This window comes from Dasypus novemcinctus, chromosome 17, assembly GCF_030445035.2.
Source record: "Dasypus novemcinctus isolate mDasNov1 chromosome 17, mDasNov1.1.hap2, whole genome shotgun sequence".
In the NCBI taxonomy this organism is placed as follows: domain Eukaryota; kingdom Metazoa; phylum Chordata; class Mammalia; order Cingulata; family Dasypodidae; genus Dasypus; species Dasypus novemcinctus.
The window spans coordinates 14219002-14343209 of NC_080689.1; the positions used below are offsets into that span (position 1 = coordinate 14219002).

The 124208-nt window shown below is 39.1% G+C and overlaps 1 protein-coding gene across 2 annotated transcripts; it reads left to right on the plus strand.

Annotated features, from left to right (window-relative positions):
• Positions 1–13519: 13519 nt before the first annotated feature.
• LOC101436310 (sulfotransferase 1C1-like) lies at positions 13520–77032 on the plus strand. Of its 2 annotated transcripts, none has more exons than XM_058278302.2 (8): positions 13520–13807; positions 57947–58118; positions 58627–58752; positions 66799–66896; positions 70476–70602; positions 71523–71617; positions 72502–72682; positions 72884–77032. In XM_058278302.2, exons 2-8 carry the CDS (start codon positions 57968–57970, stop codon positions 72994–72996), a joined length of 891 nt encoding a protein of 296 aa, XP_058134285.1. In that variant the 5' UTR covers positions 13520–13807; positions 57947–57967; the 3' UTR covers positions 72997–77032. The 2 variants fall into 2 exon arrangements, with proteins under 2 accessions (XP_058134285.1, XP_058134284.1); XM_058278301.2 differs by lacking the exon at positions 13520–13807 and adding an exon at positions 48118–48229.
• The last annotated feature ends 47176 nt before the right edge of the window (positions 77033–124208 follow it).

Here is a 124208-nt window from a genome sequence, read left to right on the forward strand (position 1 = left end):
GGGCCATAGCAGGACACACAATGTGCAGCATCTGTCCCTACAGCACCACCCAGGACAACTCCAAATCCTGAAAATGCCCCCAATTCATATCTCTTCTTCCCTCTCCCTACCATCAGCAGCTACCACCACTTTCTTCACATCAATACTACAATTTCTTCCATTACTAATCACAATAATTCCCCAGCAGAACACCAGTAAATCCACTCTAATCCACACTCTATTCCTCCATCCTGTGGACTCTGAGATGGTTATGTCCAATCCCCCTCTACATCAAGAGGGGGCTTAGATTCCACATGGATGATGGATGCAACTCTCCCACTTGCAGTTGTAGGCACTCTTGGCTCTCTGGTGTGGTGGATGACCATCTTCAACTCCCTATTGGCTGGCCAGGGAAAGACCAATGAAGCAGAGGGTAGGAGTTGCAAGTCTGCTGAGGCTCAGGGCCTGACTGTCACATGGACAGTCCAGAGATTCAGGTCTTCTAAGTATACACCAACCTCAACGCCAACCACAGGTCTGGTAAAAGTAACAGAAGAGGCACGTGTAGAAAAGTCATATCTGAGTCCAACTCCATCACACTCAGAAACACAAACTCCAAAGTAGGGTCAATTGACATGGCACTGAACTTCAGAGCCATCTGCCATGACCATAGAACCTGTGGGTCTCTGTTGCCCTCAGGAGAACCAGTACCTGGGTTTCTATCTACTTTGGCTGTCTATGGTACCCTGCTGAGGCGTGCATAAGCGTTACCACCCTGATGACCTCCTGACTCTTTTTTGGAGACTCATAGCCATATAAACTCATTTGTCCTTGCCATTTCCCCCATTTATCCAAAGTCAAAAATCAATTTTTAACACCTGATATTACACGTAGGCTGAGATATTCTGCTGGTCTGAGTTGACCCTCTTATTCAAGGTCTTTTTGTAGTTATATCATAAGATGGTGCTTGGTAGTAATCCCTCAGCACCAGGGAGTCTCATCCCCGGGAGTCATGTCCCATGCTGGGAAGAAAGTAATGCATTTACATGCTGAGTTTGGCTTAGAGAGTGGTCACATTTGAGCAACATGGAGGCTCTCAGGAGGTAACTCTTAGGCACCCTGCAGCTCTAGGCCTAGTTCATATTTTACACACAAAGGCTCATAAATATAGCCATCAGTATCAAGGGCTCATTTTTGAACCTCCCATCTTTATTGGTCTTTGCCATTGCACTTGGAGAATTCTTGCTGTTCCATTGGAGAATGTGATAGAGCTCCCCTGGCTAGGAACTCAGCACTCCCTCAGTTGTTGTTTTTAACTGAAACCACTATGAAAATATCCAAATATTTTTATGTACCCTGTATACAAGCCCTGGAGAACTCTTTCCAAACCATGTGCCCCCTATCAATAACACCCCACAGCAGTGTTCCTCCCTGCCATAGTTGAAATTCTCTGTAGACCAAAATTTCTTTTAAAAAGAAGCCTAATATATTGCCAGGTTCCATTAATAGTAAAATGGAATATAGTGATGGGTTTAAAGGTTAGGTATAGACTACATACTAATTTAGAAAAAATTAAATAAAGTAAAAATAAATTGGGGTACCAAAAATGAAAAAATGTAAAAGCTTTGTTTTTGACATTTTGTCTTTCATCACTGATAGGTGTTGCCTTGTATGTACACTGGCAAGTCAATTTCTTCCATTTCTTCCTCAGTGTACCTCTTTTCTTTATTTCTTTTTCTAATTATTAAGTTTGTCTTCACATAAGTTTTAGATCACAGTAATTCACATATACAATATATGGTAGTCCCACATATCCAACATCAAACCCTATGTCCCTTCCCAAACAAAGATCTTTTTACATGTTCATATTATATTTGCTGCAGCTGATGTACAAATATTGAAACAATAGCTTTCAAACGTGATTCCATTTGGGTTTACATTATGGTTTATATTTTAGAATATACAATTTTAGAATTTTTATTTATCTTATGTTTTACATTATGGTTTACATTTTAGACTATAGACTTCCATGTTTTTGGTGTAATTTAACATGTCCTATATTCATCGTTGCATAACCTTGTGGAACATTTCGATTGCCCCACAGTTATACTGATTCCATCTATTCAACACGTCTTTCTCCCTCCCATCAGGGCCCACTGTGACAATCAATCTTCATTACCCGAAGGACCATATTCAGAGATACTTGCAACAGTGTTGAGGGTTTGACACACTCAACTGCTGTAACCCATTGAAAGCCACCAATTCTCTCAAAAGATATAATTCCCTCTATTTGAGAACATCAGTCCTCCCCAGGATGCGGGTATACCTTCACTCTCATTGTATGGGTCTCCACCCAATGATATAACCCACCATAAAAAAATGAGCACTCACACACTCTCTAGAAGTTGCCCTGTGTCAGATGCCATGCCTTAAGCATCCTGAACAGGTAACCTTCCATATTATATTTTCTAAAGTGTTTTCTCTACATTATAATTTCAACCACATATATGACAATCTCATAGGTTCAAATGTTCCTCCCACCTTCCGCCCAATTTCTTGGGCCATCTGACCCATCCTCCCATCCCTAGCAAACTTCAAGCCCACAAAGGCCCACTTGAAGTTATCCCTGTGCCCCCATTTTATCCCTTCCCTGTACAAATACCTACCTCCAGCTTATCAGAGATTTCACCCATGTAGGTGTCAGCTCAAAACCTTCCTCTACCCCCAAATTCCTTTAAGCTTATCATCAAGTCTCTAGCTCTCTGAGACAGCTTGGCTTTCTTATTTCATATCATTGAGGTCATGTAGTATTTGTCCTTAAATACCTGGATTGCTTCACTCAACATAAGGTTCTCAAGATTCATCCATGTTATCACATGTGTTTCTAATGTATTTGTTCTTATAGCTGAGTAGTATTATATTCTATGTATATACCACATTTTATATTTCCATTCATCTACTGATGGACATTTGGGTTGATTCCAACTTTTGTCAATAGTGAATAGTGCTGCTATGAACATTGGTGTGCATATATCAGTTTGTGTCCTTGTTTTCAGTTCTACTGGGTATATACTCAGCGGTGGAATTGCTGGGTCATATGGCAAATCTATAGATAGGTTTTTGAGAAACCATCAAACTGTCGTCCAGAATGTCTGGATCCTTCTGCATTCCGACCAGCAGTGGATGAGTGTTCCCATTCCTCCACATCCTCTCCAGGACTCGTAGTCTTCTCATTTTTTGATAGTCCTATGGGAGTAAGATGGTATCTCATTGTAGTTTTGATTAGCATTTCCCTGATAGCTAGTGATTTTGAGGCTTTCTTCATGTGTTTTTGATCCATTTGTATATCTCTTTTAGAGAAGTGTCTGTTCAAATCTTTCTCCCATTTTTTAATGGGTTGTTTGTCTTTTTATTTTTGAGATATAGGAGTTCTTTATATATGCAGGATATAAGTCTCCTATCAGATACTTGATTACCAAATAATTTCTCCCATTGTGTAAGCTCTCTTTTCACTTTCTTCACAAAATCCTTTGAGGTGCAGAAGGCTTTAATTTTTAGGAAGTCCCATTTATCTATTTGTTCTTTTGCTGCTTATGCTTTGGGGGTGAAGTTCATGAAGCCATTTCCTATTACAAGGTCCTGTAGATGCTTCCCTACATTGCTTTCCAAAGTCTTTATGGTCTTGGCTCTTATATTTAGGTCGTTGATCCATCTTGAGTTGATTTTTGTATAGGGTGTGAATTGGTAATGCTCTTTCATTCTTTTACATATGGATATCCAGCTCTCCAGTCACCATTTTTTGAAGAAGCCATTCTCTCCCAATTGAGAGGGTTTGGTGGCCTTCTCAAATACACATGGCTGTATATATGAGGATCTATATCAGAACTCTCAATTCAATTCCATTGGTCAGTGTGTCTATCTTTGTGCCAATACCATGCCATTTTCACTACTGTAGATTTGTAGTATGTTTTGAAGTCAGGGAGAGGGATTCCTCCTATTTCATTTTTCTTTTTCAATATGTCTTTGACTAATTGGAGCCCCTTTCCTTTCCAAATAAATTTCATACTTAGTTTCTCTAGTTCATTAAAAATAATGTGTTGATTTTTATTGGGATTGCATTGAATATGTAGGTCAGTTTTGGTAGATAGACGTCTTAATAGTATTTAGTCTTCCTATCCATGAACAGGGAATATTCTTCCATTTCGTTAGGTCTTCTTTGATTTCCTTGAACAGTGTTGTTTAGTTTTCTGTGAATAAGTCCTTTACATCTTTAGTTAAATTTATTCCTAAGTATTTAATTTTTTAATTTACTATTGTAAATGGTATTTGATTCCTGATTTCCTCCTCAGATTACTCATTATTGTTTACAGATATGCTACTGATTTTTGCACATTTATCTTGTAACTGTAACTTTACTGAACTCATTTATAAGTTCTAGAAGCTTTGTTGTAGACTTCTCAGGGTTTTCTATGTATAGGATCATATCATCTGCAAATAGTGAAATTTTGACTTCTTTCTTTCCAATTTGGATACATTTTATGTCTGGTTCTTGCCTCAGTGCTCGAGCAAGTACTTGTAAGACAATGTTAAATAGAAGGGGTGATAGTGGTCAGCCTTGTATTGTTCCTGATCTTAGAGGGAAAGAATTTAGTATTTCACTATTGTAAATGATGTCAGCTGTGGGATTTTCATATATACCCTTTATCACGTTCAGAAAGTTTCCTTCTATTCTGATCTTTTGCAGTGTTTTTATCAAGAAAGGGTGCTGTATTTTGTTAAATGCTTTTTCTGCATCTATAGATACGATCATGTGATTTTTCCCTTCAATCTGTTTATATGGTGTATTACACTAATTGATTTTCTTATGTTGAACCATCCTTGCATTCCAGGAATGAATCCCACTTGGTCGTGGTGTATAATACATTCAATGTATTGTTGAATATGATTAGCAAGTATTTTGTTGAGGATTTTTGTGTCTAGGTTCATTAGAGGGATTTGTCTGTAATTTTCCTTTCTTGTGTTGTCTTTGTTTATCTTTGGTACCAGAGTAATGTTGGCAACATAGAATGAGTTAGGCAATGTTCCTTCTGTTTTGATTTTTTGGAAGAATTTCAGCAAGATTGGCATTAGTTCTTTCCGGAATGTTTGGTAGAATTCACCTGTGAAGCCACCTGGCCCAGGGCTCTTCTTAGTTGGGAGGTTTTTAATGACTGATTCTATCTCTTTAGTTGTGATTGGTTTGTTGAGAACATGAATTTCTTCTTTAATCAATGTAGGCAGCTTATGTGTTTCTAGAAATTTGTCCATTTCCTCGAAATTGCCCTTCTTGTTGAAATATAGTTTTTCAAAGTATCCTCTTATGATAGTCTTTACTTCTGTGGGGTCAGTGGTGATATATCCTTTCTCATTTCTTATTTTGCATATTTGCATCTTCTCTCTTCTTTTCTTTGTTAGTCTAGCTAAGGGTCTGTCAATTTTATTTATCTTCTCAAAGAACCAGCTCTGGGTTTTTTTTGTTTTTTTTTTTCCCAAGTGCTTTCTTATTTTGTATTTCATTTAGTTCTGCTCTGACCTTTGTTATTTCTTTCTTTCTTCTTCCTTTGGGTTTAGTTTGTTGTCTTTTTTACTAATTCCTCCAAGTGTGCAGTTAGTTCTTCAATTTTAGGTTTTGCTTCTTATATTGATGTATGAATTTATGGCTATACATTTCCCTCTCAGAACTTCTTATGCTGCATCCCATAAGTTTGAATATGTTGTGTTATCATTTTCATTTATTTCAAGGTAGTTATTAATTTCTTTTGAGATTTCTTCCTTGACCCACTTTTTTCTAAGTGTGTGCTGTTTAATTTCCAAATCTTGTTGCCAAATCTGGGTCTCTAACACTCACAGATTTCCATCTTCATTCCACTGTGGTCAGAGAAATTATTTTGTATGATTCCAATCTTTCTGAATTCATTGAGACTTTTTCTGTGGCCTAGCATGTGGCCTATCTTGGAGAATGATCCATGTGGACTTGAGAAGACCATATATTCTGCTGTATTTGGGTGTAATGTTCTGTATATGTCTATTAGGTCCAGATCCTCTAATATAAGGTTCAAAGTCTTTGTGTCTTTATTGATTCTTTTTTGAGATGTTCTCTCCAAAGTTGATACAGGTGTATTAAAGTCCCACACTATAATTGTAGAGACATCTATTCCTTCACTTACTTTTTCCAGTGTTTGCCTCATGTATTTGGAGGCACCTTTGTCAGGAACATAAATGTTTATGATTGTTCTTTCTTCTTGAAAGATTATCCCTTTCACTAATATGTAGTGTCCATCTTTGTCTCTCACAATTATTTTGCATTTAAAGTCTTTTTGGTCTAATACTAATATACTAACTCCCGCCCTTTTTTGGTTATTGTTTGCTTGTAAGATTTTTTCCAGCCATTCACTTTTTAACCTCCTTAAATCCCTGGGTCTAAGATGTGTTTCTTGTAGACAGCATATAAATGGGTCATATTTCCCTAAGCAATCTTCAAGTCTGAGTCTCTTGACAGGTGAGTTTAATCCATTGACATTCAGTGTTATTACTTTCAAGGAATTACTTATATTAGCCATATTTTCTATGGATTTGTGTTTGTCATATTTTGTTGGATTTTTTTTCTGTTTTTGTCTTTTTAGTTGCTCTTACACTCCACTCCAACTCTGTCTCTCTTGTTTTTTTCTTTCTTCCTGCAGAACTCCCTTTAGTATTTCTTGAGGGACAGGTTTCTTATTGGCAAACTCTCTTAGTTTCTGTTTACCTGTGAATAGTTTGAACTCTCCATCATTTTTGAATGCTAACTTTGCTGGATAGCATATTCTTGGTTGGAAATTTTTTTCTTTCATTACCTTGACTATGTCATAGCACTGCCTTCTTGCCTCCATGGTTTCAGATGAGAAATCAGCACTTAATCTTATGGAGCCTCCCTTGTATGTGATGGTTGTCTTTTCTCTTGCTGCTTTTAGTGCGGTCACCCCTCGGGCTGAAGTGTGGTTTGCTGGCCTGGCGGGGGAGCAGCCGCGGCAGGCCAAGCCGCTGCCCCCATAATAGGGTGGCTGGTCGGACTCACCGCCACCCCTGAAGGAAGCTCGGCATGGGCGCAGAGTGCCCTCGGGTCTCCCCTTCTTGGCAGCCATGCTTCCATGGCCGCCCCTCCTCCCAGATGGCGCCACCGGATGCCTTGTGGGGCGGCACCCTTCTTCTTCCTTCTCCCTGTGCAGGTGCAGGGCGGAAAATTCCAGTCTGCCCTTTTCCCCTCCCCCGACAGCAGCAACAGCCAGGCGTGGGCGGAAAAATCCAGTCTGCCCTTTTCCCTTCCCCTGACAGCAGCAACAGCCAGGCGTGGGCGGGAAACTCAAGTCTGCCCTCCACCCCAGCAACAGCAGCCACCAATCCCTAAACCCTGCCCCTTCCCCCAGCAACAGCGACAGCCAATCCCTAACCACCACCCCTCCCCCGTCCGGTACCGCCCACTGACCTTTCGCCGGCAACCAATCAGAACAGGGCGTGGCTTCGACCAATCAGCCTTCCCCAGCCCCTATAAAACTGTTGCCTCTCCCTCAGTAAAGTGGACTTGTGTGTTTACCTTGTCTCCGCGGTAGTTCTTCTGCCGTGCGCCCTCCAGTCCTGAGAGCCCCCGACAAGGGCCTGGCCTCCCTTGTCCCCAGTTCGTCGCCTGCTTCTCCGGGCGACCCCTTCGTCACTGGCTTCGCCGGATGACCCCGTCAGCCGAACCACGCAACCCCTTGTGAGACCGATCCCTCGTCTGCTGCCGGACCGACCCCTCGTCCCAAGTGGGACCGACCCCTCGTCCAGAGCTGGACCGACCCCTCGTCCGCAGCCAGACCCCACCTCTACCGACCGAGCAAACCGTCGCATTTTAGTATTTTCTCTTTGTCTTGTGCATTGGATAATTTGACAAGTGTATGTCTTGGGGTAGGCCTGTTGGGATTTTTGCTGTTTGGTGTGTGTTGTGCTTCCTGGACATGTACATCCATCTCTCTCAATAGGTTTAGGAAGTTTTCAGCCATTATTTCCTCCAACGCCCCTTCTGTCCCCTTTCCCTTCTCTTCTCCATCTGTGATGCCTTATAATGGGTATGTTTGTGCATTTTGCATTGAAATTCGGGTCCCTAAGTTTTTTCTATCTTTTTCCTATCTTTTTATTGGTTTTTTCTATCTTTTTATTGATCAGTTCTACTATCTGTTTGATCTCAGATGTACTGTCTTACACATCACTAATTCTTTCCTCTACCTCTTCAAGTCTGGTGTTATTTGCTGAGAGTGTTTTTTTGATTTCTTGAATTGTGCTGTCATCACCATCATATCCATTATATTTTTGTGTATGATTGCAATTTCTTCTTTATTCTCTCCAAGTGTTTTCTTCATATTCTTAATCTCTTCCTTCACTTCATCAAATTGGTTGCTAATATATGTTTTGAGGGCTTTAATTACTTGTTCATTGTTCTGCTCCTCTTCCTGGCTTTTACTTTGTTTGTTAAATTGGGGCATGTTTTCCTGATTATTGGCTTGGTTTGTAATTTTTTGTTGCTCTCTGGTCATCATTTTATCTTGATGGGTTTAATCAGTTGCTTAGCTTCCTTGCTAAGTTTGGGGTTTAATTAGTTGTTTTTGCATGCATGTTAAGTCTTCTCTTTGTCACTTTGTTCTTCTTATTCTATTTCCTTCTTGTTGGCTAAGTTCACATGAAGGAAAATATTAAGGCCAGAGAAAGGAAAAGGAGTAATAAAAGAAAATGAATAATAGTAGTATTGATAGTAAATATTAATAGAGGAACCATGTGAGATCTAGGAGAATGGATATTAGACTCATGTAAGGTATGTAGACTTATAACAGTAAGAAAAGTAGCATATGTATAATGAGACAGTAAACTGAATATGGGGAGGAATATAGTGTGAATTAAAAGGCCACTGTGTTCAGGAGGGAGGGAAAGAGAAAAGAAGGGCCAATAATCTAAAGAGTGAATATAAGACAGAAAATAGAACAAAGGTATTAGAAATAAAAAGTCAGAAAAATAGGGGGGCTAACAAAGAGAAGTGTAATGTAAGAGAAACAATAAATGATGGAGGATAGAAAGATGTATCTTTCTGTTAGTGGCCAAAATCAATACAAACAGAAAAGAGGAAATGGGGGATGAGGAAATACAGCAAATGTGAAGTGCTCCATGCAGTACCTACTATAAAAAATAAATTAAAAAGAAGAGAAAGAAAGAAAGAAAAGAAAAGAAAAGAAAAGGGGACAAAGGGAGGGGAGAAGCAAGTAAGAAAAAGAAAACGAGAAAAAAAGAAAGAAAAAAGTGTCTTGGGGAGATAAAGAGGAAGGAAAAAGAAGAAGACAAACCAATAAAATACCAAAGTTTCAAGCAAGGAATCCTCTTTGCAGTTAAATAAAACACTTAGGGATCTAACATCCCCCCTTTCTCCCTTCCTCACTTCCCTCTCTCCCAGGGCAGCAGAAAAGCTGCCTGAGAGGTCTGGTAGGAGATTCAAGTGGGTCCTTGATGAACCAGCTCTGCACAGAAAACAATTACTTTTTCTTTCCAGAGAGAGAGCACCCAAGTATGCTATTGGAAGCTTGGTAAGCACCTCCTATAGTCCCTCTCCTTTAGATGAGCTTCCAGAGGGCTAGTTGATTTTCTGACTCCACCTTCTCCCAGACCAAGTTCCTACCCCAGGGTATTTAGGTGACTTTGGCTTTCTCAGCAGATTTGCCACTCCTTTCTTCCCAGGCTCTCCCCAAGCCAGCTAATATGCTCCTCCAAGCACAAAAAAAAAAAAAAAAAAAAAACGGGGGGAGGGCCAGAAAATTGAACCCACACTTACACAGCCCCTCTGCTGCACCTCCCACCAAATCCCTCTCACTCATGGAATCAGTCCAAAACTAGAGAGCTAGGGCAATCCCGGAACTCCAGGAGTGCTGGACTCAGGAAAGGGAAGTCCGGGACACTGCAGACTCATGATATGTAGGTTTGTGGAATGTAGGCTATGGGGGGTAGGGGACACGGACCTGGGGACCATGCATCTGGGGATCATGGGACCCAGGAACACTACCACACAACTGACAGTTCTCAAGGAACCCTGCAGCCGCCTGCCCTAGGGGGAAGGATATAGCCTCCCCACAGCTTCCGACATCTGTGCTTATAACCCACAAGTCTACCTTTAGCAAGCACTACTTCTGTCACCGTCTCTCCAAATTGACGTCCATACACCTCCTGCCTTGCAAGCCTCTGAATCAGCCTGCTCTGGTAAGACTCTAACCCCACTCGGCCACTTCTTTGCAGGAGAGATTGTGAGGTGCACCACTCACTCAGACACCATCTTGCCCTGCCTCCACCCTCAGTTTTGAGGGATAGTTTTTCAGGATAAAGATTTCTTGACTGGCAGTTTTTCTCTTTCAGAACCTTTAGTGTATGATACTACCGCCTTCTTGCCTCCATGGTTTCTGATGAGAAATTGATACTTACGTCTTACTGAGTATCCCTTATATTGATGAATTCCTTTTCTCTTGCTTTCTTTTTTTTTTTTTTTTTGTAGTGTTAACATTTTATATAATTCTTTTTTTTTTTTTAAAGATTTATTTATTTTTTATTTAATTTCCCCCCCCTCCCCTGGTTGTCTGTTCTTGGTGTCTATTTGTTGCGTCTTGTTTCTTTGTCTGCTTTTGTTTCTTTGTCCGCTTCTGTTGTCGTCAGCGGCACAGGAAGTGTGGGCGGCGCCATTCCTGGGCAGGCTGCACTTTCTTTTCACGCTGGGCGGCTTTCCTCACGGGCGCACTCCTTGCGCATGGGGGCTCCCCCACGCGGGGGACACCCTTGCGTGGCACGGCACTCCTTGCGCGCATCAGCACTGTGCATGGCCAGCTCCACACGGGTCAAGGAGGCCCGGGGTTTGAACCGCGGACCTCCCATATGGTAGACGGACGCCCTAACCACTGGGCCAAAGTCCGTTTCCCAACATTTTATATAATTCTTAATTATATTTTGCATTTTTTTCCAAATTCTACTCAATTTATTTATTTTTTTAAAAGATATTACATTTAAAAAAATATATGAGGTCCCCATTTGCCCCCACCATCCCCACCCCACCACTCCCCTCACAGTAACACTCTCTCCCATCATCACGTCTTTCAGAATTCTCTCTTTATCTCTGGTATTTGACATCCTGAATAGTAGGTGTCTTGAAGTAGCTTTCTTCAGATTTATTCTGTTTGGGGTGTGTTGTCCTTCTTGGATATTGATATTTATGTCTTTCATAATGGTTGGGAAATTTGGGGGTTTTATTTCCTCAAATATTTTTTCTGCCCCTGTATTAGTCAGCCAAAGGGGTGCTGATGTAAATTACCAGAAATCTGTTGGTGTTTATAAAGGGTATTGATATGTGGGTAAAAGCTTACATTTACAAATTCCTAAAATGTTCAGTTCAAGGTACCATGTGAGGTACTTTCTCAACAAAGTCAGCCACCACATGTTGAAGCAAGATAGTTGACAATCTCTGCCTGGTCTCTTGTGCCTTTGCAGCTCTTCTCTTCTCTTTGGCTGCAAACTATCATGCAAATCCCTCATCTTTCTTCCTGGGTCTTTAGCTGTTTGAGACTTCTCCTTTCTGTCACATGGGAGGATTGAAATGACCAAGTTCTCTTCTCTTCCATGTCTTTCTCCCTTCCTGTGTGTCTTCCACAGTGAGTGTATATTTATATCATCCCATCAAGAGGTTGGGTACTCAATCTGACTTTTGCCTTAATGGCATGATTGAATCAATGCCCTAACCTAAACAGGTAATCTAATCAAAACATATCAGCTGAATATAATGCATTCAAAGCATATACTACCCAGAGGAATAGTTAAGTTTACAAACATAATCTTTTCCTTTTAAGGGATTCATAAATAATATCAAAATGCCACAGCCCCTTTTCCATTCTCTTCTCCTTCTGGAACACTTATAATGCATATGTTTGTGCATTTTGCATTGCCATTCTATTCCTTGAGTACCTTTTCCATTTTTTCCATTCTTTTCTCTTTCTATTCTCCTGTCTTTTCAAGTTCAGGTGCTCTGTCTTCCAACTCACTTATTCCAACTCAACCATTCAAATCTACTATTATATGCCCCTAAAGTATTTTTAACCCCATCCATTGTGTCTCTCATTCTTATAGGATCTATCACTCTTCTTTGAAAACTTTCCAATTTTCTTTGAATTCATCAAGTCTCTTAATATCCATAATCTCATTGAATTTGTTAAGGAGATTTGTTTGGATATCTGTGATTAGTTGTCTCAAATCATGTGTTTCATTCCAAGGATTAATTTGTTCCTTTGGCTGGACCATATCTTCCTGTTGCTTAATATGACTTGTAATTTTTTGCAGATATCTTGGCATCTAAATATTTGTGTGTTTATTCTGTACTCAGTTTCACTTTTTAGTCTATGGCTTTCCTATTGGTTTGATTTTTGCTAAAGCTTCCCATATTTCCTTCAAGAATGTTAATCTATTTTGTTTCTTTATTACTTGCCCATGTTTATTTTTACTACTCCTTTTGTTTTCTCTTGCTTTTACTACCTGGAGGGTTAATTTTGGTACAAGTGCCCCCATTGAGACAAACATCCCAGCTCTAATTCCTTAGTCAAAACAGACCTAGGAGACACATGAAGGAGGTGTAGACTGATTCCATTATGCTCTGGAAAGGAGACTTTTAAGGTCTCCAATCTTCTCTTAGACATCTCCCACAATCTACACATTCCTAAGGTACCCAGTAGGTAGCATTCTTTTCTGGTTGTTTGCTGCTGCCCTAGGGTTTTCCTGTGCCTTTAATTCACAGCTGACTTAACTCTGGTGGGGACATGGTTGAGGCTAAGTTTGCCAGCCTACCAGGGATGAAAACTGTTACATAGCTCCCAAACCCTAAGGTCTGACTTCTCTGATCATCTGTCAACTCCTGTGCTGGGCACTCCACCCCGCTGGCTGGGTGAGGTGACTTTGCCTGCACTGTCTTGAGAGAGAGTGAACAAACCACTTGCATATCTTCTCCTTCCTGGGTATGCTGGGTATGTGAGTGCAGTAGCCCTTTAATGTGGGCATGGTGTATCTGCCTGCACTGCCCTAGAGGGAGTGCACTTGCTTTCCTTTTGGGGGAGCATGGGGACCAAGAGCGCTGCAGTCCTTTAAGGTGGGTGTGGTACATCAACCTGCTCTGCCCTGAGAAAGTGTTCAAACTGCCCCCAATTTCCACTTCTGCTGGGTGTGTGGGCCTAAGCAGTGGCTTTCCAAACTGGGCATGCTGAATCTTATACCAAACACCAGGGGACTGCTGTGTTCTACGATCACCCCTGCTTCTATCCCTGCAAAGGATGGAGACAGCCAAGGTTGCAGGCTTCTTTGTGGCTTGGGCAGGTTTAAACTTGTGCTGTGCTCAAGATTGGAATTCAGCCAGCTGAATCTGCCAAACAACAACTGTAGTTGGTGCCAGGTCACTTCACGTCCCCTGCTTTTGGGAAAGAGAGCTTCTGCTTCCAGCTGTGGAGTGGGTCCCAAGGCAGCCTGCCTCACCAGTGGGGGAAGAGCAGTCACCTCTGCAAGGTGGAGGAAGCTACTCCAGAATCTTCACTGCAGATGGTCAATCTCCTCTTCCCCCTCTTCCCTGGATGGTACACTCTGCTCTTCTGGTTTCCAGTCTCCCAGCAGTTGATCTGGAAGATCCTGACATTATTAGTTGCTCTGTGGGACAAGCTGATTATCAGAGCTTCCTACACTGCCACTGCCCAGGGTGTTCTACCAGGTATTATTTTTGTTTCAGGTGAGATTTTTTTTCCTTCTAATATCAACCTCTTGCAAAAAAAGAAGTAAGTTTCTTCTAATGAATTCAACAGACATCTAATATTGTATATGCCTTTGAGCTGTGTAATTTAATATTTGGATAGTTGATAATTTGTTTTATTATGTAATTGATAAAATGATGATGTGTATTAATGTTGGTTCAACCACATATTTATACTGTGTGGGAATGTGTGGTTATACTTCTGTGGGATAAATAATTTGTTGGTGTTCACTAGCTTATAAAACCTAGTGTGAGAGCTTAAACTCCTAAACATTTAAAATAATAATGAACTGCAAAAAATAAAAAGTAAAAAAGGTCCTATGTAAAATAGTCCTAAATGTACAGGAATGAATAAGCTTAAGAGCATAATTTTCTGGGGTCCACAAAAGACTCAAACGAGGACAGTCACTAAGCACTTATAGCTGTTTGAAAACAACTAACTTTAACGAATGGCAGCTAAGTCTGGTGAACTTGGACAAGGAGAGAGAGGGAGTAGGGACAGAAGGCAGAACATGGACAGAGCCGGTAGAAGAAAAGACCTGGGGATGAGAATACCTAGTAGGCCCAGCCTCCCCAGAAGAATTTCCAAGGCCGGAGGCTAGCAAAGGTACAGGGGAAGTCCTGAAATCTATCCTATACACAGGTGCACAGATTGGTTCATCGTTTTAAATATTAAAATTGAAGGAAGGGATAGCAAAATCCTCTTGTAAATGAAGCAGTCATTTTTATTTCACTTTTCTCTAAGCATATACAAATCTTATGTTGTAAATGCAATTACCAAAATATGGAGGATTTAGAGTCACAGTCGGACGCCCTATTCTAATAATACAAATGAGGAAAGAAAACTTCCAGATCAAGACCAGAACCCAAATCTCTGGACGCCCTGCCCGGAGTCTTCTGTTTTAGATTCCGCTTACTAGGCCATAGAGTATCAGGGAATATATGCAACTGGTTTCTACTTAAAAAGGCTCTCCAAACTGTGTAATAAAATTCCCCTATTTTTAATTATATTTAATAGACTTATTATTTTATTATTTGTTATTGTTTCTAACAAAAGGTGTCTAAACAATAACAAAAAGGAAAAAAATCCTACTTACTTATATAAATCTAACAAATCTAGTAAATTAAGCTTATTAATACAAGTTAATTTCTGTTAAAATTTTCAAATGTAGTAAAATTATTTAAACTTAAAAGAAAAAAATCACAAATCTAAATACATTTCTCAATAATAAATTAACTTGTAAATGCAAGGTTCATATTAGACATTCCAATATGCCAAATTCTCTTCCACACAGTGAGTCATTACTAAATATGCCAGGATGATTCTTAAACTTACAACAAAAATAGTAATGCTGTGGTTTGATATGCTTCATTACATTTCTACAATAAATTTGATTTTCAGGATTCAAGACACTGAAACAAAGCTATCCACAAAAGAAACAGTTAAGGCAGCCCAAGCTAGTAGGGGTTGCTCCAAAGGAATTGAGGTTACCCCCAGCTGGAGTATATGGCTCTTCAACCAGAGATTTGGAGCAGGATGTGGGAGACAGCGCTTCAGACATCCATGGAGACTTTTCTTAGAGCCCAGACAGCCATGCTAAAACCCTTTTGTGGTCACTGTCAACAAGAAACCCCAAGTTTGTGACTTACAAATGAGTTTAAGGTCAACCTTACCTATTTCTGTAACTTCTCCCAGCTTTATAGCCTGATTAGCTCAGATGTAAATGAGTCAATCCCACACCCTCCCACCTCCACCCCACCATCTTCATTTAACACTTACTTGTATCTGACTAATCTATGAAGTGCTGATTCCATTCTGGCCTTCTTTTTACTTATCAAATTTACAAGGTGCTGTGACCTTACTGGCCCTCTGCCCCTGAACTCCAGAGTCAGCTTGCTCTTGTCATTTAGATCTCAGCTTAAATGGCACTGCCTCAGACAGGCCATCTCTGATGAGCCCATTGAAAACCAGTAATTAATGGCCTAATACAGATCGCAGTTTTATTTACATGGTAGCATTTAGACCCATCAAAAATGTGTTTATTACTTTATCGTCACTACCTCCTGAAACAAAGCTACTTAAAATGTGTCAGGCTCCCACACTTTTGAGTTTCCCACTAAATTAAGATAAGGAAGTAGTAATGAATTTCTTCCATATATATCTCCCCTAATTTTTCTCAGAGAAAATTTTTTTGAAAAAATGAATATCTGGCTAAGTATCAGAAATGATACAAGTATGTCTTCATTTAAATACCTGTCAAGTTCACAAGGTAAAATGTCTTTGAAGAAAATGGTGGAAGAAAAAGATCTGCAACCAGAGACCAAAGAAATGAATGGAATCCTAATGCCCAGGGTCACAAGTGACAACTGGGTAAAATCTGGAATTTCCAAGCAAAACTGGATGATCTCCTCATTGCAACCTATGCAAAGGCAGGTAAATCTTCAAATATGGTGGCAGAGATTAAGCCAGCCTTAGCAGAGCAATGATACATGAAGTGGGCCTCCCAATTTTAAAAATACTATTTTTAAACTATTTTTAATGTGCCTCACCAAGGCGGTCCCCCTGAAAAAATGAAAATTAAGCTTTCTCAATGGTTCTAAAGCCCCTGGAACCAAATTCTTCCTTTGTATTTAGGTCCCTAAGAGAAAGAAAAGTCCAGAATGCAAAAATCCCCAAAGACTGAATGATTTACGAAGGTATTTAAAAACTCAGGGGCTGAGAAATAGCCCAGAGGTTCTCACAGTAAATCTTGTCAAACCAGTCAATCCTTGTCCTCACCTGCTAATCTCTAATGAAAACAACCACATTACCTGCCCACTCATCCCATTGGAAGAAGTACATGTGGAGCTGAGTGATATTACTCCATTTAAATATTGCTAGCAGAATTTGATTCAAAACCTATGTGAGTATAGTGGGAAGGACCTGTGAAAGGGGGAAGAGCTACTTGACCAAAATCTTAAAAAAACAAGGGACAGAATAGCAAAAGGTAATCCAGGCTTGTACAAAGGTAGAGAAATAGAGAATATCATAACTGGGGAAGATTGTAATATAATGACTAATAATTCTCCCAGGATTATCTGTATTTATAATAGCAAGCAATATGAACAAACGAAATAAAGAAATTTAAGTCACACTCAGTTTAGGAAAGAGTTCCATAGGCCATGAGGTCACTGCAGGGGCAATTAGACTCAATCAAAAGAACACTCACTATTCATAATCTAAAAGATAATTTTAAAGGGTCCATTCATTTCAGTTATTTACAAAGACTAATGAACTGGGTTTCTCCTCCAGCTTGGAATTCATTCCTTAAACTCATTCCATTCTCACTTAGGAGGTACATGCTAGCCAGTTCCAGGTTTTGCTTAATAACCTAGAGAAGGAGCTTCCTATTGGCAACTGTCACATTCTCAAGAAACTCCTTTGCTAGATGGTTTATACTGGATGCTTTCTCAGGCCCAGATCTGAATTCAAATTTATATTCCTCCTCAGAGCAGAAATCTTGTTTTTGTTCATGTTAGAAATTATGCAATGAAGGATAAGCGCCTCCAGCCCTATTCTTCCACCTCCTCACCACCTCTCAACTCTCCCAGGAACCCTACTTACACTTAGCAAAATGAAATAGGCCTGTGTCTATCCTCGCACATGGTCCAAACTGAGATACCCTAACTCCTTCATGGAGGTAGACACGCTATCCCTGTTATAGCTCTTTGTTCCAATGTTATCTCCTAAACTGAGCCTTACCTAAACCCTCCCGCAGTAAGTCAGCCCTCCTCCTCTGAACCCCTTTAGTATTTTGTACACCCTTTGTGATCCTTAACAAATACAGTTTATCTATTAGTTACTTGTATATACAAATCATATCTTAGGTAGCATTAGGTTTGTTTGCAAACCCCCAAAAATAATAAAGAGGAACATGGATATTTGGTAGACAATTAGCACCCTTTGCCACAGTCAACCTCTTTGGTTACCCATGTATCCATTCATACTCCTCTTCTGTATTAGGTGGGATTCAATTTGGCTACAAATGTCTGAAAACAACACAAGAGGAAAAGATGTCTGGAGTTTGGTTATTCAGGACTGAAACGGTGGCTGCACTGACCTCAAATATACTGGCTCCTTTTAACTTTCAGTTCCACATTCCTGTTCTTAAGGTCCAAGGTGACTGCTGAAGTTCCAGCCATCACCTACACATTCCAAACATCAAGAATGCTAGAAGAAAAAATAAGTTTGTGTCCCCTCTCTTTAAAGATGATTTCTCAGAATTTAGTGACATAACCACATCTAACTGCAAGGAATTCTTTAAAATGTAGACTTTGGGCCAAGGTACAATAGGCCAAGCTGAAAATTGAATATCTATGAGTTTGGGAAAGATGGAAAGAATAGTTACCAGCTAGAAGAGGCAGTCTCTGTCATCTCTCCCAAAAAGACTGTAAGCTTATTAGGGTAGGAACAGTGGCTAATTCAACTTTGTATCTTCCTACATTCATTGAATTCAATATTCATTGGATCAAGTTACATTTATTATTTTCAAAGCCCTTTGCTAGTTACTAGGGATAAAGAGGAAAAAGGACAAATTTCCTACCTCTGTTGAACTATCAGTCTTTCAAGGCAGCAATCATGTAAACAGGCAGTGACAGTGAGCACAGAGTCAACAATGCTCAGAGAGAGACACTGTTCATTCTGAGGGTCATGCAAGGTGAGAAGTGAGCTGAGTTTGCTCAGTCCTCAACTAATGTGAGTTTATCTGGATAAGTTAATTAATGAAACAGTATCAAAGTAAATGATAAATGGGGGTAGACTTAAGGGTAATTAATGCTTCCAGATACAACCTGGACATAGAGATTATAGACATGATCCAAAATGATGGGGATGTGCAGAAATGACAGTGGGCTAACACCTTTGACTGGCATACTTTCATTGAGTGGGCTCTATATCCACTGATCAACTCTGATAAATTTACCCAACTAAAACCCATGAATTTGTAATCACCATGCTCTGTCATTTTACATCTGAGAGAATTATTTGTTCTACTAACCTTCTTGAAATATTTCCTGTTGTGGGAAACTGGCTTACCTATTTGTTGCTTCCTGTTATTGTAGATGATGTTGCAATTGCTTCCTGTTATTATAGATGTTACATTATTGTAGATAATGTTGCAGTTGCTTCCTGTTGTTGTAAATGTTGCAGTTCTGATAGCAAACACCTGCTCGTTAGTTTCCAAATAAATATAATGTGAAAACTAGGGTTGAGGCTCTCAGTAACAGAAGCTGTTGAGTCCCCTGGTCCCATCATACCTCCTCTCTTGTGTCTCTCTCTCTGTCCTTTATTTCATAAATTCTGCATCACCTTCCCTTCGGAGCAACTGATAGCTGACTTAACGCAGCAACTGATGCCCAACATAGGGCACAAAGGGAAGCTCAGCAATTAAATAAGAACACTTATTTCTCCTGGGGAGAAGACTCCCAAATTCCTGGTCTAAAACGTGTTTCAGTAGCATCAGAGAGCACATACCCTACTGCTGTTTGGGCGCTTGAGCATGACCATGAATATATAACATGGTGAAGGGAGGATTAACCTGTAGCATCCAGTGATAAGAATCACATTCCTATGCCATTGTCCTAACTGCTCATGGAGACCTGTTTTAAATATAGTTTTTCTATAGTATTTAATGTATATTTTATTGCCTATAATCTCTTTTCTTTAACCAGAGAATCAAGCTAAAATATACAGTATCACAATCATCAACTAATATTTATGCTTCACAGTAAAGATATGAAGAAATTTAAGACATAACCAGCACCCTTAAAGATCTTACAATCAAAGTGGCAATAAAGGACATGTTTTAGTAAAGTAAACAATAAAAATTGTATCTTTTACAATAGGAGATAACCCTATGGTGAAAAAAGCATAGACTTTGGAATCAGTCAACCCAGGTTCAAATGCCCATTTGGATTCTTATCTCGGTGACCTTGAACATGTTATTAAACCTCTCAAAGCTTGATATTTCTTTGTTTATAAAATAATAATACCTGCTATATGTTGTGAGCATTGCTTACTATTTCAAAATTATGTATTATTGATTGAACCACTTTTTCCAGCACCTTTTATTAAAAAGATTATCTTTTCACCCATTCAACAACTTTGGACCTTCTATCAAAAACCAATTAGCCATATATGTATGGATATATTTATGGATTCTTTTTTCTATTCCTTTCAACTGCTTGTCTATCTTTATGCTGACTACACTGCTTTGATTTCTTTACAATAACTTCTGAAATTAGATTGTATAAATCTTACAAATTTCTTCTTTCAAAGTTGTTTTAGCTCTTCAAGATCCTTTGCATTTACATATAAATTCTAGAATCAGCTTGTCTATGTCTACAGAAAAAAATGTCTGCTGATATTTGAACTGGGATTTCATTGACTCTACAAGTCTATTTGGGGAGAATTAATATCCTAACAAAACTGAGTTTTCTGATCTTTGAATGTTATTTCTCTCTCCAATGAACAGGCTTTCTGTAATTTCTCTTAGCAATGTTTTAGAGCTTTCTTTATATAGGTCTTGAGGTTTGTTCTCATATTTAACTTAATATATTTTTGGGTTTATGCTATTATGAATGGTATTTTTCTATTTTAATTATTTGATTCTAAATTATATAAATACAATTGTGTTTTCTGTTTTCGCCTTGTGTCTTGTAACCTGGCTTATTAATCCAAGTAGTTTTGTTGCAGATACTATCAGATTTCATACATAGACAATCATGTTGTCTATAAATGAAGACAGTTTTAATCTTTTCTAATCTGGATGCCTTTTTATTTCTTTTTCTTGTCTTACTACACTGGCTAGAACCTCCAGTACAATATTGAATTGAAATCATAAGAGCAGACATTCTTGCCTTGTTCCTGTTCTTAGTGAGAAGGAATTCAGTCTTTCACCATTAAGTATATTAGCTCTGGGTTTTGTGTGGATACCCTTTATCAGACTGAGGAAGTTTCCTTCTAATATAGTATGCTCATAGATTTTATAATGAAGGGGTAGTTAATTTTATCTAATGCTTGTTGAATTCAGAATTTAATTCATTTGCTTTTATTCATTGTTTACATCTTTCTAATATGGTTTTAATATGTTGTTTTCTGTATGGTTTTTTCATTAGAGTGCACTTCATTTTTCAGAATTTCTGTAATTTCATTCCAATGATATATAATAGATATTTTTAAAGTCCAGGTGGGAGGTCTTTTGTATTCTGGGTTTTGTGTTTAATTTCTAATTTTATTGCATTGTGATCAGAGATCATTGCTTATAACATTTCAACTTCATGGAACCCACTGATGTTTTATTTGTACCCTAATACATGATCAAATTTTGTGTATGTACACTGTATGGTTGAGAAAAAGATGTATTCTATTTTATTCTAAGATCTAGTTTGTTTAAAACTTTTAGATGTTTCTCTTATATATATATAGGATTATATATATATATAGGATATATATAATGTGCTTCAAATTTTCCTTACATCTACTGTATTTTCTGTTTTATATAAGTGATTACTCTGTTATTTGATACCTAGATATCCATGATTATTACATTTTAATAGATATAATGTGGTCTTTAGTATTATGAATTTCCTTATTTTTCTCCTATAATGCTTTTGGGGTTGAAATTTACTTTATCTGATAGCATCACCACCCCTGCTTTCTTTGATTTCTTTGACTACTTTGATTTGCCTCCTAAATTTCTTTCCACCCTTTTATTTTAATCCTTCTGGAATCACTGGTGTTTCCCTTTTTTTTGTTTTGTTTTGTTTTGTTTCTCAATTTTTTAATGGGTATTTTTTATTGTATTTTTTTTTGAAAACACATAGATCACAAAAAATGTTACTTTAAAAATATAAGAGGTTCCCACATAGCCCACACCCCACCCTGCCCCACTCCTTCCACATCAACCACCACCTTCATCATTGTGTCACATCCATTGCATTTGGTGAATACATCTTGGAACACTGCTGCACCACATGGATTATAGTTTACATTGTAGTTTACACTCTCCCCCGGTACATTCAGTGGGTTATGACAGGATATATAATGTCCAGCATCTGTCCCTGCAGTACCACCCAGGACAACTCCAAGTCCTGAAAATACCCCCACATCACATCTCTTCTTCTCTCTCCCTGCCCTCAGCAACTACTGTGGCCACTTTCTCCAAATCAATTCTACAGTTTCTTCCATTACTAGTCATAATAGTTCTATAGTAGAATATCAGTAAGTCCACTAGTCCATATTTTATTCCTTCATCCTGTGGAAACCGGGATGGTGATGTCCACTCCACTTCTATATAAAGAAGGGGCTTAGAACCCACATGATGGATGCAATTCTCCTCCTTCGAGTTCTAGGCACTCACGGTTCCCTGGTGTGATGATTGACCATCTTCACCTCCCTGTTAGCTGACCTATGCAAGTCCAACAAATCGGAGAGTAGTAGTTGCAACTCTGCTAAGGCTCAGGGTCCAGCTGGCACATGACCAGTCCAGACGTTCAAGTTTCCTGGGTATACTCCAACCCTAGCACCAACCATAGGTTCAGTAAAAGTGACAGAAGAGGCAGGTATAGAAAGGTCACATCTGAATCCAACTGCATCACACTCAGGAACACAAATGGAATCACTGTGTTTCAGGTATATCTCTGATGTGCTGCAGATAGTTGAATTTCATTTTAGGGGCCAATTTAGAAAAATCTTAATACATGTATTAGCCATTTCACATTATTGATATGACATATTTTTGGTTAAAATAATGCCATATTATCATATATTGAAGTTACAGTGTGAAATAATTAGTACTTACAGTGTTTCCTCACCTATTTCATGTATTTTCTTTTTTGGTATTTAGGGAAGTTTGTCAATTTTTTTCTAGTAGTTGTTAGTGTTAGATTACCTTTCATAGAACCCTTAATCCTCTTCTTTTATCTATCCTTTCACTATCTGTTGTCAATTTTTAAAGGATACTTTTGAAATCTCCTATCCTTATATGGCCAGTGTTGTCATTCTACATTCCCCCATCTCTTTCCCTTCTCTCGTCTTTAGGTTGCATTCTTTCTATATTGTCAGAACCTATTAGGTTTACATATTAATCTTCTACCCATTACTTCACCTTTCTTAACTTTAGTTTTACTATTAAATATGTGAAAAGTGTACCAGCAGTTCTTTTATAAAATATTCCCCGTCATCTTGTATTTGGATTAAATTTATCCTAGCAGGGTCCTATGGAAAAGGGCACATGTATACCATATAAATTGAGTTTTCCCTACTTAAAATTTTTTCCCTTAGCCTTATATTTACAGCACAGCTCTTTAACTTAAAAATTTGGAAAATGACTTATAAGTCAGAGTTTTTTCATCTTAAAGTAGATCCCAGCACAGAGCATAGTTGCAGCCCATTACTACCACCTGGTATGGTTCTTAGACTTGAAACGAACAGTGAAAAAGACTGACGCTCTTTAGACAAAGCTGCTGGGTTTGAAGCACTGGTTAATAAAAAAGCTCCTTCTCTAAATAGAAAAAAATCCCTTCTTCAGCTGTACTTCTTCTACCACCCATTGCAGGAACACAAAATCGCAAAGCGGGTCTTTTTTGGGTGTCACAGTTCTCACCAAACTTGAACCTTCCAAATCACCTTTTTCTACCCATATAAGCACACACCAATCCTCAAACTAGAAGGGAAGTAATATTGCTTCAGTAGTTATGCAATAATTCACTATATCTCTCCCCTACCAGAATGGATAACAAAGGTGTTATCATGAGGCAAATATAGACACCAGAAGCCATTACTTTAGACAAAGAGCCACTTCTTTTTTTTGGGGGGGGGGGGGGGCGGGGGGAGTGTATAATTTTATTTACTTTAATTTTTGTCTTTATTTTTTTTAATGTTACATTAAAAAAATATGAGGTCCCCATATAATCCTGACGCCCCTCACCCCACTCTTCCCATAACAACAAGCTCCTCCAACATCATGGGACATTCATTGCACTTCTTGAATACAACTCTGATCACTGCTTCACCACATGGTCAATGGTCCACATTATAGTTTACACTCTCCCCCAGTCCACCCAGTGGGCCATGGGAGGACATACAATGTCCAGTAACTGTCCCTGCAGTACCACCCAGGGCAACTCCAAGTTCTGAAAATGCCACCACATCACATCTCTTCTTCCCACTCCTCACCCACAGCACTACCATGGCCGCTTTCTCCATCTCAACGCTGCATTTACTTCCATTAGTAATCACAATAGTTCCAGAATAGAATAACAGTAAGTCCACTCTAATCCATACTCTATTCCTCCATTCTGTGGACCCTGGGATGGTTGGTTATGTCCACTCCACCTCTGTATTGAGAGGGTGCTTAGATTCCCCTTGGATGATGGATACAATTCTCCTATTTGCAGTTGTAGGCACTCTTGGCTCCCTGATGTGGTGGTTGACTTTCTTCACCTCCCTATTAGCTGGCTGGGTTAAGTCCAATAAACCAGAGGGTAGGAGTTGCAAGTCTGTTGGGGCTCAGGGCCTGGCTATCATGGACAGTCCAGAGATTCAGGTCCCCTGAGTATACACTAAACCCCAGCATCAATCACAAGTATGGTAAAAGTGACAGGAGAGGCTTGTGAAAAAAGATCACATTTGAGTCCAACTCTATCACACTCAGGAACACAAACTCCAAAGTAGGGCCAACTGACATGGCACTGAACTCTATCTGCCATGACCATAGAACCTGTGGGTCTCTATAACCCTCAGAAGAACCAATACCCAGGGTTGTATCTACTTTATCTGTCTCTGGGACTCTGCTGAGGTGTGCATAAGGGCAACCCCTCTGATAACCTCCCGGCTCTTTTTTGGAGACTCATAGCCATAAAAACTCATTTGTCTTTTCCATTTCCCTCTTTTATTCAAGGTCAAAAAGCATTTTTAACACCTGATATTACATGTAGGCTGAGATATTCTGCTTGTCTGAGTTGACCCTTTTATTCAAGGTCGTTTTCTAGTTACATCAGCAGCTGATACTTGGTAGTAATCCCTCAGCACAAGGGAGGCCCATCCCCAGGAGTCATGGTGCATGCTGGGGGGAAGGCAATGCATTTACATGCTGAGTTTGGCTTAGAGAGTGTCCACATTTGAGCAACATGTAGGCTCTCAGGAGGTAACTTTTCGACACCCTGCAGCTCTAGGCCTAGTTCTTATTTCAGGTGCACAGGCTCACAAGCATAGTCATTAGTATCAAGGGTTCATTATTGGACCTTCCTTCTTTTTTGGTCTTTGCTGTTGCACTTTGGGGATTGTTGTTTTTCCTTTAGGGAATGTGATAGAGCTCCTCTGGCTAGGAACTCAGCACCCCCTCAATTGTCATTTTTAACTGTAACCACTATGAAAATATCCAAACATTTTTATGTCCCCTGTATATATGCCCTGGAGAACTTCCTCCCAACCATGTGCCCCCCTATCAATAACATCTCACACCAGTATTCCTCCCCTGCCATTGTTGAACCTCTCTGTGATCCAAAACTTCTTTGATAATGAAACCCAATATATTGCCAGGTTCCATTAATAGTAAAATGGAATATAGTGATGGGTTTAAAGGTTAGATATAGAGTATACACTAATTTAGAAAAAGTAAATTGGGGTATCAAAAATTAAAAAATGAAAAAGCTTTGTTTTTGATGTTTTGCCTTCCTTCACTGCAGTAAGTGTTGCCCTGTATGCACATTGGCAAGGCAACTTCTTCCATCTCTTCCTCAGTGTCCACATCTTTTCTTTTTCTATTTTCTTTTTTTCTAATTATTAAGCTTGTCTTCACAAAAGTTTTAGATCACAATAAATCATATATACACTATATGACACTCCCACATATCCAACATAAGACACTTTGTCCCTTCCCCAGCAATAATCTTTTTACATGTTCATACTGTATTTACTGCAACTGATATACAAATATTGAGACAATAGCTTTCAAACAAGGTTACCCTTGGGTTCACGTTATGGTTTATATTTTAGACTATACAATTTTCTAAATTTTTAGTTATCTTATGTTTTACATTATGATTTACATTTTAGCCTATAGACCCCTATACATTTTTGGTGTAATTTAACATGTCCTGTATCCATCCTTGCATAATCTTGTGTAACACTTCCATTGCCCCACAGTTACATTGATTCCATCTATTCAATACCTCTTTCCCCCTCCCCTCAGGGCCCAAAGTGACAATCAGCCTTCATTGCTTGAAGGGCCATGTTCAGAGATAACTTGCAACAATGTTGAGGGCTTGACACACTCAACTGCCCTACACATTGGGAGCCACCATTTCTCTCAAGAGATACAATTCCCTCTATTTGAGAACATCAGTCCTCCCCAGGATGTGGGTATACCTTCACTCTCATTGTATGGGTCTCCACACAATGATATAACCCACTATTACAAAATGAGCACTTGCACACTCCCTAGAAGCTGTCCTGTGTCAGATTCTCCCCTTTAAGCATCTTAAACAGTAACCTTCCTTATTATATTTTTGAAACAGTTTTCTAAACATTATACTCTCAACCACATACCTGACAAATCTCCTATGTTCATAGGTTCCCCCACTCTCCCCCCAATTTCTTGGGTCATCTGACCCATCCTTCTATCCCTAGTCCCCCTCAAGCCTGCAAAGCCCCACCCAAAGGTATCCCTATGCCCTCATTTTATCCCTTCCCTGTACAAAGACTTACTTCCAGCTTATCATAGATTACACCCATGTAGGTGTCAGCTCACAACCTTCCTCTAGCCCCCAAATTCCTTTAAGCCTATCATCCAGTCTCTATCTCTCTGAGGCAGCTTGGTTTACTTATTTCATATCATTGAGGTCATGTAGTATTTGTCCTTCAATGCCTGGCATGCTTCATTCAACATAAGGTTCTCAAGATTCATCCATGTTATCAAATGTGTTTGTAGTGTATTCGTTCTTAAAGCTGAGTAGTATTCCATTGTACGTATATACCACATTTTATTTATCCATTCATCTACTGATGGACATTTGGGTTTTCTAACTTTTGGCAATAGTGAACAATGCTGCTATGAACATTGGTGTGCATATATTTGTTTGTGTCCTTGTTTTCAGTTCTACTGGGTACAAATTCCATTGCTGGGTCATATGGCAAATCTATAGCTAGATTTTAGAGAAACCGCCAAACTGTCCTCCAGAATGGCTGGATCCTTCTGCATTCCCACCAGTAGTGGAGGAGTGTTCCCATTCCTCCACATCCTCTCCAGCAATTGTAGTCTTCTGTTTTTTTCATAGCTGCCATCTTATTGGAGTAAGATGGTATCTCATTGTAGTTTTGATTTGCATTTCCCTAACAGCTAGAGATTTTGAGCATTTTTTTCATGTGCATTTTAGTCATTTGTATTTCTTTTTTGGAGAAGTGTCTGTTCAAATATTTTTCCCCTTTTTTGATGGGTCATTTGTCTTTTTATTTTCAAGATATAGGAGTTCTTTATATATGCAGGATATAAGTCTCCTATCAGATATATGGTTACCAAATATTTTCTCCCATTGTATAGGCTCTCTTTTCACTTTCTTGACAAACTCCTTTGAGGTGCAAAAGGCTTTAATTTTGAGGAAGTCCCATTTATCTATTTGTTCTTTTGCTGATCATGCTCTGGGTGTGAAGTTCATGAAGCCATTTCCTATTACAAGGTCCTGTAGATGCTTCCCTACATTGCTTTCCAAAGTCTTTATGTTCTCGGCTCTTATATTTAGGTCTTTGATCCATCTTGAGTTGATTTTTTTATAAGGTGTGAGTCGGTGATGCTCTTTCATTCTTTTACATATGCATATCCAGTTCTCCAGGCACCATTTGTTGAAGAGGCCATTCTTTCCCAGTTGAGAGGGTTTTGTGGTCTCATTGAATATTATATGACTGTATATATGAGGATCTATATCAGAACTCTCAGTTAGGTTCCATTGGTCAGTGTGTCTATCCCTGTGCCAATACTATGCTGTTTTCACTACTGTAGCTTTGTAGTATGTTTTAAAGTCAGGTAGTGTGATTCCTCCAATTTCATTTTTCTTTTTCAATATGTCTTTGGCTATTCAGGGCCTCTTTACTTTCCAAATAAATTTCATAGCTAGTTTTTTTATTCATTAAAGAATGCAGTGTTGATTTTTATTGGGATTGCATTGAATGTGTAGATCAGTTTTGGCAGGATAGACTTCTTAATAATATTTAGTCTACCTATCCATGAACAGGGAATATGCTTCTATTTATTTAGGTCTTCTTTGATTTCCTTGAACAGTCTTGTGTAGTTCTCTGTGTATAAGTTTCTTACATCTTTAGTTAAATTTATTCCTAGGTATTTGATTTTTTTATTTACTATTGTGTTTGTTTCTTGATTTCCTCCTTAGATTGCTCATTATTGGTGTGCAGAAATGCTACTGATTTTTGCACATTGATCTTATAACTTGCAAGTTTACTGGACTCATTTATATGTTCTAGAAGCATTCTTGTAGACTTCTCAGGGTTTTCTATGTATAAGATCATGTCATCTGCAAATAGTGAAATTTTGACTTCTTCCTTTCCAATTTGGATACCGTTTATATCTGGTTCTTGCCTCAGTGCTCAAGAAAGTACTTGTAAGACTATGTTAAACAAAAGGGGTGATAGTGGGCATCCTTGTCTTTTTCCTGATCTTAGAGGGAAATATTTTAGGATTTCATCATTGTAAATGACGTTAGCTATGGGATTTTCATATATACCCTTTATCATGTTCAGAAAGTTTCCTTCTATTCCATTCTTTTGCAGTGTTTTTATCAAGAAAGGGTGCTGTGTTTTGCCAAATGCTTTTTCTGCTTCTATAGGTATGATCATGTGATTTTTTTCCCTTCAATCTGTTTACAGGGTGTATTACATTGAATGATTTTCTTATGTTGAAACATCCTTGCATCCCAGGAATGAATCCCACTTGGTCATGGTGTTTAATTAATTTAATGTGTTGTGGAATATGATTAGTAAGTATTTTCTTGAGGATTATTGCATCTAGATTCATTAGAGAGAATTGTCTCTAATTTTCCTTTCTTGTGGTGTCTTTGTTTGGCTTTGGTACCAGGGTAACTTTGGCATCATAGAATGAGTTAGGCAATGTTCCTTCTGTTTTGATTTTTTGGAAGAATTTCAGCAAGATTGGCATTAGTTCTTTCCGGAATATTTGGTAGAATTCACCTGTGAAGCCATCTGGCCCAGTGTTCTTCATAGTTGGGAGATTTTTAATGACTGATTCTATCTCTTTACTTGTGATTGGTTTGTTGACATGATCGATTTCTTCTTTAATCAATTTATGCTGCTTATGTGTTTCTAGAAATTTGTCCATTTCCTCTGAATTGGCCTTCTTGTTGGAATATAGTTTTTCAAAGTATCCTGATTTCAAAGTATCCTGATAGTCTTTATTTCTGTAGGGTCAGTGATGATATCTTCTTTCACATTTCTTATTTTGCATATTTGCATCTTCTCTCTTTTTTTCTTTGTTAGTCTAGCTAAGGGTCTGTCAATTTTATTTATCATCTCAAAGAACCAGCTCTGGGTTGTTTTTTTTTTGTTTTTTTGTTTTTTCTCAAGTGCTTTCTTATTTTCTATTTCATTTAGTTCTGCTCAGATCTTTGTTATTTCTTTTCTTCTTCCTTTGGGGTTCTGCTGTGTGCATTTTCAACAGGGTTGAGAAAGAGGGGCACTTTAGTGCCATGCATTTCACTTATTCAACAAAACTTTGGCATCTAGGGCAACCTATCACCTGTCATCTTTTCTTCCTCACACTTGATTCCAAACTCTTGCATATTGAACTTCATTTCCCCCTTTGTTCTCTTAGACGAACATTGTCATTTTATGACTTTGTTCCTCTTTGTGGTCTCTCCCAACTCTGGCTTTCTATCCAACATGAAAGAAAGCACTTAGGAAACCAAAAAATATCATACAACTCAAGGTATTATTATTATATAAGATTTCTTAATGCTTATGTCAGTTATTGACATTTTGCAAATCCTGAGTAAATGAGAACAGGAGAAGCTCTGGGCTGAACAGAAAATATATTCAAAAGTACTTGTGGTGGTTAATCAGGATATCTGAGTTTACATTATTAAATACTTAAATTTTCAGAGAGTCAGTTTATCAGTCTGTATTACTTCCTATTGCTGCTGTAACAACAATGGCCAGATTAACAGAAACTTATTGGAGGCCAGAAGTCTGAAGTCATTTTCACTGAGCTGAAGTCATGTTCTTGACAGGGAGAATCTACAGGAATATCTATGTCCTTGCATTTTCTAGCTTCTGGAGATTTCCTCAACTCATGTCCCCTTCAATCACTCCAACCTCTTACTTCATTCATCTCATCTCACACTTCCTCCTTTGATCTTCTTTCTTCCTTCTTTTAAGGACCCTTTTCAGTGTGACTTCCACCAAGTCCTCCCACATAGTCTGATGCACCAAAGCCCACTTAGAACATTGACATTGTAGATTTTTCTACAGAAGAAATTTTAACCACATAAGTGACCCTTTCATAATACTCTTTACAACTTCAATCTTATCCTCAGAAATTCCACTTTTATCTCTCCAAAATGTTCTGTGTTTCAGAAAATACTTCCTCCTCAAGAAATACCACATACTTACTTTGGGGTTTTTTTTGGGGGGGGGTTGGCTTTATTTATTTTTTAAATATTACATTCAGAAAATATTAGGCCCCATATACCCCTTACCCCCCTCAACCCCCTCCTACCCCCATAGCAACAATCCTCTCCATCATCATGAGACGTTCATTGCATTTGGTGAATACATCTCTGAGCACCGCTGTACCTCATAGTCAATAGTCCACATTATAGCCCACACTCTCCCACATTCCATCTAGTGGGCCATGGGAGGACATACAATGTCCAGTAACTGTCCCTGCAGCACCACCCAGGACAACTCCAAGTCCCAAAAATGCCTTCACATCTCATCTCTTCCTCCAATTCCCCACACCCAGCAGCCACCATGGCCACTTTCTCCAGACCACTGCCACATTTTCTTCGATTACTAATCACAATAGTTCATGAATAGAATATCAGTAAGTCCACTCTAATCCATATGCTATTCCTCCATCCTATATACCTTGGATTGGTTGTGTCCATTCCACATCTATATCAAGAGGGGGCTTAGATTCCACATGGATGCTGGATGCAATCCTCCTACTTTCAGTTGTAGACACTGTTGGCTCCATGGTGTGGTTGTTGACCTTCTTCAACTCCATGTTAACTGAGTGGGGTAAGTCCAATAAACCAGAGTGTAGGTGCTAAAGTCTGTTGAGGCTCAGGGCCTGACTATTATATGGTCAGTCCAGAGATTCAGATCCCCTGGGTATACATTAAACCCCAGCACCAACTACAGTTCTTGGAAAAGTAACAGGAGAGGCTTGTGAAAAAAGATCACATCTGAGTCCAGCTCCATCACACAGAAACACAAACTCCAAAGAGGGGCCAACTGACATGGCACTGAACTCCATCTGCCATGACCATAGGACCTGTGGATCTCTGTAGCCCTCAAAAGAACCAATACCCGGGGTTGTATCTACTTTATCTGTCTCTGGGACTCTGCTGAGGTGTGCATAAGGGCAACCCCTCTGATAACCTCCCAGATCTTTTTTGGAGGCTCATAGCCATATAAACTCATTTGTCCTTTCCATTTCCCCCTTGATTCAGGTCAAAAAGTGTTTTTAACTCCTGGTCACATACTTTGTTTATATCATATGCTATTAATAGATTTATAGTGAAATCAACCTGTTGTATCCTGACACTTAAAAGCCATGTCTCCCAACAAAAAAATGGGTATAACATCTACCTCTTGAGATTATTGTAATGATTTATGAGATGGTGTTTGTAAATTGCCTAGTTGTACTTAATTAATTTAGCATCCTCCACTTCTTCTACATCCTACTCTATTATCAGTTCTCTAATATCTAATCAGTAACTATAGGGTCCACTATTTCTGCATATCTTTGATCATGTGGCAGATGTCATAGTTGCCAAAAGAACCAAGGAATAAGAATTCAGATTTCAGAGTTAATTTGTGATCCCTTTTATTGATTCCTCTTGCTAACCTTCTGTTAAATACATAGACGATAGCCCAAATGACAGTGTCAGTCATGCTACGTTTCACCACAATTTTCACTCCTTCATGCAACCCTTCCTGATCTCCCCAGGCTGATATCTCTAGTACAGTGCCTCATACATAGTATCCACTTGAGAAATCTTTATTGAATTTATTTGAATTTTCCTGTAATGAAGCCCTTTCCAAGGTCTACTTGTCCAAATGGTAGAACATCATGACTAAGGAAGACCTCAAATTATTTGTGTCTTTGTATGATGACTCCCCCTACAGGACCCTAAGTGGGAAATTCAAAATATATTGAAATTCCTGGAGAAAGATATATCAGATGAAATTCTGAATGAAATCATCTATCGCATTTCCTTTGATATAATGAATCAAAACCCAGTGGTCAACTACACCACTTTGCCTGCCAGCCTCATGGACAACTCCATCTCTCCTTTTATCATTTAAGGAAGATGAGCTTTATATTCTAAATGCTACATGGAATTCCATGGTCTGTTCAGATTTTTTAATATTTATTATTTTCAGCAACATCTCAGTACAATTTTTGAGAGGCAAACTTTCTGCCTTTCCCAATTCTTGTGAGAACTCTGAGTGCCTGCTTATTCTTCCTTATACTCCAATAGCAATCACTAAGGCTCAGTCTTATTTCAGGGATGCCAGGAAACTGGAAGAACTATTTTACTGTAGCTCTGAATGAAGAATTTGACAAGGACCACCAGAAGAAGATGGCAGGAGCACTCTGACCTTCTGCACAGAGATTTGAAAGAAGTTGGGGGGGGCATTATTCATGGAATTCCTGGGTTTTTTTTTATTTAAAGATTTATTTATTTATTTATTTCTCTCCCCTTTACCCCCACCCTGGTTGTCTGTTCTCTGTGTCTATTTGCTGAGTCTTCTTTGTCTGCTTCTGTTGTTGTCAGCGGCACGGGAATCTGTGTTTCTTTTTGCTGTGTCATCTTGTTGTGTCATCTCTCCATGTGGGTGGCACCATTCTTAGGCAGGCTGCACTTTCTTTCGTGCTGAGTGGCTCTCCTTACGGGATGCACTCCTTACACATGGGGTTTCCCTATGCAGGGGACACCCCTGCGTGGCAGGGCACTCCTTGCGCACATCAGCACTGCGCATGGGCCAGCTCCATATGGGTCAAGGAGGCCCAGGGTTTGAACCGCAGACCTCCCATGTGGTAGATGGACGCCTTAACCACTGGGCCAAGTCTGCTTCCCATATTCATGGAATTTCTTACAAGATTTTAGTGATTTGAGCCTTATGTTGAAGGATAATTAAACAGTGATACCCTTCCTCCAAACCTGAGCATTAACACACTCTCTGTAGATTCTATGTCACTACAATAATATTCAATACATATGTAATCAAATACATGGTGGAAAGTTTAAAATTATGCTACATAATCATTTACATAAATACTTACATGTGATAATGTAGTCATCATTTTGTCATTCAGAATGACTTCTTAGTGAGAATTCTTTTAAGCCTTAAATTAGCCCAAGAGAAAAAACATTCATCACCTCAAGCAGTTCAAGACAAACTTGAATTCCACATCTCTGTAGAAAGTCACTTTTTAAGCTTCTTAAAAACATGATTGGATTACAGATCAAGGAAGGCAGAGTAAGACAATCCAAGACACCATTCTCTCATAGAGCCTTTGAAAAACTAGCCAAAACTGGCAAAGCAATATTCTGAAAAACTCCAGAGAATATTTAAAGGGTAGCAGCAAATGGGTGAATGCCATATTAACAAAACACTTTCAAAAAAAGTAGGAGAAGCTATGATGTCATTACTTATCCCCTCCATGCTACTTCCCCAGTGCAGTGTGGACCCAGGATGTGCTAGCATTTTGGATCCCTGGCCCTGTTCAACAGAAAGCAGAGTAAATTCTCTGCAAGTATTAGGGTGCCTTTATGTCAGTGTCAATCTATTGAGTAGCAGCTAAAAGACTGAATGAAGACACTACTCTCCACTCTTCCTCACAGAGCTTGCCCTGTAGGTAGAAGAAGCTTGCATACAATAAAGTGGTGTAAGAAACAATTAAGGTACACAGTACTGTACCTCTGAGGGGGGCGGAGGGGAGATCTATTTCAAAGCAAATTGTGAGGGCATTTGAATTCTTGTAAATGGGAGAATTCCTAAGATGACCAGGAAGCACAAGACCAGGACAAGAAGCAGGATCAGAAAAGATGGAAAGAACCACATCTTTCACATTTGCCTGGGGTTGATCCTCTCACAGGAGCACCCTGAAACACAGCACCAGCCAATGCACAATCAATTTGCAATGACTGTGAGTGGTTTATATCTCTGTGTGTTTGTTTGTTTGTTTCTCTTAGCACCTAGCACTCAAGGATACATCTGTCTTATCTCTATCTGTATAGAAACTTAAGGAACAGACAGCTCAGGAATGAAATCCTGAGGTTAACACTTTAAAATACCAAAAGATCCAGTAAACAACTAAGGATTACAAGACAGAGAAACAGAAAATGATGGCCATTCCAAAGGAACAGAAAAAATCCAGAAACCATCAATGAAGACTAAACTTTGAATATTCCAGACAAAGGCTTTAAAAAATGATCCTCAGGAAGCAGACTTGGCCCAGTGGTTAGGGCATCCATCTACCACATGGGAGGTCCGCGGTTCAAACCCCAGGCCTCCTTGACCCGTGTGGAGCTGGCCCATGTGCAGTGCTGATGTCTGCAAGTAGTGCCGTGCCACGCAGGGGTGTCCTCCGTATAGGGGAGCCCCACGTGCAAGGAGTACGCCCCATAAGGAGAGCCGCCCAGCACAAAAGGAAGTGCAGCCTGCCCAGGAATGGCACCACCCACAGGGAGAGCTGACACAACAAGATGATGCAACTAAAAGACACAGATTCCCGTGCCGCTGACAACAACAGAAGCAGACAAAAAAAAAAAAAAAAAAAGAACACACAGCAAATGGACACAGAGAACAGACAACTGGGGGGGGGGGTGGGGAAGGGGAGAGAAATAAATAAAATAAATCTTTAAAAAAAATGATCCTCAATATGCTAAATAAGAAAAAAGAAACATAGAGAAAGAACCACAATAATTAAAATGAAGAATTCACTACACAGTTTCAGCAGCAGTTTGGGGTTGAAAGGAAAAAGAAAAACTGAATTCAAGGACAAGACTATTGAAATGATTCAGGCTGAGAGGCTGAAAGAAAAAAAGAATTTAAGAAATGAACAGTGCCTAAGAGACCTCTGGTACACAATCAAGCATACAAATACATGCATTATGGGAGACCCAAGATGAGAAAAAAAAATATTCAGAAAAATAATGGCAGAAAACTTCCCAAATTTAACAACTCATTTATATGCACATCCCAGAATCCCAACAAATCCCAAACAGGTTAAACTCAAGAGAACCATGCCCAGACACATAGTAGTCAAACATGCCAAGGTAAAGGAGTTAGTTCTGAAAACTACAAGAGAAATGCAACATGTTATGTAAACGGAGTCTCAATAAGATTAATAACATTAATTATTCAAGGACTGGAATACTAAATATTTTTAAGATGTCAATCCTACCCAAAGAAATTTACAGATAAAACTCAATCCCAATGAAAATTCATATAACCTTCTTTGCAGAAATGGAAAAGCCAGTCATCAAATTTATATGGAAGGTAAAGAGGCTCTGAATAGATAAACACATATTGAAAAAGAAGAATGAAGTTGGAAGACTCATATTTCCTGATTTTAGAACTTATTACATTGCTACAGTAATCAGAAAGCACAGTACTGGCACAGACAGACATATCAACCAATGGAATCAAATTGGCAGCTCAGAAATAAACCCTCACATCTATGGTTAACTAATTTTTTACAAAGGTTCCAAGTCTACTTAAAGGAGAAAAAAATTCTCTTCAACTAATGGTACTAGGAAAACTGGATATCATATGGAAAAAAAATGAATGTTGACCCATACCATACCGTTATACAAATATTAACTCAAAATGGATAAAATACCTCAAAAAGAACAAAACTATAAAACCTGTAGAAGGAAACATAGGGAAGCAATTTCAGGACCTTTTGCTAGGCAATGAGTTTTTAGCCTTTATACCAAAAATATGAGCAACAAATCAGAAAATAGATAAATGTGATGTCATGAATTAAAAACTTTTTGACCTCAAAGGATTTTATCATGAAAGTAAAAAGAAAACCCGTGAAAATATCTCATATATAAGGGATGTGTGTTCTCAGATGCTCTGGACAAAACTATTCCAGCAGTCCAAGAGTGGTTCTCTAAAGGTAGCAAACATTGCTGTTTAAGAGGGAAGCACAGAGAAGCTGAGAGATAAGCCCAGAGAGCTTCTAATAGGGATCCAAGGGAATCTAGGTTTTACACTAACAATTTGCTCCATCTCCAGAGAGATTAAGTCAGGAAAAGCCCACTTCTCACTCCCACTCAAAACCTGTATTTGAGATGAGCAGCAACACTATTTGTGTGCCACCAAGAACCTGAGCTCTGTATTATTGAATAGCTTGATTCTGAAACACGAAGCTGGGTAGTAGGGGAATTTAGAGGGTAGAAATGGGGAGCATAGGTATCAATGAGAAAAAGCAGTAGCAGCACACTTGGGACTCATGTGCCAGGTCAGTATTGTGAGCTCTGCCCTTGCCTTTACTACCAAAGCTGTGGATGGAAATATACCTTCTCATCCACCACACCTGCTGCCCTGCCACATGGGAGGGAGGGAGTCAATCAGGAGGGCACTACCCAGAACCTAATATATAGCATTCTGTCTTCTGCCAAGGGACTGAAGGCAGGGGGCCCCAGCCAGTGGGGATCCTGGGAGAGGCTGTCTCCTACTCACGTCCATATGTCCCACCATAATCAAGAAGGTACAGAGGCAAGAGTCAAGTCTCAGATGGGGAGTGAGATGAAGCAACCAGACCAAATGCCTGGTGAGGGACCTAGGACTAAATTACAAAGCTGAAGGAGCAAAGTGATAAGGAAGGAAAACAGGGAAGAAAAGGGCAAGTGAGCAATCAGAAAAGATTTCTGGGGAAATGTCTGAACACTGCGTTATGATGGTGGCAAAATTCATACACAGAGTAGCTTCACTAAAAAAAAGGGACAAAAGGCTGGTTTGTCTTCTAGATAAAGATTACATGGCCCTTTGCTAATTTCTGAGAGAAGGCTGAAAATACAAAAATTCTTGACATTGAAAAAATAAACCTCTCATTGCAAAAATAAAATTCAAATGTTTTTAACTGTATTTGATCATGTATGCCTATCTTAAATACCCTCATATTGTGAGATTTCATAATGAGTATTTCCGTATAAGTCCTCACACAACAGGATTTACCAACCTTGAAATGATTTGTCTTTACAAACTGTCTTTGGGGATTTAGGTTGGTGTGCAGTTATGTAAAGTACATCTAAATCTGAAAAACTACTTTGAAGCCATAAAGCAATATGAAACATCAAATGCCATAAAGCATAACTGTCAATGTTTCTGATAAAAGGCCTCAGATATCGGCTTTGCTGACACATATTGTCATAAATGTATATTAGCAACAGAACTGGACTTCTTTCATTTTCAGATTCCAAGGAATTTGATGCATACTTCATGCACAACCTTAGGAAAGCACACCGTATGAGTCTACCAAAGGGGTATCAATGCAAAGTACTAGAAATATGTAGGCTTTTATAAAGGGTATTTATTTAGGGTAAAACCTTATATTCCCTAGGCCATGGACATTACTGTAGGAGTTACTTTCTCACCAAAGTCAGCTGCCACATGTTGAAGGAAGATGGCAGGCCATCTCTGCCAGGTTTTAGCCTTACCCTCTGGGCTTCCTCTTCTTGTGGTTTATTCTAAGGAATTCTCATATGACTATGGAGGAGAGCAAACTGGAAACTACAATAAAGGCAAGGCCAAAGTCTTTAGTCCAAATTCCTCACAGGAAGATGGCTAGCTGGAAGTTCCGTCAAAAAAAACAACACTAAAGTTGAATCTGAAATCCATTTCTGATCTCTGAAATCCTCAGTTAAGGCTTTTAAGACCACCAACAAACAGGATAAGAAAACTCTCTACATTGATAAAAACAATCTCCTTTGTTGATCATAAATGCAATAAACTTTGAATGTAATATTAAAAAAATTAAGACAAAAAATATATGCAATAAACTATTACAGATGTAAATCTCATGTCAAAATACCCTCACATTAACAAACAGGCAAGGGAAGCAAATGTGGCTCAAGCAGTTGGCACCATCCTACCATATGGGAGATCCCGGGTTTGGATCAGTGTCCTCTAAAGAAGACGAGCAAGACAGCAAACTGACATGATGGGCTGGCATGGTGAGTTAATGCAATGAGATGATGTAGAGAGATGACACAACAAAGAGACACAGCAAGGAAACACAATGAGACACAAACATGGGAAAAAAGTTGTAATTGGATTCCAGTTTCTCATGATCACCAACTCTTGGTATATCCTAATTTTTTCCTTTAGACAATTAGTATTCAATTGTGATTCACTGTGATTTAATGATGTTAAATATGTTTATTGGCCTATAGACTCATTTGTGAAGTACTTGTTCTAGTATTTTGCCCATTTTTCTGTTGGTTGTTAGTCTTTTCCTTATTGATATGTAGGAATACTTTCTATAATCTACACAGGAGCCTTTTGACAGCTTTGTATATTTAAATATCTTCTCACACTGTCACTTGTCTTTTTATTCCCTTAGTGGTGTTTTTAATTAACAGAAACTCTTAATTTTAATTTAGTCCAATTTCTCACTTGCTTCCCTTTCTGTCTTTATTCAACTGGCTTAATACATCTTGCCCTTCCTAAGGTCATAAAAATATTATTTTATATTTAAAACATGGATTGCCTTTCCTCCAGTTTCTAATAATAGCTTCATCATTTATTTCTAAGACATCATAAAATGGCTCTTTAGCATCCATATTACTATCAACAGTCTCTTCAAAGTGGTCTAGGACTTTTCCATCAAGTATTTCACAATTCCTCCAAAAAATACCCCTTACCCATTTATAAAACCATTCCATCATTTTGGTAATTGCAAAAGCACTACCCCACTCCTGGTACCAAAATCTGTATTAGTCAGCTGAATAGGTGCTGATGCAAAATACTATAAATTGGTTGGTTTTTATAAAGGGCATTTATTTGGGGTAGGAACTTACAGATACCAGGCCATAAAGCATAAGTTACTTCCTTCACCAAAGTCTATTTTCACATGTTGGAGCAAGATACCTGCCGACGTCTGTGAGGGTTCAGGTTTCCTGGGTTCCTCTCTTCCCAGGGCACTAGCATAAGCTTTCAGCATCAAACTCCAACATTAAAACTCCAACATCAAAAACCCTTAACTCTGTCCTTTGCCATGCCTTTTATGTGTGAGTCCCCACCCACCAAAGGGTGGGAACCAAATGTCCTACTGCCACAAGAGGTTTACATAATTACTTAGAGAAGTAAACCTCTGAATCCAATATAAGCTAATATGCCCAGATGAAAAGATCAGTTTACAAATAATCCAGTAATTTTTTTTGGAACTCATCAATAATAGCAAACTACTACAATGGGGCAACATATTTTAGTGAGGGAAGTAACTAACGCTTTATGGCCTGGTAACTGTAAGCTTCTACCTTTAATAAATACCGCTTATAAAATCCAATCAATTTCTGGTATTTTGCATCAGCACCATTTAGGCTGACTAATACAGGGTGTGTGGTCATATTAAAGAAGGCCTTGAATTTCAAAGCTAAAGCATTCAGACTTTGGTCCATAAATAAGCAGGAGATAACTTGATTTGAACTGAGCTTATTCTGTGTGCTGTGTGTATAAGACACTTGAAAGAGAAGAGAACAGAGTTAAGAGGACCTGTCAGCAGGTTCTGCAACATTCCAGTACATCAGCTGTGAACGGGGAGAAAGCAGATAGGAGTATAGTAACTACTGTTGTAGAAGTTGAGAGAGGTTCAATTATTTGCATATTAAAAAGGCCAGGACTCAGGAATGATTTTGAGAAGGAAAAATGATTTATTGACTGCTGGCTGGACTCAGGAGCTTTCTGTTTCAAACCCGAGCCTCGAACAAGATTTTCAAGTTCTTTTTATAGAGGGTGGGGAGTCAAATGTGCTTTTATCAAAGAAAACTACTTTCTTTGTTAGTTAAGTGTTTGCCTGAGTACCAGGTAAGTTTTGAATTAACATATCGCCTACATTTCAGGTGAGCCTGAATTAGCATCTTGCCCACATTCCATCTGGATGCAACTTTGAATACACACTTAGTCTTGCATCTTTTCTGAACATTCAAAGTCCCTATCACTTAACTGGATTTCTAGAGACTAGGCACACTTGGATACACAATTAAATGGTTTTCAATTTATGCACAGGCTATATATATATTATATTTCCCATTTGAGGCCAAGTCCAAGTTTTCCTTAAGCTTCAGCATCACCACCATCAGAGTTTCCCTGGACTGACTGGTATGTATATAGAGTTTGCATTGCTAAATTGCCTCCCAGGACTGGAGTCGTTGCCATGGTCACCAAGGACAGGACTGCAGCCTTTCACTGTCCCACACCCACAAGTCAGGACACAGACTGCTTAGGTTATTTACGAAGGGACGAACAGCCTCCCACCCATAGCCCACATCATTTTCCCCCCTTATGCCAAAGCTTAACTTGGTAATCTTTGGCATAATTATTGTTGGAGCTATGAGGTGGGTGGCTATTTGTTGTTTTGACTGATTACCTTACTTATCAATTTTTAGTGTAGCATCCAGAATCTGTTTTGAGAAGTTTAGAAGTTTTCGTTTTGGTCAGCAGAATTCTGGGGCGGGGCCCCCCTGCAGTCATCCTGGGGCCACTGGAGCCCACGCAGATTTCCAGTTAAGCTCCAGATCCATCTATTAATTTTGTTTTACCCTTAAAGAGTTTACACCTTTAATCTTAAAGGGGTGCTGAAGGGAGATGATCTCTTTTCTGTAACTGCTTCCTGCTGGTCATGGGCTGTAGTCATTGCCTAACAAGGTGTAAAACTCTTGATTTTATTTTAACTGGAGGAAGATGGATCTGGCATCTGTACGAAGTTGGATGAAGTTTTCATATGGCTAATAAGATGTTCATTCTGAAAGAAACAAACTTAATTAAAATTTTGGAATACCCAGTTTTAAAAGAGTACATTGGATTACAGAGGTAGGCAAGGTTAGGAGCCTACAAAGATGGCACCCCTTTTTAAAAGCTGGTGGGAACAGTATATATATTTTTCTAAGTTATTTATTTTCAGAGAGAAATTGCAATAGATACTTAGCTTTCTTTGAAGACACATTTCATGCTGTTTAATGATTGGCACTCATGTGCTCTTGTCAGATGCTCCTGGTGAACTGGCGCCCTTTGGGCAGTTGGTTTCATTCAGGATTAGTGCACCAAGTTGGAAATTTTCTTAGTTTTTAGCTGTAGGAGTGATCAGAACTACAGAATAAAGGTTTTTTTTGCATTTTGATTTTAATTGTACAATTTCTGGTAATTTTGACTGTTCAATAGGTGACTCATTATTAGCAAGCCAGCCTCATTTTTGCTACACAGTAGAGTACAGTAGAATAGTAAATTGACTGAGCCTGGCTGAGACTGCCACCTTATTCTATAGACATGTTTATTAACTGTTTAGAAAATGAATTTACCAGGAATTTAACATGTCTAATATACTTTTGCACTTGATACAAAATAGAAAAGATAATGTTATAATTATTAGGCAAATATTTAGTACAGGATAAAAGTACAGCACTTAATATTAACTAATGTATTACTTAATGCATAAGGATTCAGAGTTGCAATTATTAGTTTTAAGTTTCAGGTTTGTAATACTTTACATGTTATCTCTCCATGGGAGCAAGCCATAATGCCAATTGCATTTAAGTTTTACTTACAGTATCCTTGTAATCATGGCTCCACTTAGCATATTTTTCACACAGTGAGCAAGTCACAGTATCATTGATCCTACAGAGTTTCCAGTATTCTACCAGCCTGGTGCATAGTGCTCTCTGGCACTATGGAACAGTGCCAGTCTGGAGGTGATATCCATTGTATGCTTGGCTGTACCGGGTTATCCTTGGCTGCTGCAGGAGCTTGAAATGGTAACATAGTTTCCGTTGACTTCAGGAGCATAACCAGAGGCTAATATAGCAAATATTCCTATTTGAGGGATCAGTGACCAGCCTAGCCAATAACTCACATGGAGAGACAACCTGCAATGTATTCAAGAACTGGTCTGAATGCGCAAGAGAGTTCGACAATGTTAAAGTTTATTTCTTGTTATGTATTTTTTAAACATTTTAATTTAACACTTCATATATCAAGTGACTTTGTTTACTTATACAATTTTTTTTTTACCACGGAGATAATAGTAGGTATTTTATTTTAGTAATAGAGGGAAAAAAACGATTTTTCATAGTTAAAATGAAAACGGAAGATTTCTAGTAGAATCAAGATAACTTTTCATTACTATTTACTTAAATATGCATTTTGCAGTGGCCTTCAGACAGGTTTTATTATCACAAAGTTATTCTTTGCTACCAATATCAATCCAGGTTTTTAGTTAATAATGACTTTTGTAACTAGAACCATTTAAACATTTTCAGTTTGGAAAATGTTTTTACAACCTTGTTATAATTGACCACAACCACATAGACTAGTTATTTTACATTTAAATAAACACATTAAATTACAATTCCTAACCAAAGATGTTTATTTTATTTATTTAAGAGAGCATATCTACAATTTTTTCTTCTTTAGCTTAATTTCATTACATGAATTTACAATTTTTATTACTCCAAAGATTTTGTACATATGTTAATTTACTTAATGGGTAATTTATAAACTATGGGAGATTACACTCAAGCTAAATAAAATTGAAACCATTATAGTTTATGCAATTCTCTTTCTTTTCTTTATAGGAAGTTAAAACTTCTTTTCTTTGTTTACATTCTGAAATTGAATAATTTTTAAAAGCATACTGACTCCCAGGTTCCAAAACACATAATAATCACGTAATCCAGGAAAGATTTCTCCATAGCTTTTATGGACTTTTCTTTCCTTACTGAAACTTGGCAACAGAATCACTAACCACTCCTTTTAAGGCTGTTAAAGATTTAAACTGGGAAATTACAGGACAAACTGATTGATTCTTAATTCTATCTGCCACACCTAGTCCCACCCTCAAAGCTCTTGCAAAGACAAGGCCCTTTCCCAATAGTTCCTATGATCAGATTTCTATATGACCTTTCTATCCTGGTTAGTCTAATTTGGGTTCCAGGAATATTTATTCACATATGTAACTGCATAGTTAATTTTTAACAATTTGAATAGAGCTCTTTTAAGAATTTTCATTTGTTAATTTGATATCATCCTGATATATGAGGACATACACTGAGCAAATGGGCAGAAACAAATAGACACAGAAACACAACTCATAGATGTTACCTATAATTTGCATTATTTTATATACTGTTTAGCTTAATTTGGGTTCCATAAATATATATAACTGCATATTTAAACTCAATAATTTGAGCAAATAGGCAGACATGAACAGTTTGACACAAAAACATAACTTAGTTACTTAAAACTTTTATTTTTACAAAATAAGTGTGACTGCAAAACATTTCAAAGATTCTTGAAACTTTTTCTTAGTTTGCACTATGACCATGCAGTTTTACACAAAAAAATTTGTTTCTTTGGCTTGTAACCAAAATGTTCTCAATGTTTTAATACAATTCTCTTTTGTTTCAGAACTTTATATTTTACTTTGAATTTAGCAGAATTTTGCATGAGCAACGGGACTAATTCTATGTATATTTACAGAGGCAATTGAAGCCTGAGGGAGACTGGTTTCTCTCATGAATTGCCACTCTTAGAAACACTGACAGTCAAGGAAAGAGACTCTTTTTTCCAGTCCTTGGAGAAAATAAAACTCCAGTGGTTGTTCAACCCTGAGGGCTAAGAATTTCACCAGGTAGTGATTTAGTTCACACCTGGAATCATGAGAGAAAGCAGGGTTACTAATACCAGTAGGACAGAGACAGGGATGTCCCAGCTCTTCCCTGGACTGTAGGGGCAGAAGGTGTTATGAAATAACCATAAGCAAAGGTAAGGGAAGGAGTGAGGCTAGGCTTGAAGTAACTATAAACCAAGGTAAGGTTAGTTTAGAATTTACACTTACAATAATATTTTCAGGCTGAATTTACCCAGTTATAATTTCCATTATTATTTTTCTGCTGTTTTATAGTATAAATGCATCTATAAATGATCTTTTAACTCTTAGTTACAGTTTTCATTAAGTTTTAACCTTAAGGTGAATTGGATACTTTTATTAATTAAGCTACAAGAATTTTATTAGCAACAGTCTTGTGAAGTTCTGCCTTTTCCTAGTACCGGAACAAATTCTCATTTGTGAGTTATGCATTTAATTCACCAGTAAGAGTGTATTGGCATTTAAAGATTCATTTTTAAACTACCTTTTTACCATGAATTCTTAGGTACCAGCAACTGACAAAAGTCAAACACAGATTTTTAAAGTGGAGTTTCATTCCTTTTTTTTTCCTTTTTTCTCTGTAGTTTCACAACCGTGAAGTTCCCAGCCAGACCATTACAAAGGCTATCAAGTGATTAGAGGTCTATTGTTTCAAGTGACAGCCTCTTTTCTTCAGACAAGTTTACAGTTCTAGAACATTTGAAAGTATTTCTACAGTCTCGGGGAGAGATTCGGAAAAGTAGAAAAACCTGGGCAGAATGCAAATGTACTTTGGCTTTGACACCCTAGGAAGGGAACTTTACTGCATTTATTTTGATCCTGCTTTTCACCCCCTTCACCTCCCCCCATTCCAGGCAGTAGGGTACACAGCTATTGAATAGGAATGTGGCTTATGAATAGAAGGTGTGGATTCACTGGAAAGGGGCAAGCCTCTCCCCCCTTTCCAGCTTTCCACCAAAATGGGCAGACAGAACTTACTCAAATTCAGCACCCCTCCCAGGGACCCAGCCACCCTGACTGGGGCAGCCCCAACAAACCCGGGTGCCTGGCATGGACACAGATGGCCTCCAAGCCCCAGCAAAAGGGCAGACCAGAGACGAGGCAGCAGAGCATGCGCAAACATCCAGACTCTGCAGTTTTGCCCCATAATCAATTCATCCCCTTGCCAATGGCAAGGGAGGGTTCCAGCTCAACTAAAGTTCACTACTTTATATAACCACACAACTCTAACACCAGCAGTGAGCTGACAGAGACAGAAGCACAAAGGTCACTAATCTGAACCACAAGTTATATATATATATATATACACATATATATACATATATATATATATATATTTTTTTTTTTTTTTAGCATGTCACCCCCACAGCCATCACAAACCTTAGAGAGAACATTACATCTGGTATAAAGCGAATTCATTCGCAATTCAGCACCATAACAAGATTCCAGCTAGACATTTTTCACTGTTTAACTTTATACCCAGACAAAGCTTCACTAGAAAAGCGATCCATTTTCCTGTAACCAAGTTTTTTAAAATTCAGACCAATTTCCAGGATGTTAGGCCTTGAACCTATAAACATCCCTTCTTATTATAACCAAGCCTACACTCCTTCAGTGGATATAAGACCAGTACCAGATTCTAACATGCAGTTAGACAAACCCAAAACACCAGGCTTTTCCCCTGTTTTTCTCCTTTTCCCAGACGTAGAGAGAACGGCTTCCCCCCAATTTTCTGGGACTACTGGGGTTCTCTTGGGAGGTGATCAGCCTCCCTCCCTAGCAATTAAAACTAGGGTCCTCCAGACTGTGCTCCCCCACGGAGTCTTACCTTCTTCCATGTTTGGAGTTCTTTTTCATTCACAGAATCTTTCTTTCCAGACCTTCCATTGCCCTCAATTTTCAATGGGAAGATTCTGGTGGAGCCCACATCTTTTCTGGATTATATTTAATCCAGGGGTGCCAATATTTGGGGTTCACCCAAGTCCTCCTGGCTTCCTCAGGGATGTGGAAGGGGCAGCAAAATGCTACCATCTCTGGCCTTCGTTTGCAACCCAGACGAGCCCCCCAAAATGTTGTAGAAGTAGAAAGAGGTTCAATTATTTGCATATAAAAAGGCCAGGACTCAGGAATGATTTTGAGAAGGAAAAATGATTTATTGATGGCCAGGCGGATTTGGGAGCTTTCTGTTTCAAATCCAAGCCTCAAACAAGATTTTCATGTTCTTTTTATAGAGGGTGGGGAGTCAAATGGTGCTTTTATCAAAGAAAACTACTTTCTTTGTTAGTTAAGTGTTTGCCTGAGTACCAGGTAGGTTTTGAATTAACATATCACCCACATTTCAGGTGAGCCTGAATTAGCGTCTTGCCCACATTCCATCTGGATGCAACTTTGAATACATACTTAGTCTTACATCTTTTCTGAACATTCAAAGCCCCTATCACTTAACTGGATTTCTAGAGACTAGGCACACTTGGATACACAATTAAATGGTTTTCAATTTATGCACAGGCTATATATATATTATATTTCCCATTCGAGGCCAAGTCCAAGTTCCCTTAAGCTTCGGCATCACCACCATCAGAGTTTCCCTGGACTGACTGGTATGTATATAGAGTTTGCATTGCTAAATTGACTCCCAGGACTGGAGTCATTGCCATGGCCACCAAGGACAGGACTGCAGCCTGTCCCACACCCACAAGTCAGGACACAGACTGCTTAGGTTATTTATGAAGGGACGAACAGCCTCCCGCCCATAGCCCATATCACTACCAGCTAATTCTAAACTATGGGTTTCCTTGCTATTTATGGTTGTACTCAATAAATATATGTTAAATTAATAAATGATGTTATTAAATGGGCAAAGGAATTTCAAGGTGATGCTTCAGGATAGAGCTAGAGTTGTGGCTGGAATTGTGGAAAAGTGACAGAGAGCAGGAGCCCAGCAGATGTAAAAGAAAAGAGAGATGGAACAGGCACCAGATGTTTCTAAGATGGGCAGTTATTTTAGCAGAGTTGAAAATGAAGGATTTTAACTGCAGAATGAGATTATGATATACAGCTAAGAATTTGTATTAACCAAATACAATTGAACCTGAATGCACTGTTATAGGTGAAATAGTCAAGTGGAATAGAGCAGAAAGTATGCAAATTGATTGGAAATAAAATCTCGAGAACTAGAGCAAGAAGAGCTATCACAGAAGAAGGCATAGAAGAAGCACCAGAGAGTACAGAGTCAAGGAAAATAAGGGAAGCTCTTGGCAGGAAGAGCAGCTGGGATGCATAGCAACTCATAAATTCAAGAAAGAAAAGTACAGAATTATGAAGAAGATTAGGAGTTGACATAACTGTAGCAGTTTAGGAATTATTGAATACAACGATCATTTTGGTTTCTCAGGTAGCCAAGGATACTAGTGAATATAAGTTTCCTCTATGAAAGTATACCCTTTATAGGACAAGGCAAGGTCTAGATAAATACACAGGAAACTCTAGACATTTTGGTAGTATCCACTTCATATAGGTTTGGGTGGCGGCTGAATACTGTTTGAGAAGAAGGAAATAAAACCAGCATTTTTTAATAATTTCTACATGTTAGGGGAGATGTTTTTATTAATGTGGTTATATTTAACCTGACAACATCAATGGAAACAGGTGCTATCACCCATGTTTTATGGATGCAAAAAGTAAATCTCAATTAGGCCAAGCAGCCAGGAAAAAGTATTAGAAGGATTAGAAGTCATTACGGAAATAAATACATGGAATCCTAGAGCCAACTTTACATTGCCCCACATACCAACCCAGGTTAGGTTCCATGCCAAGCCTGGGGAGACCTGAGAAGCAGGCAAATCAGGTTGTACCTTCAGAAGTCCTTTCATGGGTGTGTGCAGAACACCATTTGGCACACCGAGGAAGAAAGAACAGAAGACAATTGTGGTATCTTTGGTCTCTGTGTATTCCAAAAACAGCTCTTGTTTTTGCTTAAACTGAAAAAAAACTGACAATTGCAAAGAGGTCAAAGCCTAAGTTGAGTAATCATTTACCTTTCACCCTCCAATTTACCACACCTTTAGTAATAAAGTATTTAATAATTTCACCTGCCTCTAACAAAGTTCAAACCTCTGCAATTATCATATCAAGCAAGGGAATGCTGCTCTGCCTCTTGGAAGGCACTTTCTAGATTCACTGACCCTTGGGCAGGATTTGGTCTTCTGATTTTCACTGGAACTTGAAGGTAAATGTATTAAAAGAAATGCTATTTCATTAACTTATTTCATCTTTAATATAGTAAGGTGGGTGCAGAGGATTTAAAACTGTATAAATAGAACTGATTGACTTAAACTTGATTTAAATTTATTATCTTAAGGAGCCTAAAAATAAAACACCAGGTATTTGTAACTAATAGACCCACCCTAACAATGTTCGACCTAGAAATTCAGAACCGGTGGCAAAGGGCTTCTAAAGCAGAGGTTCTTATGTTTTTTTGTTCCATGGACTCCTTTGCCAGTCAGGTGAAATGAATAGACCTGTAATTTATTTATTGCATACATTCATTAGTGAAGGAAATGCTAGATTTCAGTTGGAGGTCAGAGTAAGTAAAGATGATACGTTGATTTTTTTCAATTTAAGCTCACAGACCCCCTGAAATCTTTCCACAGATTCTTCAGGGTCCAAAACCCCTAGTTAAAAACTCCTGTCCTATTCCTCCATATCTTTCCAACACTTGCAGTCCTCTGTTATTTTATTGGCCTCCAGTCTAATGGGTATAAGATGATATCTCATTGAAGTTTTGATTTGCATTTCCCTACTAGCTAGTGATGTTGAGCTTCTTTTCATGTGCAATTTAGCCATTTGTATTTCTTCTTTGGAGAAGTGTCTATTCAAATCATTTGCCCATTTTTTAAATGGGTTGTTTGCCTTTTTATTTTCAAGGTGTAGGATTTCTTTATATATGCTGGATATTAGTCCTCTATCAGATACATGGTTACCAACTATTTTCTCCCATTGAGTAGGCTGCATTTTCAGTTTCTTGACTGACTCCTTTTTTATTTATTTATTTATTTTTTTATTGATTCTGTAAAAATATTACATTAAAAAAATATATATGAGGACCCATTCAACCCCACCACCCACACCCCACCACTCCCCCCCCCCCCCCCCCAGCAACACTCATTCCCATCATCATGACACATCCATTGCATTTGGTAAGTACATCTCTGGGCACCTCTGCACCTCATGGTCAATGGTCCACATCATGGCCCATACTCTCCCCCATTCCATCCAGTGGGCCCTGTGAGGATTGACAATGTCCGGTGATTGCCCCTGAAGCACCATCCAGGGCAGCTCCAAGTCCCAAAGACACCTCCACATCTCGTCTCTTCCTGCCATTCCCCATACCTATTAGCCACCATGTCCACTTTTCCCACTCCAATGCCACCTTTTCTCTGTTGACATTGGATTGGTTGTGTCCATTGCACCTCTATGTCAAGAGGAGGCTCAGATTCCACATGGATACTGGATGCAGTCCTCCCGCTTTCAGTTGTAGGCACTCTAGGGACCATGGTGTGGTGGTTGTCCTTCTTCAACTCCATCTTAGCTGAGTGAGATGAGTCCAATAAATCAGATTGTAGGTGCTGGAGTCTGTTGAGGCTCAGGGCCTGGCTATCACATTGTCAGTCCAGAGATTCAGATCCCCTAAATATATCTTAAACACCAACACCAACTACAACTCCAGCACAGTAGCATGAAAGTCTTATGAAGAGAGATCCCATCTGAGTCCAGATTCATTATGCATAAACACCAGCTCCAAAGAAGGACCATCTGACATGGCAGTTAACCCCATCTGCCTTGACCATAGCACCCATGGATCTCTTTAGCCCTCAAAGGAACAAATATCTGGGGGTTGTATCTACTTTATCTGTCTCTTAGACTCTGCTCAGTTGTGCATAAGGGCAATCCTTCTGACAGCCTCCAGACTCTTTTTTAGAGACTCGTAGCCATATAAACTCATTTCTCCTTTCCATTTCCCTCTTACATTAGTTTGACAAACTCCTTTGAGGTACAAAAGTTTTTAATTTTGAGGAGGTCCGAAGTATCTATTTTTTTCTTTCATTGCTGGTGCTTTTAGTGTAAAATTCATGAAACCATGTCCTAATAAAGATCCTGCAGAAGCTTCCCTATATTTTCTTCCAAGGTCTTTATAGTCTTGGCTCTTATATTTAGATCTTTGATCCACCTTGATTTAATTTTTGTATATGATGTGAGATGGTGTTCCTCTTTCATTGTTTTCAATATGAATATCCAGTTCTCAAAGCACCATTTCTTGAAAAGGTCTTCCTCTTCTAGAAGAAAGGGTTTGGCAGCATTGCTGAATATCTATAGACTGTATATGTGAGATTCTATATCAGAACTCTCAATTTGGTTCCATTGGTCAGTATGTCTATCTTTGTGCCAATACCATGCAATTTTGACCACTGTAGATTTGTAGTGTGTTTTAAACTCAGGTAGGGTATTTCCTCTGGTTTCACTGTTCTGTTTCAATATGTGTTTTGTTCTCCATGGCCTCTTGCCCTCCCAAGTAAATTTCATAGTTAGTTTTTCCAATTCAGTAAAAAATGCTATGGTGATTTTTCTCGTGAGATTGCATTAAATCTGTAAATCAGTTTGGGTAGGATAGACATCTTAATTATGTAGAATGGTGCAGCCACTGTGGAGGACAGCTTGGTGGTTCTTCAGAAAACCAACTACAGAACTGCCATAGGATCCAGCAGTACCACTATTGGGTATATAGCCAGAAGAACTAAAAGCAAGAACACAATGAGATACATGCACACTAGTGACAGTGATGCAATGATACTTTTGGGTTGCATGGTGCTGGTTTGTCAGGAGGGTGGGGTGAAGAGGGTCGGTTGGACTGTCCATGGAACTGGGGGGGGAGGGTTGGGGGAAGAAGCAGGTGAACACTTGGGATTGGGGGATACATGGTTGAAACTACAATGCGGGAATGCTCTTTTGCAATATGGCAAGTGAGTGGGTCCCAAGGGAAGGGGGAAGGAGGAATAGACTAGAAGGAACTGGGAGCATTTTGGGGGAGATGGAAGTTGTCTATAGGATCTTGCTAAGATGGATGCAGGCCATGTTGAATTGAATCAAAGTTTATAAAAGTGTAGGTTCCAAAATGTAAACCATAACATAAACCATTTACCATGGTTGGTAGCTATGTTTCAATATGTGTATATCCATTGTAACAAGCATACCATCCACATATAAAATGTTTTTAGTATGGAAAGGGAGAAAGCAGGAGGTTATTGGGTATATGGGAGGCTCCTGTATTTGGTAACATGATACATTATTTTTCTGTAATCTAAAACTTCTTTGAGGACAAAATGAAAAAAACAAAGAAGACACTGAGTGAATAAAAGGAAGAAATTGTCACTGTATATATTATATATAGGACAGCAGACCTTACAATGATGACAGAAAACATGTCAAAAAATTTTTAATATTTTTCATGATTCTTTTATTATCCCAAATTTTTATTTTTATTTTTATTTTTGTTTTGCTTTTTATTACATATTTTTTAAACTATCATTATTATTTCATTTTCTTATGAACTTTATTTAACTATTTTATTGGCTTCATTTTTGAAGAAGTTTTGGATCACAGAAGGGTTACAACTGGGTCAGGGGAGGATAATTATTGCAGGCTGTCAGTGACAGGAGATAGATGGTAGGAAGCTCACATGGACATACATATAAAACATATAAATGTGTTCAAATGTTCATGGGGCATTATCACCTTCAGTGGAGATTCACACAATAACCAAAGGAATATCAAATTCCCATCCTGGGGAGCTCTGCCACATTCTCTAAAGGATCAGCAAGAATCCCCTGAGTACATGGACAATGACTATTGAAGAAGGATGGTTCACTGATGAACCCTTGATATTAATGAATGTGAGTATGAACCTATACTCTTGAAATTGAAAGTTAGCCTAGTATTATAGGGTTCCTAAGAGCTGCCTACTGGGAGATTTCTCATTCAAATATGGACTCTCTCAAAGCTGAACTCAGCATATAGATACTTTACATTCCCCCCAGCATGGGACATGACTGTCAGGGATGAGCCTCCCTGGCACTGAGATCACGACTAAGCACCAACAAGAAATGCAACTGGATAAAGACCTTGACCAAAAGGGGTAAAAGATAAAGACAATTGAGTTTATATGGCTAGGAGACTTCAAAGTGAGCAGGATGTCATTCCAGAGGTTTTGCTTATACACACCTCAATAGGATCTCTTTGACTGCCAAAGTACATACTACCCCCAAATAGCAGGGTTCTTGAGGGTTCTGGAGATATCTGGACACTATAGTCAGGGCAGTAGCTCAGAAGTTTGATGCCTTGCCAGTGGTCCCTACTTTGGAATTTAAGCTCCCCAGAGTGACAGAGTTGGACTCAGTTGTGGTTTCCCTCTTCCTTTCTTCAGTTTGAACCTACAATTACTACTAAAATAGAAGGTATACATCCAAGAGACTTAAATCATGGGGCTGTCCATATGCCAGCTGGGCCCTGAATCTCAAGGAAGTTACAACACCTACTCTACAAGTCATTGGTCTCATCCAGGACAACTAATATGGAGGTGATGATGGATAACTACCATACCAAGGATCTGAGAGGGTCTACAACTGCAAGTAAAAGAGTCCCACTCTTTGGTTCTACGGGATCAAAGCTTCCTCTCAAATCGAGGTGGAGAGGACATCAACATTTCCGAATCCTCAGGATTGGGGAACGAACTAAGGACAAAAGTGGACTTACTGGTATTCTTCTATACACTTACTGTGATTCCAGCAATAGAAGAAATTATATCACTAATTTGAAAGTAGTGGTGTCTGGAGGTTCTCATGGCAGGGAGAGGAAAAAACAGGCATAATGGGTGAGGACAATTCTGGGAATAGGGAATTGTCCTGAATAACATGGCAAGGACAGATACAGGCCATTATAAATCTTACCATAACCTACAGAATTGGGTGTAAGAGAATAACTACAATGAAAACTTAAATCCACACTTGGTGGCAATACTCCAAAATGTGTTCATCAATTTCAATGACTATACCTCACTAATGAAGGATGTTGTTAATGAGAGAAAATGTGGAAGGTGTGGGCAATAGGGCATATGAGAATCCTCTATATTTTTCATGTGACATTTATATAATCAAAGTATCTTGAATAAAAGAAAAAAGAAAAACCGTCCTAAAGCATTCTCCCCATAATACCATCTCTTTTTACTAACCTATTCTTTTCCCCAAATACTCCTTTTAGATCAGATCTATTTCTCTGCCTGGATTATTTCTTCTTCCCATAAAGATCCCTCCCTCCTTCCTCCAAGTCACTGCATCAGACAAATGCTGGGCCTGTAATGCTGTCTAAGACAAGGCACCCCTGCTCCAGGGGGAGGCCTGGACATGTAAACAATTACTTGTGGTACAGTAGAGTAAGACCTGTAAATTTTACACATGAAATACTATAGGATTTCTGTCCATGGAAATCAGAGAAGGCTTGACAAAGGATTTCATAGGAGGCCTGGGCCTTCAAGGATAAAACAGCTTTTAGCTGGTTGCTCCAGCTACAGTCCCTGAGTCAGTGTGCCCAGTGCCCCTGTGGCTAAACAATGAGGAGTGTGGGGCAGGCTGATAAGGGTTTGGAATGTCCGCTGTGTAGAGGAAGAGATCCCTCTCTGCTCTCACACCACTGCCCTGTGGCCTGCCAATCCTGCCAATTATACTTCCCCAGCATTTCTTCCCCTTTTGCCAGCTTTAATCCTGCCCTGTGAAGGCCTCAAACGCTGAGCAATACATTAGAAAGCATATGAAATAGAAATCTAAATTATTTCACTTCTCTGTACTTGGAGCAGCAGGTTCTGGGGCTCCTCTCTCTCTACCCACCCTTTGAATGTTGCTGTCAGTCAGGACTCCATCCTACATGCTCATAACTCCATCTACTCTTCTACGTTTCCAGACATTGCCCTGTGGAGCAAGTTGCTACATGGTGTGTCTTAGTAACATAGGCTCAGGCACACCAGAAATTTCCAGCAAATGATTGCTTCATTACTTACCATCACAAAGGGTCCAAAAGAGCAGGAGAAGCATTCCCTTCATGGCCAATCTACCAGGAGGCCAGATTCCTCAGGTCAGGTTTGGCAGATGGCAGCTCTGTAAGCTGCACTTTGCATCCATACTTAGTGCCCTTTGGAAGGGGAGACAAAGCTTTGCTGCCAAAGGTGGGGTATTTAACCGCCCACGAGAAAGGGGTTCTGCCACTGGGCTTTCCCACCCTAATAAGCAGCTGGGGCTATACATTCTGGGTTTCCAGGTCCAAGGCCTGACCATGCCTTTACATTTGACTAAACATCTCCTGGGTGTTGGAATGGAAACAAACTGAAATATCTGCACATAATAGAAAAGGGGGGTTAGTGTTGGGCAGGCTGGGAGATATCCACTGCCCATGTGTCTGACTTTCCCAGCTCCTCCCTTAAAACTCTACACTTTATAACACTCTGTCTAATAGGAACACGCCATTCTGTCCTGTGCCTCTGGGCCTTCCCATGAGCTTTCCTTCCTGCCTGGCATGCTCCAACCCATCTGGATTTAATATTTCACCACTTTTTATGGTTAAATGTAGCACAAATTGAGTAAACACACAAAGCAAATATACAGGCTAATAAATTATTACAAGGTAAGCATCCAGGTCAGAAGGTAAACCTGGCCAGCTTCCCCAGAACTGAACGCCTCTCCAGCTCCCCTGCCCCAAAATACCACAGGCTTCTTCTCCCCCTAAAAATAACCCCCATTTAAGGCCACTTCCATACTTTTCTCTACAGTTTTATCAATCAAATGGACATCCCTCAATGTAGTAATTCACATATGCTGTTTTAAAACATACCTTTTCAGTCTCTTTTAATCCATAGATGTCCCTCTAAATTTTTCTTTTAATTCCTTGTAACGCCTTTGTTAAAGAAAGTATATTCTTGTCCTGTAAACTTTCACACAGTCTAGGTTTGGTTCATTACAATGCCAAGGTACAGGTTAGGATGTTCCTCTGTTCTCTGCACTTCTGTAAATTGGAACTTGTTGGATCTAGAGTTTTAACTGGATTTGGGCCCAATGTTTTGGTAAGACTACTTTATAAGCAACATGCTCTTCAGAGTTGTATCATACCTAGTTCTTTCTCCTGGTTAGTAGAAGCCACTGATGCTAATTGCCAAGGTTTCTTAACTCATTAATGGCTGCAAAGGACATTAGAATTCTATAATTTATTGTTCATGTACTTGTTAGAATAAATCTATAAAGAAATATCCCCTTGTGGAGTGGATACAACCATTCCAAGGTCCACAGGATGGAGGAATAGAGTATGGATTAGAGTGGACTTACTGATATTCTATTCATGAACTATTGTGATTAGTAATCGAAGAAAACGTGGCATTGGTGTGGAGAAAGTGGCCATGGTGGCTGCTGGGAGTAGGGAGTAGGAGGAAGAGATGAGATGTGGGGGTGTTTTTGGGATTTGGAGTTGTCCTGGGTGGTGCTGCAGGGACAGTTACCGGACATTGTATGTCCTCCCATGGCCCACTGGGTGGACTGTGGGAGAATGTAGGCTATGAGGTGGACCATTGACCATGAGGTGCAGCGGTGCTCAGAGGTGTATTCACCAAATGCAATGAATGTCTCATGATGATGGAGGAGGTTGTTGTTATGGGGGGAGGAGTGGGGTGAGGGAGGTGGGGGGTATGGGGACCTCATATTTTTTTAATGTAACAACAAAAAATAAATAAAAAATAAAAAGAAATATCTCTTCATCTACTATTTGATTATACAGTGGTACAGTTAATAGAATAAAGTCAAGATAAATGATTAATTCTTTTATTTACCAGTTTTCAAAATAATTGGATTCCAATCTCCAGCCAAAGGTATTCAATGACTTTTTTTGTATTTTATGTTGCTTTCTATAAATGGTTTTCTATTGCCACCATAACAAATTACCACAAATTTCTCAGCTTAAAACAATACAATTTTATTTTCTCATACTCCCAGAGAACAGAAGTCCAAAACTTGTGTATTCAGTAAAATTAAGATGTTGATAGGTCACATTCCTTACTGGACACACTAGGGAATAAACCACTTCCGAACACCTTCTGGTTGTTGGCAGAATTCATTTCCATGTGGCTCTAGGACTGAGGTCCCCATTTTCTTGCTAGTCTCCAGCAAAGAGCCATTCTTTTCTTCGAGAGTGTATGCTTTCATTCATGTCCCCTTCCTCTGTAAAGTTAGCAACAGTTGGTTGCATCCTCCTCATGCTTCCAATCTCTCCTGCCCTTACTTACACTATATTTCTCTGACCTCTTCCTTTTCTGCTATTTAGTGCCCTTGTGATTTCACTGGACCCACTCAGATAATCCAGGACAATCTCCCTATCTTAAGGTCCACAGTCTTAATTACATCTGCAATTTCCTATGCTAAGTAATGTAGCCTATTTTTCGGTTCCAAAGTTTGGAGTGTGGACATCTTTGGGGCATACCACGTAGCTACCACAACATATATTTGAAAAAGATAAAAACATATCAAAATAATAATAACAATTCCTCTACTGGGGTTTTTTTTTCCTTATATGATTGGGCTCATTCCAATATTTTCTGCGTTGTATGTATTATACTCATAATAAGAAACAAAAGGCTATTTTTAAACAAGGAACAAGGAACATGGGACTTGTAGACAGGCAGACATTAGTTGGAATCCCAGCTCTACCAGTGATTAGCCATGCAATCCTGGGCTAGTTATGGTCAAGTGACTCAAAGACTCCTCATATGTGTAACAGTAATAATTTTTCCTTCATAGAAAAATTATAGCATGAATTAATAAAGAAATGTTTGTAAAGGACCTAGCATAAAAGACCTGTAAAAATGTTTGTTCTCTTCCCAACTGCCTCCTGAAATTGATCATAATTTGTTATCAGGGCGGTGGACTTGGCCCAGTGGTTAGGGTGTCCATTTACCACATGGGAGGTCCACGGTTCAAACCCCGGGCCTCCTTGACCCGTGTGGAACTGGCCCATGTGCAGTGCTGATGGACACAAGGAGTGCTGTGCCATGCAGGGGTGTCCCCCGCGTAGGGGAGTCCCACACGCAAAGAGTGCGCCCCATAAGGAGAGCCACCCAGCAGGGAAGAAAGTGCAGCCTGCCCAGGAATGGCACCGCCCACATGGAGAGCTGACACAACAAGATGATGCAACAGAAAGAAACACAGATTCCCGTGCCGCTGGCAACAACAGAAGTGGACAAAGAAGATGCAGCAAATAGACACAGAGAACAGACAACTGGGGCAAGTGGGGGGGGGGGAAGGGAGAGAAATAAATAAATAAATCTTTTAAAAATATATATATAATATCAGGACTATGGTCCAAATAAATTTTTGATACATTACAAATAGAGCTGTTTCTTATATTTGAACTTTTTCAGAAATAATTTGTCTTTCATATCCTTAAAACACATTGAGAATCCATCCTTAAGGGGTCAACACACTTTGTAAGCTGAGGCCACAATGAAAACTGACCTCCTAAATTGGGGCACCCAATTCTCCCACCCATTCCATGAAGAAGCAGGGTCACACTCTTTCATTCCATTTTCAGGAATCATTTACTGTTACTTTTCACCTTAAACTTCCGTCACTCAGTTTATGCAAAAGTTAAAATAAGCTAATGTATGTAAGACACTCAGCCCAGCACATGGCAAATTAAAGTGTTCCATATATGGTAGCTATAAAATATTATTGTTTTCATTAGTAGTAGATACAGTAAATGTCTTCTGGAGTCCCGGTAGCCAATTATTCTGGAGTAGTGGTTTCCCACACCTCCTGTTTCCTCATTTCACCCCTTTTAAAAGTCTCTATTCTCTGCCCATAAGGATCTCCTGCCCCAAGACTCTATGGCCCTGAACACAGAAGTGAGGAAACGACCACAGCTGAGAGAAGTGGAGGGGATCCCCCTGCTGCCTGCAATTGGGGACCACTGGAACCAGATCCAGAAATTTGAGGCCAAGCCGGATGACCTCCTCATCTGTACCTACCCTAAATCAGGTGGTTGTGGGGGACGGGCAGCAAATTTCTCAGGCTCCTGAGTCCACATGGGCTTCCACATACCTTAGAATTCCCCTTGACAGATGTTTGCACTTAGTCAACATAATGTGCTCCTTCTTATTGTTGCATGATGGCGTTCACTCTCAGATTCTTAGTATCCCTGCATTTACCTAGCGACAAACAGAAAGGCTTTATAGGATCTAGCCATCTGTGTTTTGCCATGGACTGCTCTTGGGTGGGAGCATTTTGAGGCTTGGCCTCTGCTGCTTCCTCCAACCACTGTTCAAGGAGAAAGAGGAGGAAAACCAGTCCCACTCCCAAAAAGACCAGCTTCGAAAGAGTGGCTCTTTCCTGCACTGACGTCCATCTGTCATGGCTAACGGGATCCTGACCTGAAGGGAGGTTGCAGCAAACACCAGGCTCCAAGGCTCCTTTGTTTATCCTCAGTTCATTACTGGCAGAGTGTTTAATAAGTTTCTGCTTCTCATCCTTTCCATCTGAACCCCAGGGACAACATGGATTCAGGAAATTGTGGACATGATCGAACAGAATGGGGATTTGGAGAAATGTCAGCGAACATCCATTGACTTCCGTCATCCTTTCATTGAGTGGGTTCAGCCACCCGAACCCCCTGGTAAGAGCTCCTCTCACACTGCCCTGACTCCTTTCTTTCTTTCCCTTCTCTTTATTTTCTTTCTCTCTCCTGTCTCTCTCTCCCTTTCTCTTCTGTTTCTGTCTTTTTTCTTTCTATCTTTACTTTCTCACCTGTCTCTCTCCTTTTCATCTCTTCCCCTCTTTCCTCTCTCTCCTCTTTCTCTCTCTCTCCAACTTCATCTCTGTCCCTCTTTCTCTCTCTCCACTATTATCATCCCACCCTTTCAAATCTATCACTGTATGTTCCCTTGTTTACTCTTCCTCTTTTCCTCTTTTTAGACATGGTTTAGAGTGTTTAGCAAAACCTAAATCACCAAATAGGAATGATGAGTGTTAATGTCAGATTCTGCCTTATATTCATTTTAAAACTTGTCTCTGGTAACATGCACCTGTAGAACAGTCAGAGAGGTAGAAAATTGCTTAGACAATTTGCATCCCTCTTTGCTCCTTACAGCACCCACATGAAAGCCCTGTATAGCCAGGGGTGTGCCTAATAATTGGAAAATATGCAGTTGGAGCCAATTAGCTATGTTTAGCACAGAAGCCTTTTTTTTAAGTAATGCTCAACCTGTAAGTTTTTCTCTTCACATCAGAAATGACGCTTAGAAAATCAACCCAGAAAGCAAAAGAAGTCATTCCAGCTGCAGGCAATATTTTGCCGAACAACCATTAGAGGGAAAGGCCTTCAATGTAAAAGAAAATTGAGAACAGATTTCCAGTATTCAAGACACTGAAACAATGCTATCAACAAAAGAAACAATTAAGGAAGCCCAAGCTAGTAGGGGTTGCTCCAGTGAACCTGAGGTTACCCCCAGCTGGAGTATATGGCTCTTCAACCAGAGATTTGGAGCAGGATGTGGGGGACAGCACCTCAGACATCCACGGAGACTTTTCTTAGGGTCCAGACTGCCATGTGGAAACTTTTTATGGTCACTGTCAACAGGGAACCCCAAGTTTGTGACTTAAAAATGAGTTTAAGTTCAACCTTACCTATTTCTGTAACTTCTCCCAGCATTATAGCCTAATTAGCTCAGATGTAAATGAGTCAATCCCACCCCCTCCCAACCTTTACCCCACCATCTTCGTTCAACACTTGCTTGTATCTGACCAATCTATGAAGTGCTGATTCCATTCTGGCCTTCTTTTCACTTATCAACTTGACAAGGTGCTGTAACCTTAAAGGCCCTCTGTCCCTAGACTCCACAGAGGCAGCTTGCTCTTGTCATTTAGATCTCAGCTTAAATGGCACTGCCTCAGACAGGCCATCTCTGATGAGCCCATTGAAAACCAGTCATTATTGGCCTACCACAGCTCTCTTGTTTGTTTATGTGGTAGCATTTAGCCCCATCAGAAATGTGTTTCTTTCTTTATTGTTACTACCTCCTGAAACAAACTACTTAAATATGTCAGGCTCCCACATTTTTTACTTCTCTCACATAAATTAACATTAGAAATTAGTAATGAATTTCTTGCATATGTATCTCTTCTAATTTTTCTCAGATTTTTTTTTAAAAAAGCAATGCCTGTCTAAGTATTAGAAATGACATGTACACCTTCTTTTAAGCACCTGACAAGTTCACAAGGTAAAATGTCTTTGGAGAAGGGAGGAAAAGATCTACAACCAGAAACCAAGGTATTGAATGGAATCCTTATCACCAAAATAATAAGTCACAATTGGGATAAAATATGGAATTTCCTGGCAAAACAGGATGATCTTCTCATGGTGACCTATGCAAAGGCACATAAGCCTTCAAAAATGGTGGTTCATATTGCACCATACCTGAAATAAAAGTAGGTTCATTATCTGAAAAAAAAAAAAAAAAAACACAAAAAAAGCAAAAAAATGGTGGTACAGATAAAACCAGCCTTAGTAGAGCAGTGATACCTGGAGTGGACCTCCGAAATTTAAAAATGCATGTTTTGTCTTTTTTTAAGATTTATTTATTTATTTCTCTCCTCTTCCCCACTTCCCCCCAACCCCCGGTTGTCTGTTCATCTGTTCTCTGTGTCTATGTGCTGCGTTTTCTTCTTTGTCCACTTCTGTTGTTGTCAGCAGCATGGGAATCTGTGTCTCTTTTTGTTGCTGTCATCTTGCTGTGTCAGCTCTCCGTGTGTGTGGCACCATTCCTGGGCAGGCTGCACTTTCTTTCACGCTGGGCGGCTCTCCTTACAGGGCGCACTCCTTGCACGTGGGGCTTCCCTATGCTGGGACAACCCTGTGTGGCACGGCACTCCTTGCGTGCATCAGCACCACGCATGGGCAAGCTCCACACGGGTCAAGGAGGCCCGGGGTTTGAACCACGGACCTCCCAGACCTCCCATGTGGTAGACGGACACCCTAACCACTGGGCCAAGTCTGCTTCCCTAAAATGCATGTTTTTAAACTATTTTCAAGGTTTCTCACTAAGGCCATCCCCTTGGAAAAATAAAAATTAGACTTTTTCATTGCATCTACTCCCCCAGATCCAAATTCTTCCTTTTTACTTAGGTTCCTATAAGAGAAAGACAAGTCCGGAATATAAAAATCCCCAAAAGACTGAATGAATTACAAAGGTATTTAAAAACTCAGGGTCTGAGACATAACCCAGAAGTTCTCACTTTAAAACCATCTCAAACCAGTCACACCTTTTCCTCATCTGCTAATCTCTAATGAAAATAACCACAGCACTTGCCCAAAAAAGTGCATCCCATTAAAGAAAGTCGATGTGGAGCTGAGTGGTTTCACTCCATTCTTAAAATTGCCAGGTTTTGATTCAAAACCTATGTGAGAATAGTGGGAAGGATCTGTGAAAGGGAGAAGAACTATTTGACCAAAATCTTATAAAATGATGAGGAGTGTTGCCAGATTTTCTATAGGCTCTTGGCTAAGCCACAAAAAAATGAATTTTAAGTGCAAACCAGTTTAGATAGGCCAGTAAGTTATTAAGGAAGAAAAGGAAGAGAAATGGGAGAAAATAACACATTATGGATCCCATTTAGAGAGCAACAGGTGGAAAAGGGATTAAGAAGGCTGAATTACAGACTACGCTTCCCCATTACACATTACAAAATGCCCAGGTTTACTTACATGCTGATCCAGGTAGAGAAGAAGGCAAAAACAGGGGCATTTTGAGTTCACAATTGCTATTTAAAGCATTAATTCTTCTTCCCCTTTGCTAATGTCAGGGGAGGAGTCCCAGTTGTTTCCTGATTTGATTGCTAATCCCACCCATCAATCCCATGGGGGGCTCAATGATAAGGCCCCTGGAGAATATCCTGGGCTTCTCCTGGCTTCCAGAGGAAATCTTCTTGGAATGGGCTTATAGCAGTTTCTTCCAGCAGCCATCCTGTGCAGTATTCATGGCCATGTGTTTAATGGGTACAGTTTTTCTGCCAGATCTGTTTGTTGAATCCCTAATTTACCAGCCTACCTTAGGAGTTTTGGAAAAACACAAGGACAGAAAAGCAAAGGTAAGCCAGGCTTGGGTAATCGTAGAGAAATAGAGAATATCATATGGGGAAAATTGTAATATAATGAATGATAATCCTCCTGGCATTATGAACAAATGAACAAATGAAATAAAGAATTTTAACTCAGCAGTAAGTCAGCCCTCCTCCTCTGAACTCCTGTAGCACTTTGTTAACCCTTTGTGGTCCTTACCATATGTGGTTTATCCTTCTATTACTTGTGTTTATTAATCATGTATTATGTAGAATTAAGTTTGGTTGCAAGCCCAAAATAATAAATAGAAAATGGATATTTGATAGAAAATTAGCACCCTCTGCTACTGTCTACCTCTTTGGCTATCCATATATCCATTTATACTCCTGTATCAATTAGAATTCAATATCACTTCAAATGTCAGAAAATAACACAAAAGAAAAAGAGGTGTAGAGTTCAGTCTTTCAGGACAGAAATGATAGCTACATTTGCCATCAGAGACACTGGCTCCTTTTAAGTTTCAGTTCCACATTCTTGTTCTTATGATCCTACATGACTGCTGAAGCTCCAGCCATCAGCTACACTTTCCAAACATCAAGAATGTAAGAAGAGGGAAACAATGTGGCTCAAGCCGTTGGACTCCACCATTTAGGAGGTCAGGGTTCAATGTCCAGAGCCTCCTGGTGAAGGCAAGCTGGCCTGCATGGTGAACTGGCCCAGGCGGGAGTGCTGCCCAGCACAGGTGAGCCAGCCAACACTGACAGATGGTGCAGCAAGATGATGCAACAGGAGACATGGAGGAGAGACAATAAGAGAGCTGAGGTGGTGCAAGAGATTGATTGCCTCTCTTCCACTCCGGAAATCTCAGGATCGGTTACTGGAGTCGCCTAAAGAGAATACAAGCAGACACAGAAGAACACACAGCTAATAGACTCAGAGAGTGGACAATGGAGGGGTAAAGGGAGATAAATAAATAAATCAATAAACAAACAAACAAACAAAGAAAAGAATAAGATCATATCCCCTTCCTTTAAAGATAACTTCCCAGACTTTAGTGACATAGCCTCATCTAGCTGCAAGGAAAGCTTAAAAATGTAGGCTCTGAGCCAAGCAGCTATAAGCCAGGCTAAAAATTGAATATCTGTGAGTTTGGGAAAGAAGGAAAAAATAGATCCTAGCTAAGAGAAGCAGTCTCTGTCATATCTAACCTTTTCCAAATAGACTATAAGCTTATTAGGGCAGGAACAGTGACTAATTTATCTTTGTATCTTCCTACATTCACTGAATTCAATATTCACTGGATCAAGTTACATTTACTATGTGCAAAGCCCTTTCCTTCTAGGGATAAAGATGGAAGCGAATTCCCTACCTCCATTAAACTATCAGTCTTTCAAGGCAGCAGTCATGTAAACAGGCAGTGACAGTGAGCACAGATTCAATGGTGCTCAGAGGAGAGACTCTACTCATTCTGGGAGTCATGCAAGGTGACAAGTGAGCTGAGTTTGCTCAATCCTCAACCAATGTGAATTTATCTGAATAAGTTAATTAATGAAATAGTATCAAAGTAAATAGTAAATGGATGGACTTAAGAGGAGCTAATGCTTCCAGGCCCAACCTGGACACCCAGGTTGAGAAGACCCCCAAATCCTGGCCTAAATCATGATTTGGTATCATCGGACAGCACATACCCTAGTGTTGATTGGGTGCTTGAGTATGACCATGAATATATAACATGGTGAAGGGAGGACTGACCTGTAGCATCCAGTGATATGAACCACATTCCTATGCCATTATGCTAACTGCTCCTAGAGAACTATCTTTAAATATAGTTTTTCTATAGTATTTAATGTATATTTTATTGTCTATAATCTATCTTTTCTTAATCCAGAGACTCAAGCTAAATTATGTACAGTACCACAATCATGAACAAGTAATTATGTTTCACAGTAAATATACTAAGAAATTTAAGAGATAACCAGCACCTTAAAGAGTTTGCAGTCTAAGAGGCAATAAAGGATATCTTTTAATAAATAATAAAAACTTTATCTTTTGCAATAGGAGATAACCTTATGGTGAAAAAAGCATAGACTTTGGAATCAGACAATCCAGGTTCAAATGCCCATTTGGATTCTTATCTTGTTGATCTTAAATAAGTTATTAAACCTCTCAAAGTTCAATGTTTCTTCATTTATAAAATAATACCTACTATGTATTGTAAAGCCTACTTACACTTTCAAAATTATGTATTATTGGTTGAACCACTTAATCCAGTACTATTTATTGAAAAAATTATCTTTTCACCCATTGAACTGCTTTGGACCTTTTAGCGAAAAACAGTTAACCAGGGCAAGTGACTGTGGCTCAATCAGCTGGGCTCCCATCTACAATATGGGAGGCCCTGGGTCCATGTCCCGGGGCCTCCTTGTGAAGGCAGGCTCGTCCGCACACTGTGGAGAGCCAACTCAGCAAGGTGACACAACAAAAAGGGATACAAGCAAAGATGCAGAAGAGCACACAGCAAATGGACACAGAGAACAAACAGCAAGCAAGCCGCAATGGGGGGTCAATAAATACAGACACAGAAGAATGCACAGCGAATGGACACAGACAGCAGACAGCACACAAAAAAACCATAGAGGGGGGAGGATATTTTTAAAAAACCAATTAACCATATATGTATGGGTATATTTCTGGATTCTCTATTACTTTCAAATGTATGTCTATCTTTTTGCCAACTACTCTTTTTTGAGGACTTTACAAAAACTTTTGAAATTAGATTGTGTAAGTCCTCCACATTTGTTCTTTTTCAAAGTTGTTTTAACTATTCGAGGTCCTTTGCATTTACATATAAATTCTAGAATAAGCTTAGCCATGTCTACAGAAAAATTCTGCTGATATTTGAACTGGGATTTCATTGAATCAATAGGTCTATTTGGGAAGAATTAAACATAATTGAGTTTTCTGATCTTTGAATGCTATTTATCTCTCCAATGAACAGGCTTTCAGCAATGTTTTATAACTTTCTTTATATAGGTCATTCATGTTTGTTGTCAAATTTAACCCTATTTATTTTGGAGTTTATGCTATTATAAAGGGTATTTTTCTATTTTCTGTTTTAAATTAGTGATTACTCTGTTATTTGATACCTAGATATCCATGATGATTATGTTTTAATTGATATAACGTGGTCTTTAGCATGATAAATTGCCTTATTTCTCTCATATAATGCTTGTGGTGTTGAATTTTCATTTATCTGAAAGCATCACCACCCCTGCTTTCTTAGTTTCATTGGCCCTCTAAATCTCTTTTCACCCTTTTATTTTAATCATTCTGGAATCACTGTGTTTTAGGTATATCTCTCATGTGCTGAAGATAATTGGATTTTGTTTTAGGGGCCAATTTCAAAAAATCTTAACACATGAATTATACATTTCACATTATTGATATGACATATGTTTGCTCACAATAAAGTCATATTATCATATATTGAAATTACAGGGTGAAATGAGTAATATTAACTGTGTTTCTTCACCTATTTCATGTATCCTCTTTTTTTTCAATATTTAGGGAAGTTTGTGGGGTTTTTTCCTAGTATTTGTTCAAGTTAGATTACCTTTCACAGGAGCCTAAATCCTCTTCTTTTATTTAACATTTCACTGTCAAATGTCAGTTTTCAAAGGAATCCCTTGTATTCCCCTATTCTTATATAGCCAATGGTGTCATTCTACATTCCCCTTCCTCTCTCCCTTCTCTCATCTTTAGGTTGCATACTATTTACATTGTCAGGTTTACATATTAGTCTTCTACCCATGGCTTCACCCTTCTTAGCATTAGTTTTACTATTAAATATGTGAAAAGCTCACCCTCAGTTCTTTTGATAAAATATACCCAGTCATCTCTTGGTTAAATTTATTCTACTAGGGTCCTAAGGAAGGGCACATATATACTCTATTCTCTGATTTGGTCCCTATGTAAATTTCTTGCCTTATCCTTATCCTTATAGCACAGCTCTTTCATTTAAAAACTTGGGAAAATGGCAGGTATTAGTCTCAGTTTTTTCATCATAAAGAATATCCCAACAAAGAGCACAGTGACAGCCCATTCTAACAGCTGGTATTTTTCTAGGACTTGAAAAGAATGGTGAAAAAGACTTAAGCTCTTTAGAAAGAGGGGCTAGGTTTGTAGTACTGTAAAATAAGTTCCTTCCCTAAATAGAGATAAATACCTTCTTCAGCTGCATTTTTTCTACCTCCAGTTGAGGAACACATAAACCCAAAGGGGGTCTCATTTTGGGGTCATAGTGCTCACCAACCTCAAACCTTCCAAAGTATCTTTTTCTACCCATATAAGCACACATCAATCCTCAAATTAGAAGGGAAGTAATATTGCTTCAGTAGCTATGCAATAATTCATTATATCTCTCCCCTACCAGAATGGACAATAAAGTTGGCATAATGAGGGAAATATTGACATTAGAAGCCATTACTTTAGACAAAGAGCTACTTCTTTAGACAATACAATTCCAGATGTTTGAGAAGACAATAATATTGAATACACGTACCTGATGAGAAATATGTAGCTGAATGATGTTGTCTTATTTCCCAGATCTGGATCTGGCTAACAAAATGCCTTCTCCTAGAACTCTGAAGTCTCATCTGCCTATTCAGATGATACCACCTTCCTTCTGGGAAAAAAATTCAAAGGTAATAACAGCCAACTCTTAAAACCCAATTTTTATCAGAATTGTCAAAGAAAGTTTCCATCTAAGTGCCAATAAGCAAGAGCTGGAAAGAAATTTAAAAGGGGCGACATTGGAAGATCATGACCTTAGCCAAACTCACATATACTCCATTCTTTGAAAACATTACTTCTGAAAAGTATGATGTTTTAAAACAAAGCATTCTGATTGTCTGCATCTCCTGAGGTATGCTCTCATTTTAGTTTGCATCCTCCCAGAAGCAGAGGTCAAAGCAGGGTTGGACATGAGAGAGATTTATTTAGAGAAAAGTCTGAGAAAGGAAAAATGAAGAGAAATGAAGGAGTTCTGGAGATCCAGATGAGCATGATGGAGGTCTGACACTCATGGATAAAAGAGGAAAGGAACGAGGGTAGGATTGGTGGAGTCTCAGCCTGCAGCACAACCTGGAGCAAAGCTCACCCAGCCAAGGTCAACTATCAGAGGATTCCCACATCTCACAGGCATGGGCCTGGCGCCTTCATATCCCTGCTACATGCAAACATCAGTTAGGAATAACCATTGGTACCATCGCCAACCATTCCTTTCCAATATTTTTCCATCGTTCCAAATGGAAACTATATTTTAAGACTTCTCCATTCACAATGTGAATGTAATCAACAGCACTGAATTATATATTTGAATACAGTCTTTAATGGGAAACTTTTAGGTTGTATGCATGATACCAGAATAAAATTTTTTTAAATTCCATGGAACTGCACAAAACCATGCACCACAGTTAATAATACAATTATAAAATGTGCTTTCACCAATTGGAATAAATGTTCCACACCAACAGAACATGTGAATAATAGGGTGGTATATGGGAAACCTGTATCTTAAGCTTGATTTCTCTCTAAACCCACAACGTCTCTAATTAAAAGAAAAAAGCATCCCTTGGATAATGTTGCCCCAAAAGGAATGTGGTGATGGACTCAGAACTAGGACCACCCATCAATTATAATATCTGGGGCCAAACATCTGAATAGCCTATTTCATGACCACCATCTGGCTGCCCAGGTGAATGATGTTCTCTTTTCTGCCTTGCCACAGTTCCAGAATCTGGTGCTCTTCCTTTCAAGGCAAGAAATCTGATTTTTTTTTCAGGGTGTAGAAACTTGTCCACCTTTAGAGAGAGCATATCTCAAGAATCATGCACACAGGTACAGTTACACCTCTATCTCCCTCATTTTCAAATATCTTTTTTTTTTTTGACAGAATGTGTCCTATAAATGCAGTGCACTTTGAATATACCAAGATGTCTTCTTTATGTCTCCTTTTTCAATGATACTTGAAATAAACAAAATATGAAATATAAACCAGAATATCAAACAATAAGATGTATAATGAAAAGTAGAGCCATCCAGCAGAATCAAATGCTTATACCACAAGGACCAGCATATCTTCTCTCTGTAGGCAAATTACTTTGGAAGACCAATTATATTCAGGTTGCTGAGAGAAAAATTTGATGTTAAGAGATATCCTTTAGCTAAGGCAATTGCAGTATCCTTCACCTACTACACTTAACTCTTAACAAGGAAACCATAACAGTCAAGAGTTTTTAAAAAATATTCTCTCTCCTCAGTGCAGTGTTCAGCCACATAACACCAGCACTTGCTTTCATCTTTCGCTTTTTCCTAGGTTTCCAAGATTCAGCTCTTCATCTTTTCCATCTCTTATCTCCAAACAAGATTTAATATGATTCAGTAGGTTTCGGCCCATCAAAATGCTATACCATTCTTGGTTTACTTCCCTGACATAATACCAGGTCTTGAGTTTGAGGTGTGAAAACTTCTTCATTTATTTCAACCATCAGATAACTTCATTCACTGTGTTATTTTTGCTGCTCAAGAAAAAATATAATTTCCAAGTCTTCTAGACTCAATGTTAGAAGACAATATTCTAACACTTGGCTAGTCATGATGCTAGCATTGTTTGGGAAAATCAAGTTTTCTAAATAATATAATAACTCCAATGGCAGCAGTGGGTTTAAGAGAGAAGTGATTTTAGAGAGGACAGTCCAAGCTTTTTACCTTGTGATGGTATCATAGGCTGAAAGATGGCCCACCAAAGATTGCCACATCCTAATCCCAAGAACCTGTGAATGTTATCTTATATGGCAAAAGGAACTTTGCAGGTGTGATTAAATAAGGGGTCTACAGATGAGGAGATTATCCTGGATTATCTAGGTGGGCCCTAAATGTCATGACAAGGGTCCTTAGAAGAAGGAAGCAAGAAGGTCAAAGGAGGAAGTGTGAGTGATGAATGAAGCAAGAGGTTGGAGTGATTGTAGGGAGAGGACATGAGCTAAAGAAATCTCCAGAACCTAGAAAAGACAAGGACATAGATTTCCTATAGATCCCCCCTGTCATCCCTTGGCTTTAGCTCAGTGAAAATTACTTCAGAAATCTGGTCTCCGCTAAGTTTCTATTAATGTGGCCATTGCTGTTACAGCAGCTATAAGAAAGTATTACAGATAGCTAAGTTGACTCTCCTAAATTTTAAGTATTTTACATAAGGTCAAACCCAGATATCATGATTGTACACCACAAGTACATTTGAATATATTCTTTGTTCAGCCCAGAGCTTCCCCTGTTCACGTTTACTCAGGATTTGCAAAAAGCCAATAAACGACATAAGCATTAAGAAATTTTATATAATAATAATACCTTGAGTTTTGTATTTTTTGATTCCTAAGTGCTTCCTTGCAAGTTGGAAAAAATCCAGAATTGGGAAGGAAAACAAAGAGAAACAAAGTCATAAATGACCATGTCCATCTGAGAGAGAAAGAGGAAAATGAAGCTCAATATGCAAGCATTTGGGATAATTTGTGAGGAAGAAAATATGACTGGGTGATAGATTGTCTTAGACGCAAAAGTTCTATTAAATACATGAAACACATGGCGAAATTATTTAAGAAAACCACAAAAGTGCTTCTTTTCCCAAACCATGCTGAGAATGCACACAACAGCACAGGTTGGGATCTGAGGCAGGGTGGCAAGTGGACAGACAAGAAGTCAAGAGGTCAGGTCTCCTCTACAGAACCACAATCACTGCCTCTCCCATGAAAAGAGTCACCACAAACAAATCCAAAAGTAGACTAATGCTAAACCTCAAGAGTCCTTCAATCTTATCAATAGATGAAAAGTTATCTTTACATATGAAAATTCATATGTAAGGCCAGAATGCATCATGTTGAAATGACACTAGACAGCTAACTGATTTAGCTTTTCCTACCCTCTAATCTAGTTCGATTACTTGCTAAGTGAAAGCCAAGTGGTACCTTCCTTAACCTCCTAGGCTATCAGACTTCAGGCGAATGTAGTATTCATCATACAAAGTGGGAAACTTTTGAGAGAAAAAGAGGCTACTCTTAAAAATTATGCTATACCAGATATAAATTAAATGTTTACTAAGGTAAAACAGAAAATACATTTGTGCTCAATTACTCAGGTAGAATGGTCAAACTTCTACTGAAAGGTTTTCTAATAATATGGTTTACTGTCTTTCTTCTTTGCCTCTCACTCCCCTTGGTGGCTGGTTTCAGATTATCTATGTGGCTAGAAACGCCAAGGACTGTCTGGTGTCCTACTACCATTTCTCAAGAATGAATCAATTGCTGCCTGACCCTGGTACCTGGAAGGACTATGTTGAGACATTCAAAACAGGAAAAGGTAAATGAAAGGAAACCATAAGTTCACATTTCCTTATTTGTTTCTCTACTGACCTCAGAAAGAAGGTGTTTTCATTAAATGAGTATATCACTCAAGGTCCTGGAAGAAAATAGATGACACACTCAAACTGGGTCATTGAGGAGAGTTTAATAGACTGTTTACAAGGCTGTAAGTAGTTTAAGGAAACAAAGTATAGTGCATTATACAGGGGAGACAAAAGAGGGCACCTTGAAAAGGAAGCAGTCGACCACAGTGACCCAACAGGAAGGGCATCAGGGAAATAAATGCATTGCCCTCATTCTTACCCCCTCCCCCCCCCAAAAAAAAATCCATTCAATGCCTCTTTCTCCCAAAACCAAAGTGTAAGCCTTTGGCCAAAATAGCCCATTTATGCAGTTCATAAAGATCAGACTTGCAGGGCAGAGAATAAGACATGTAAGGGTAGAAAATGAATTTGGCAGAGCTACCTAGTGCACCACTCTTCCTCCTATTTATAGCCACAGGAGTCAAATATCCTGAAATATCTGGTTCCTACATTACAGTTTTTCAGGGTGTAAGATTTCTTTTTTAAAAAAACAAACTTTTGTGAAGGAATATTTATTGCATAGCACTGATCTGGGCACCGTGCAGTGATTTGAAAGAAATAAAGATTTGCAATCCCTGGTCACAAGACAATCTCTTGTGCAGTATCAGTGAGTTCACTTGTAGAAATATAAACCAAGGAATCTAGAACATGGTTTATCATCTCCCCTAAACAATAGAAACCCCTTTTTGTGAAAATAAGAATTCAGCCTAAGTTCTCTTTTCTGGTCTAAATATTAAATGTCTTCTTTTATCCTCCATATATTTTGAGATACTCATGTTCATTTTATAAGTATCAAATTTATATTGGCACACACTATTTCTCTCCTTCCCTTCAGTGATGTGGGGGTCCTGGTATGACCACGTAAAGGGATGGTGGGATGCAAAGGACAAGCACCGCATTCTCTACCTCTTCTATGAGGACGTGAAGGAGGTAAGGGTCAGTTTGGCTTCCATCAGATCCTCCCACATAGTCTGATGCAACAAAGCCCAGTTAGAACATTGACATTGTGGACTTTCCTACAGAAGAAACTTTAAGCATCAGTGACTCTTTCATAACACTGTTTCCAACCTCAATCTTACACTCAGAAACTATACTTTTATGCTCTACTAAATGTTCTATTTCAGAAAACCCTTCCTCCTCAAGAAATACCACACATTTTGTCTTTAGCACATGCTGTTAATAGATTTATACTCAAATCAATCTGTTGTATCCTGCCATTTATAAGCCATGTCCACCAACCCCCTCCAAAATGGATATAATGTTTACCTCATAATATTATTGTAAAAATATAGTGGATGATGTTTGTAAATTGCCTAGTGGCACTTAATTAATTTAGCATCCTCCACTGCTTCTACATCCTATCCTATGGATAAGAAGGCTTCTATAATCTGAGCTGAAGCTATAGCTCCTTCTTTTTTTCATACCTTTGACATGTGGTTGATATCATAGTTTCTGGATTAACCAAGGAATAAGAACTCAGAATTCTGCATTAACTTGAGGTCCCATTCATTCATCCCTCTTGCTGACCTTCTGTTAAATGCATAGACAGTAGCCCAAATGCCAGAGTCACTCATGCTGTACTATACCACCATTTTCTCTCCTTCATGCAACTCTTCCTGATCTCCCCGAGGCTAATATATCTAGTAGAGTGCCTTACTTACACATAGTAGCCACCTGAGAAATATTTATTGAATTTATTTGAATTGTTCCTGTAATGGAGCCCTCTCCAAGCTCTACTTGTCCAAATGGTAGAATATCATGACTAATAGAAGGCCTCAAATTATTTGTGTTTCATATGACAACTCCCCCTACAGGACCCCAAGAGGGAAATTCAGAAGATATTGAAATTTCTGGAGAAAGATATATCGGATGAAATTCTGAAAAAAATCATCTATCACACTTCCTTTGATGTAATGAAGCATAACCCAATGGCCAACTACACCACTTTGCCTGCCAGCATCATGGACCACTCCATCTCCCCTTTTATGAGGAAAGGTAGGTGAGCTTTATATTCTAATGCTAGATGGGACTCCATGGTCTGTTAAGATTTTTCATAATTTATTCTTTTCAGCATCATCTCTGTACAATTTTTGACAGGTAAACTTCCTGACTTTACCCATTCTTATGAGAACTCTGAGTGCCTACTTATTCCTCCCTGTATTCCATTGCAATCAGTAAGACTCCGTCTTATTTCAGGGATGCCGGGAGACTGGAAGAACTACTTTACTGTAGCCCAGAATGAAGAATTTGACAAGGACTACCAGAAGAAGATGGCAGGAAGCACTCTGACCTTCCGCACAGAGATTTGAGAGCAGTTGGGAAGATTTTCATAGACTTTATTACTAGATTTTAGCCATTTGAACCTTCTGATGAAGGATAATTAAAACAGTGATACCCTTCCTCCAAACCCGAGCTTTAACACACTCTGTAGATGCTATATCACTATGATATATTTGATCCAAACATAATCAATTACTTGGTGGAAAATTTTAAATTAAGTTTCATGATGATTTATATAGGCACTTACACATGATAATGTAGTCATCTACAGTAAGGTGATTTAACTTCATGATAGTATGGGCTCCCATAGGCAAAGAGAGAAATAAATAAGAGTAGAACTTCTATGTAGAGGAAGTGAGCAAAAGAAGCAAAGATGTTGAAAAGTGAGCACTAGGAAGAATGTAAAAGCAGAACCAGATTTTATTAAGAAGGGTCTGGCTCTGAGAGACAGAGGATGGCCCAACTCTATGCAATCTTAGATTATAAGGAGTAGAAGATAAAATGAATGAAAACAAGTGAGTTATGTGTAACTGAGGTAATCTCAAGTTAAAATTAATCTCAAGAACAAAGAAAAAGGCCAAGCCTTGATCAGTAAAGCCAGTGATAAGTGGCAAGAGATAAACAAAAATTTTAACCCACATTTGTGAGCAATACAAGAATAAAAATTGAAAAAGATTTTGACTTTCAGATGGACTTCTTAGTGAGAATTTTTTTAACTCTTTAGATAGCCCAAGAGAAAAAACATCAAGCACCTCATGCAATTCAAGAAAAACTTGAATTCCACATCTCTGTGGAAAATAGCTTTTTATGCTTCTTAATAATAGGGTTGGCTTACAGGAAAAAGATGGCAGAGTAAGACAATCCAGGATGCCATTCTCCCATAGACTCTTTGAATAACTAGAAAAAACTGGCAGAGCCATGTTCTGTAAAACTCCAGAGAAGAGTTGAAGTGTGGCAGAAAATGGTTGAATGTTATATCCAGAAAACAGTTTCAAATAAGTAGGAGAATCTATGGTGCCCTTGCTTATCCCTTCTGCACTCCCTACTCAGTGCATTGTGGAGCCAGCATGTGCTCCCATGATGGATCCCTGACTCTGTATGAGAGAAAGCAGAGTAACTTCTATGCACATACTAGGGTGCCTGTAAAGTCAGGGTCAGTTTATTGGGTAGCAGCCTGAAAGACTGAATGAGGACTCTCCTCTTTGCTCTTCCTCACAGAACTTGCCCTTAAGGTAGAAGAAGCTACCATACAATAAAGCAGTGTGAGATATAATTAAAGCACACAATAGTGTACCTCTGAGGGGTTAAAAATCTATTTCATAGGGAGTAGAGGGGGCATTTCTATTCCTGTAATGGGGAATTCCTGAGATCACTAGCAAGCACAAGTCCAAGACATGAAGCAGGATCAGAAAAGATGGAGAGAGCCACACCCTTCACATATGCCTCAGGCTGATTTTCCTCACAGGAGGACTAAATTCTGAAACACAGCACCAGCCAATGCAGAATCAATTTGCAAAGACTGTGAGAGGTGTTTTTGTGTGTGTCGGTTTGTTGTTTGTGTGAGCTCTTAGCACTCAAGGAAACATCTACCTTATCTCTATCTGAATAGAAACTTAAGGAACAGACAGCTCAGGGACTAAATCCCAGAGTTAGTTTAAAATACTAAAATATCCAGTAAGCAACTAAAGATTACAAGACAAACAGAGAAACAAAACAATGGCCATTCCAAAGGAACAAGACAAAAATCCAGAAATTATCAATGAAGTAGACTAGACTCTGGAGATATGAGACAAAGACTTTTAAAAATATTCCTCAATATGCACAAGAAGAAAAAAAAATACAGAGAAAGAGCCACAATATTAAAATGAAATTTCTCTACACAATTTCTAGAGCTGATTGAGCTTGACAGTGAAAAGAAAAATTGAACTTAAAGACAACACTAATGAAATGATTCAGGCTGAGGGGCAGAAAGAAGAAAAGATTTTAAGAAAATGCATAGAGACTAGGAGAACTATGGTACACCATCAAGCATGTAAATGCATGCAATATGGGAGTCCCAAGAGGAGAAAAGGGAATATTCAGAGAAATAATGGGGGAAAACTCCCCAAATTTAACAAATACATTCATATGCACATCCCAGAATCCCAACAAAACCCAAACAGGATAAACTTGAAGAGAACCATGCCCAAACACATAATACTCAAACATGCCAGGGTCAAGGAGTGAGTTCTGTAAGCTTCAAGAGGAAAGCAATCTGTTATGGAAAAGGGAGTCCCAATAAGGCTAATAACTTTGAGTGTTCATGGTTGGGACCCTAAATATTGTTAAGATGATATTTCTACCCAAAGAAATTTATACATAAAGCTCGATCCCAATCAAAATTCCCACAGCCTTCTTAGCAGAAAAGGAAAAGCCAGTCAGCAAATTTATATGGGAGGTTAAGAGGCTCCAAATAGCCAAACACATCTTGAAAAAGAAGAATGAAGTTTGAAGACTCATATTTCCTGATTTTAAACCTTATTACCATGCTGCGTAATCTGAAAGCACATACTGGCACAGACAGACATGGCAGCCAATGGAATCCACTTGATAGCTCAAACATAAACCCTCACATCAATGGTTAGGTAATTTGTTTCAAAGGTGTCAAGTCTACACAAAGGAGAATAAATAGTCTCTTCAACAAATGGTGTTAGGAAAACTGGATATCTATATGGAAAAAAATGAAGACTGACCCCTACTTGACCTTATATAAACATTAACTCAAAGTGGATCAAATACCTCAATAAGAATTAAAACTATAAAACCCATAGAAGAATACATAGGGAAGCAATTTCAGGACCTTGTGTTAGACAATGGTCTTTTAAATGTTACACCAAAACATGAGCAACAAATGGGAAAAGAGATAAATGCAACATCATGAACTAAAAACCTTTTGACCTCTAAGGATTTTATCATGAATGTAAAAAGACAACCAGAGAAATTGGGAGAAATAATTGGAATTCCCATAATCTGAAAATGATTTACTACCAAGAATATATAAAGAAATCCTACAACTTAACAACAAGAACACAAACAACACAATTAAAAACTAGGCATAATACTTGAGCAGACATTTCTCCAAAGAAGATACACAAATGGCCAATAAGTACATGAAAAGATGTTCAACATCATTTTCCATTAGCAAAATGAGATCCCATTCCATACCCACTAGAATGGCTACTATCACCAATCCAGGGTCCACAGGGCAGAGGAATAAAATATGGATTACAGTGAACTTACTGGGACTGTACTATAGAACTATGGTGACTAGTAATGGAAGAAACAGTACCATTGATCTGGAGCAAGTAGCCTCGGTAGTTGATGAGGGCAGGGAGAGGGAAAAAGAGATGAGATGGGGCATTTTCTGGACTTGGAGTTGTCCTAAATGATATTGCAGGGACAGATGCTGGACATTATATATCCTGCCATAACCTACTAAATGTACTGGGGGAGAGTGTAAACTACCATGTAAACTATAATCCATGCACTGCAGCAGTGCTCCAAAATATATTCACCAAATGTAATTATTGTGCCACAATGATGAAAGAGGTTGTTGATGTGGGAGGAGTGGGGGGGCAGTGTGGGAACCTCTTATATTTTTTAATGTAACATTTTTTGTGATCTATATATTTTTTAAAGAATTAATAAAAAATAAATATTAAAAAATTAATAAAAATAACAGGTAAATTAAAATTACATGTGTTGGAGAATATGGAGAAATATGAAAATTCATTTATTGTGGGTGGGAATGTAAAATGGTGCAGCTGCTGTGAAAGACAGTTTAAAAGTTCCTCAGAGAGTTTGGTGTAGAATTGCCATATGATATAGCAATCCAACTTCTAGGTATATTCCCAAGAGAACTGAAAGCAGGAACTCGAATTAATATTTGAATGCTGATGTTCATATTGGCATTATTTGCAACTGTCAAAGGATGGAACCAACTGGAGATAAGATAAAGAAAATGTAGTATAGAACTACAATGGAATTTAATTTAGCTATAAAAAGAAATAAAGTTCTGAAATATACAACAACATGGAAAACTTTGAAGACATATTGTTGAGTGAAATAAGCCCGACACAAAAGGACAAATATTTTGTGACCTCTCGAATATGAAATAATTAGAATAATCAGATCAATGTGTCAGAAACGAGAATACAGTTATATGGGGTTGAGTGGGAGTAGAGTATGGGGAATTGGAGCTTAATTGCTGTAGAGTTTCTGTGTGGGGTGATGGGAATTTTGGGGTAATAGATGGTAGTAATACAATATGAATGTAATTAACACAACTGAATTATATAGTTGAAAGTGGTTAGAAGGGAAACTTTAAGTTTTATAAACATATTACTAGGATAAAATTTTCTTAAAATACATAGGACTGTATAGCACTAAGAAAGAGTTTTATTGTAAACTATGGACTGTAGTTAATAGTACAACTATATCAATATTTTTTCACAAATTGCAGCAAAGTTTCCAAACAATTGCATGATTCTTATAATAAGGGGGAAAAAGCCTAAATGGAAATATATTTAGAAAAGTAGTTCTTCCCTGAGTAGGTCTCTAGATCTTAGCATCCCTGTCATGGGCATGTTTGTGAGCAGCAAAGGACCACTGGACAGAAATTTCCCCTCAGCAAAGTAGACTCTAGCCCATCCTCTGACCCTGCATCCTTCAAAGCCAGACTCTTTCTCAAGGTTCCTAGGCCTGTTTTTTCCTCATAGATACTATACAGATTCCCCATCCCATCCAACCCAACCCCACTACATCTCTGCCTGGACCTGCCCTCAGGGGAGTAAACCTAGTTTTCTATTCTGCATCAAAATCTATATCTTTTTGTGTCTTTCCTTGTTTTATAATATGGATAATGTGTTAACAATAACTTTGGACCATCTAGGTGGGGTAAATTAAGTCCATATAAACTTGAGTATAACAATTTGTAGTTTTGGGAACTGTTAGGAACAAATGAGAAAAAAGGAAAGAAAGGAATAGGAAGAAAACTTCTTAAAATTTTCTTGGTATCTATTCTGTATTCTTTGACTTGGCAGATTTAGAGTTTATATTAGAGGAAACTGATGATCAGTTTTTTTCTTCTATGATGAATACTCTAAGTGAAAAAAAAACCTAAGCACAGCTAAGGCTAGAAGAGAGCATGCCTAAAGGCAAAGGCAGGCAGTCATAGCGGTAAAATCCTTTGAGTTCAGGATCTGACAGAATTTGAATCTTTTCTTTCCCTGGTGCACTCACTACCCCTATCAGAAGGTTTTTATTTGGGGTAAAATCTTACAGTCCCTAGGCTGTGGAAATCTAACTCAGTACCATAGGAGTTACTTTCTCACCAAGTCAGCTGCCACATGTTGAAGCAAGAAGGCAGGCCATCTCTACCAGGATTCAGCCTTCCTCTCTGGGCTTCTTCTTCCTCTTGATGCTCTGTGGGCCTAGCTTCTTCACCATCTCAGCTCTAGATTGGCATAGGACTTGTTCCACAGGTTACCTATATGAGTCTCAACATTCTTCCCAAGTTTAGCTGTAAAGTATCAGGCAAATGGCTCATTTGTCCTCAGGGCCCCAGGATCAAAAATGACAGAGCTCTCTCTCTTCCTGTGTCTTCTTGAGTGAGTGTCTCTTTATATCAGCCCACCAAGAAGGTGGGGACTTAACCTGAGTCAAGCCTTACCGATGTGGTCAAATCAAAGCTCTAATCTTAACAGATAATTTAATCAACAGCCTTTCTGCTGAATCTAATATAATCAAAGGGTTTCAAACCCAGAAGAATTGATTAGTTTACAGTCATTATCTCTCTTTTTGGGATTCACAAAAATAATCTCAAACTGTCACACATACTTACATTTTTTTCAATTCTAAGGTAATTTCCTTTTAAACGTATTTTCTGATAAAGAGAAGTGGGAAATCATTGCTAAGAATGAGATTGAAGAGTGGAAGGGAGTAGGGTATATGGGAAATCCCTAAATATTTGACATGAATTTTATCCAATTGATCCAGCACTATTTATTACAAAGACCATACATTTTCCTTCTCCTTTACATGTCTCCTTTGTAATTAGTCAGGTTGTAATTATATGTGTGTCTGTTTCAGGGCTCTCTTTTCTGTTCATTGGTCTATTTGTCTATCTTTGCACAGACAAGACACCATCTTTAATGTACTGTTAAAATAAATCTTGATATCAAATAGTGTGAATTCTCCGATTTCTTTGTATACACAATTGTCTTGACTATTCTTGGCCCTTTGCATTTTCACCTAAATTTTAGAAACAGTTCATCAGTTTTACCCTAGAAAAAAAATTAGGCCAGAATTTTGCCCAAAGCATATATATGCAATGTACAAGAATGACCATGTAAAGGCAAGCAGATCTAAGAATCTCCAAAGAAGACACCAAAGTGTCCCTCAAAAGAAAGAATCAACTTAAGACATATTCTTTTTTGTGACCATAGATCACAAAAGAGCCATTGCATGGTAGAATATCCCTAACCCCTTATGTCTCTTCCTTCACTCCACTATGACCCTACTGGGGTGGGGTCTAAACCTGCAGCTAACAGTGGAGAAAGACATGGTGCTCATGGGGTGAGCAGAAGCCAACCACATCCTGCCCTTCAATTCAGGCCTTAGCATGGGAAGGATCAAGAAATGTCTTATCTCTGAAAGAAAAGTAAAGCACTGATCCAAAATTAAAATCTTAGGTTTATATAATATAATTACAGAATCATCACTGCTCATGCTTAAATTACTAATAGTACAATCTATTGAGTAAAAGTGGGCAAATAAGCGATGGGAACTCTCCAAGATTCCATCCAGAACTCTAAAAAAACAATATGAAGGAGTTGGATGGGGCAGATTGTGTTTTGATCAAATCCAAAAAGTGGTATGTCCACCCCACTGTGACATAATCCCATTCTCATCACTGACTACAGATAAAAATGACAGATAAACTTTGGTATGCAGTTTTTCTATACAGTTATAAACAAAGCATATTTAATAGGAAATACAGAACACAATGTGTTTTAATATGCTGTCTCGCTAACTATATTACCAGTATTTCTCCAGTATTCAATGTTCTAAAAGGTGTGTAACTTTCTCCTGAAAACACATAATACATTGCCTAGTAATTTAAGAAATCCTAAAAGTCTGTTAGTACTATCCAAAAGACCTGGTGAGTTACATTCCTGTGGCTGCTTCTCTCTAGTTTAGAAGGGTGAAATTATCCTTACAAAGCTGAATGACAACAAGGACCATGAAACTTGCACAGGAAACCCCAAAATTGATTAGGCTACAGAGTTACACTTTCAGTGTTTTGAAATGTGACAGACATTTCTCTAAGAAACGTTGTAAATAGTACTAGATTTCCAAGACTAGGACAGAAACCTACATTTAAGACATAATATAGCTGAAACACTATGCATTTTCAACTAGCCAAAGACAGAACCAATATTATTGCAAAAGAAATTATATATAAACAGGGGATAATTACTTATTTTGAGTGTTGGTGCCTTGGGACACAAAGCTGATTTAGTTAGGAGAAATGTTAAGTGGAGTTGAATCTTATATGGAGAGTTTGAGATTTGTAGGTATTTTTTGGAGCTTTAAAACTTTATATCAGTGATTCTTAAAATTACTACTAACTTCACAACTCAGGGCTTCTCTTTCCCCTAAGAATGCCACAACCCCATTCTTATAGCCATAAGGCATGTTTGCAAGGAGATGGAGCCAAATGAAAGGGAGAGGAGAACAGGACAGAAAGGAAGATATAGAGATAGAGCATAAGAGAAAGATTTGACTTGATTTTCCCTAGGAGACTGGGCAAGACAGAAACAAGAAAAAATTAAGGGGAGTTACAAGCAAATGAGCATAGCTAAATGAGAAAAAAAATAGTCTGTTAAATGTGATTATGTGAATGATGGTTGGTCAAAAACAGGAACAGAAAGGACAGGAGAGTAGGTGCTAGGACAGAGCAGAGCTGGGCTCACAGTCCAATAAGCAACATCCATAAAGTAGTGAAACATTAAGTGTTTTGCCCAGCTAATCCAGGGTCTAGCTGTGCAGTAGCAATTCTGAATGACCATTCCACTTGGACACAGTATCTGTGTGACGACTAATTCAAGAATTACAAAGTTGCCCCCAAGCACTTACATCTTGGCTTTTTCTAAGGGAAAAGGAGGAATGTTGGCTGAGTCATTCTGAGTGTTGCTCAGAGGAGAGACTTTGTGCCCATTGCTCCTCAGATCCAGCTTTGTGCCAAGGGCAAACGACACCTTGGAGACTTCTCCCAGTTGAAAACCATGATCAAATCCCTTGCAAAACTTTTCATAGGGGAAATGATAGCTTTTGGTCTCCCAGGTGGTGAGAAGCAACTCTACAGAACTACCCATAACTCCAAAGTAAGAACTCTTAACCAAATTCTCAGACCCTGCTCAGAAGTATCCAATAAAGAGGAAAATAAATATGGAGGGTCCTTACATGGAAACCAGGGCCTGGACCCGGGGTAGGTGAGAAAGGAGCCTTCATTCATTCATTCATTCATTCATTCACTCATTCAATAGATATATTAATCAATCATGGTCAATAGATACATAATGAATGTGTAGGAAAATGAAATAATAATGATAGGTTTAAAGATTAGAAATAGAATACGAAAAAATTTAATAAAATTATTTTTTCTAAATTATTATTATTAGAGTGGCTCAAATGTGGTCACTCTCTAAGCCAAACTCAGCATGTAAATGCATTACCTGCCCCCAGCACGGGGCATGACTCCTGGGGATGAACCTCCCTGATGCCAAGGGATTACTACCAATCACCGGCTGGTGATGCAACTAGAAAAGGACCTTGAAAAAAAGGGGGAAATGGTAAAGACAAATGAGATTATATAGCTAAGAGTCTTCAAAATGAGATGGGGGGTCATCAGAGGGGTTGCACTTATGTGAGCAGGGTATCAGAGAGATGGCCAAAGTAGACACAACCCTTGGTGATGGTGCTCCTGAGGGCTATGGAGACACCCAGGACTTATGGTCCTGACAGATGGCTCTGGAATTCAGTGCCTTGCCAGTGGGCCCTAGTTTGGAATTTGTGCTCCTGAGTGTGATGGCGTTGGACTCAGATGCAACCTCTCTACACATGCCTTTTCTGTAAGTTTTACTTGAACCTGTGGTTGGTGCTGGAGTTGGTGTATATGCAGACTTGAATCTCTGGACTGTCCATGTGCCAGCTGGGCCCTGAGCCTCAGCAGATTTGCAACACCTACTCTCCACTTCATTGGACTTACCTAAGTCAGCTAACAGGAAGGAGAGGATGGTCAACCACCATACCAGGGAACCAAGAGAGTCTACAGCTGCAAGCCAGAGAATACCATTGATCAGCCATGTTTGATCTAAGCCCCCTCTTGATTTAGAAGAGGAGTGAGCATCTCCATCCCAGTGTCCTCAGGATGGAGGAATAAAATAGGGATTAGAGTGGACGTACTGGTATTCTACTATAGAATTACTGTGACTCTAGCAATGGATGAAATTATATCATTGATGTGGAGACAGTGGCCATGGGAGTTGTTGAAGGTAGGGAGAGGGAAAAAGAGGTGTGATATTGGGGCATTTTTGGGGATTGGAGTTGTCCTTAAAGTAATTGCAGAGACAGATGCAGGATATTATATTTCTTGCCATAACCCACTCAATAGACTGGGAGAGAGTGTAAACTACAACATAAACTACAATCCATGCTATGCAGCAGTGCTCCAAAATGTACTCATCAAATGCAATGAATGTATCACACTAATAAAAGAAGTTTTCGAAATGGGAGGAGTGGGGGTTGTAAGGAGTGGGGAATAGAGGGATCTCTTATACTTTTTAATGTAATATTTTGTTTGACCTATTTATCTTTTTTAAAAAAAAGGAAATTTTAAAAAAGGAAAAAAATGTCTATTCACTGAGTTCATACTATACAGCCCATTCTGACTGGAGATGTGTTCACAAAAAATGATACAAGATAGATATTAGAGCTATCCCCACCCAAGTCCCCCATTTTATGACTATGAAGCTGTTGTTTAAAAAGCACATGGTAGTTCTCAGTGGAGATTACTTAAGCTCGAACCTCAGGGAAGGCTTAGAGGAAAAGATGGTTAGAAGCTGAAGTATCTGAGTCTATGGAAATGAATTAAAAGCATTTTTTGGCAAGGAGAATGGCAGGAGCAAAAAAGGGGGGCCAGAAACTATGGAAAGTATACATGGGACAGTAACCTAGCTCATTGGGCATGTGGAATATGTGATTGGGGCTGTAGCAGTTTGATATTATTTATGAATTCCAAAAATAGATATTGGATTCTTTTCATAAACTGGTATGGTTCTCTGGGTATATTAGATTATATTGGATTTAGAGGTTTCATGCTTACTTGATTGAATTATGAATAAGTCTTTGACTGGGCCATGTCAGTAGGACATTGAGTCCTTGCTCCCATGGAGGGCAGGAACTCACTGAGGAAACAACATGGCAGAGGAGAAAGTTGTAGAGTTTTAATGCTAGAGCCCAAGGAAGTAAATACACAGAGAAGAAACAAAGAGGAAAGAGGAGGCTTCATTAGACATAGCAGAGGCCTCAGGAAGAGATGGAGCCCTTTCCCTGAAAGTTTTCTGCTCTCCTGAACCACTGAGCCTGGAGAGAAATGAGCCCCTAGAGAGAGACAAGACTTATCCCAGGCTTCAGCTGATGTTGGAAGAGGCTAGAACCACAAAGCCTTATGAGGAAAAGGAAGACTGTACCCTTGCAGGCATCAGCAGCCATCTTGCTCCAACACAGGACAACAGACTATAGTAAGGGAATTAACTAATGATTTATGGCCTGATAACTTTACCCAAAATAAATATCCTTTATAAACCTAACACATTTCTGGTATTTTGCATCAGCACCCCTTAGGCTGACTAAGACAGTACATGTGGTAACATTAAAGAAGGCCTTGAATTCCAAGCTAAAGCATTCAGACTTTGGTCCATAAATAATCGGGGGATAACTTCATCTGAACTGAGCTTACTCTGTATGCTGTGTGTACAAGACACTTGAAAGGGAACAAAACAGAGTTAAAGTACCTGTTAGAAGGTTCTGCAACATTTCAGTTCATCACCTGTGAATGTGGAAGAAGCAGATAGGAGCATTACTTTCTAACTGCACATTCTGAACTATTGGTCTGCTTGCTATTATAGTTGTACTCAATAAATACATGCTAAATTATTAAAGGAATTACAAGGTAATGCTTCAGGAGAGAGCTAGAGCTGTGGCTGGAGATGTGGAAAAGTGACAAGAGAACAGTAGCCCAGCAGAAAGTAAAAGAGGGGAGAGATGGAACATGAGTTACAGCTAAGAATTTATATCAGCCATATAGAGTTGAAGTTGAAGGCACTGTAATAGGTGAAATATCAAAAGGAAAAGAGGAGAAACAATACAAATCAATTAATGGAAAAATCTTGAGAACTAGAGCTAGAAGAGGTATCACAGAAGGAGGCATAGAAGCAGCACCAAAGAGTACAGAGTCAAGGAGGATAAGGGAAGCTTTTCATGTAAAGAGCAGCTGGGACGCATAGCTATACATAAATTCAAGAAAGAAAAGTATGGCGTTACAAACAAGATTGGAATTGGCAGAACTGTGGCTGTGCAGGAATTCTTTAACACAATGATCATTTTGGTTTCTCAGGTAGCCAAGAATACTGGGGAATATATATTTCCTCTATGAAATTATATCCTTGGTAAGACAAGAAAAGGTCTAGATAAATACACGGCTACACTCTAGACATTTTGGTCCTATCCACTTGCATGTGGGTTTGAGTGGAGGCTGAATAGAGTTTGAGAAGAAGGAAACAAAAAACAGCATTTTTGAGCACTTTCTACATGTTAGGTGGGGTGTTTTTATTAACGTTATTATATTTAACCTGACAACATCAGTTGGAGACAGGTACTACCACCGATGTTTTATGGATGCCTAAAGTTAATCTCATGTAGGTCAAGCAGCTAGAGAAAAGAGGGAGATAACAAAAGATCAGAAGCCAATTGGAGTTAAATGCATGGAATCCAAGAGCCAACTTAACATTTTCTCACATTCCAACCCAGTTTAGTTTCCACGCCAAGCCAGGGGAGACCTCATGACTAGGCAAGTCAGGTTCTTCCTTCAGAAATCCTTTCATCAGTGTGTGCAGAACACCATTAGTAAACCAAGGAAGAAGGAACAGAAGTTAATTCTGGTGTCTTTGGTCTCTGTGTGTTCTTTCACACAGCTTTCATTTTTGTATAAACCAAAAGAAGCTGAAATGTGCAAAGAGGTCAAAGCCAAAGTTAAGTAATCATCTACAATTCTTCCAATTTACCACGCCTTTAATAAAAGCCTCCAGAGTGCCCAGCTAACTGCTTAAAGACCTCACCTGCCCCTAACACAGTGGTAGTTGGAGCCTCTGCAATTCCCATACCAAGCAAAGGAATGCTGCTCTGCCCCTTGGAAGGCACTTTCCAGACTCACTCTTAGGCAGGTTTTTGGAGCTTCTAATTTTCACTGGAACTTGAAGGTAAATGTATTAAAAGAAATGCTATTTGATTAACTTATTTTATCTTTAATATAGTAAGGCAGGTACAGAGGATTTAACACTGTATAAATATAACTGTTTGAATTAAGCTAGATTTTAAATTGTTATTTTAAGGAGCCTAAAAATAAAACATCAGGAATTTGTTAATAATAGACCCACCCTAACAATGTTAGACATAGACATTCAGAATACAGAAGTTAAAAATCTTATATAGCAGGGGTTCTTAACTGTTTTTGTTCCACAGACACCTTTGTCAGTCAGGTGAAATGAATACTACTATAATTTATTTCTTGCATATACTCATAAACGAAGGAAATGCTATATTTCATTAAGAGGTCAGAGAAGATAAAGATGATAAATTGAGTTTTTTCAATTCAAGCTAATGGACCCACTGAAATCATTCCACAGACACCTTCAGGGTCTGATGACCCCTAGTTAAGAACCCCTGTCTTATTCTTCCACATCATTTCCAAACTTGGAGTCCTCTGATTTTTTAATAGCCTCCAGTATAATGGGTATAAGATGATATCTTATACTCGCATAATGAGCATCAATGTGGTGGACTTCCATCCTGGGAGGCCCTGTGTTCTCAAATAGAGGGGCTGGAGTCTTTGCGAGCATGGGCGGTGCCTAATGGAGGAGGGCAGACCAGTGTGTCAAGCCCCCAGAGTTGTTGCAATTAACTATGAATCTTGTCCTTCAAGAAGTGAAACCTGGGAAGCAGACTTGGCCCAGTGGATAAGGTGTCCGTCTACCACATGGGAGGTCCACGGTTCAAACCCTGAGCCTCCTTGACCTGTGTGGAGCTGGCCCATGCGCAGTGCTGATGCGCGCAAGGAGTGCCGTGCCATGCAGGAGTGCCGTGCCATGCAGGAGTGCCGTGCCATGCAGGAGTGCCGTGCCACGCAGGGATGTCCCTGCGTAGGGGAGCCCCACACACAAGGAGTGCGCCCCGTAAGGAGAGCCGCCCAGCGCGAAAGAAAGTGCAGCCTGCCCAGGAATGGCGCCACACACACAGAGAGTTGACACAACAAGACGATGCAACAAAAAGAAACACAGATTCCAATGCCACTGACAACAACAGAAGCAGACAAAAAAGAACACACAGCGAATAGACAATAGACACAGAGAACAGACAACTGGGGTGGGGTGAGGGGAGAGAAATAAATAAATAAATCTTTAAAAAATAAAAATAAAAAGAAGTGAAACCTTGTGTTTACCATCAGTCCCAAGGGAAGGGGGAGGGAGGAATAGAATATATGGAATAGGGGGCATTTTGTGGGAGATGGAAGTGTTCTACATGATCTTGCTATGATGGATATAGGTCATGTTGAATTGTACCAAAGTTTATGAAAGTGTAGTTTCCTAAATATAAACCATAACATAAACCATTTACCATGGTTGGTACCTATGTTTCAATATTTGTACATCAGTTGTACCAACATATCATACGTATAAAATGTTCTTAATAGGGAAAGGGGGAAAAGGGGGAGGATGTTGAGTATATGGGAGGCCCCTGTATTCGGTAATGTGGCACGTGATTTTTTTGTAACCTGAAACTTCTTGGAGGACAAAATGAAAATAAAAAGGAAGACACTGGGTGAATAAATGGAAGAAAATGTCACTGTACATATGGGACAACAGATCTTACAGTGATGAAAGGAAACATGTCAAAAATTTAATATATTTTCATTATTTTTTATTATCCCATATTTTTATTATTTATTTTTTATTTTATTTATTGTATTTTATCTCATATTTTTAAAACTATCATTATTATTTCATGTTCTTATTAATTTTATTTGATTATATTATTGGCTTCATTTATCAAGAAGTTTGGGATCACAGAAGGGTTGCAGTGTTGGCAGGGGAAAATCGTTGGTACTTGGAATCAGTGGCAGGGGATACATGGGCATACATGTAAGTCATATAAATGTGTTCAAATGTTGATTAGCCATTCATCATGGGTGGAGAGTCACCCAATAACTGAAGGAATATCAAATTCCCATCCTGGGGAGCTCTGTGACATTTTCTAATGGATTGGCAAAAATCCACCGAGTATAGGAACAATGACTAGTGAAGGAGGATGTTCTATTTAAGGGACCTTGATATTGTTGACTGTACATATGAACCTTTACTCTTGAAATTGAAACTTAGCCTAAAATTATAGCATACCTAAGAGTTGCCACATGGGAGCATCCTTGTTGCACAAATGTGGTTTCTCTCAAAACTGAACTGAGCATGTAAATACATTACGTTCCCCCCAGAGTGGAACATATCTCCTGGGGATGAGCATTCCTGGAGCCAGATCCAGAAATCTGATGCCATGCCGAATGACCTCCTCATCTGTACCAACCCTAAATCTGGTCATTGTGGGGGACAGGCAGCAAAGTCCTCAGACTCCTGAGTCCACATGGGCTTCCACATAACTTAGAATTCTCTTTGATGGGATGTTTGCACTTAGACAACAAAATCTGTTCCTTCTTATTGTTGCATGATGGTGTTCACTCTCATATGCTTAGTATCCCTGCGTTTACTTGGGACAAAAAGAATGGCTTTTCAGGAACCAGTCATCTGTACTCTGCTATGGACTGCTGCTGTTTGGGAGCATTGTGAGGCTTGGCCTCTGCTGCTTCCTCCAACCATTGTTCAAGGAAAAAGGGGAGGAAAAGGAATCCCACTCCCATAAAGACCAATTTCCAAAGAGTGGGTTTTCCCTGCACTGACGTCCATCTGTCATGGCTAATGGGATCCTGACCTGAAGGGAGGTTGCAGCAAACATCAGGCTCCAAGGCTCCTTCGTTTATCCTCAGTTCATGTACAGGTAGGGTGTTTGATGATTTTCTGCTAATCGTCCTTTCCCTCAGGACCTCAGGGACAACATGGATTCAGGAAATTGTGGACATGGTTGAACAGAATGGGGACTTGGAGAAATGTCAGCAAACAATCATTCAACACTGCCATCCTTTCACTGAGTGGGCTCTGCCACCCAAATCCTCTGGTAAGAGCTCCTCTCACACTGCCCTGTCTCCTTTCTTTCTTTACCTTCATTTTATTTTCTTTCTCTCTCCTATCTCTTCTCTCCCTCTCTTTTGTTCCTGTCCTTTTTCTTTCTATTTCTCTCTAGTTTCTCAACCATCTCCTGTTCTCTCTCTCTACTTTTCATTTTTTCCCTCTTTTTTCTGTATCTCTCCTCTTTCTCTCTCTTCCTCTCCATCTTCATCTCTAACTCTCTTTCTCCCTCTCCACTATTATCATCCATCCCTTTGAATTCTATCACTATATGTTTCCTCCTTTGCTCTTCCTTTCATCCTCTTCCTATACATCGCCTAAGAAGATTTAGGGAAAAAATGAATCACCAAAAAGAAAGGATGAGATTTAAATTCAGATTTTCTTTTTAAACATTCTCTCTGGTAACATGTACCTCTAGAACAGACAGAGAGATAAAAACTTGGTTATGCCAAAACACATCCATCTTTCCTCCTTACACCACACATATAAAGGCCCTGTATAGCCAGGGGTGAGCCTGATAATTGGCAAAATATGCATTTGGAGTCAATTATTTATGTTCAGTAAAGAAGCCTTTTTTTTTAAGACACACTCAACCTGGAAGTTTTTCCCATCACATAATAAATGACACTTAGAAAGTCAACCCAGACAGCAAGAGAAGTCATCCAGATGCAGGAAGTAGCTTGTAGAACAAGCATTATAGGAAAAGGCCACATCCTCAAGTTTCAGTGTTTCAACAGATCAATGCTAAAGAAAATTGGGAACACAAGTAGCTAGTGCTATGAAAATGTAGTCAATGCAACTCTAGCATTACAATCTGAATTTGGAGAAAATTCAGACTATATCATTACAGCATAGTGAATGTGTGCTTAGAGAGGAGAATAGAATGCTATCAATCAGAGTGGGGGAAATGTGGCCAAAGAATAGTTCCTAAAGAATATGATACATGAAACAAACTGTTTTTGCTGTGTCGAGTTATGACTATCTCTAGTGCCAGAATGCAAGCTCCCTGAAGGCCAAAACCATGTTCTATTAAATTTGTTCTTCCACAGACCCATATTCCCACTATTGTCTGAACTATCCCAAACTTCCATATGCTATTTGGCTTCCCTGCCTGGGCTAAGCTCCTTGTGCCATGCTGAAGGCCAGAAATGACTCCATTAACCTCTTCTTTCCTGCTCAGTGGGCTCTGCAGTGGAATTGCAGCCTAAGTGTTGCCGCTGCACACTCCCCACCCCACACCCTGGGGTTTTAGCAGCCACGGCAGTGTGCAAGATAGATGAGACCAACCCAGTGAAATTTTCTGGTACATCACTTTACAAAAAGCAGGAGGGAGAGGAAGAGAGAAAAGAAAATGCATAACTCATATGAATTTGTATAATACGAAAACATTGCTGGGTGTCTTTAGGTAAGCCCTGAGCCTAAACACCCCCCTCTGCCTCTGTAGAGGGCTGTATGGGAGGAGAAGGAAAGGTCCAATGAACTGTATTCAGCAGGATGGTGCCTGAGAGCAATCTGGAGACAGTGATGTCTGGGCATAGCCCTCCCAATTAGAGGCTAAGTCCCTTTTAGACACTGGTTGGCTCTTCCCCACAGGTTATTAAATCAAATGTGACTGAAAAGATGGTACCAGGAAGGTCATTTACAAGCCTGAAAGTGGACTTTCTGACAGATTACCTGGGCCTTGTTCCTTAGGCTGGGTTAGACAGTCTAATTCCACCTCTCTTTTTCCTTCTATCCTCTCTTAATATTTCTCTCATATTTTCATCCTTTTGTCTCTATAAATTTTCTTTCTCTTGCTCTATCACGATATTTCTTTCCAGCTATGTCTGTTCTATTTAACCCTATCATTATGGATTTTCATTTCTAGAAATTTTCTAAACCATCCGAGTCTTTTTGTAGTCCCTTTTCCCTTGCTCATGTTTTATTTTATTTCTTTAAACAGTTTAAACATAGATACTTATATCCTGTATTAAGCCATTCCAATAACAGAGGTGGTTAGGGATTTAATTCCACAGATGACTGAGGATTTAATTCCACAGCTGGTTGGGGATTTAATTCCACAGTTTGTTTCTTTCTAGTTCTTGTCATAGGCTCATTTCCTCGTTTGTTTTGTAATTTTTTATTGAGAGTTCTGTTTTATTTTTCCTGATCTTAATCTCATACCTGGGTTGAAGGAGTTTCAATCCAGAGTAGTTAAGGTTAATTTCTGCACCAAGCAAGTAGTATAATCAAGCCCATACAGATTATATGAAGACAGTGTTGTTATTCTGAGTTTTCTATGAAGTCTTTATTTTTTCCTGCACCTAGAACCAAGACAGAGATAAAGAAATTATCATGCCTCTCTTTGCCCATGGGTGAAATTTTCCTCTCACTCTTTCACTGAGATTAGAGGGCTCTGAGGTTTTTCAGCCCAGTACAGGGATCTCACTTCCTCCTCCCCAACTCATAGAAGGCCAAAGCCTAGTCTCCAACCCTCATGCATTTTAAAACCTAAGACCATAGGTTTCTGGGGTCAGCAGACATTGTCAGACCTTGCTCAACTCTAGCAGTTTGATATTGTTCATGAATTCCAAAAATAGATATTGAATTATATTTGTGCACTGGTCTGTTGCACTGGGCATATTAGATTGGATCCAGAAGTTTCACTTTTACTTGCTTAAACAATGATTAAGTCTTTCATTGGGCCATGTCAGTAGAAAATTGAGACTCAGAGAAAAGGACAAGGCAGAGGAGAAAGTTGGAGTTTTAATGCTGGAGCCCCAGGAAGTAAATGCACAGATAAGCAGATATGTGAAGAAATAGAGGAGGCTCAATTAGATTAGCCAGAGATCCTGGGAAGTGAGATGAGCCATTTGCCTGATAGTTTACAGCTCTCCTTGTGGAGAGACCAGAATAGCTGAGCCCAGAGAGGCACAAGGCCAGGGAGAGAGACAAGACTTATCTCAGGCTACAGATGATATTGGAAGAAACTGGGTCCACAGGGAAGAGGAAGACTGAACACTCGCAGATGTTGGCAGCCATCTTGCTCCAACACGTGACAACAGACTTTGGTGGGTGAAATAACTTACACCTTATTGCCTGGTAACTGTAAGCTTCTACCCCAAATAAATACCCTTTATAAAAGCCAACAGATTGCTCAGACTTTGCATCAGCACCCCCTTGGATGAATAATACATCAAATAGCTGTTTTGATGCTCCCACTTTAATTTTGGGCCCTGAGCATTTTCCTTATTTTTCTTGTAAGCTTGGTTATGCTTGTTGTGTTTTAATCAGAATTCACATTGTTTTATAACAAGAAATTTCTTTGTAATATCTTGACCACCATGTTGACAATCATGGAAGTGTCTGGAGAGAATCTTGAGGAGTAACTAGGAACTAACAAGTGCAGAGAGATAAAGAGAGGGACAGATGCATTCCAGAAAAGGGGCAGGGGTGTTAATAACCTTGAAAGGCCATGTGGGAGCCAGAGATGAGATTGGAGATTAGAAAAGAGACTAGGCAAAGGGCAGATCTGCACATCATGCTAAGGACTATGGATATTTAACTGTAGATGAATGGTTTTCCAAGTTTTCTTTTTAGTACCAGAATGCCTACATATTTATTTTTTAAAACTGATTACTGGGGATTTCTAATACATAAAATAAATAGCATGAGAGATGATCATGTTTGAAGATATCTGCTGACTGCCACTTCCAGACACCCACACTACCACACACACACACACATACACACACACACACACACACAAAGATCTCACGCTGCACACTTGAAAAGCCACTGTCAGTATTAAAAACTACTCAAGGTTTTCAAGCAGAAGAGTCACCTGAAGAGAGCTACTGAAAAGCAGTAATAATTTGAAGACACTTCACTTATATTGATTGGCTTTTACAATAAGGATTCATTAGTGTAAAAGCTTGATGTTCTAAGACTATAAAAATGTCCAAATCAGGGTATCATCAGAGATGATTTGCCAAGAAAGTTTGTCTGCTGTTAAGATCCAGGAATCCTGCCATGAGGAAAGGCAACATGGCAGCTCTCTATAAGGGTATCTGCCTTCCTCGAGCTCAGCTGTCGACAATCAAGCACATAGCAAGGCTCCGCTCTTCAGCTTGGAGCTACTCCATGGGCCTAGCCTCTCGGGGGCCTCTTTCCATGCCTCTGTGCTCCACTGATTCCCAGCTCTGACCTCCAGGCCCTCAGTCTCACCCTCTTGGGCTTCTTTGTCTTTCTGGGATTGGAGACAACTTTCTCTCTCATGTGGCTGGTCAAAATGGCAGCTTTCTCCACATGTATCTGCTTTAACTCTCAGTTTATGTAAGACCCTAACATGAAGGTAGACACCTAACCTGGGTCATGCCTCACTAATGTAGTCCAAACAAAGGCACCAAAGCATCTAATCACAAGTGATGTAATGGAAAGGTCCTTTAGCTGAATCCAAACTAAAGGCCCTACAGAAGCTGTACCACCACCACCCCATGAGAACCACCACAGCATCTTTTCCAGTAGCCACTAGCAATGCTGCTTTTTTCATCACCACCTCAGGTCTGGCATATGATTAGGCCACAGTCTTCACTGAGTAAACATATTCCTCAGTTCTTGGTATTCTTGGTCACACATTTATGGAATTTCTGGAGGACAGTGGAGATGACTGCCAGGCACAGCATGACCTCCACGCAGACAAGTGAACTGTGGGAACTCATTAGTGCTCCACCAAGCAAACCCCATAAGCATAGATAATCTGAACACAGAAGTCTTGGAAGGAAATCCACACACCATTTTACAAGAGTCCTGACCTGGATGGGGTAAACTTGAGTGCACTTCTTTAATTGTCTCAGTTATAAAAAGAATCGCTACTTCTTATTAGGACTTCCATTTCATTTCCCATTACTCCCAACTAGATATGCAAAGCACTGAGAATTTCAAGTGGAATATATTGAAGTAGACTTCAGTTTCTTTACATCATTTCTGTATTCATTTCTTTTAATTCTTTCATAACTCTATTAGAGTGTTTTTCAATAAATTAACATCGCTCAAAAGAATTGCCACCTCCTATGAGGAAGTTGCATACAAGAATATGAGATTTCTCATCACACACAATCCAACCAGTACAACCATAAGCAAATTTCTAGAGGAACTTGAGAAGTATGGAGTTAACACAAAAGGAAGAGAATTTGAAGCAACTTACAGCACAGCTCTTGTGGAGCAAATAGGCATCCATGATCTTGATTGGCCTTTTGATGGTGGTGCACAACTATCCAACCTGATTGTTGATGATCGGTTAAGGCTTATAAAAATTAAGTTGTGAGAAGAAGTTGTGTTGCATTGCTGTTCATTGTGCTGCAGGTCCTGGGAGAGCGCCAGTGTTTATGCCCTAGCATTGACTGAAGGTAGAATGAAATAGGAAGATCAGAACAGTTCATAAGACAAAAGCAGCATGGAGCTTTTAACAGCAAGCAACTTTTGTATTTGGATAGTATTGTCCTATAATACAGCTGCACTTCAAAGACTCCAATGGTCATAGAAGCAACTGTTGCATTCAATAAAATTGGGGTGCCTGACATCCTGAAGAAGGAGATCATTTCTCCCATTGCTAGAAACACAATAAGTTTATAGTAAAATACAAGTAAGTTCATAGTTCATTCTGGTCCATAGTTCATTCCGGTCCATAGTTCATTCCATACCATAGTAATGGTTTGATGTATTTTATTACATTTATGTAATAAATTTGATTTTCGCTTTCAAGAGACTGAAATAAAGCTATCCACAAAAGAAACAATTATGGTAGCCCAAGCTAGTAGGAGTTGCTCCAAAGAAATTGAGGTTACCCCCAGCTGGAGTATATGGCTCTTCAACCAGAAATTTGGAGCAGAATATGGGAGATAGCACTTCAGACATCCATGGAGACTTTTCTTAGAGCCCAGACTGCCATGCTAAAACCTTCTTATGGTCACTGTCATCAGGGAACCCCAAGTTTGTGACTTACAAATGAGTTTAAGTTCAACCTTACCTATTTCTGTAACTTCTCCCAGCTTTATAGCCTGATTAGCTCAGATGTAAATGAGTTAATCCCACCCCCCTCCCACTGGTATCCTTTCACTGAGTGGGCCCTACCCCCTCCACTCGACTCCTTTAAGTTTACCCCGCTAGAACCCATGAGTTTGTAACCACCATGCTTGGTCAGTTTGCATCTGAGAGAATTATTTCTACTACCAGCCTTGAAAATATTTCCAAAGGGCAGGAACACTCACTTCTCCTGGGAAGAAGACCCCCAAATTCCTGCCTAAAACATGATTCGGGGTCGTCAGACAGCACATGCCCGAGTGTTGATCGGGTGCTTGAGCATGACCATGAGTATATAATGTGGTGCAGGGAGGATTGACTTGTACCATCCAGTGATAAGACCCACATTCCTATGCCACTGTGGTAAACGCTCCTGGAGAACTATCTTTAAATATAGTTTTTCTGTAGGATTGAATGTATATTTTATTTTCTATAATTTTTCTTTTCTTTAACCAGAGATTCAAGCTAAAATATATATAGTACCACAATCATGAACAAATAATTATGTTTCACAATAAAGATACTAAGAAATTTAAGAGATAACCAGCACCCTTAAAGAGCTTGCAATCAAAGTGGCAATAAAGGACATGCTTTAATGAAGTAAACAATAAAAATCATATCTTTTGCAATAAGAGATAACCCTGTGGTGAAAAAAAGCATAGACTTTGGAATCAGAAAACCCAGGTTAAAATGCCCTTTTAGATTATCTTGTTGACCTTGAGTAAGATATTAAACCTCTCAAAGCTCAATGTTTCTTCATTTACAAAATAATAATATCTACTATGTATTGGGAACCCTGCTTACACTTTCAAAATAATGTATTATTGATTCAACCACTTAATCCAGCACCATTTATTTTAAAAATTATCTTTTCACCCATTGAACCGCTTTGGACCTTTTATTAAAAACTAATTAACCATATATGTATGGGTATATATTCTGGATTCTCTTTCTATTCCTTTTAACTGTATGTCTATCTATATGCCAACTACACTGTTTTGAGGACTTTACCATAACTTTAGCAATTAGATCATGTAAGTCCTCCACATTTGTTCTTTTTCAAAGTTGTTTTAGCTATTCTAGGTCCTTTGCATTTCCATATAAATTCTAGAATCAGCTGGTTCATGTCTACAGGAAAATTTCTGCTGATATTTGAACTGCAATTTCATTGAATCAATAGGTCTATTTGGGGATAATTAATATCCTAACATAATTGAGTTTTCTGAGCTTTGAATTCTATTTATCTCTCCAATGAACAGGCTTTCTCTCAGCAATGTTTTATAACTTTCTTTATATAAGTCATGCATGTTTGTTGTCAAATTTAACCCTATTTATTTTGGGGTTTATGCTATTATAAAGGGTATTTTTCTATTTAATTATTTGATTCTAATCTTTATAAATACGATTGTATTTTCTGTTTTTACATTGTGTCCTATAACCTGAGTTATTAGTTCAAGTAGCCTTTTTGTAAATACTATCAGATTTCCTACATAGACAATCATGTCTGTGAATAAAGACAGTTTTATTCCTTTCTAATCTGGATTCCTTTTATTTCTTTATTTGCCTTTCTGCACTGTCTAGAATTCCAGTACAATACTGTATAGAAATCAAGAAAGCAGACATTCTCACCTTGTTCCTGATCTTAGTGAGAAGGCATTCATTCTTTAACATTAAAGTATATTAGCTCTGGGTTTCTTGTGGATGCTCTTTGTCAGGCTAAGGAAGTTTCCTTCTATTCCTAGTTTGATCACAGATTTTATAATGAATGGGTAGTTAATTTTATCTAGTGCTTGCTGAATTTGAAACTTAATTAATTTGTTTTCACTCATTGTATATGTTTTTTTCACTGATGGTTCTTTCAATGTATTTATTTTCTGTATTATATTTTCATTAGAGTTCACTTCATTTTTCAGAATTTCTGTAATCTCACACCTATGATATATAATAGATACTTTTAAATTCCAGTTGGGATTTTTTATTCTGGGTTTTGTGTTTAATTTCTAGTTTTATTCCATTGTGATCAGAGAGCATTGCTTGTAACATTTCAACTTCATGGAACTCACTGATGTTTTATTGTACCCTAATATATGATCAAATTTTGTGAATATTCTATATGTACTTGAGAAGAAGATATATTCTATTTTATTCAAAGATCTAGTTTGTTTAAATCTTTTAGATGTTTCTCTTGTCCACTTGAGGTATCTTATACTGAGTGTGTTTTTTAAAGTATCTTATTATTAATGTGCTTCCATTTCTCCTTACATCTACTGTATATTCTTTTTCATAATAAGTGATTACTCTGTTATTTGATACCTAGATATCCATGATTATTATATTTTCATTGCTATAATTTGATCTTTAGCATTATTAATTTCCTTATTTCTCTCATATAATGCTTGTGGTGTTGAATTTTAATTTATCTGATAGCATCAGCACCCCTGCTTTCTTACTTTCATTGGCCCTCTAAATATCTTTTCACCCTTTTATTGTAATCCTTCTGGAATCACTATGTTTTAGGTATATCTTTCATGTGCTGCAGATAATTGGATTTCATTTTAGGGGCCAATTTCAAAAAATCTTAATACATGAGTTACACATTTTACATTATTGATATGACATATATTTGTTCACAATAAAGTCATATTATCATATATTGAAATTACAGTGTGAAATAAGTAATATTTACTGTGTTTCTTCACCTATTTCATGTATCCTCTTTTTTTTTTTTTGTATTTAGAAAATTTATGGGGTTTTTTTGGTAGTTGTTTGTGTTAGATTACCTTTCACAGGAGCCTTTATCCTCTTCTTTTATTTAACCTTTCACCGTATGATGTCAGTTTTCAAACAAATCCCTTGAATTCCCCTATTCTTATTTAGCTAATGATGTCATTCTACATTCCCCTTCCTCTCTCCCTTCTTTCATCTTTAGGTTGCATACTATCTACATTGCCAGGTTTACATATTAGTCTTCTACTCATGACTTCACCCTTCTTAGCATTAGTTCTACTATTAAATATGTGAAAAGCTCATCCTCAGTTCTTTTGATAAAATATACCCAGTCATCTCTTGGTTAAATTTATTCTACTTAGGGCCCTAAGAAAAGGCATATATACTCTATTTTCTGAGTTGTTTCCTATGTAAAATTATTTGTCTTTACCTTATACTTACAGCACAGCTCTTTCACTTAAAAACATGGGAAAATGACTATTGTAAGTCTCAGTTTTTTCATCTTAAAGAATATCCCAGCACAGAGCATAGTGGTGTCCCATTCTAACAGCTCATATTTTTCTTGAACTTGAATAGGAAAAAGACTGAAACTCTTTAGAAATAGGGGCTGGGTTTATAGCACTGGTAAAATAAGCTCCTTCCCTAAATAGAGATAAACCCCTTCTTCAGCTTCATTTCTTCTACCTCCCATTGAGGAACACAAAAACCCAAAGGAGGTCTTATTTGGGGTCATAGTTCTCACCAATCTCAAGTCTTCCAAAGTATCTTTTTCTACCCATATAAGCACACACCAACCCTCAAACTAGAAGGGAAGTAATATTGCTTCAGTAGTTATGCAATAATTCATTATATCTCTCCCCTACCAGAATGGACAATAAAGTTGTCATCATGAGGGAAATACAGACACTGGAAGCCATTACTTTAGACAAAGAACGACTTCTTTAGTCAATACGATTCCAGATGCTTGAGAAGACAATAATATTGAACCCACGTAGCAGATGAGAAATGTGTAGCTGAATGGTGTTGTCTTATATCTCAGATCTGGATCTGGCTAACAAAATACCTCCTCCTAGAATTCTGAAGACTCATCTGCCTGTTCAGATGATATCACCTTCCTTCTGGAAAGAAAATTCAAAGGTAATAAGAGTCAAGTCTTAAAACCCAATTTTGATCAGAATTGTCAAAGAAAGTCTCCATCTAAGTGGCAATAAGCAAAGAGCTGGAAAGAAAAATAAAAGGGGCGACATGGGAAGATCATGACCTTAGCCAACACTCACACACACTCCATTCTTTGAAAACATTACTGCTGAAAAGTATGATGTTTTAGAACAAAGCATTCTGATTGCCTGCATCTCCTGAGGTGTGTTGTCATCTTAGTTTAAATCCTCCAACAAGCAGAGGTCAAGGCAGGGTTGGACATGAGAGAGATTTATTTAGGGAAAAGTCTGAGAAAGGAAAAATGAAAAGTGATTAATGAGTTCTGGAGATCCATGTGAGCATGATGAAGGTCTGACACCCATGGATAAGAGAGGAAAGGAACGGGGGCATGATTGGTAGAGTCCCAGACTGCAGCACAACCTTAAACAAAGCTCACCCATCCCAACTAAATCCTCAGAGGATTCCTCATCTCACAGGCATGGGCCTGCCTTCATAACCCCACTACACTCAAACATCAGCTAGGAAAAACCATTGGTACCATCACCAACCTTTCCTTTCCAAATTTTTCCATCATTTCAAATGGAAACATTATAATTTAAACCTTTTCTCCATTCACAGTGTGACTGTAATCAGCAGCACTGAATTATATATTTTAATACAGTCTTAAATGGGAAACTTTTAGCTTGTACACATCATACTAGAATGAAATTTTATGAAATTCCATGGAACTGCACAAAACCATGCATGACGGTTAATAATACATTTATAAAATGTGCTTTAAATAATTGTCCTCTTTATTATTCATATACTTTGAGATACTCATGTTCATTTTATATGTGTCAAATTTATGTTGACACACACTATCTCTCCTACTGTTCAGTGTTGGGGGGTCCTGATATGACCACGTAAAGGGATGGTGGGATACAAAAGACAAGCACCACATTCTCTACTTCTTCTATGAGGACATGAAGGGGGTAAGGGTCAGTTTGCCTTCAATCAAGTCCTCCCACATAGTCTGGTGCAACAAAGCACAGTTAGAACATTGACGTGGAATTTCCTACAGAAGAAACATTCATCACATTAGTAAGTCTTTTTAACATTCTTTCAAACCTCAATCTTACCCTCAGAAACTACTTTTTTGCTCTTCTAAAGAAATACGATACTTTATTTATAGCACATGCTATTAATAGATTTATACTCAGATCAACCTGTTGTATGCTGCCACTTGTAAACCATGTTTCCCCACACAAAATGGATATAATGTCTACTCATGAGATTATTGTAAGGATTTAGGAGATGATGTTTGTAAGTTGTCTAGTTATGCTTAATTAATTTATCATCCTCCACTGCTTCTATATCTTACCCTATGGATAAGAAGTCTTCTGAAATCTGACCAGAAGCTATATCTCCTTCTCTTTTTTTGCGTATCTTTGACATGTGGCTGATATCATGGTTTCTGAAATAACCAAAGAATAAGAACTCAAATTTCTGAGTTAATTTGAGATCACATTCATTCATTCCTCTTGCTGACCTTCTGTTAAATACATAGTCGATAGCCCAAATGTCAGAGTCAGTCATGCTATGCTTCACCACCATTTTCCCTCCTTCACACAACCATTCCTGATCTCCCTCAGGCTGACATATCTAGTACAGTGCCTTATGCATAGTAGTCACTTGAGAAATCTTTATTGAATTTATTTGAATTGTTCCTGTAATGGAGCCCTCTCCAAGCTCTACTTGTCCAAATGGTAGAACATCATGATTAATGGAAGACCCCAAATTATTTGTGTTTTGTATGACTACTCCCCCTACAGTACCCTAAGTGGGAAATTCAGAAGGTATTGAAATTCCTGGAGAAGGATATATCAGATGAAATTCTGAAAAAAGTCATCTATCACGCTTCCTTTGATATAATGAAGCAAAACCCAATGGTTTCCGCTTTGGCTGCCAGCATCATGGACCACTCCATCTCCCCTTTTATGAGGAAAGGTAGATGAGCTGTATATTCTAACACTAGATTGGACTCCATGGTCTGTTTAAATTTTCATTACATATTCTTTTCAGCAATATCCCTGTACAATTTTAGACAGACAAACTTCCTGCTTTTCCCCATTCTTGTGAGAACTCTGAGTGCCTACTTATTCCTCCCTGTACTCCATAGAAATCACTAAGACTCTGTTCTCACTTCAGGGATGCCAGGAGACTAGAAGAACTATTTTACTGAAGCCCAGAATGAATAATTTGATGGGGACTACCAGAGGAAGATGGCAGGAAGCACTCTGACCTTCTGCACAGAGATCTGAGAGTAATTGGGAAGGTTTTCACAGACTTTCTTACTAGATTTTAGCCATTTGAGCCTTATGACAAAGGATAATTAAAACAATGATACCCTTCCTCCAAAACTGGGTTTTAACATGTTCTCTGTAAATCCTATATCACTGCAGTAATATGTAATCCAAATGTAATCAAATCTTTGGTGGAAAGTTTAAAATTAAGTTATGTGATGATTTATATAGGCACTTACACATATAATGTAATCATCCCCACTAAGGTGATTTAACTTCATGATACTGTGGGCTCCCATAGGCAAAGTTCTTGAAAAGAGAGAAAGAAATAAAGGTAGAGCTTCCATACAAGAGGACATGAGCTAAAGAAGAAAAGATATTGAAAAGTGAGCACTAGGAAGAAAGTGAAAACAGAACCAGTTTTTATCAAGAATAGTCAAGGGAAGTGGATATAGCTCAACTGATAGAGCATTCACATAACATATAAGAGGTGCAGGGTTCCATACCCAGGGCATCCTGGCCTGTGTGGTAAGCTGGCCCATGTGCAATGCTGCTGCACGCAAGTAGTGCAGGGGTGACCCCCAAGTAGGGGTACCCCATGCACAAGGAGTGCTCCCCGCAAGGAAAGCCACCATGCATGAAAAAACACAGCCCGCCCAAGACTGGTGCCACACACACAGAGAGCTTATGCAGCAAGATGACACAACAAAAAAAGACACAGATTTCTGGTGCCGCCTGACAAGAATGCAAGTGGACACAGAAGAACATAGCAAATGGACACAGCAGAAAATGTGGGGAGGGGGAGGGTGGGAAGGGGAGAGAAATAAATAAGAAAATCTTTGGGGAAAAAAAAGAATGGTCAGGCTCTAAAGGACAAGGGATGGCCCAACTCTATGAGATCATAGATTATAAAGAGTAGAGGATAAAATGAACACTGGAAGCAAGTGAGTTATGTATAACTGAGGTACTCTCAGACTGAAATTAATCTCAAAAACAAAGAAAAAGGCCAAGCCTTGATCAATAAAGCCAATGATAAGTGACAAAAGATAAACAAAAATCTCAACCAACATGTATAAGCAATACATGAATGAAAACTGAAAAAGATTTTGGCTTCCAGTTGAATTTCTTAGTGAGAATTTTTTTAACTCTTAAATTAGCCCAAGATATAAAACATCAAGCACTTCATGCAATTCAAGGAAAACATGAATTCCACATCGCTGTGGAAATTAACTTTTTATGCTTCTTAAAAACAGGCTTGGGTCACAAGACCAAGATGACAGAGTAAGACAATCCAGGATGCCATTCTCCCGGAGACTCTGAATAACTAGCAAAAACTGGCAAAGCCATATTCTGTAAAACTCCAGAGAAGAGTTAAAGGGTGGCAGCAAATGGGTGAATGTCATATCCAGAAAGCAGTTTCAAATAAGTAGGAGAAGCTGTGGTGCCCTTGCTTATCCCTTCCATACTCCCTTCTCAGTTCAGTGTGGAGCCAGCATGTGCTGCCATTGTGGATCACCTGACCCTGTTTGAGAGAAAGCAGAGTAAATTCTATGCACATTGTTGGGTGCCTGTATATCAGTGTCAATTTATTGGGTAGCAGACTGAAAGTTTGAATAAAGACACTCCTCTCTGCGCTTCCTCACGGAACTTACCATGAAGCTAAAGGAAGCTTCCATACAATAAAGAAGTGTAAGAAACAATTAAGGCACACAATAGTGTAACTCTTTGGGGGGAAAAATCTACTTCATAGGGAGTAGAGGGGGCATTTGAATTCCTGTAAATGGGGAATTCCTAAAACCACCAGCAAGCACAAGACCAGGACAAGAAGTAGGATCAGAAAAGACGGAGAGAATCACACCTTTCACATATGCCCCAGGCTGATCTTCTCCTCAGGAGGGCTAAACCCTGAAACATAGCACCAGCCAATGTAAAATCAATTTGCAAAGACTGTGAGAGGTGTTTGTGTGTATGTGTGTTTGTTTCTGTGAGCTCCTAGTACTCAAGGATACATCTGCCTTATCTCTATCTAAAAAAACCTTAAGGAACAGACAGCCATGGAATAAATCCCAGAGTTAACAATTTAAAATACTAAAATATCCAGTGAGCAACTAAGGATTACAAGACAAACACAGGAACAGGAATTGATGTCCATTCCAAAGGAACAAGGCAAAAATCCAGAAACCATCAATGAAGAAGCCTAGACTTTGTACATTTTAGATGAAGACTTTTAAAAAATGATCCTCAATATGCTCAAGAAGATAAATAAAACACAGAGAAAGAACCACAGTAATTAAAATGATATTTCCCTACACAGTTTCTACAGCTAGTTGGGCTTCATAGTAAAAAAAAAAAAAAAAAAAAAAATTGAATTCAAAGACAAGACTATTGAAGTGCTTCAATTTGAGGGGCAGAGATAAAAAAAAGAATTTAAGAAAATGAAGAGACTAGAAGAACTTTGGTAAACCATCAATCATACAAATACATGCATTATAGGAGTCCCAAGAGGAGAAAAAGGAATATTCAGAGAAATAATGAAAGAAAACTTCCCAAATTTAGCAAAGTCATTAATATGTACATCCTAGAATCCCAACAAACTCAAACAGGATAAACTCAAAGAGAACCATGTCCAGACACGTAGTAGTCAAACATGTCAAGGTCAAGGAGTGAGTTCTGAAAGCTGCAAGAGAAAAGCAATATGTTACGTAAAAGGGAGTCCCAATAAGATTAATAAAATGAAGTGTTCATGGATTAGGACACTAAATAATGTTAAACTGTCATTTCTACCCAAAGAAATTACAGGTAAACTCAATCCCAATCAAAATTTACATAGCCTTCTTTGCAGGAAAGGAACAGCCTGTCATCAAATTTATATGGAAGGTTAAGAAGCTCCAAATAGCCAACCACATCTTGAAAAAGAAGAATGAAGTTGGAAGACTCACATTTACTGATTTTAAAACTTACTACAATGCTATAGTACTCAGAAAGCATAGTACTGGCATAGATATACATATCAGCCAATGGAATCAAATTGACAGCTCAAAAACAAACCCTAATGTCTATGTTTAGTTAATTTTTTACACAGGTGCCAGGTCTACTCAAAGGAGAAAAAATATTCTCTTCAACAAATGGTACTAGGAAAACAGGATATTCACATGGAAAAAAATGAAGGCTGACCCCTACCTAACCTTATACAAATAATTAAATCAAAATGGATCAAATAGCTCAATAAGAACTAAAACTATGAAACCCACATAGAAGAAAACATAGGGAAGCAATTTCAGGACCTTGTGTTAGGCAATGGTTTTTTAGACTTTACACCAAAACCGTGAGCAACAAAGGGTAACACAGATAAATGGGATGCCAGAACTTAAAAACTTTTCGACCTCAAAGGATTTTATCATGAAAGTAAAAAGACAACCATTGAAAATTTGGGGAGAAATTATTGGAACTTCCATAATCTGAAAATGATTTACTCTCAAGAATATATAAAGAAATCCTACAATTTAACAACAAGATTACAAACAACACAATTAAAAACTCAGCATAGGAAAGGGGATATGGCTCAAAGGAGAGCTTCCGCCTACCATATAGGAGGTCCAGGGTTTGATACCCAGGTCCCCCTGGCCCATGTGGCAAGCTGGCCTACATACAGTGCTGCCATGCACAGAGTGTTACCCCACACACAGGTGCCCCTGCACAAGGAGTGGCCCCCTCACAAGGAGTGCAGCCCTGTGCAGGAATGCAGTCCTCCCAGGAGTGGTGCTTCCCACACAGAGAGCTGATGCAACAAGATGATGCAACCAAAAAAGACACAGAGAAGAGACAATATGAGATGCAGCAACTAGGGAGCTGAGACGAAACAAGACAATAATCACCTCTCTCCCACTCCGGAAGGTCTCAGGATGGGTTCCTGGAGCTGCCTAATGAGAATACAGAAGAACACACAGTGAATGGACTCAGTGAGCAAGAACAAGGGGGAAGGGGGGGATAAGAAGGGAAAAAAATTTTTTTTAAAACTCAGCATATTACTTGAATAGACATTTCTCCAAAGAAAATATGCAAATGGCCAATATGTACATGAAAAGATATTCAACATTATTTCTCATTAGCTAAATGAGATACTATTTCATACCCACTAGAATGGCTACTATCAAATTGTTTAAAAAACAGGTAAATTAAAATTAATGCATTGGAGTGAATATGGACAAATATCAAAATTTATTTATTGTTAGTGGGAATGTAAAATGGTGCAGCTGCTGTGAAAGACAGTTTAGAAGTTCCTCAGAAAGTTTGGTATAGAATTACCCTATGACACAGCAATCCCCCTTCTAGGCATATTCACAAAGAACTAAAAGCAGGAACTCGAATTAGTATTTGCATGCTGACGTTCATACTGGCATTATTCACAATCATCAAAAGATGGAAGCAACAGGAGAATGAACCAACAATATGTAGTACAGAACTACAATGGACTATGATTTAGCTATAAAAAGAAATGAAGTTCTGAAATATGCAATAACATGGATAAATGTTGATGACATATTGTTGAGTGAAATAAATGAGACACAAAAGGACAAATATTTTGTGATCTCACTAATATGAAATAATTAGAATAATCAAATTCATAGAGTCAGAAAAGAGAATACAGTTATATGGGGTTGACTAGAGAGTTAGTGCTTAATTGCTATAGAGTTTCTGTTTGAGGTGATGAAAATTTTGGGTTAATGGATGGTAGTCTTACAATATGCATGTAATTAACACAACTGAATTATATATTTGTGTGGGAAGCTGCCTCTGGCACAGGTGTTGTATTGGCCATCTTGTTGCTAAGCACTATTTTTAGATACTAACCGGTTAAGTTTCCTTTCCCCACCCTCGCTGAAGCAATTAAGTTTCTATTCTTAAGCCACTCCCCGGGCTCCAATTGGGCATTCCCTAAAAAGCACGAAAGTCTTTCCGGGGACACTGCCAAATAACCATCTGCACATGGGTGTGGCACGAGAATCAATATCTAGTTAACCAATCATTTACTGACACATGTATTGTCAGTATGTACCACTTCATTCATCCCTGGCTATAAAAACCCCTGATTGACACTCAATAAACGAGACTTGATCAGAATCCTGTCTTGTCTCCATTCTTTGTGTCTCTTGTCCCTTTTTTCATTCCCACTCCCTCCCTCAGGTCTCGGTTCGAATGATCCGTGGGTCGGGTCAAGTGGCGCCCGGAACAGGGACATGAGTACGAGGGATCAAGTGAGGAACGCCGATCGAGGAACTGGCCAGTTCGCAAGAAAAGAGAACCCAAGAAGAGAGAATCAGGAGGACGCCGCGAGGGAACCTGCCTCACGGTTGAGGCCTCGGTAAGTGATTGGCGATCATGGGGCAAGAAATGAGCCAGCATGAGACATTTGTAGAGGGTCTCCAAGAGGCATTAAAGACATGAGGAGTAAAGGTGAAAGTAAAACAGTTATTGAGGTTTTTTGAGTTTTTGAAGGAAGTATGTCCATGGTTTCCTCAAGAAGGAACTATTGATGAGAGAAGATGGAAAAGAGTAGGGGATGCTTTACAGGACTTTTACAAAACTTTTGGCCCTGAAAGAATCCCAGTAACTGCATTCTCATATTGGAATCTCATTAATGATATTTTAAGTATTCGCCATAGGGACACGGTGGTGGCAAATGTTATTAAGAAGGGTGAGGAAATTTTGCAAGAAGGGCAGGGGCTGGAAGCTCTAGCCACCAACCCTAAGAAATCAGCAGACTGCCCAAAGTCCAAACCGCCTGACGCATCCAGAGTGTCCGGTCCGGAGGAGGACTAGATCTCGCTAGATAGCAAGGAGGACAGGAAGCCTACCGCCAAGCCAAAGCAGCCGTTAACCCATGCAAACAAAAGATCCTGTAAAGAGGATAAAAATAAAGGAAAAACTAAAGCCACATCTAGTAGGAACCCATACCCTGGCCTCAGAAAATTAAAAGTGGAAACTGATGATGAATCTTCTAATATAGAATCGGGTGAATCTGAGGAGGAGACGATAAAGTTTCGACCTCCACCATACGTTCCCTATCCCGCAGCCCCACCTATAGTTATGCCGGTAGTTGACCCAAGGAAGGCGTTGTTAGAAAAAATAGAGAAACTAAAAGAACAAATCCAGTTACAGGAAGAACACCAAGAACTTATATCCCAATTAGAAAAGCTGAAAACAGGAAAAGCAAAAAGTGAAACTAAAAATATAGAGCCCCGCGCCAAGCCACCTGCGCAAGGAGTGGCGTTAAGGAACCCCCAGGCTTCTAATCCTTTAACTACCTTAAGTGAATCCGAGGTTTTTCCTGTAACTGAAACCACAGATGACCAGAATCAGGCCTGGAGGCACCATAGCGGCTTTGACTTTAAACTCATTAAGGAAATTAAAACCGCAGTTGCCCAATACAGAGCTACCACTCCCTACACCCTAGCTATTGTAGAATCTATTGCTGAAAATTGGCTCACCCCCATCGATTGGCACACTATTGCCCATGCTACTTTGTCTGGAGGGGATTATTTGTTATGAAAATCAGAGTATGTTGAGCTTTGCAAAGATACTGCCAGGCCCAATGCGCAAGCGGGCAACGGGTGGATCCAAATATGCTAATAGGAGAAGGAAATTATGCTTCCAAGGAAACCCAAATGCAATATGATGCAGGCCTATTTGTGCAAATTCAAGCTGCAGGCACTAGAGCCTGGAGAAAATTACCTGCCAAAGGAGATCTTAGTTCCTCCCTCACTAGCATAAAACAAGGACCGGATGAGCCTTTTGCAGACTTCATACATCGGCTCATAACTGCCACGGGGAGGATATTTGGAAATGCAGAGGCAGGCACTGAATTCGTAAAACAATTAGCTTATGAAAATGCAAATGCCGCTTGCCAGGCCACAATCCACCCGTATAGAAAAAAGACAGATTTGTCTGGCTACATTAGATTATGTTCAAACATAGGAGCCACATATCAACAAGGTTTAGCTATGGCGGCAGCCCTACAAGGGTTTACAGTTAAACAGTATTTGGCCCAGCAAAATAAAGGGAAATGCTTCACCTGTGGTGAAGAGGGCCACTTTGCTAAAAACTGCAAGGGCCATAAGCTTAGACCAAAAGGGACACTCTGCAGCCGAGCGCTTCTGGCACTCTAACCCCAGCACTAACCGTGCCACAGTTCTGTGGAAAGACCCAATGGATAATACTTGGCATGGACCCGATCCCATCCTAATATGGGGCAGAGGATCAGTTTGCATCTATTCAAAAGAACTAGATGCAGCCAGGTGGCTGCCGGAACAATTGGTTAAACAAATGGATAAAAGCAATCTATCCAGGGTAGAGAACTCTCCCTGAGATGAATACTGTTTTCTTGCAGGAGAGTAACCAAAGCTAAAACCAATGCAGCTGTGTGGCCCCCCTGAAATCCTTCTATGCAGTTTCGTCACCATCGTTGGAGCCCTTCTGTTATACGCCGGCCAGACCTGTGTAGCCCCCAACTACGTGCTGTGCAGCTGTGAAATGCAGGAGCGGCTGCTGCCCGCCCTGCAGAGCCCATCACGCGCTTCTACGGCGACAGCCCCTTGTGGAATGGGTTGAATGGACTGTTACCCTATATACTCCCCCTCTTGCGACCTCTGCTTGGCTTACTAATACTTCTATCGCTAGGACCTATTCTCTTTAACAAGATTATGGCCTTTTTAAAGCAACAACTGAATGCCATAAAAATGCAGCCCATCCAGGTCCATTATCATAGACTGGACATGGCCGACTACGACGAGGGGTCTAACCACTACTTGCAAATGGATCCAGCCAGTAGGCCTGATCCCAGACCATGAATATCTCCTCAGTATCTTCTGAGGCGCTGGACTGGTTAGTTAATGACGGGCAACTGGGCAAGGCATTCTCACGATAGCAACCGCCTAAGACAGGGACGTGGCCTTTCGCTGCCACGATTCTCAATGGCGGGTAAGGTTTAATGCGGTCGTCTGTTTGCCATCCCTGACCTAATACAGGCACAGTCCCCCCAGAACGGGCCGTCTTGTCAGTCTTCCTTTTCTGCTAAAAATATTAAAGAAAAGGGGGACCTGTGGGAAGCTGCCTCTGGCACAGGTGTTGTATTGGCCATCTTGTTGCTAAACACTATTTTTAGATACTAACCGGGTTAAGTTTCCTTTCCCCACCCTCGCTGAAGCAATTAAGTTTCTATTCTTACGCCACTCCCCCGGCTCCAATTGGGCATTCCCTAAAAAGCAGGAAAGTCTTTCCTCGGACACTGCCAAATAACCATCTACACGTGCGTGTGGCACGAGAATCAAAATCTAGTTAACCAATCATTTACTGATACATGCGTTGTCAGTATGTACCACTTCATTCATCCCTGGCTATAAAAACCCCTGATTGACCCTCAATAAACGAGACTTGATGAGAATCCTGTCTTGTCTCCATTCTTTGTGTCTCTTGTCCCTTTTTCATTCCCACTCCCTCCCTCAGGTCTTGGTTCGACTGATCCGCAGGTTGGGTCATATTTGAAAGTGGTTAAAAGGGAAACTTCATGTTTTATAAATATGATACTAGAATAAAATTTTCTTAAAATACATAGGACTATACAACCCAAAGAGAGAGCTTTAATGTAAACTATGGACTACGTTTAATAGTACAACTCTATCAATATTTTTTCACAAATAGCAGCAAATGCATGATTCTTACAAAAAGAAATAAAAAGCTTAAGTGGAAATACTCTTAGAGATTTCTTCCCTGGGTGGGTCTCTGGATCTTAGCATCCTTGTCTTGGGCAGGTTTGTGAGCAGCAAAGGATCATCAGACAGAAATTTCCTCTCAACAAAGTACACTCTAGCCCATCCTCTGGCCCTGCATCCTTTGGAGCCAGTCTCTTTCCCAAGGTTCCTGGCCTATTTTTTCCTCTTAGGTACTATACAAATTCCCCATCCCATCCAACCCAACCCCACTGCAACTCCTGCCTGGGCCTGCCCAGAATAGATCAAGTTTTCTATTCTGCATCAAAATCTATGTCTTTTTTCCCTTTCCTTGTTTTATAATATGGTTAAGGTGTTAACCATAACCGTTGGAACATCTACACGAGGTATATTAAGTCCATATAGACTTGAGTATGTCAATTTGTAGCTTGGGGGAATGTTAGGAACAAATGAGAAAAAGGAAAGTAAGGAATAGGAATAAAACTTAAAATTTTCTTGGTATCTATTCTATATTCTTTGGCTTTGCAGATTTAGAGCATATATTAGAGGGATCTGATGATCACTTTTTTTCTCCTAATATGAATACTCTAAGTGCAAAAACTTCCTAAGCCCAGCTGTGGCTAGAAGAGATCATGTCCCAAGGCAGAGCTGGGGAGTCACAGAGGTCAAACCCCTTTGAGTTCAGGATCTCAGATTTAGTTTGAATCCTTTCTTTCCTGGTGCCCTACTCCTATCAGAAGGAATTTTATCTGTCTCTACATCTTCTGAATTCTCCTGATACTTAATGTCTTACCTTTCACTTGATCCTCCCAAATCTCTCCACAAAAGGGAGAGGCAATACTCCTTAGAGAGCTCTTTACATCAGTACTCCATTGGGGGGCAGTAGGAGTGGGGAGACTCTCCAGTAGGTCTGAGAAAATCATGGGATCCTCAGTTGTCTCCAGGTTATAAGCAGCCACTTGAGGACTTCATACAGTTTGGCTGGTTGTGTGCCCTATTACCAGCTCTACTTATCCTCATGCCATTTCCCTCTCCCAGTCTCTACTCCTTGGTCCATCTCTGGATTTCAGTGATGTCCAAGCACAATTTGGCTTTCCCTTCACTAACTCTGAAATGTATTCATTAGCATCATCAAAAATTAAATACCCATTCTTCATCACATACAAAGAAAAAAAGAAAAAAAAAAGCCTTTGCATTTTATAAAATTTTTGGTAGCTCTCTGGGAAATTCCCCCATCCCAGGCAGGGAAATACACTGTCTCCTACTCCAGACACAACCTCTCTACTTGTGCCCTGGGCCAAAACTTCTTCTCAGGGACATACCTAGTTGGCCAGGACCTGGTATTGTCTTATATTGGCAACTGGCTCTTGGGAAAGCCTACGGAATGATGTCCAGACCAAGTTGCCTCAAATCTTGCAAAGCAGAGCTCAAACCCTTTAACACCTCTAGTAAATTTCTAACTGCCTTGGATAATTATCACCGAGTTCACTAATTTCTGCCACAACCAGGGAGAGAATGAGGAAAATCCAATCAGAGCATCCTTTGAGTCAAGTTCAAAAAGCATCCCAATTTCCTTCCACCCTATCCAGCAGCCCAACTCAGTTGACACAATTTGAGTCTCTTCATCAGATTTATCAATGCCCTGATCATAAGTGTAGATCAATATTTGTGAAGATTCAGGCTCCTGTATTAGGTACCAGAGATTCCCTGTCTATGGGGATCACACTGATAAGAAATCTAGACATAGAGTGTCCAACCAGATGTGTCAGCCTTACGTCCAAAGTATAGCTAGAAAAGCTGGAGTGATAATCTAGATGTGGTCCACCAAAGTGCTTGAAACTCCAGATTGCTTCATGGCCCTCATCAGGAAGCCACGACTGCCTCCCTAAGCTCTAAGTTTAGGGAGAATATCCCCTTCCAGCATCAGTATCTATGATGGGTATTAGGTAACAATAGTTGTATAGGGGGAGATAAGCCAGATAAATTCTCACAGGATGACTCCATATAAAGAATTACATGCAGCACCCAAATATAAATTCAGGTGCCAACCAGGCAGCCTGTGTGTGTCTGTGATCCAGAAAACTAGGACAAAACATCTCCTAGCATCCACCTTAAGGATTCCTGGAACCAGGACCTCAACTTCAGATCCCAGGGAATTGGAATATCATAGAATATCAGGTCACTAAACTGCTTCTGGTCAAGCAGGAAAACTGAAATCAACCACTTCCTAAGGTCATGTCCCTCATAGCTCTCAGGGAACATGTGAACTCCCCTGCTTAGAGTTGTGTTCCCAGAAGCAGACCCTGAGATGAGGAGTTATCTGTAAGTAATTTCTGGAAAAAGATTCCCCAGGAGAGAATCATCAGGGAATATGAGAAGCAGGATGGGAAGGGGAAGAAGTCAAGCAAGGATAAAATTTTAAGCAAAACTCCCAGACTCAGGTTAAACTTTCAGAGGAACTTTCAGGAAAATTAAGCCTCAGTGCTTTCATGTTCCTACACAGGTCAGTCATTTCCTGTGGGATGCTCAAGGAATATGCCAATTTCCAGGGATGTGTGCTCTTAGAGGCTCTGGGCAAAACTGTTTCAGCAGTCCAAGGGTGGTTCTCCAAAGGTACAAGCACAATCCTTTAATAGGGAAGCACTGAGAAGCTGAGAGATGAGTCCAGAGAGCTTGTAATAGGGATCCAAGGGAAACTGGGCAGAATACTAACAACTTGCTCCATCTCCAGAGAGCTTTAGTAAGGAAAACCCCACTTCTCACTCCCACTCACAAACCTGTGTTTGAGATGAGCAACAACACTGTTTGTGTGCCACCAAGAACCTGAGCCTTGTATTATTGTATTATTTATTTTGAAACAGGAAGCTGGGTAGTCAGGTGAATACAGAGGCAAGAAATGGGGAGGACTGACAACGGTGAAGAACAGCAGTAGCCACACATGTGGGACTCATATGCCAGGTCAGAATTGTTAGTTCCTCCTTGATTTGCCACAAATGCTGTGCAGGTTTTCAGTCATGGATGGAAATATACCTTCTCATTCACCACATCAGCAGCCCTGTTACATGGAAGGGAGTGAGTCAATCAGGAGGGGACCATCCAGAACCTGAGATACAGCATCCTATCCCTGCCATGGGGCAGGAGGCAGGTGCCCCAGCCAGTGAGGGTCCTGGGAGAGGCTGTCTCCTACTCAGGGCCACAGGTCCCACCATAAACAAGAGGGTACAGATGGGGACTGAGCTGAAGCAACCAGACCAAATGCCTGGTGAGGAACTTAGTATTAAATTACAAAGATGAAGGAGCAAAGTGACAGGGAAGGAAAACAGGGAAGAAAAGGGCAATTGAGCAATCAAAAAGGATTTCTGGGTAAATGCCTGAACCCTGTGTTATGATGATGGCAAAATTCATAAACCGAGCAGCTTCACTAAAATAAAAGGGACAAAAGCCTGGTTTATCTTCTGGAAATAACTATTTGCTAATCTCTGAGATTATGCTGAAAATGCAAAAATTCTTGACATTGAAAAAATAAATCCTTGCTTAAATGAAAATTTAAATATTTTAAACTGTATGTGATCATGTGTAAGTATCTTAAATATTTATATATTGTGAGATTTCACAATGTGGGTTTCCTGACTAGTCATCACACAATAGGATTTACCCACCCTGAAATGATTTGTCTTTACAGACTGCCTTTGGGGATTTGAGCTGGTATGCAGTTATATCAAAGTAGATCTAAATGTGGAAAACTACTTTGAAACCATAAAGCAATATGAATCATCAAACTCCATAAAGCATAACTGTCAATGTTTCTGATAAAATGCCTCAGATATCAGCTTTGCTGACATATATGTCATAAATGTAAGTTATCAACAGAACTGGACTTCTTTCATTTTCAGGTTCCCAGGGATCTGACTCATACTTCTCACACAAACTTAGAAATGCACACCGTATTATTCTAACAAAGGGATACCAATGCAAAGTACTAGAAATATGTTGGCTTTTATAAAGGATTTTTATTTGGGGTAAAACCTTACAGTTCCTAGGCCGTAGAAAGTCTATCAGTACCGTAGGAGATACTTTCTTACCAAAGTCAGCTGCCACGTAAAGAAGGAAGACAGCAGGCCATCTCTGCTGGGATTCAGCCTTACCCTCTGGGCTGATTCAGCTTTACCCTCTTGGCAAGGAACTAGAGATAGCAAATGAAAGGGAGATGAGAACAGGACAGAAAGGAAGATATTAAAAAGACACAGTAAGAGAAAGATTTGACTTGTTTTGTTCTAGGTAACTAGCAAGAAAGAAAGAAGAAAAAGAAAAGAGAGAGTCCAAGCAATGAGCATAGCTAAATGAGAAAAAAAAAAAAAATGGCTTTTAAATGTGATTATGTGAACTGTGGGTGGTCCAAAGAAGGAAAAGAAATGACAGGAGAGAAGGTGCCAGGACAGAGTTGACCTGGGCTCACAGTCCACTAAGCAAGATCCATTAGTGTTTTGCCTAGTTAGTCCAGGGGCTAGCTGTGCAATAGCAATTCTGAATGATTAGAAATAATGTCCTACTCCCACCATTTCACTTGGACACAGTATCTGTGTGACAAACTCAAGAATTACAAAGTCTCGCCCAAGCACTTGCCCCTTTGCTTTCCCAAAGGAAAGAGGAGGAATGTTGGCTGAGTCATTCTGAGTGTGCTCAGAGGAGAGACCTTGTTTCCCACTGTTCCTCAGATCCAGCTCACTGGGCAAACAGATGCATTGTGCCAAGGGCCATCAAAACCTTGATGACTTCTCCCAGTCGTAAACCATGATCACATCCCTTACAAAACTTTAAACTGAGGAATTGCTAGCTTTCGTCTTTCTGGTGGTGAGAAGCTGCTCTATAGAACTTCCCTTAACTCCAAAGTAAGATCTCTTTACCAAATTCTCACACCCTATTCAGAAGCTTCCAACAAAGAGGAAAATAAACATGATGGTCCTTACGTAGAAACCAGGACCTGGACCAAGCATAGACGAGGAAGGAGCCTAGGGCACAAAATTGCAGGAAGCACTCATTCTCAAGGATCATAAGACCCTCCTTAAAGCTTGCATCTAGTCCTCTCATTCGCCTCACCCTACTTCCGGTTCTGGTTTTAAGTAAAGTTTTCATTCATTCATTCCAATAAACCTATTAATCAATCATGAAGAATAGGTAACTATAAATTCACTGCGTTCATACTGTTGTAGTAATATAGCCTGTGCATGAATTCAAATTTATCTAATTCTGTATTCAGGTTTGCCTAGTTTCTGGAAAGCTAATTAAGTGATATAGACCCTATAATCTTTGAATATTCAGAGAGGATGTAGACTGAATGTGTAGTCAAACTTACATACAGACGAAATGTGGGCAATATGTTAATTCGAGCTTACCTGGAATGTGGGTGTTATGTCATTTCAAGCTTACCTGGATTGTGGGCAATATGTTAATTCAAGCTTAGCTGGTATTCAAATAAACCCCTAAATGCTAAAAAAAAAAAAAAAAAAGCTAACAAAGAAAATCTTTTTGACCCCTAAACCGCTTCTGGCTCCACCCCATGTGTCTCTTATATAAAAATAATCTAAAAGCCCTACTCTGGGCTTGGCTTTTGGGACAGGAGTCCACTGGGCCTGGCCAGTCAAAATAAATCTTCCTTCTCAGAGCATTCCTGCATCCTAGCCTTCAATATGAGATCACCAACTTCTCTCTGACTCTACAACATTCTGGGGGCTCATCCAGAATCACTATGAAGGCCAGAGTTGGCAGCATTTTGTTGGCCCTCTTGAATGCCTCCAAAGAAGCCAGGAGGGCCCAGGTGAACCCCAGCCCAGGGTGCATCTGGACCCCTTTTAGTCCAGAAAGAGGTTGTGGACTCTGCCAAAGCCCTCCCAGAAGAAACCAGAGGCCCCGAAGGGTCTAAAGGAAATCCTGAGAATGAAAGGGGAACTCTGCATGACAGACAGGTAAGATCCTTGGGGGCATAGTGTAAGAAAAGCCTAACTGTGAACGTTAGAATGAGGGACTGATCAACTCCCAAGAGGAACCTAGTACCCCAAAAGTTCAGGGGAAAGCCATCTTCTCCAGGTCTGAAAAGGAAAAAATAATAATAAAGCCTTATATTTGGTTTTAGCTGACTGCAGGTTGACATCTGGTTTGCCTTCACTAAGATAGTGAAGGTTTGGTTATAGTGGGAGAGGCATTGATGGGTTTAAGTCTCGCTCCCTAGTTCCCTCTGTGCTTTTATTTTGGCTTCTCTCTCTCTCTCTCTCTCTCTCTCCCTCTCTCTCTCTTTCTCCACCACCATAGGAAATGAAGCATCAGTACTTCAGTGCTTTCCACTGGGATGCATCCTGAAGAATTGGTCTAAATTTGAGAGATCTTGGTTACAGAAAAATGAATTGGTTTTTGTGATAATGCTTAGTCTGGTTATGATTTGAGCAACAGAGAAGTTTAACCAGAAATGTCTTTTAATTTTAATGATGGATTGCAATTGAGCTTGTTTTGTAAACAGCAAGGGTAGGCAAAACGAGTCCTGCTAGAAGTTCCCCCTCACTAAGGTTACAATAATTAACAAGCTGTAACTCAGTTCTCCCTGATATGCATTTAAAAAAGATAAGCCCCTCCCCCATAGCCTATGATGGCACTTCCCAAAAATTAAACAAAGAAACCTCCTAAAAATAAAAGTGAAAAGTAGAAAGCTCAGAAACAGCCATACCGGAGAATCAGAAATTATGAGTCAAATTTATGGGCTTTGTGTTTCTGTCTGTGTGTCATAGCTCTTCAGTGTTTGTCCATTTATTCAATGCCAGGGTATGTTTTCATGCCTCTGGATGGTGGTATTGAATTGTGTGAAATGGTGAACTTTGTTTAGGCTGGAACTCTGGGACGCCAGATCAGCCAACTAAAAGAGTGTCTCTTCATTCTTCCTAGAATGATAAGCATGGCTTCTGGCATGCCAGTGGGCTCCCCATAGGAGTCTCTTCTCAGGAATCAGGAAGTTCTACCTGCTGCTGGTCCACATGGCCTCAGAGCAGCCTCTGTGTAGAACCCTGAACTACAGTTAAACTGGCATTAAAAAAGGGACAGATAAATCAGAGACCTAGAAACCTCATGTCATGTCTCCTTAAAGAAATGAGGAAATAAACCTCAAACTTCTCAATTGAAACTCAGCCATGCCTATAAAAAGTGAGAACAGTGATCAAAATAAAGAAACCTCATGTGCCATTAATTAAGGTGAGAGCATTCCTAGAAATGCTAAAAGTATAAAATTCTTCTGTTTTATTGTGTGCATAACCTTGTGTTCAACTTTGAAATCTGTGTTTAACTTTGTCAGTTTGCTTGTGCCTAGGAAATCAGATTTGGGGTTCACCTGTTACAAGTTGAATAACAGTGAAAGGTAACCTAAAAATAAATCTTTAAATGCCAATACTGTCTTGCTAGTGGATTTAATGCATAAATCACAAATGAAATTTATTTAATTGCTGGAAAAGCAGAAAAACCACGCAAAGTTGTTACTAATAAAATTGTTTTAATTGCTTAGTTAATAAATAAAAGTGCCCAAACTGATTTTAAGTAAAAACTTTCTAAAAACTAAAAGTTGAAATCATTGTATAAGTGCCTTTATATATAAAACAGTAAAACATAAATAACTGAATTTATTACAAGAGAATAGATGTAGCCTAGATTCCAGCTCTTGTAATGGTAATCTTAAACTAATTTACCTTTGTTTATAGCTACTTCAAGTCTATCTAGTGCTTACTATAGTAATAGTAATTATGGCTTAAACTTACCTTTATGGTTATTTTATAACTTCACCTAGCCCCTAGACTTCAACTATTGTGATAGTAATTATAAACTGACTTTGCCTTTGTTTATGGTTACTGCAAATCTGGCACCACCCCTTGCTTCTGCTTATGGTTCTGAAGCAAAGAAAAACTGTAATATAGCATTGGAAACATTTTAGTTATAAGCCATTAATTAAGAAAGCCACAAAGGGGGGAAACCGCAAACCCCTAGTCTGGAGAAGCCCTCAAAGGAAAGCCTTCAGGGAGATCTTTCAAATGTTTTTTTACAGTTGAACTTGTTTTGAAAAAAAAAAAAAGGAAAGTTTTAAGTGACTAAGTGCCAAATGATTCATGTCTGCCTATTTGCTCAACATATATCTTCATATACCAGGATAATAATATCAAATTAAAAAATAATTCTTAAAAAAACTATTCAAATTGTTAAAAATTAAATATGCAGTTATATATGTAATAAATATTCCTAGAACCCAAATTAGGCTAGGCAGTATGGAAGGGTCATAAAGAAATATTAATATAGAAACTATTGGAAAAGGGAAAAAATTCTTCTGAGCTCTTTGACCTGCCCAGCCTCCAGGGCCTTCTCTTTGTAAGAGCTTTGAGGGAGGGACCAGGCTTGGAAGATTAAAATGCTGTCTTCTAGGCTGGGGAATTAAGTCAGTTTTTCCTGTAGTTCCCCATTTTAAACCTTTTAACAGTCTTAAATAAGAGTGATTACTAATCCTAGTACCAAATTTCAGTAAGTAAAGGAAAAGTCATTGAAAGCTATGGAAAGATCCTTACTAAATTATAATTAAAGCAAATTTAATAATTATATTCCAGAGCCTAGAAGTCAGTATGCTTTTAAAATTATTCATAGTTTTAGAATTTTATCATAGACAAGAGGTCTTAGCCCTCTGTAAAGAAATGAAATAAAAATTCTCTGTATAAACTGTAACAGTTTTAATTTATTTAGCATTGGTGTTATCTCTTTGGTTTATAAAATACCAAGTTAATAAATTAACATTATATGTATTAAATCTTTAAAATGATAAAGGCTGTAAGTTCATGTTTAATGAAATTAAGTTAAAGAAGAAAATGTAAATCTGCCCTCTTTTAAATGCATAAAGTAAAATCCATCCATCAGTTGCTAATTGTAATCTAAGGAAAATTAACCAGTCTGTATAGTTGTGGTTAATTATAGTGTGTAAAAGCATCTTCTAAACTGAAGCATTTAAATAGCTAGTTCTGAAAAGCAATTATTAACTGAAAACCTAAATTGATGTTAATGACAAAAAATAACTTCATAGCAATAAAACCTGTCTGCAAGTCACCTCAATGTGCATATTCAATTGGCGGTAAAAAAAAAAAAAAACAACTTACCTTAATTCCATTGGGAATCTTCAGTTTTCATTTTAAAAATAGAAAAAGTGGTTTTTCCTCTACTGCTAAAGTAAAATACCTGTGTAATTGACATCTTCATCATAAAAGTGTAGAAGTAAAAAGCAAAGTACTAAAAGTTCATTTAATATATAGCACATTGCATTGAAAATATTTAAAAGATATTTGAAAATCAAGAGATAAACCTCAGCATTGTCGAACTTTCTTGTGCATTCAAACCAGGCATCTAATACACTGCAGGGTACTTCTCCATATGAGTTATAGCTAGGTTGGTCACTGACCCCTAAAACAATAAAATTATCTACATCTCTGGTCATGCTCCTAAAGTGGATGGGAACTAATTTGCAGTTTCAAACTCCTGCAGCAGCCAACAATGGCTTGGTACAGCCAAATGTACAATGGATATCACCTCCAGAATGGCACTGTTTCAAAGTGCCAAAGAGGGCTATGCACCAGGCCAGCGAAATACTGGAACCTACTTTCCTAGCTTCTCTCTAGAGTCAACAGCACTGCAGCTTCTGTGAAGAGCATACAAAGTGGAGCAATAAATACCAGCGTACTGTGATTAGAACTTAAACACAATTGGCACTATAGCTTGCTCCCATGGAGAAATAACCTATATGGTATTGCAAACCTGAAACTTAAAACTATTAATTGCAGCTCAAGGAGAAACTTATACATTGAGTAGAACTTTAATTAGCATTAAATACTGTACCTATATCCTATTCTAAATATATGTCTTGATGATTATGGTAATATTTCTAGTAAATCATATGCAGAAGGAATGGAACATGTTAAAAGTCCTGGTCAACTTCATTTCCTACGTAATTAATAAACATGTCTGTGAAATTAAAAAATGGCCACCTTGCCTGAAAACAGTGAGGCCAACAGCCTTTTTAATTAAAAAATCACCAAATTAACTTGGGGACAAACTCTTGCAATCTTCATCCTACACAAAGTGAAGGATGTGCTTGAGGCCAGGGCCACCAGTGGCTTACGTAGCCAGCTAATTAATACCAGGCTCAATTACTAAAAACCCCCAAAGTGTAAATAAAGATGTGTCAAACTCTGAACCCAGCCTCCCTACTACCAGTAGAGGGCCCAAAATCAAATCCTGAAAAACACTTTCTCCACTCCTGCCTTACAACTCTTAACCAAAACTACTCAAGCAGGCCAGACCTAAAGAATGAGCCTCCTGTGAACCCAAACATTAAATGGTTCACAGTTAAAAGCAGTTTTCTTAAGAGAGTAATTTAAAAAGCAGGCTAGGCAGTGGTTTCTCAATTCAAAACCATAGAGGCCAAAGCTCTTCCTGAAACTTCAGCCCAGAAAGAAGAGCTAATTTCCCTTACCTGAAGTTTAAAGCCAGAAGATGGGAAACAGGCTAATATTTACAAATATTCTAAGTTTGCTTTCCTTGTCCTTCATGCTCACTCTGCTGTGTAACCAGAACAAGGCTTGCTTACTAACAGTAAGGATCACCTATTAAACACAGCCAAAAATCCTAGCTTTACTTACAGCTGTACTTTTACCTCAGGAAACAGCAGTTATGCATTATCCAGGGCATCAGAAAACAAACACTGCTATAGCAAAAAGAAATGCTCAAGCAACACAGCAGCTAAAGCAACAGCACAAACCCAGGTTCCCCTCCTACCCCTTATTCCAGCACTGTACTTGAAGTTCCAAAACATACCCAGGATAAACCAGGGCAGCTAGGCTGGGATTCACCCTAGAAACTGATAGGTGGCTTGTTAAAAAATACTCAAGTCTACCTGCCAGGATCAGTGCAGTGAAGTCTTTCACGGACTTCACTACAGCACTCATCTGGGGAGGGATGCCCTAACCAGCTTAGCCAAATGGGTTTTCAAAAAAACAAAGCTGGGTAAAAACAGTCAAAAAAATTACCAGGAGTTGCTCAATTAGAGCCAAAATAGTTTTAAAAACTTTACTCTGTAGTTCTGATCACTCCCACAGCTATTAAAGTTAAAAGAACGTCCAGTTTGGCGCACTAATCCTGAATAAAGCCAGCTACCCAAGAGAGTGCCCGTTCATCAGAAGCACCTGATAGAACACACATGTGCCAGTCATTTAATGGCCTGAGATACCTCTTCAAAAAACAAAGCTAAGTAGTGTCTATGTCAAAATCAACTGTTCCCTCTAACTCTAGCCCAAATGCCTATTGCTAGGGCAAAGGCAAACCAACCTTCCCTTTAAAAAAATCTTATCTCCTTTCATCTCCTTTAGCTTAACTGGGGAAAAAAATGCCTCTTCTCATTCCTCTCCTCTACCATAGGAGCTGGTATTTACAATTTATACCTAACCCTATTGTCTATTGAAATTTCTCTCTGAAGTTAACCAACAGCATAAAATAACTCAAAGAAAAATACGTTTCCCACCAACTACAGAAAAATGTGGCCTTTGTAAGCACCTGACTTTTCTACTTCTGTGGTCCAGTGTCCCCTTAGTGGGACCATATATTCTCAAAATTCTAATTAAGTTCATTTCTTCCAGAATCAATCTCTTGTTAGCCATATGAAAACTTCATCCAGCTTCACCCAGGATGCCAGATCCATCTTCCTCCGACTGAGATAAAGTAGCAAGAGAGTTTCACACCTTGTCAGGTAGGGCCAACTGCCCCTGACCAGCAGGAAGTAGATACAGAAAAAAAGTCATCTCCCTTCAGCACCCCCTTTAAGATTAAAGGTGTAAACTCTCTAAAACAAAATATATGGCAGGCTAGTAAAATAGGAAATTGGTAGACAGATCTAGAACCTAGCAAAAAATCTCCCCAAAATTCCACCACTCAGAAAAAGACTTCCTCCAGAAGCCAAGAGACACCCCAGATGTTCCCAGAACCTTTATCATATCACCTCCTGAAAAATTAATGGAAAGAAATAAGCAGTCAAGGTGATGAAGAGCTAAAATTCCTCTCATGCTCACTTCATACTTCCCTGCTTCCTCCCTCTAATAATAACTAGAGTACATGCTTTACTATATAATGCAGTAAGAACACAGACAGCCACCCACCCCATAATTCCAAAAATAGCGATGCCAAAGATTAACAAACATAAGCATGCATCAAAGGGGGGAGATAATATAGCCTGTGCATGAATTCAAATTTATCCAATTCTGTATCCAAGTTTGCCTAGTTTCTGGAAAGCCAGTTAAGTGATATAAACCCTATAGCCTTTGAATATTCAGAAATGATGTAGACTGAATGTGTACTCAAACTTACATCCAAATGGAATGTGGGTGATATGTTAATTCATGCTTACCTGGAATGAGGGCAATATTCTAATTCAAACTTTCCTGGAATGTGGGTGTTATGTCAATTCAAGCTTATCTGGAATGTAGATGAGATGTGTTAGAAACTGAGGCACAGTGGCCTCTCAAGGAGAGATGTGCTGTCTCCGTGGCTATGCTTGCAATCTAAGGAATGTGGTAATTAAGAGTTCCCAGCAAACAGGATGAAGCTGTGAAAGGCTGAAAGAAAAGATGAGCAGATAACATTTGTGTAGTAAATAGAAGACTTAAACCTTGAGATAAGATTTTCTTAATTCCTTAAACTGTGAGTAATGTTGATGGTTCTACCCATGTGGACTTGGGTATATATATAGCCCTTTGTGAACAATAAACTTGTCTGAGGAGTCATTACTCACAGACCCCCTGATCCCAGCTCTCTTGTTCTTTCTCTTTGTTTCCTTCTCCCTTTTCTCTTTCCTTCATTCCCGATACCCTTTGGGTCCAAATCTCCAACAATATGTTAATACAAGCTTAGCTGGTATTCAAACAAACCCCTAAACCCTAAAAGAAAAAACTAACAAAGTCTTTTTTGACCCCTAAACCTCTCCTGGCCCCACCCCATATGTCTCTTGTACAGAAATAACCTAAAAGCCCTACTCTGGGCATGGCTTTGTGGACAGGAGTCTGCTGGGCCTGGCCAGTTGTAATAAATCTCCCTTCTCAGAGAATTTGGCATCCTAGCCTTCAATATGCAATTACCAACTTCTCTCTGATGCCACAACAGTAGCAGCAGAGAAAAGTTGATGATCACAGTATTGAGGGCCAGGACACAAGACTCTTCTGAGAAGGAAGGTTTATTAATAGCCAGCCAGGCCCTGCAGACTTCTGTCCAAAGACCAAGCCCTCAAAAGAATTTCCAGGTCCCTTTTATGCAGAGGATTTAGGAGTGGGGATCAAGCAGCACTTTGATGCAAAAAGGACATTCTTTGTTAATTTCTTAGAGTTTAGGGGTTTGTTTGGATATGAGGTAGGCTTGGATTAACATACAGCCTGCATACCAGGTAAGCTTGAAATAACGTATCACCCACATTCCATCTGGATGTAAGTTCAAATACACATTCAGTCTACATCCTTCCTCAATATTCAAAGCCTATAGAGCCTATATCACTTAATTGGCTTTCTGGAAACTAGGGAAACTTGGACACAGAATTAGGTAAGTTTAAATTCATGCACAGGCCATATTAATACTATGCAGACCATTCTGATGGGAGATGTGTTCATAAAAAATGATAATAAGGTAGATATTAGAGCTATCTCCACCTAAGTGCCCCATTTTATGGCTAAGACACTTGAGGCCCTGGGATGATAGGTGATTCGTTCTTTGAAGTAAAAAAAGATAATTGCTACAAAAGAAGTACATATAAAGCATATGGTACACATAATATATGATTCAATTCATATGAAATGACCAAAATAGGCAAAATAGGAAGATTAGTGGTTGCCTAGGGCTGGGAATGGGGGGATGGGAAATTTAGGGGGTTATTGCTGAAAGTATGGGGTTTCTTATTGGAATGCAAATTTCCCTAAACTGTGATGACAGTTGCACAACTCTGCAAATACACTAAAAACTTTTCAATTGGATGTTTTAATTGGGCAAAGGGTATGGTCTGTGAATTACAGCTCAATAAAGCTGTTGTTTAAAACAAACACATGAAAGTTCACATTGGAGATTTCTTCACTTGGTATGTCAGGGAGGTTTAAAGGAAAAGATGGCTTAGAAGCTGAAGTATTTGAGACTGTGAAAATGAATTAAGAGCATTTTTGGCAGGGAGAACAGCAGGAGCAAAACAGGGAGGCCAGAAACTAAGGGAAGAATACATAGGACAGTAACTTAGTTTAGTGAGCATGTGGGATCTGTGATAGGGAGTGTAGCAGTTTGGTATTATATATGAATTCCAAAAAAAGATAGTGGATTCTGTTCATAAACTGGGTATATTAGATTGTATTGGATTCAGAAATTTCACTCTTACTTGATTAAATAATGATTAAGGCTTTGATTGGTCCATGTCAGTAGGACACTGAGTCCCAGACCCCTTGGTGGGAAGAGACTCACAGACAAAACAACAGGGAAAGGAGAAAGTAGTAAAGTTTTAATGTTGGAGCCCCAGGAAGTCAATACACAGAGAAGCAGATACAAGGAAAGAGAGGAGGCTCTATTAGACACGACAGAGACCCTGAGAAGAAATGGA

What these genes read in the sequence shown, in the direction of transcription:
- LOC101436310 (XM_058278302.2), top strand. Translation starts at nt 57,968, where the DNA reads ATGGCCCTGAACACAGAAGTGAGGAAACGACCACAGCTGAGAGAAGTG. An exon ending in CTGTACCTACCCTAAATCAG is followed by an intron (nt 58,119 to 58,626) that starts GTGGTTGTGGGG and finishes TCTGAACCCCAG; the next exon opens with GGACAACATGGATTCAGGAA. An exon ending in GACATTCAAAACAGGAAAAG is followed by an intron (nt 70,603 to 71,522) that starts GTAAATGAAAGG and finishes CCTTCCCTTCAG; the next exon opens with TGATGTGGGGGTCCTGGTAT.